A 123,984-nucleotide genomic window follows, 5' to 3' on the forward strand; every position below is an offset into this window, starting at 1 on the left:
ATTGAAAACACTCTCTGACACATCAGTGCTTATTAACGAAATGAAGTACTACAAGTTCCTTAACAGTCAAGGTCAGAGATGCACAAAAAAGCAAACAAAACCCAAGAACACCCACACCCAGTCATGACCAAATAGTGAATTACAACAGGGCTGGTGATGATTTCTGTAGAAAACCTAATATGAACCAGGTACATAAAAACATACGTTTTAGCACAGAATTTCAAGAATGCAGCTAAAGTTGCAAAGAGCCACTTGCAAATAGTAAATGAACAGTAAAAAACTCACCTCACTGAATTGTAAATATAATAGGCATTTTATCTCAATATTACATGAATTTCAGTAATTGGTTTAAGTCCATTTCTTATATATTTACCAAAATACCAAATTGTCACTAGCCTGCATGAAATTCTTAAAAATAAATAAATAAGTATCAAAATTTCTGTTTGGTTCATGGGCATTCTGCCATTGCTCCTGGTAATATTACATTTTCATTAGTGCTTTTGGAAGACTGTTAGAAGCAGAGACAGGTGTTTTCTGGAGTAAAGGAATGTTTACTTCACATTGCATGAGCACAAAAGCCAAGTTTCACAAGCTGTGACTGGCTAAATCAACTATGGATATTCCTTGTGACAAAGCAAAGCGTCTCCTGGGTGAAATGATAGGATGTGCTGTAAGCAATATCGTGCACAGATTCACAGGACACAGGAAGCTTTCTGAGAACTTTCTGGGCCTTATTCCCTCTCAAAATCAGTTAATAATATATTATTTGCCAGCAGGAAGCTAAACAAATGTTAAAATGCTCTAAGCCTGCAAACCTGTCTTTGGCAAAGAGCAAAATAACTACGACTGGCCAAATTCAATCAGATTTCTTTGGCAATTTTTCAAAGATGAGAAGAAGCGTGACATGAATACTCTGCCAGGTCTCATGTGTCTCTCAATAGTCTGTAAACAAAAGCACTTCAGCACATCCCCAATCAAAGTCATACCAGCTGTTGCTCTTCCTGCACTTATTCTCTGCAGTGGAAAAGAAGACAAAAAATGGTACTGCTTGGGCAAGAAAGGGAAAAAACCCAAAACAAACAGGCAAAACAACACACATCAGGAAAAGAAAGGGATATTAATGGCTATTTCAAGAAGAAAAATTTTCTTTTCAGGAGGCATTTTGGAACCCTCATAAAAAAGGGCCATCATGATGATGATGCCATAAAAAATAAAACTGTATCAAGCTAGGACTTTCATTTCCTCTTGACTCATGCAATTTTACCAGATATGTGTAAAGTTCACAGCACTTCAAGAAACAATAGAAAGACACATTAACTCCGCAGTAGTTCAGAGAAACTTTCTATGAGATAGAAAATGTATTCATGTTAAAAATATTGAGTCACTAAGCCCTCAGACTGCATTCCAAAAGTCTACCAGAAACATTTCAATCAAGAAGTGAGTATGTGACAGCCAGGCCATTTGGGCTAAAAAGCATTGTGCAGAATTATGTCAGGTGAATCTAGTGCCCTTTAAATGACCTCGTATTATGGCCATGGTATTAAGTCATGGAGAAGCCTGTAAGAAAGATGAATAATTTTTCTTCCCTTAAAAAATAAAATTTAAAAAAATAGGAAAGGGAAAACTCTCAAGTTCCCAGTAAGAATGTTAAATTACCCCCTCTCCCAATGGAATGTTTCACTTTCATTTCCAAGTAGCAGTAAGCCTATTGACCCCCACAGTGTTATCCTTTTCACTGCTCTTACAGTACTTTCTTTAATCTCTTGGATCAAAGATTGGTCAATAAAAATCATCTCTGCTTTTGTGGGGAGCAAACAAACTGCACCAAGACCTATGATAATTTTAAATCTTCACTAAAATCCCTGAGAAACAAAACAAAATAAATCTTAACTAAACACCAGACCACATATATGCTGATGTTAACTTTGCAATTGGAAGTGCTTGTGTTCTTTTTGTTCTATATTACTTTTAAGTATTTCATATATTATTTTATTAATTGAATAAAATGTTATTTTTTTACACTTTTCCATACATGTTGCATTAAGATTTAAGCCTTGAAAAACTAAAGCTAAATTATATTAATACACCATTATACACTATTTTCAATCAACTCTTTCAGGTCCTAATTGTAGAAAAAACTGTGTCCTCCACAAAAATTAAAAGATTGCACAGTGTTTTCACAACAGAAATATTTGGTGAGACAGTTTTTAAACACATAGTTTCCAGAATATACAGTATCCAAAGGCTTTGTGTTACACCTTAGATAGCAAATTTAACAAAAATCAGAGCCGGGGGGGGGGCGGGGATGAAAAAATAAAGTAAAAAAAAAAAAAAAGAAAACAAATGCCCCAGTAGATTTTTTTTTTTTTCCCTGTGGAAAAAAGAAAGCCTTAAACTAACCCCAAACATCCATAAGTATTACCTCCATGCTAGATTACCTTACAACTTAACTCATTTTTCATTCTTTTTCAATTTTAACCTATACCTCCTGTATATAGCATCCATACCCTGATGTTACTCTTCAGAGTGCTTCTAATATCCATCAGCTTCTCTGTCATCTAAACTGAAAGGAAGTGATTTCTGTTTAGCCAAAACTCCTTGAAGCCACTCATTATCCCTGATCACTGCATCTTCATCTACTCTGGACTCCCTGATGAATGCTGAGCATTTCCCTCTTCCCAAGTCTCAAAAAACCCCCCAGAGAGAGCGGATGGTCCTTTTGATCTGGCTGTGACACCGATACAACTTTGAATGTTTTCACCAGGTCCCCCAAGACAGTGCTTGAAGCTCCTGACATTACTTGCAGCATGCCTTGTAGAAAATCTCTTGCTGTCACAATTTTATTGTCACCTCCAAACTGCCCTCTTCCTTCCCTTAGGAGCTGTTCAAACCCACATTGCTACCAAGAAGTCTCCCCATTTCAACAACTATATTTGCCTGGCCCTCAGGACAGGTTGCCTGCAAAGCTGCTGAGAGATTCATGGTCAAGCATTCCTCAAAGAATCACCAGTAACTCCAGTGAAAAACAATGTATGTATGTGCCCAGAACATTTTAGTCATAATAACAGATAATTTCCATCATTTGGGGCTACATCTTTTCAAAGCAGAGATCCTAGACTTGAAGCTTGAGTTCAGGCAGGCTTAAACCAAGTCTTAACTCTGCTATAAATAACAGAGTTGTTTAGTAACAATTTCCTACTTTATTTTATAGCTCCGTGCCATTTTTTAGGTCATGTTGAAAATGGATCAGAAGATTCAAAGGTGAAGGGGAATGCTTTCTTATTTTTTCTATATGGCACCTTGTATGCACTCTGAAGTGATGTAAAATAACACATCAGCCTAAATACCACCCATAATTACTGAACTATAATTATTTTCTTGCACATTTGTTGTGAGGTCAGGAGTTATTCTACTGAAGATTTTGAGGGGAAAAAAAAAAAAAAAAAATAGACCTTAGCTTCCAAATGCAGATCACTCGATTCCTGATGCCAAGGCTGAGAGAACAGTTAACGTCCCCACACCCTAACGCCACGTTAAAGATTATGGAGATGACTTGGCATATCAGGTACGGCCTCTCAAGCCCCAGGGTGAGCAAAAGATGCTTGGAAGACAAATAAAGCTTAGGTAAATCTAGAGTAGCCTAAAACAAAAAGGGCAACCTTGCATTTGCTGCATGAACAAATTCCCCATTATGTTACTTAAAATTTTGAGCTTACAAGCAAGAGACAGTGCAAACCCTGAATAGTTTTTTTCTGTCCCCACTGCCCCTACCATGACCCCCAATCAGGGAAAACATTTTTTCACTTAAAATATAGATGAAAAAAGAAAAAAAAGTCATTTTTTAAAAACTTTGAACAGGTTGTTACTGTAGAAACTACTTTTTGTTTCCTATGATGTAGAAAGGGAGTCTGCTGGACTTTTCCACAGTGTCAGTGATAGCAGTGCACAGAGAAGCTAACAAAAGGCAGCCATGCTGTCTGCTGCAACACTAAAAATGGAGAAAAATACAGTAAGGTGAAGGGGGAAAAAAGGCAGACCAAGCTAATTTCAACATCAATTTTAACATTCTAAGATTTAGAAATATGAAAGTAGAAGTTGATACTTTTATGATAGACTAAGCTGAGAGTGATTCAGTTACATTGTTACAGTAACCTCAGAAAAATATTTCTTTGTTTAAAGGGACTTCATCAGGATTCAAAAAATATAATACATATGCATAGTTTATATACAGTTTTTCCTAACTCTCAGTGCATCTGACACATACAGCATCTATTGATTCATTCTTACTGTTAGACCACTTTTAAGATTTCCCATATCTGATAATAGTAATTAATTTAAAATATCATGGTTTTATTGTTTTCTTAAATAAACCACTCATACTAAAAACGGATATTTCATAAAAAAAATAGTTTGCTGTTCTCTGAAATTGACTGTAATGTTAGTTGAATATTAATAAAATCCATAAAACATTAGTACATTATAGCTGCTTTGTTCTGAATTACATAGACCTTTTATGTTTATTCCTCAGTAAAAATACATTAAAAAAAAATGAAATCCTCTCTAATTGTGCTCTCTGAAGATAGCTGGTAAAATCATTTCTAGCAGCAATAAATCAATTGTAGTATTAAAATGACCTGCCAGGTGCATCTTCTGGGTATCAGACTAATTAAGCGAATGTATTAATTGCAACTATTCATCAACACAACCAATGTTAGATAACCCTTACAAAGAATCTTTTTACTGTATTATCCAGCAATGAAACTGCAGTTTGACAAAATATAGGGGATTACACAACTACAACAAAAAGTTAATAAATGTATGTACACCTTTTTTTACTTTGCTTCCAATTCTTTGCTGGTAAATCAATCAAACACAACAAATCATAAATATATGTACATATGTAGCTTGTACTTAGACATAAGAGTTTTACAAGGTTTCAGATACTAATGTGGGTTTTTTTCCCCTTCCCCCAAATCTAATTCAGCTATAAATTCATATGCATTTTCTGTAGCTATGAGCCAAATGTGGCCTAAATTTTGATCATCACGCCTTCACTAACTATTTACTTTTGAAAATAAGCTAAATGGTATCTTCATTGGGTTTTTTTTCCACCAGGATGTATTTATCACTTCATACATTCTTATAAATGCAAATAACAAAATTTCTGTTTATTGGTTTGTATGGCTTGCTGCTTCCTCCAGTCTTATTTTCTGGGCTAAAAATAAAAACTCTTCTTCAAAAGTTCGGATGTTTTTTATCATCATCTTCCGCAAACAAAAAATCTGGATTTCATAATAACTTCATATTTTTCAGGCAAAGCACAGAAAGTTGCAGGATGAAGTAAGACCCCTACAATATCAATTTCTTTGCCGTATTTTTTGTTGTAGAAGAAGATTAAGAAAGGGCTACAATTATTGGGGGGGGGGGGATCTACATGTATTAATTCAATTAGCAAAATACACAGAACAGTAAATACACAGACCAAATCCAAAATACATGAGGAAAAAATTTGGCCCACAATACCAAAGTACACATTCCTCTCCTCAGTGTGCTGCAAATGCTCCTAAGAGACTGGTTCCTATTGACTCAATCTGTTTAGACCCTGGAGGTATTTCTAAGTGAATCTGCCGTCTATTTTATATCTAAAAATAATTAGATATAACTGTGGCTTTTCCATTGCCAGCCCTCCCAACTGTCATCATCATTCTGTCCCAGCTGAACCAGATTATAAGTAGCACCTGTAGATTCATAGAAAGACATTCCCTGTACCTGGATAAAATTTACCTTCCCTTCTGGCTGTGTATCCATAGATGGGCAGTGAGTAAAGGAAACTGGTCATACTTAAAAACCAGCGCTCAGACACATACTAAAACAATTATGTCTTGGTTTTATTCAAAAGAAGAGAGTTTATTCGCAATTTGGGCTGCTGTTTGGGCTTTTGTAAAATTACTCTAAGTTGTACTTCTGCAGAAAACACAGAGAATTATGCCCCTTGTCTGGAAGGTCACAGTTCTGGATACTGGCAAAGGTAGCAAGTGAGACTCAGGCATCAGCATTAAAGCGCAGCTGCACCGACGGCACGTCCCCAGAAGGCTTTGACAAGTGTTCCCAGCAGCAGGCACTGGGGTTCACGGCAGGCAGCCTGTTCAGCACCCACAGCCACGCACACCACGGTCAGGATGCATCTCTTAACATGCATCTCTGCAAACATGCTGCAGTCCTGACCTCTAACACTGCTTATTGTGGGTTTGAATGTTCCTTGAACATCTGCTACCAAGAATTGTCAAAATGGATGAAATCAAAAGGAAATAGTCCCACAGTGAGAAACACGATTCATTTTTATTTATGACTCTCAATAAGAATATACGCCTTCCTACTTTTAGAGACTGTCAAATATAGAAATCTTAAAATTGCATAGATGCTTCACAATCAGCAATGAATTTTAAAGCCTGATACTACCTGTCTCCAGCTTGTGTCAATATGTCTGAAGAAATGCTCTCAATTGCCTTTGGTATTCAAAGAGTTAGAAATAGAAGTTCACAAGTAAGATATTGTTCCTGTCTCTCCCTTCACTACCCAGACTGCTTTCTGATCTTCCTTTTGTCCTCAATCCTTTCCTTATCCCTTTCACCTCTCTTTCTCACTCTCACTCCGTCCCCTTGATCCATCAGACACAGCCAAGCTATCTGACACCAATGCCTTAAAGTAATTTTGGACAGAGGCAAAATGCCCTAGAATCCTTAGTAATCCTCCTCAGATCCATGTACTGAGCCCCAGGTTGGCTCTTTTATAGCCACAAACAGTCTTTCAGCTAGGTAGCCTGGAAACTGAAAGCTGTTTCAGTAACAGAAGAAGGACAACAAGTCCTGAAAGGAAATTAGCCTTCTCAGGAAGAAGGGGTGAAAAAAATTCCACTTTTTTTTTTTTGAGTGATAACATTAATTAAAGCTAGGATGCATGAACTGATCAATAAACAAAGGAACTCTCGAAGTGTAGTGGGTAAACAGGGAATAGTCAGTTATGAAGGCAAGATCTGCCCTTTCATTGCAGTTGTATACATTCCACATCCTGGTACAAGACAATGGTCTATAATAACCAGTGGTTCTGTGAATTATTGAAACAGCTACAGTGCTCTGTAGCCCCACAGAAAAAAAGTCTTTCGCCCTTTACCTCATCATTCCCTACTGAGTAAAAGTATAGTTTTTGACATACCAGATAGTGGGATTTTTCTTTGTCCTTTTCCTGTACAGCTAAATCGAAAGCCATATGGAATTCAGAGAAGTAAATAAAAAATAAAACACAAAAATCAATAAACTACTGCCAAAACCCTGTGGATCATCCTAAAGTCAGTGTTAAGTTACCTTTCATGACTAAGCAAAAATACAGAAAAACCAAGAAGCCTGCTTGTACTGCAAGAGCTGCTTTCCCCCGGGCTTGGTGTGTACCAGCTCTCACAATCCCCTGGTACAAAAGGTAGATTGAAGTGACAGAATGTGGGTCCTAAAGCTATCTCACCTCTGAGAGGAAAAAAATATTTGACAAAATAATTCTCAGTGTGGGATCATAATAGTTCCTACTCTTTGCAGCCTAATATAAGCCCCTATCATCTCATTGCTTTCTACTTTCTAACCTTTTCATAGAATAAGAAAATAATTTATGTTGGAATATGCAGATACACTTCATGAGCCAACCCTTCCCAACAAGAACTACCAAAAAAAAAAAAAAAAAAAAGTTTAACACAGTTAGGGAAAATAACACACGATCAAAAGCAGTTAAGGATTATCTTTATCTCTAGGTTGTGAATATTTTTACTGAAAGAATGTGGAGATTTTTGGAAAGGAAGATGGAAGAAACAGAAGGAAAAAAATAAGAAACTCAGGATCCAAAAGCTGTTTCTTTCTTTGAAGGCCCATCAGACCCGGTAAGAAGCAGGACATGGAGCCAGATATCTTGCACTCACTATTTTAGGGTAAGGGCTTAATCCTCCTTCAGCTCTGCCTTGTTGTTCTTGTGGCAAATCCCCAGGGACAATGGATGTCAGAAGACTTGTATTAGACTTAGTCTAGCATAATGAGGAGCAGAACCCAACATAAAATTGTAGCAAATACAGTCAAGGTAGCAATCTGCCAATGATACTAGATGAGGTTTTTGCAAGTTAAAAAACAAAAGCTCAGACACTCTCTACTGTTAAAGTTACCAGTAATTTCTAAATCTATTAACTGGTATTTCCCTGCAACAAAACAACAACAAAAGTTGCTTTATGAGACTTTTTAAGAAAAGAAATCTACACATCATAACTGAAGGAAGTGTAACATACCTGTTACTAAAGCCAAAAATACAGACTTGGGCAGCCCCTCTCCTTCCCCCAAAGAAGCAATTTACAACAGTGAGAGAACGTAAGTCAGGGGATCAAACACAAGAGAAGTTTAAAAGCAGGTTTTGGCAGCAGTACTGATGCAACTTAATGGGGGCAAGAACAACTTAATGCCACACAAATCCATTTTCCTGGTAGGGCCAGAAGGCTCTGAGACAGCCTGACAGCTGATTCCACCTCTCTAGGGTGTCAGTAGGCAATGCTCTTCAGAAAAGCAGAGCCCAGACTTAAGAAGCTTTACTCACTCTTACTTCCTCATGATAAATTACAGTATGTGCCACATCAAGAGGCAAAGACTTCAGCATTGCCATGTCCAGTGCTCCTAGTATTAAGCTCTTAAAACAGACCAGGGTTGTTTTTTTTATTATTATTATAAAACTGCTTCTAAACTCTGTTTTTGTTTAAAAATGGAAAAAGAAGGAAAAAAAACCCCAAACACTGGGCACTATAAGCTCATAAGTTCATAATTTTGGAAATAACTGATTTTTGACATCTTTAGTCTGGCAGCAGCTATTTGAGAAACATGAGGGAGATAACTTTCAATTCATGTCTGTATGTCCCCCCATAATTAATGGGGAAAAAATCATAAAGAAGAATATATGAGTTTCAGTTTTATTTGGCCAAAATAGGAATTGTCAAGAAGAAACCTGACCTTAACTTTTGTGGATGACTGACTACAAAACACATTTGCTTAATCTGCTTTAACATCAGTCATTAGCTCCTTTCTCCAGCACTGTAAATATCGAGGTAAAATTTTACTCACAACCACTCCAGATATCTGCCACTATATATAGCACATAAGTACTTAATTTCCAAGGGTCGGTGCTTTGGTGAGAGGCCAAAAATTCGGCATCCCCATTTTAACTCTTGACTCTCTGTTCAGTGAAGATGCGCGTATGAAGACATCACTACGATCTTTTGAACGCACCAATATATTCCACATTCTATTTTCTTAAGAAGGCATTTGGCTTAATACACTTTGTCTACAGCAACAGCAGATCCCCTAAAAAGCGATATCAAAATCCATATCGATAATCTGAAATTTTTCTGACTGTAGTGGTACACCAGCTTCCAGCCATTAGCCTCTACCTTAGCAAGCAAAGAAAAAAGCATCCCACTAAAATCCTATCGATTTTAAAAACATCTCCTCCCAACCATGTTTGTTCCAAGAGATTGTTGTTCTCTTTCTTCTACTATTTTTCTATATGGTTATACTTTCAAAGGAGCTGATGTTTTTCACCAAGGTTTATATTCAGTTTTGGCTTTTACTTATGGCAGTGGTTTATCCTTAATACAGCTGTAAAACATATCAATTTTTGCCCTATTTCACATTTTTATTCTGTAGTTTTTCTTTGCCTCTGAAAAGTGTCATCCCTCATGGCAATTTTTTTAACAAATGCATGAAGTCTTACCAACTTTTAATTCATTAAAAAAATGCAATTTTCAGATGTTACAAATATAAGACAACAGTAATTCGGCAGGGGAGGGGGGAGAAAATAAAACCACAACAACAACACCACAACCACATTCTTAATAATGAATAATAAATTTAATGCCATTACATATTTGAAATTTACTTTAAAAAACATTTTATTTAAGCATACTTAAGATGCCTGGACCCATTTAGCAAAACAACTAACTGTCTGTCTTCCACTGCCCATGTAGGTATGAAAAGCTATTGTTCAGGATTTCAGTGGCCTTGCCCAGCGCATGAGACAAGCTGATTTTTGCTGAATCAGGGTCTTAGTTCTAAATTATACCAATTTTTCTTTTTGTACTTCAGATTTCCTCTTTAAAAAAATAGGAGGGAGTGGTTGTAGTGTTCAGGCAATTTGTTTACCTGTTCAGAAACACTGCAGTATTAGAACTTCTGTCATTTAATTAAAAAAAAAAAAGATGAGATCTACCTTTATCAGAATTTTTCAGTAGAGTTGCTCTTGTTAAGAGTCATTAGTCTTATAAATAAAATAGAAGTGTATCATTTACATGATGAAGAATAACAAGCCAACTAATAGATTAGCAGCATAGTTACTTCCATATGCTAGAAAATATTTACAGCATCATCCTGTATTGTTAATTTTCACTGCTATGATAATAGAAAATTATCTGCAAAATGGCTCAGTACAAATCCATTCATATTGTTTGTCACTTTGGAGAAAAGTACATCAGAATAATTATGTGAGACACCTAAGAGTTTCTATAATGACAAATGCAATTCTGAAATATTCTGGGCCAGAGGTGCTAAGATATTATGGCAATTTCAGATATTATATATTTTCTTATTAAATCCTAAAAGACTTTTGGTGCTTATATTTCCCAATTCCAACAAAATATTATGAAGAAATACATTGTACATGTTTTCTTCAGTAAAATTAAATATTATTATTAATATTTTACTGAAGAAAACATGTACCATGTGAATGGTATTAATCCATTTTAGAAACTCAGCTCAACCCAGTATATTCTACTACTAAACCAATATATTGCCAGTGAAATAAATTATCATTCTCTCAGTACTTTTAGTTGCCACGACACTGTCATTAGCAATCTAGCTTCCACGTTAATGTATCACTAGAGACACAGGTATCTCTTCAGTTTTATGTGCCCATATACCCATACATTTCATTCAAACTACAATTAAACATGACTAGGTTTGTATTCCAGCCTTTCATCCTTTTCTTCTTCATTTTTCTCAGTAGACCAAACAATCGAGAATTGCATATTTCATCTGTTGCAGTGCCTCAATAATTATGATGGAGCTATAAAGGAAATTATACACTCTGCGGATGATTAAATCAGCCTAAACATTCTACTCTCATGATTCATTGTGGCATGAATGAAGACACCATATTCTTAGCCTTATATCTGTCCTGCTAATTTTCCTTAGCTTCATTATTTTTTTGCCTGGTACTTTTGACCCTTCTTTCGCTCCCCCCTACCCTACCCCCTATCATCTGTCTCTCTCCTTTTTTCTTCTAATTAGGCCACTTCTGGGTTTTTCTCTTTTTTCCTGTCCTTCTTGCTCCAGGTATACTTCTGTCCCTGCTCTCACCTCTTTTCCACATTATCTTTTTCTAAGTACAATACGAATGCCACAATTTTTCCCTTTCTGATTTGTGAAACTCATTCTTTCCTCTGTCCCTGCCCAGGCTTCCTACCCCCTATGGGGAAAAGCCTATGCTTTTCCTTTCTCCTCTATTATGAGGTATGGTCTCTCTTGTATTTCAAGCTCTAAAGTTCACTGAGCTTTTGGGAAGAGAAAACTACAGCTGTGGTGAAACAACATAGGTTAGTCCAGAACTACTGCTGTCAATTCAATTCAGTCAGAACCTTTATTCTGAAGTAATAATTTGCCCTAATTACTGGAAAATTAGGAACCAAATAAAATAAAAACACTATAACAAAAAAATACCCCAAAATTCCCTCAAATCAAAACCAAAACCAAACCCAACCAAAAACCCCAAACCAAACACCACAAAATGACAATCTTCTGGGGAAATAAACTTAGAGAAATCCTTTTGCCAGAAATTTCACTGACAGCTTATGCTAGGTGGCTGCTTTTTAGAGGACTATAGCACAGTACAACTCAACAGAAATTGCCAGACTTAAGTGATCTGTGCTGAAGCATGTCTGCTAACAAAATGGCACTAACATATTCCAAGTGAAGAGCTAGCTCTTCAAGTATATAGTTGTATGGTATAACCCTCTTGTGTAACATACACCCTCTACATCTATCCAGTTCAGCTTTTCTGACTCAAATGTTCCAAATCCAGGAGATATTTATTATAATTTTTTTGTTTGCAGTACTCCATAAGGTGTAAGAAGACTAAATAAAGTGATGATCAATTGTCACTTATTTGCTAAGACCTTAGATAAAAGCACTACAAGGAAGAAATGCCATAATTGTATTTTCTGTCTCATATTTTGTCTGTCTTGAAAGTACACTGCATTGAGGTCTTGCAATATTATCAGTACTTACACTCTTTTGTAAGACAAAATTACACACCCATACAATGCACCTTGCTAAACACCTTCTTTTCCTTGCAACTAAGCGTAGGCACTTCTACAAATCTTTCCTGATTTGTGTTACACATTTTTGTTTGTAGCCTCCTTATTTATATTTTATATAGCCATTCCTATTTTTATTCCCATAATAAGCATATTATCTTCTCTCTATACATCTTTTCTGCAGAAGATCCATTGATACAAACCCCTCTATTTCCCTATAGGTTGCTAAAAAAAAAAAAAAACAAAAAAAAAAAACAAGGGACAAGGAGATTTCTCTGGCAAATTAAGTTATCATAAATCACTATTAGATTAATGAATTCTTTTTAATGTTGCCTTTAGGCAAAACAAAAAGATAAAGGAAGAAGTTTAGAAATAGGTTTTTGCAAAATAATCTGTAAAGTCAAACAATTTTTTTGCTTTAATCACTCCACATTTTGGAATAATTTTCTTCTTTGGTTGACTAAAAATGTGTTACTGTGCAATATTAGGCAGGCATTCATATATTCAAACATAAGTGGCAAGTTCTCAAAGCTGTTAAACACCTTAAGAAGTCATAACTATCACACGGAATCCTTTAGAAAGCAGCTACTCGTTCCCAAGGCATAAAAGGTTAATTGGTGCAATTAACTTTAGGTATCCAGTGTTAGAAATTTTGAAGTATAGAAATTATGGTAAAGTTCACAGAGAAAACATGCTCCTGTATAAATACATTAATGACCACACAAAAACCATTGCAGTCAATATAGGTTTGCAACTTGTCACATTCAGTAGAAACATAGCTGAAAGCAATTCAGAAGAGTTAAACTGCAAAATGTGAGAAAGGAGGATTCCAATCTTTGCTAACAAATGGATTAAGTCAGCATAGCATGAATCAACAATATCTAACACACACGTTCTGGAAGATTTTTATTAAGGACAGAATTGTGTGCATAGACTGACTGCTTCTGAATGGTATGAGCAAGATGAATTTTTGCAATCACCTGTAAATTAGAAGCAGAATTTGAAATCTTGCATCACAGTGGTCAGATTGATGCAGCTCAACTGCCCAGTTCAGAAAAACTCCTTAGGAAGCAAAAAACTCTACCAAAAAAAAAAATTATATTCCATTCACTGCCACTATATTTTTTAGAGTCACTTTAAGATAAATAGTGCTGTGATAAGAGGAAAAAAAGCATTAGCACTAGCATTTCAGTAAAACCATTTTACTCTGAGAAGTTCTGCAGAAATCACACTATGCCAGTGATATTTAATTGTAACATAAAAATTAAGCACCATTAACGTGGTATAAAATTGGGATAGTATGTAAATTAAGTAAGTTTCAATTCATGTCTTCTTACTCACATCTGTTGGCAGTTTAAATAGTTTTAGTGTCATTAATTGTTATAAAAGTGCAAGATTTGCTGTATGCTTGCCACTTAGGACCAAAGGCACAAAAGTCTAATTGAACTAAGTAATTAGTAATTTGTCATTTCCTATTGTCAGCAATTACTTTCCATTAGAAATCCTCACTGAAAATTCTAATTTGAAGTGAGGTTTGCATTTTATTGCTGTCCATCCAAATTAGTTTAAAATTGACAGCTACATTTTCATTTAAAAATTTTAAGATATTAAATATGCTTGAAGACACTGAGACATATTGTACCCTGCGTGTAGTTGTGATAACATATCTGGACTCAGAATGAGACACAAAATCCAAAACGCTTCTTTCTTTTCTTCAATTACAAAATATATGGTATTACATGGTAGGCCACATCAAACTCTTGCTCATGTGAATAGTGCTCTTAATTGGCAATTTAAGTGGGTAATACAAACAGAATACTACACACAGAGTTCCGTTAGGATTCATTGGATTTCTTACTCACTTTTATACAAAAAAACAGAGATGCGTACTGAAAATGCACATAAGAGCAATGGAAGTGAGTATTTTCATGCTTTGTCCTAGAGGCTTTTCCCTGTGGTTTTACTGCAAAAGAATTTTTCATTTATTATTTTGCAGGCTTGTTAAAGCGATCAGCAGTGTTCAGTTATGAATACTCATCATGCAGCATGAGGCTGTGCTCGGGAGGGCAGGAGTGCTGCAGGTTCCTTGGAAATGCACGGGGCTGATTAGCCATGAGGAAGTGGAGATTTATAATTAAGACATGTCAAATGGGTACACACCATCATTTCAGGGCTCATAACATGGAACTGCCTAGCTAGCAGCAACGTGGTGCCTGGTGAAGTGCTTCTGTTGCCCAGTACAATCCCATCCTGAAACTAGGGGACAACTTGATGTGCCAAGAAGCAAACTGGTTCAACTTTCTTGGCAGAAAGTCAAAAGTAATAATAACATAAATTCATCACTGTCCTGGAGATCTTTTGTAAGCAAGTTACAAACCTGAACACAAAGATCACAGAGGTTTATTTTTTTAATGTGAAAAATGCTCAGACCCTGAAATAAAATCATTCTTAGCTCCAGCTGACAAGCATTTCAACATAAAGCCAGCAGTTTAGCAGAGGTTCATACTAAATGTGCACAGGAGATACCAGCTAGACATCAGTTGCTATCCAGTTTTAAGTACGCCTCTCAAAGTCACATACAGAACACAAGAATTCTCACCATAAAAGAGGGGAAGGAATTTGATGTGTAAGAAGTTGAATTAATTTACAGAACCAAGAGAATTGCACAACTATCTTGTCTAATAATGGACAGTTACTAAACGTAAGCCCATCTGCACTTCAACTGCAGCAGTATACTATGTTATACTGCTGTCTTTATTTAATGATACAATAGTTTACCTTTAAACCTTGCAATAGTGATTAATTTCCCTTAAATAGTTATTCTACATTTATATTTCCTGAAAGCATACACCTTTTACTGGAATTCTCTCTGATAAGTTGTTAATACACATTGCAGATAACTAGCACTCTAGATCAAGTAAACATTAATTACTGTTAACTTGGAACACAATTCCTATGAAGACACCATGCTCATGCAAACTTCATCACAATTAATACTGTGATAGACAAAAGGGAAGACTTCTAATGATTTGTCACCAATAAATAACAGGCATTGTCCACAATACTTTCATAGCTGGAGTAGACTGTATCAGGGAATCTCAAAGAGCCAGTATCCTAAGCCTTTTTTCCTAAACTAATTGAATAGATTATTACCCATTCAGGGAAGAAAAATGTTTAAAAGTAAAACCAGAACACACACAAAAAAAAAAAAGAAAAAAAAATCCACAAGAAACCCAAAACACAGACTCTCAAAAAACCCCCTCACACACAACCAAAAAGCCACACCAGAAGGGGAAAACCTCATCTGGACCCTCAACAAGAGTCCTCCGGACTGGCAGAAACCTTAGTCAAATACCCCCCATACTCCACTGCAATCAGTTCTAATCCATACTGTATTGGTAGGAGCTGATAATAATTAGATGTTTGATATGTATTAAAAAAAAAAAAAACCTAATCTCAAATGCTAAGACTGTTTCCTAATTATGTGATTCCTACCATGGGGTGTTCAAAGCTAAGGTTTAGAGATATTTTCAGAGTAATAAAGATAGTGGGTATATTGCAAACCATTATTCTGCTATTTCTGCAGCAGTGTTTAATTGGCAATAAGGCACTGGACAAAACAGAGAATTAAATTAAAAGTTCAATAAACACAGATCAATATTCTTGTAAATACCAAGTCTATAAAATGATCTCTTTAAATGTAGTTATACTACAGGTACCATGTAGATAATCTGCATTTGAGTTTTATGTGCTGCTTAAAGTCTAGTTAAATTTCTTCCCAGTAAAATATTTTTTAATTTAGGAATGCTGTCAAAAAAAGAAGAAATTATTATAAACCTTTCTTTATTCCTGAACTGTTGCTGTGCTCTCATTTCACATTAGCTCACAATCAGCTGAATAAAGAAGTCATCTTCTGTCTAACATGTAAATAAATCATCAGCTTCAGTTACTTTACCACTAGCTGTTTGTCATTCAGAAAAATAATGGTTAATCAATGACTAATCAATGAAGATGTGTAACGTATTAGTTTGCAGTCCTTCATCATCCTATTTTCCTCAATTGCCTGGGGGTTTGTGTTCAGTACTTACAGAATCGATTACAATTGTGAGTGATCATTCAGCTCATGTTGAGAGCTGTCAGCTGGGCTTTCTGCTAGGAGTTTTCACCCTCCTGTTTAATACGAGATGCTAATATTTAGCTGCATCTGACAAGCCAGATACTGTAGAAGAAAATTTTATAAGAAGTGCTTAAGTAACTAATTGCAACACTACATGTCACTTGATGAAACTAAACTTTTCCTGACTTCACAATAATCATAAGCATTACTGCCTTGCTGTGGAAAATTAAAGGAAAATCGCTGTCTGCTTGAGTCTGATCATGCCTGCAGGGAAGGCCTAAGAAAGGCAACTGACAATGATGCCTTTGTGCATAACTGCGGGGGAAACACCGATAATTCTTCAATTTTCCTATAAACTGACATTCTTCACCATATGACATTCATGTGAGCACTCAATTTCATAGGAGAGACACTAGAAAAGTTGGACCCTCAGACTTTTGATACGCAACAACGTAAATGGATAACAAAGGTTTCTATAACGAAAGTCATGTTTCACTGCTTGACAAGACTATTTGCTTTGAAGCAGATTTAAGCTTGTCACCAACATAAGGAGAAAAGATTGGGTGTTTTTCCCACACACACCAAATACATTACTGCCAATGTGTAGGTTTATTCACTTTAATTATTGTTTTCATACTTCTCTCAGAAAATGCATGTCAGTGGTAGTCAGAGTGTGATGGTGGAAACTAATAATTGTTAATGTATTTCATTAAATATTTAGAACGGAGTGGTATCGATTAAAACGGCAATTCGTAGGTGAGCAGCTCTAGCAGTTTGAGCTCCAACAGCTCCCTCTTGCGATTCAGGTGTCAAAGCTCCCTTGCTTAAGCTGAGCAACATTTGGGTGGCAGGCTAAGTTTGTCGGCACTCTTTCTACACACAGTACTAAGAAAAAGAGACAGAGACACAGCCTTTGCTGCAAAGAGTGACGATACATCTTTTCTACACAAAACATTATAATTTAGTTCAATTATCAAATTTATTAAACAAATTTAATCAAGAAAAATAGAGTCATTTCTCCAATAATTTAAGAAATATAACTCGCCTAAAAATTCTTTTAATAGAGTAGGAGTTTGTTCAGTTACCTTATTTATATAGGTAATTTGATAGACAGGGAAGATAGCAATTTACTTCAGGAAACAAGCACATTCCCACCAAAGAGACTAAAACTGCACTTATAGAACTGAAAATAATCATTGCCTGCTTTTTACATAGTGCATAAAAACAATCCTAAATACATCCTCTAATTCAAAACAATCACTCACCCACTAAAAATAGCTACAAAACAACATTATTGTTTCCTACAGAAAAAAACATTCCCAGCATTAAAACTTTGTTTCTATGGTTTTGTCCCTGTTCTACATTGAGAATAAAATTACCTTTTGCAAATAAACAGATATTCCAGAACTTTTTTGTTTATGAACAGATTGATAGAAAACACTGGTTTCTAGCATGATCAGAGAAGTCGCTGATGTATTGCCTATTAGTGCATCCAGCAAAAATAAACCAAATTTTCTATTAGTTACAAGACTAGTACTAAACTAATAAAAAATAAGGCCTACAAATAAAGCATAGCAAGAATCTCCCTACAATCAAAGAACAAGTAAAGACAATACTTGTAAACACATAACACTCCTAATATTTAGTAGACAGTTGGAAGAAAGGGTGCTTTAATTTAAGATCACTTGACCAAGTTGCCCCCAAGGATCTGAATGAAATAAAATACTGTAACTTGGTTGTTTCTCCCCTAACACTTCCTAGAAGTACACAGAAATATTTAGATACGGTCAATTCATCTTAGCAACATCTTGAACACTCAGCCCAGCTCCCACCCCTTCAGGATGATAACAAATAATTGCTCTGAAATCACAAAATGAAGGAAACAACACTTTAAACCATGGATGGAGTATTCTTAATGCACACTCATTTTTGCTTCTCATTTCTTAAGTTCCTGCAGAGATTCAAAAAAACACAAATAGGCAAAACAGGTCCATTTCCTCTGTATAATTTGATGTCTACAGAATAGCCTCATTTTTTAAGCTGTTGAAGACTAGAGGAAAAAAAGGTACTCATCTGCTTATATCAAATTCATACTTTGGTTACCTGACATTTTTCCCTCTGGTCTGGAAGCCCTCAGTTAGCTGCACTATTAACAATAACAGCCAGAGTATGGTGGCTATGTGTGAATAAATATTCTCATTACTGACTTTGCAAGCCATACTGGTATTTCATTAAAATGCTTTTATAACAAACTTTTCTTGAGCAAAATTGCTAATCTTTTTCCCTAAAATGAAATATTTACACCTAAGCATCTAGGCAGTCATATTACACAAGACAAAAAGATGCTAATTTTATCCAAAAAATTTGTAAGCCCTATGAACTATGATATGATTCCTGATGCACAGAACATTTTTCTTTTTTTTTTTTTCTTAAGATATAATCATCAAAACAATGACAAATGAAAGACTCAGAAAAGGTTAAGACTTGACAAAGTAACATTTTTAAAACTTGGACACCAATCAAATTGATATAAGCATCTGTGATGCAACACTTTCTGACACTAAAGTCTTTACCACTGTCTAAAATGTATAGAATAGCCTATTGTGATTGCTTAATGTCAACTTTTGTTCATAAACTCTTTCATAAAAGTGAAACAGGGAAAAATGATTTAAAGCAGTTCAATTTGTCTATTTACCTTAATCTCTAACTATTCCCATATGTCTTAGATACATGATGTATGACATGCCATAAACCAATTTTTCAAAGATCTACAAGACAGAAAAAAGTCAGGCTCCTAACATTTTATGCACTGAACTTTCATAGACAGCTGGCACAACAAAACACTTCTAGGTTTCAGAAAAAGCTGAAAGGTTTTATTTGCATCTCTTAAATAAGATACAGTTAAAATATTTCATCATACACACAACCTCAAGGGAGGAAGGTCTTCTCAAAAATCTGAATTAAACCAAAAATTTGATGGATGATATTTTAATAGGACAAGTAGACTTTTATTTAATAGGCAAATGCTAGAGCTGTGTGCTCATTTCTGAAAGCCAGCCTATGACACTGTGCATTAAAAATCACAAGTGGTGCAATCTCACTTTATGGTCATATGCATAACTCAAGGCACTAAGTACAATGACTTTTCCCAAGTATTTATTAGAAACACTAACTTTAATATGCATCAATCTGAAACACAAGGCAAGGTAGCACACATTTAGCAAGATTTTCACTGGTAATTTAGAAAACAAGAAACACACTGAACAATGAAAGTGTATATCTGACTCACCTAGAATAGGCAGCAGACTGGAGGAAGGTGATGTGTCAATTAGCAGAAAGTTTTTGTTTCATCCAAGTTGCAGCATAGGAGCCATTTGGGCACAGGGAGTAGTCATGGTCCCAGGTGGGATTACTAAGAAAATGAACACAGCCATTCTAAAGGAAAAAAAAATGCATAGATTGACACAAGTTTAGTTTTATATAATAAAATTTATAATCCTGTGGAAGACATATAATCTTCAATTTATATTTTTAAAATTTCATGCACACTTTTTATTTTAATTTGAAATATTTAAATAAACATCTATGTTAAAAGGCAGAAAGGTTTCTCATATCAAAACAATTTCTCATCTCATCAGGAGCTAAAGCTTTTCAGGAAGTCCAGAAACACATTTTCTCTAATTTGGCATTGTTATGCATTAAAAAAACATTTTGTATCAAGTAGAGATACCTGACTATGAAGAGGAGTGTGCATAAATTTTCTAAGACTGCATTTTCAGAAACTTCACCGTCACGAAATATGTTTGTGCTAAAAAGACCAAGAAGGTTGCTTAAAGAAATAGAGGAAAAACCAAACATGAATACCCCAAACTTACAGCAAAGAAAAATAGTTTTAAATCAGAATATAAATTTGTACAAATATATTATAAATCCTAGGATTAAAATGGCTGGGTTTAGACTTCAAATAAGATTGAGAAACAGTCTGCAGATCATGTATACAATGTAGGGTCAATGCCATATCGAATTTCGAGACCATTTTCAAACTACCTTCTGGCAATGGAAGCATTTTGACCACTGACACTTCCTATGGGTATATCTGACTATCCTGGTACAATGCACCATTCCCCATTATTGAATCTACAAGAAACTGCTGTAGGTTATTCATTGATTGAGTGTTTAAGTGTATTCTTTGGGAGCAAACGGAGAACGAAATCTGTAAACAATCACACACACAAAATCAGCAGAATTCTTCACTTGGAAAAGCTTTTCAGCTTCAGCAGTTAATTATCTGTATTATTTGATAGAAACTCTGTCACTTTAAATAAAGATGCACAGGAATTTTGCGCTTTAAAGTTATACCACACTACAATGTGGAGCTGCACATTTTCTCTCAAAGATTAAACCATCCTTGGCCAATATGACTACATTGACTCATAAGGTTTAAGTACATCTGCCTACATTACTACTAACATCTTTATCTAGATCAATTACAATGTGCACTATCACTGTTAAATAACCAATATAGATGCAGACTGCAGATCTATAATATTCCTAATGGAGGTTAGAACAGATATTAAGAGCTCCATTTTCATAAGCTCAAGCAATAATCATGTGTGCTTGTAGGACTGTGCATATCTTCAATCAAGCTGTATTTTGATATCACAGGAAAATGCTCCTTTTTCTCCTTTAACCTGTGCAAAACACTCTCATATATATATATAGCTCCGAGTTCATTTGTACAGTTTGTCTGCCACTGTGTATTTATAGCCATTGCCCATAGGAGCTCCTCATACAGTACTAGGCAGCTAAAAACATAAGACATTTGAAGTTTATTTCATCATAATTTCCACCTTTGATTTAACAAACAAAAAAACAAAATAAAAGTATCATCCTGAAAATACATACAAGTCATGTCTTCACCTCGAGAAAACTGTACATGTCGCTGCAATACAAAGTCACAGTAGAAGACTTACATTTCTTACAAGTATTTTAAGATTAATTTTACCATAAATCTACAAAGAAGTTTTATTATTCCCTCCCATTCTCACTGGAAAACGACAACATTACTTTTTATTTCAAACTAGCCTCCAAACAGCAGGAGCAGAGGTGTCTTGGCCATGTAAAGCCCTTTTCATACAGGCAGCAAAGGTTTGACTGTCCTCCAAAGAGCTCAAAGATGAGTAGTTTGGAGCAAAACACACATGTTGAAAATAACATTCCATTCAATGAACAGAACTTCGTTATGATTCAGTTACACTAAGTCATTGAAGAAGGATGAAAACCTGCACTCCTGCTCACAAAGATATTGTTGTGTATGCTGAGCGTACTTAAAAAAATCTGTCTGTACACCACTTAGGTATGCATATGCACAGGCAAAAATATATATGGGTAAAGCACAGCAGAACTTCATAAGTATTTGAGCATTTTAGCTGCTCATGTACTGCAGGTCACAGCATCAGAATATTCCGAGTTGGAAAAGACCCACAAGGATCATTGAATGTCCCACACGGCGATCAAACCTGGAAACTTGGCATTATCGACTCCATGGTGTAACCTAGTGAGACAACCTCAGCCCACCAATGACCTCCTCTTCCTACGGGAACCCAGATACATGTAGCTGTATTCTGATTACAGGATGGAGTGAAGTCTTCACCAGGGCTCCCTTGGAGAGAACCTTAAGTTCACAGTAAATCCAGAAAGACTCCACTGACATTCAGGGAATAAGACTACAAGTTGCACCACGGAGAGCATCCACTTTGCAGCTCAGACACTCGCAGTAGGAGCTTTTGAGCAGATGCTCAAGTGTGTTAATAAATTGTGGCGAGGTATCAATTTCCTCTTCTGTCGGACAAAGTTCAAATTCAGACTTCTTACCTCCCCAGGGGGCAGCTCAGCCATCTGCCAGTAAGCCCAGCCTATCCTTTCTCTTCCATTTTAGTAAAGCATGCTCACATACTTGCTATTTGGTGCGGGATGGGACAGAGCTGTGTTTAGAAACCCAGCAGTACCAACCTTTACGTGTTTGCTTAATCTCATAGGTGTCCAAAACTCACTGAGGAATGAGATTAATTTGTACTCCATTACAGGTGTTTTTGTAGAAATTCTAGGATATTTTATCTGATCTCCAGCTGTCACTTCAGAAATGTGTAGATTTCTCTTAGTGTATCTTCTGGTCAAATGCAGGTATGCCAAATGCCCCAAGACTGAAACAACACCAAGTATGTACATTTTGACACAGCCTACAGTTAAATTGGCAACAGCCCATAATCCCAGGCAATCTCAAATATTAGAAGCAATCTCATCACATTAGCTTTCTTGAGACGTGGTGATTAGTACAGCCAGAGCAGCCACAGGTATTATCGTTTCACTTTTTAGCTTGCAGCTCAGGTATTTCTTCACAAGGTTCATTGGACTATGGCGACTTAGACACTTGTTATTTTTCTAAATACACCCAGAAGCATATCATTCTTGAGCGCTGAACAACCATGTATTCATACAGCTTACTGGGAACCCGCTTTTATGAATGAGATTTCATGTACTTCATACAAAACTGTTAATGGGTAAAACAAAAGCAGCCCCTGGAACAAGGAGCAGAACAGATTTCCCATTCCAAGCAGAATACCCCATCAGGAATCCTGCTTATTCCATTCAGGCTAACATTTTTTCTCCAAAGAAGCAAGGGAACAGCAACCTAGATATACTATAACAGTGAGGCCTCTCACTGAAAAAGGAGACATGGGATCTGATATAGGTTCAAGTCTCTGGCAGTCAGACTGATGCTGCTTCTGCTGAGCACCTCACACCAATGAAATTAAATTCCTTTCAGGAAAAAAATATCATGTTTTTTGTAAAGAAACAGCTCCAAGGATCAAACACCAAGAGAAAACTTAAGGCTATAAATATCACATAAAGGTATATGTTCAAGTCTGAAAAATTCTTGCAGTGCTTCAATACTGCTTGTAATCAAGATTTCCTATTGACTGATTCAGATGGTCACCTTACAGGCATCTTTTATTTAAAGAAATTGGAAGATCTGATGGTTCATGCTATCAGTAAATCTCTATCAGTCAGATGTCAAAGTAGAGGTTTCATGTCACAAATGAGACCCCTGATTTGTCAGGTATTTCCACATCCAGTGTCATAACAGCTGTACCGTGCCCTTTAGGGGCAGATACACCGGCAGGTCCAAACATACAATTGTGTGGACTATAAAGACTTGGAAGCACTTTAAATCTCTCCTCAAATCCCTTGTGACTAACTAGCTTCATGTTAATTTTGTTATGTCACAGGGCTTCCTTTGGGAGCCTTTGGAAATGAGGACTCATGTCATCATGCAAATTTTTGTAATACTTCAAAGTAAGGCATTCACAAAAACTTTAACAAGAAGAGTAAAAGATGTGAGCTTTCTTTTGTTTTAATGGGGTTTTGTGGTTTTGGTTTTATATCTATCTATCTATATATATATCTATCTCAATCTTCTATAGCACTGGTACCTATGATTTCTTTATAAGTTCATCTTATAAGGTTGGGTAGATCTAACAACAGTATTCTTTTTAAAAGTCACTCTAGAGTTTTGTATTTTTGTGTTTTAGCTGGTATGTGAACAAAATTAGTTTCTTAATCTGCATATTAAACACATACAACAAAGCAAACTACCTTCATAAAGAATTCTTCCTTTGGGATCAGTTGTCTGCACATCCTATCCCCAAATGATATTAACATGAAAACTAGGATATTCAGTGCCTTCCTTCAAAACCTCTTATGATTTACTTCCTATCCTGAGGAAGGCATCAAGACAACACGCAATCATTTTGTCACTGTTCTGGTTTAAATGTGGTCAAGACTTGTGCTGTAATGTTTCAGAAGTGGAGCTTAGCTATCTAACATTTCATTCCTCAAGTCAAGATGTTGATTTGCTTAAAGTGACTCTGCTGCAATATTAATTTTAAAGTTACTTTGTTTTAAAAAGAGGGTTCATATGGATCTCTTTATATGAGGTTACTTCAAAAGGGATACATGAAAGATGTCTGAGCGTATTTGGATGAGCAAGTTGAAAACTGGCAGGGATGCAGCACTTGCCATTACAGCTGTACTGAAAAGAGCTCACAATCAGGAAGTGAAAAGGCTTGAGACTGCACACACTACATGAGCTCTGCACCCTGATGCATATGTATTACAGCACAGTTTCAAAATATGGGGTCTCTGTCTTTTCCAGTCATAATATGCACTTTCTATGAGCAAACAAATGTAGTATTTTATGCTACATATTCCAGGCAAGGAAAGCCTAGAACATTAAAAAAAAAAAAAAAAAAAAAAGGCATAAAATACAGAATATCATCTTAGAAAACAGAAAAACGAGTGCAACAACCTTTTTATGCTTTCATTCTCACAAATGCCTATTTACCTCCTCCCACATATTTTGTGGTGTCTAAGGGAGCCCTCACTGACAGCTGAAAAGAAATTTGTTCCATGACTGCTGCCTAAGTCCATAAGCTTGCCAGGGCACAGAAAGACTTATATCTTCAGGGAATATCACTGTCAAAGATACATTACTAGGACCATGTCAGGCTTTATCAAACATCCTAAGTCGGTGCTGTTTTAGGAGCTACGGGGTAAAGGAGAAGTTTGCTTTTCAGAAATAGTTTTAGTTAAGAGGAAGAACAATTTCACCTTTATTTTTTGGGACAACAAAATGAATGAAACAGAAAAAAATTCTTTGAAGATTATTTGGGTCCATCTTAACTCCATAGTACCTGAAAATTATTAACCACCACCTAACCTTCCTAGCAAAGAAAGTTTCTCAGTTACAATTATCCTGACTCAGAATTTTGTCTATTCTGTAATAAGGCAGGCTGAAGGAAAATTATTTTTTATCAACACAATGTTCCTGCTTCTAAGAAGCAATTTAAGGTGGAATGGCAGAAGCAGGCAGGACTTGGTAGAATACTGATGAATCATAGACTCATTTAGGTGATCTAGATGATTTTTAAAGTCTCTTCCAATCCAAGCCATCTTATCATTTTAAGAGCATAGTGTTCCACCGTTAACCTAACACTGTCAAGTCCACCATTAAAAATTATGATATATATATAGTCTGGTTCTCTTTGAACAACTGTTGAAGTCTAGCTTTTATGACATAAAACCAACAAATTAAGTAATACTAAAAATAACATCAGAGTCTTATACCAGGAAACCTAAAGAGAAAAACCTCTCAGAAACAGCCTTTTGAATGGACCCACCCCAACAAGAACAATTTCCTCCTCAAAAAATATTTGAGGGGAAAAATTAACACTTAAAAGGAAGTATTTCTATATTTTTGAAACTTTATGGTTTTCAATTAGATTTTCTGGATACAAGACAGTCTCTTAGTCTAATACTCTTTTCCACATTAAAAGTTTGTTAGTCTTGCATCAGGATACATTCAAAAGGCCTAAACCAGAAAAAACATAATCACGTATCTGTAAGTGGTAGCAAAGGAGAAAAATAATATTAGAAGCTAGGTTATTGCACCTGAATGCGAGTAAGCAGCTTCTGAAGATACTACATTTCTTTTGGAGAGTATAAATGAGGTGAGTTCATTTTTTTTTTTTTTACATCACAGCTCAGAAAATAACTGTTGATCTAGAACAGCTGGAAAAAAATTAGTTTTCGACACATCAGTTTAGAAAAGGCTTAATACAGAAGGACAAGGAAAGGGAGGCATATTTAACATTAGCATAACAGAGTGACATATATTGCAAATTTAATAACCTAATATGCACATTCAAAAGTTGTCTGAAAATAATCACTGACAAGTTACTGCAGTGATGGAAAAATTACCAGCTCCAATTGCTAAGGATGCCAGAGGCTGGCAGAGGCAATGCTTACTGCTGTCAGGACGAAGGAGGAAGCTGGTATTAATATTGGCACATTGTGGCTATTATAGCTGAGGTAACTGGTGCAGATAGTACATAAGTATTTCTGATAGAAGATAACACCTACAAATAGTAGGTGGTAGACCCTGAAGAAATTTCTCTTCCTTCTTCTAATAATCCTGCTACTTCCTAGTGAGAAAGAAAAAGCCAGGTATATCTAATGTAGTAGGAAATCCAGAAGATAAATATAAAGCCACCTGCTCGCTGCTCACAAAACTGACCCTTCACTAACCTGTGAGAAAATAGAAAAAAAATAAATGGACTTTGCCTGGAGTCAGCTGAATGCATGAGGTGAGCAGGGAGGCTTTTGATTGATAAAAGATACAACATTTGGAAGCCTTGGAGCAGAGAGACTAATCCATGAAATATAGACCAGAAAAAGCATCCCAGACCAGACAGCAAGTTCCTCCCAAGGACAGGAGCTGTCTAAACTTCCACCCATGCTTTTTTTATGAGGAATAGCCCTAATAAAGATATTTATAGCTGCCACAGAGCTACCTGCCACATAAGCACCACCAGTCACCAAATTAGCTTAAGACTAAAAAACAATGTAAGACTTAGCAAGAGCTATTTTAATTTCCCCCCAAAACACTTGAGTGCTTCTGCAGTGATGTCAGCTAAAATTCACTTAAAATTAAACATAAACTTGAAATTATATACATACTACTAAGCAGAAGTCAAATTTAATTATGCTTGACCTCCTGGTTCAAATATTGTTTCCAGACACCAGATTACACAATTCAGAAATAAGTTTAGAGTGTGATTATATTTACCCCACATATATAGTTGCAAAATGTTTACTAAAACTATTTTTATATGTGTGATTCCTGTCACAATAATTTATTCTTATGTATTGATTTCTATTACCTAGATAATCTCCAAATGTGGAAGCATAAGATGGCATCCACAATCCTACAACAGAGCTGTCTTGCTCTCCCTTTCCACTGTCCAGGACATGCAGTTATCCATACTATAATTACAGAAATAAACAAGAATTGCATGGCACAATCTCTCCTTGCCTTATTTCCAACTGTAGCATGAATGAGGTCATCTCCTCCCTTTAGACAAAGGCTAAACATGGAGAAGAGCCCATTTCAGGGTTTTCCTTAATTTAGGAAATTAAATTAGGACCCTTCACATCCCCTCTGCCCCCAGCAAAAGTGAGCCCATCAGAGATGAACAGTAAATCTGCAAATCAGAAGTGTGTTTGATTCCTTAGGAATCTGAGCTAGCCACTGTCACTTAGAAGAAAATGAAATTGTTTATGAGTGATCTACTGCACAGCAGGACTTCAGATGTGGTTACTTACCACCTGCTCCCTGAGAGCTACTCATCCTTTCTGTGCTCGGGGGCTCTCAGAGCAGAAAACACTGTCCTGAGTAGTCACTGTTAAAATTAAACAGCTCCTTAACAAATGGGGGGAACCTGAAGCACCCAGCCTACTTTAAACTTACAGGAGAGTCACTTCAAAAGCTGTTTAAAGCACACTGAATTTGTGATCAACAGACTGTTTTTCTCCATACAGGCACAACTGCAAAGGGAGCATTTGTTTGAAATTGATCCCCCAGTGCAAGTTTTAATGTGCTGTTAAACTCAGCCATTTAAACCAGAACCAGTGAAATGAAACTCTGATGACTCTTAAAGATTTTAAGATTAATGCCGGAGGAAATTACCTTGCCTAGTCATGCCTACTTTTATTAGTACCCTGCAGTTGTGTTTCATTTTGGATGTGGCAAAAGTATGATTTGAAAGTCAAGAAGGCAACTCCTTGCATTTTGTATTTAATTACTGAACAAAGAACAATGCTAAAGCTGCATTTCCAAAGTTTGAGCTGTTGCAATTTGCAAGTTTTACTTAACAAAACCGCAATCTGGCAGTAAAACTTTGTGTCTTATCATGATCAGATTGAAAAATATCACGTGTCTGTTATATTATGTATGTGTAGTAACCATTATACCAGCACTGTAGAATTTGACAATTTACTTATTCTTTTCTTATTTTTAGATAACAATTTTAATAAAATGATACACATTTCAATAGGCTCCACTGATTATACACATGGGGTAAAAACTTTAATATTATTCCTGGTGTGTTACATTCCATTTTTATTGTAGTATGGGGTTTTAAAGAAAAAGCTAGTTTCAGCTTACAGTGAAGTTGGTTTTATTTATAAGGCTACAGCATACAGGGAATTCATTAGCAAAATGGCAAAACAAACTAGACCAACTGGGTTAGAGAAGTTCTAAAACATTTATCAAGTTCTTCAGACAAGCTGTACTCCCTTGGCACATCCCAGCACACCACACGAACTTCTGCCCAACTCTGCTCATGAGCACTACACAGCTACACTCCTGTGCAAATGTTCCAGTGCCCAATCATTAGCTACACAGCTCAAAAGATATTCAATATACAAGTCTAACTAGAAATTAATATAACCCGATGTTTACTTATGCCTGCCTTTAAAGGCAAACCTGTGCTGAATGAAGCAATTTAATCACCTCCCATATATTCTCATGCTTTCCCTACCCACAAGTGTAAGCATCTGGGAAATTTCTTATCAAAATATATGTGTACAGAACAGCAACAGGCTGGTGGAAGGCAGTACACCGTCTGAACAACTGAACAATTTTTATTTTAGCATTATTGAATAGAAGAATCACACAAGAATGGCCGTTGCTGCTCCATGGTTTTATTTTGATGGTAGTTCACATGAAAAAGGACTAGAGGAAACAGACAGCAGCAGCATAAAATATCTAAATATTTCCTGAACATTTTTTTCTTCCTTTTATGGCAATAAGAAAAAATTACAGGCAATAGTAGCAAAACACTTTTTTAAAGTGTTTGAATTCTCCTTAAAGAAACATGAGACAAAGAGCAAAAATCCTCCAAGATATGCAATGTTTTCATCATGAAACAATATATGCTGATATTCAGACTTGAGCTATGAATCACACAGAACTCCTTTCAGCTATTTGTATCTGTGCACGTGTTTAGCACAAGGTGGACAGCTCTGTAGAGAGAAGCAAATGGTTTCCACCTGAGTCTACACTTCACCCTCTCTGGTCCATGCTGAATGTTTTTATAGCACTCAGCATCACCATGCAGTAATTTTGGGAGTAGTATTTTCCACAGATTTTCCATTTGTATACAGAAAAGACACATTTAGGAAGAGAAAGTGTAGTTCCTGAAGCCATGTGGCCAGGGCACTGGCCTTAACTTTCTTCCTCTTGCAAGGAGCTCCATGAAGACTTTGGTGACCACAGGTGGTTAAGGCCCTTGAATTTACATCTGGTCTCAAAGATCTGAAGATTGCTATGCAAGTATATATGGAAAAAAGAAAGTCTTGCACTGACAAAGGGGCAATTCTCATAGTGAAATTTAAATGTTAAGGCATACAGGAAAAAATGCACACAATCTGATCCCTGGACTCAAACTCAATGAGCAATATTCATTAACTCACTAAAAGAAATAACACTTTTAGATGTTTTACAGAAATTTTATCTATCTTCACTGCAGATTGGACCTTTGTCCGAATAAAGTAAGAACAGCAGGAATTTATTAAATCCAGGATTTTGGGGTGAGAGCAGAAACGGGGATGTAGAGAAAAATAAAGAACATACTGCAATGCTAGTAGGTACACTTGAACATATGAGGGCAAAAGAGGAAGGCGGTGGATGGTACTGATAAAAATTTATGTTTGTATTCAAAGCCCTTCCCTTGGAAACAGAGCTGAGAAAAGCTGTGGGATTTTTTAGTTGCTTTATTCCATAAATAACATTCGCTAGGCACAACACACTGCTGCAATGCCCAGTCAAGCTCTGAATGACAAACCAATTCACCTTGCTGACCAATGGGCACTTGCCCCATGGCATGGAATGGGGATTCTTGTTCCAACCAAGTGGAAGGACTGAAAATCCATCGAAGTCTTCACTTCAAGGAGTAGCTGTCAGTTCCTTTTGGGACCAACCCTTCCTCTCCCTGTAATAAGGCACAACACTACATCTCAGCAGTGAGATAGGTGCCAAAGCTAATGCTTATAAAGACAATTGTAGGAGCTGAAGGAAGCAGGTGCCTAATGCAGAATTAATACACATTCTGAGAAAATGGTGGGGATAGATACATTTGGATATCCTGAGAAGATGGAAGTGCAGAATGAAACTTATTCCCCCAACAACCATATCCGTCTCAAAATATCCAAATCAGCTCTTTCCCCCTTCTCATTCTTTAAATCCTGTCCCTCACCAAAATTATTTATAATTCTGCTTAAACCATAAAGAAATCTTATGTCAGCTGAACATACAATAGCATCAGTTTTCATCAAGATCTAAAAATTGTGCATATTCATGTAACTTCAGCTTTATTGTGGAACATTTTCATAAACATTTGGTGCAATCCATTTCCCTAGTTTCAGCCTTTTGCTAATATTGAAGGCTCTGCTTCCCTGTTGCTGCTTGATTTTATATCCTTGCCAGGTCTAATATTTCATTGCATGTAACTACAAAGCAGATTATTAACTCATCTCCAAAAGTCAGTTTCTCCCACTCATAAATCCCCAACAAGATTCCTTTCTTCAGATAAAGTGCTCTTGGTTTGTTACTGTAAGTAACTAGGATTGAATGAGAAGGATGGCTAGACTTCAGCACTGCTGTATTCTGAGTTTTTAAGTTCTTGAACATAAAGGATTTACTTCTTTAAATATTTCTTTTTTCTTAGAAGCCATCAGACAAAACACAATCCCATAAATTCAAATACAACAGAAGGACTATGAACATTTATATCTTTGTAGAGAAAGTTCTAAGTCACACCAAAACAGAAAAGTTGTCCCTGTTGAGCTAATAGAAACAGGCTATGTTGTTGCATATGTAGGTTTGGGGGTTTTCCCTTCTATAGTTACATACTTCTGTACATAGCTTCAATTAAACTAAGTTTGCACCATGTATCTCTCAGCATGAGAAAACCCCTCTACACCACACTTCACATGCAGTCCTGGACAGCAACTGACATACTTGGTCAATTGCTACATCTCCATTCACACATCAGTAAAAAAAAGCATCTAACAATTCCCTCCTGGGGCCCAGCATAAGGCTCTCCCCAGTAACTCTAGGGTGATATTGTAATTGTACTGCCAGTGGTTGGGCAACACTTATTGATGTGAAGTTGTGCTAAGCTTTGCTGTGTTTCTGCATGATAGGTAAGGTTTTCTAGGATTCCCACCATTGCAATGTTTAAGGGTACACTTAAACATTCTCTCTCTGTACCCCAAAAATTATGTTCACTCGACAATGAGAGCAAAACAGAAGAAAGCACTGAAAAGATATTAAAGCAAGGTTGGGGGATACCAAAAGAAGCAGAAGCTGTGTTACCAGCCAGCTTAGCAAAGCCAACAAAGAAGGTGCATAGAAGACAGAGGACATTAGACGTAATAAATTTCAAGTTTTTAAAAGTTCAGACAGAAAAAGTAAAATTTGAGCAAAAAAACTGAAAAATAATTTTAAAAACTCAAACACTTCTAAATATACTAGAGAAGGGAGACAACTATTTCAGGAGACAAAAACAAGAAGAGTTAAACAATGAAGGCTGTGGTGAACAAAAAACCCAAAGAAAGAAATCAAACCAACAAAAAAGAGCAGCACATAGCAATTCTTTAGGCACACTAACAATGTGACAGCATTACCAGTTATGGACAGGGCCTCCAGAAGCAAAATTTCCCCAGTAAAAACTGAAGAAAATAACTGAGTGTCCGAATATATTTATACACCTATGCGCACTTACAGTGGCCCTTCTGAACATGTGATATTCCACAGCTCTAAGTAGAAGAGATGACCCTTCCTTGGAAATTTCACTAGGATCAACTACATAGAATTGGATTTTTAACCAAGGTGAGAAGCCAGAAACCAGACAAAACACCTGAAGAAGGAATTCAGTTCTTGGAAGCTAAGTTGAGAGCAATCGAAGCTTCATTTGATTACTTTGGAAGGGGAAGAGATGGAATTCCTCTAACGGTTTCTAAAACAATAGCACCAAAAAGGAAATCTACACAAGCTCCAAAAACCCTAAAAGACCTTGTCGACCTGCTCCACGGAAGTCCAAGGCCTTCAAACACATCAAAAACATGGACAAAGGGGCTCTCACACACTGCCTCACTTGCTTTCAGAACACTTCAAGTAAACCAAGGACACTTTGCAGATAGTCCTTTCTCACAGACCCTTGGGGCTCTCCTAATTTTTCTAGAAGACGCATGGCATTTCCAAAAACATACTATGTACATACTTGAGATTTAAGGAGTGCCTAGTACATCTATATCCTGAATTGTCATCTATGAGACCGCCTAAAAGTTTCATTAAGAAGCTGCAATATATACTAGGAGAGGATCACACATCAAGGAATGCATTCACAGTGAAAGATTCTGCTTTTAAAGTAAAGGCCATCACTGGAATTAAATATCCCACAAGTCATCCTTTCCCTAATGGAAGCCAGCAATTGCAGAACAGTCAAGACAGAAGACAGCCATTAATCGCAGTAACTACACCTGAAACTATTTGCTAAAATTTTTTAAACCACTAACAAAGCTATCCACAAGTTCAGCTGATTCCTAACCACCACTGTGAACCAAGAACTGATAAAAGAGAGAAATATTGCTAATTACTACAGAGTATTTTTTCCACAAAGGAACTGTTCTATGTGTAACTTCTTAGCTCTGAATTGAGAAACAGCTGAAGAAAGAAGTAAAAGACGAGACCAGAACTGGCATTCATAGCTCTACAGTGACAAGAGCATTTTGGGAATATTACAGTTTATTCAATAACCCTCTACCCCCAAATACTGCCTTAATGTTTCACAAATGCTAATTATCTGTCTCCCTCTCTGTGCCTTGAAGGTTAGTGACCTTGTCACTCCTCTCCTTGTTAATACTTCCCCTTCGCTCCACAGGTCCAATCACCTTTTCTTTCAAATTGCTTAATTGATGAAAATAATCAAGTTAAGCTTAGAGCAATGGTTCTCCACCTATATGTAATTTTGAAGGGTTTTTGCTTCTATTTCAGACACTGAGACTGGCTTTGTGTTCAAAAGCTTGTTTGCCTCTCCCCTAGGAATCTGATAATAAATAAGCTGATACAGATGCAGTCTTATCAAAGAGTTTGAGATGAGGAATAAAATTTGTTAAAACTAACCAAAAAGCTGAACATCACACCATTATTACATCACTTAGCCTTCAGATATGTGGAAATCTTACCCCAAGTTTCAATTTATATTTGTAACTTGAAGTTCTGGAAGAAGATATAGGATAGCACCATAGTTTTCTGTAATTATTGATTTTTTTCTATATCAAAAGCACTAGTTAAGTGCAAGGTGAATCTCAGACAATGATAATGGCTGTAAGACTGATGCAGAGTTCTATGTTAAGACAATTCCCTCCTCCACAATCACTATGCTAGACTTACTACAGCTGCAGCAGCAGGCTTTAGGACAAGCAAAACACTTTTTTCCAATTCTTAGTGATACACAAGAGGGGGTTAAAGAAAACCTAACACACACACGGAAAAAAAGGGAAAAAAAAGAAACAACACATCCCATAAACCAGACAAACCCAAATCAAACAAAACAAACCTTCTTCCACCTTACTTCCAAAAAACCTAGCCTCCTATGGTAATTAGCTCCTTTGAAAAGATTGATAAAATTTCTGCAGATGTTACCACATTCTGATTTAAGGCAAGTCACCAGAGACACAGACCCTCCCTGCTGAGGACACAGGACTGCTGCCAGCTGACATTACGAGCCTCTCAACTTGCTCATATTGCTCCAGTGTTGGTCATCTGACACATTGAGGCAGGATAATAAGTCAATGATAAGGCTCAAATAATCAAGTGGGAACCTTTTAAGTCTTAATACACACTACAGTCTTCTGAAAAGGTGCCTGTGCTCTGTAATATCAGTGTCTACTATATCTGGAGACTAAATATCTTTTTGAAGTTGTATCACTTTTTCCCCTCTGTTTTGAGTCCTTTCCCCGTACAAAGAAATTCGGCATATAAATTTATCATGTTTTACATGCACACTAAAGTACAGTAAGTTTTTAAATCCAGTCCAATATCAATAAACCACTCCAAATCACTTCTGTAGCACAGAAATTTAAAAACTCCAGAAAGAAAAGTGGTTATTCTTCAGATTAGACAAGCTATTGCTCCCCTCCCACCTCAATGCTTTGGGGACACTTTATTTCTGCTGGAAGCAGCTACTGGTTTACATTTGCCACTCGATAGGCATCCTCACAGAAGCATACCAAGCTGTCTGAGAGCTGTAGTATCCCTGCTTTCCAGCTCTCAACATACTTATATTTGAAGCTGCCAGTAGTACCTAATGTTATGGTTTTACACAGCAGCTTTACCAGCAGTAAAAGAAACCACTAGACTCTGTTCAGCACCTGCAATGCCAAAAAGATCTGAACTCAGCTTTCCTGAGGTGAACAGAGAGTGTACCAAGTCCACCATGCCACCTAGCCCTCAGTGTATTAAGCTCTTAATTAGTCACTTTACTTATTATTCAGTCAAAATACGCTGGATTGAAACAAATTAGATTTTTAGCACATATTTCAGACATTGGCTCAAGTCTTGCAAGGATTTTCTTTTATTATTTATAAGATCATGTGCTGTCTTCCTGCTGAAAATGAGATGGTCTGCATGAGGAAAAAGGTAAAAGAAAAGCAGAGAAATGAAAATCAGATATTCCCTAATGATATTTAAAAATAGAAATTTTGCTACTGTTACATACAGCATGTTCCATCTTTTGAGATTTAATGGCTCTCTTGTGGTTTAATGGAGAATTACTTTCAGTAATTGATTATTAAAATTTAAAATTGCTAACCATCTTCATTATTAGATGAGCGAACATGTTATCCTTGTAATTAAAAAAGCTTGAGATTCACTTTCATCCTGTTGACAGAATGAGCAGATAGGCTCAGCACTCCAGTGCAATGGTTTCAGGGTTCTTGTTTGACAAAAATAGCCAGCAAGCTATTTGATGGTGAAAATACAGAACTTTCAGACTGAGAAAAAAAATAATGAACAGAGATAAAATAATAAAAATCCTTACAAGCTAATTAAAGTTTTCTGTCCAAACTATAATAGGCAGAATACAGTGAGCATTTTCTATAGAATTTCAGTTGGGTTTAGTGGAGGAAAAAAAAAAGTGTATTGTTTGTGCTACAAATATATATGATACATATGATCCCCTCCCAGTCAAGGGCTATTTTCACCTTTTGAAACTCAGTGCTGGACTTCTGCAGTAATACAGAAACATGTCTGGGATAAGTGGGAAGACTCCCATGTTCCCCCTTAAGAAATATTTACAGCTGAATAAAGGAAAAGAGTCTTCCCAAATTACAAAGAAGAAGAACCAATTTTAAGATAACATCTCAAGTATAATCTAAAGTGCTGAGGGTTTGCACAAGAAAAGTAATCTTTTGGCATTTCTGTTGAGAAACAACAGTTTAGGTCCTAATTTTAATGCCATAGGCAGCTAATTTTCATACCACAGGCAGAATATAAGCAAAACAAAGCAGACCCTGCTTTCCCCCCGAACCCTCCCCCTCCCCACCCCCCAAAAATAATTACATTTACTACAAAGTTTAAAAGTTACTAAGTACATTACTTTTTTGGAAGTGTCTGCATTATGCTGTTAGTTTCCACACTTTGCAAAATGATACAAAACCACCAAAAGTTCAATATTGCTACACAGTAACAGAGCAAAGTAATTTTTGCATCCTATATATTTAATAGTAATCTCTTTGCCAGAGATATGACTTGCAAAAAGCTATTACTGTATTTTCTCATTTCTCTAGCAAAATGAGAAATTTACTACCTATGCTACTATACTAAGAAGCATGAAAAAACATCCAAAATATAAAGCAAAGATGTTAGAGAACAATTATTTTCCTACTGTAATTAGAATAGATGTTTTTACCATCACAATCTTTATAACTAATGGTAGTATCAGTGTGAAATGTCCGAACCATCAGGAATACATTCCAGAAGCCTCAGAGCATTTAAAAACTGTTCTCCTGGCTAGTCCAGTTGAGTTTGTTTCCCTTCAGTTCTTCCCTAAGACTGTTCATTTCATCTCATCTCAGAGTGCAGGAATGCTGCTCACTGTGTGCACGTGTTGGCATAGCTTACACCATCTCAGCACAAAGCCAAGGCAGATTCAGAATGACAGTAACACCTCAGGTCACAACATCAACAATATGTCCAAAACATGCCATGAGGGGAAATTCCATGTTGCCAGCAGAGTATGCTCCACTACATGATGTACATATACAATAAAATAGTATAAATGTTATATGTATATAAAGTAGTATGTGTTTGTCCATGTAGTTACAGCAAGTATATTAACCTACCATAACTCATATAATGTAAAATATTAATTGCAAATTATGCAGTGTATATGTTTATTTTTCAGTGTTTATGTTCATTTCCATACCCTGAGTGGCTTGCAAACAAGCACATTGTTTTAGTGCATAAAGGTGTATTATACCACATTCTGTTCTAATGCCAAAAAAATCATTTAAGAGGGGCATTATATCTCAGTTTGAATCGCAGAGTAAGACCAAATAAACTGAACTTTCTAACTTCTGTGCATCCCCAGCTCTCTATTAGCTAAACTATATATTACTAAAATACAAAATACAGAACTGTCTTTATCTGGTAGTAGATAGCTTATCCATAGGCCAGGAGAAGCGTGTGTTAAGGATCCATTTTCTATATATGTTATCATGAGACAGACTTTAAAGAAATTTCCTATTGAAGGGAAAAATTAATATGGATTTCCTGTCTAGCAGGATGCAAGATGCATATAGCTGTTCAAAAAGCCTCAGGTTTGTTTTTAAACAGAGACAAACTGGAGCTTAAATTGTGAGGTTATGATACCACATGGCCCATTACCTGTATAGCTTAAAAAGTTACCTTCATTTTACGTAGTTAAAAGATTCTATTCATCCTCCAAACTGCAAAAAGTACTTTCACTATAAATGACAGAATCACAGAAAAAAAAAGGAATAGATTGCAAAGAAGGTCGCTATTTCTATTTCAAATGTTCCTGTATGAACCCTTTTGCATTTTTGTGCATCTCTCCCTGGAACACTCGACGACTTGCGACTCTCTGGCAGACAACAGCATTCCAAAGTTAAATTATTTCTGAGTGAGCGCTGTCAAGTTAGGACCAGGGAAATATAAATTGAGATGTCAATAGGATTAATTACAGGAAAAGAACCAGAAGAACTATAATTTTAATTATAAATACCAAGTTTTGCCTCCAATTTCAAAAAATATGTGAAAGTTCTTTGCACATACCTGCAATATTCCACAATGTTAGCAACCCCACTCTACATTTTACTTCACCATGCCTGAACTTCATACCTGGTATTCAATACCTTAGTAGCGCAAAGACAAGGACCAAATTTTGCCCTCTTTGATCACAGGCAAATTCATCTCAGAGATCTATTCTAATTCTAAAGACCGAGATGGGATTGGGGACACAAAACAAATATGGAATAGTGGTTATCAGCTTTATCCTGTGAGGCACAGAACATTAGCAGATATCAGCTAGGTCTTAAGTGATGTAACTACCTAGGTACACTCAAAACACCAGATTACTTGTTAGCCTCTGATTTCAACTGAGATTAAATTTGAAAAGAAGGATGTGAAAAATTAGATTTGTTGATTCATTTGAGTAGGCTGTAATGGTTAGCAGGAAGAATTTTATTAATATCCAATGGATTATACTTCCTTTGGTCACACACTGTTCAGTTATATAGGCTTGGAGAGATTGTACTGAATGGACTATATTTGGTAATCTCCATATCACCCACAACAAGTACTTTGTAGGATAGGGTTGGAGGAAAACAGGAAAGGGACAGGCGGACACAAACCTCAAGTTTTACACAAACAGGAATCCCAGTGTGGTTTACAGAGCTTAAGAGCTGAGTCAAAGAGGAGGCAGGAAGAAAAGTCAATTTATGTTTGCCAAGAATCTGCCTTTTCATTTAAGGATGATTCCTAATTAGCAAGCTCTACCATAAGCAGTGTCAGCACGTGGACTCACATGTCCTAATGTAAATATTATAACTCTCAGGTTTATTTTAGAGATAGGGAAGGGGAAATAGGATAGGGAGAGTGAGTACTCCAAAAGGGAACAGCTACAGATTGGCCAAAAGCTTCTAGACCCAAGCACCCATGATACACACCCACACAAAGCTAGCGCAAATACCCATACAATCACGTGACTGTATAAAGCACATGTGAAAATCCAGACCCTGGGCATGCTTGTGCTTTGTTCTTCTTAAGTAACTCATCACAATCTACCGTATGAAAACACTAAACCCCTTGAACTTCACTAAAGGATCTATTTCCATAAAACACTTATTAAATACAGATAGTTCTAATTCAGTATGTCACTGACTAATGTTGCTGTGGCTGGATTACCAACCCAACATCACCTCTACATGTGAAGCACTCGGTATCAGTTGGATGTTTGGCTCTGTGCCTGGCTACAGCATTGGAGACCCAAACCTTCAAAGCTGGCCCTGCATCCTTCTTTCCTCCTGAGTTTCTCCTTGACCTTACACGGCTCTGCTATGCTCTTATTATAGGAAGAGAATACCTTAAACCTTGTTCAAAGACAAACTTCTACCAGCAGAGACAGAATAGAAAGGAATTAAGTAAGCAACATAGAAGTTGATTAAACTGACATTTTCCTTCACTTACATTGTGTAAAGTACATGCTTTTGCTTATGCATGCAGGAAATCCTTTTCACTCTCCTTTTTTTGTTAACTGCATGCTCCGTTTTGGTTCCAACACACATCACCCTGTCCAAGCTGAGTTCCATTCCACTGAATGACTAGCTCATAGCAAGCAACTTCTTGGATTTTATAGTTTTACATACAGCGAAGCATAGAGAACCAATTGTTTTTATTTTCAAGTGAATCAGCTAAAATTACGTGTAATTTAACATGGATATTTCTTTAACCAAGATGAGGAGGAAAAAAATACCAGATCCTTATACTTGCTTAGAAGTATCAGAAGTCTGCCCCTACTGACAACAAAAAGTTGTGTTTATATTTTAAAGAAACACTTCTTAAAAAATACAGAAGCATCTACAAAAGAAAACTCTACATTAAGTTTCACAGGAAAAAAATATATAAAAGGGAAATTTCTTTCAACTCCAATTACAGTCTCAAAGATGAGAGAATACCCAAGAAAAATTGAGTTTTTGGTGTTGTGAGGTTACCTTTCTGTTTCTTCTGAATATGGATGAAATCTTTTGCTAGTGACACTAGCACTATCACTATCATTATATACTGTTAAACATAAGTCATATTTTTTCTTTCATATCTGTATTCATTCAGGCAATGAAACAATTTATCACATCATTAATGCTTGATTTTAAAAAGGATGCATAAGCACTTAAGTACTGCATCTGGAACAGGTGATTAACATTTATTCTATAGCTGAACTACCATGGTGTACCAAATTCACACATTACAACTGAAGTACCAGTTTGACTATTGTCCCAAAATTATAAATGGTGGGAATGGTGGAGTACTTTGAAAAATTTTTTTTCCAGACACTGTCAGTGACACAGACAGACAATACAATCTTATCCTACAGACAGCATTCAAATAAAGCTGAAAAATAGCATTCTAATGAAATTCTTAATTTTGTTAAACAGTAACATCAGCTGATCAGCTAGTAGTTATAGCAAGCCACTACAGCATTTTTCTCCCTATCATGATATAGTCTATATGTGTTCTGGATCTAGAGGCCCATGCCACAACTTGTGCAAGTACAGTAAAACAGAATCACCAACTGAAAATAAGGCTTCTGCAAAAGAGGCTTGTTTTGTTTTTAACTCTTAAATGATTGAAATTTTACGCTTATCCTTATGCAGGAAGTTTTTGATAGGTTTTTTCTTTCTGCTGTTGTAACCATGACAATTCATAACTATAGCTGTCCATTTAAAATATCTTCATTAACATAAATGGTAAAAACTTCAGTCAGTTTTAATCTTTATGCAGGGAATACAACCTCCAAATGACAGGTAACTCAGCTAACTACATTTTTGTACCACAGCAAGCCAAATAACAGGTTTACTGAACGTTCAGCAAACAGGATTTGAAACTCTCCCAGTCAAGTTTTTCCATGGCTTTAAATATGTATCCGCTCAATTTGGAGGATCTGCTTTAGCTTGCTAAACTCCTGCAAATCCCTATTACTGTGCCAGAGGGACTTAGATGTGGGTTTACTTTCATAAACCGTAAGCTGAAGACAAGCAGTATCTGACACCTCCGAGGGAGGGGCCCAGCCTGGCACCCTGGGCTTTTATTTAGCTAGATCAGCCTAGAACCCACAGTACCAACTGCCCAAAAAAGGGCACAGTTTACTAGCCAAGGAAATTGTCTGAATTGTTGGGTTTTATCCAGAGCCATAACAGTGCAGAAAAGCATTTTTCCTGGCAGCCAGTGAATTAAGCGATGCTTGCAAAATTGATTAGGTGCAGAACAGCGATTTTAACAGTTGTTTTGGCTTTCGGTGTGAGGTGGAGGAACAACAGACGGAAAGACAATTTAGGACTGTAAATACGTACCTTATTGCACACACACTAAAACCTGCCAGCTTAAGTGAGATGTTTTTCCCATTTTCAAGGAATTTTAAAAGAGACATCATTTTGATTAAAACCCAGGGGAAAGTTGAAGTCATGAAAGCAGAGAACAGCTTCTACTCAGAAGAGTGAAAAACAAAGATCCTGTTGTTCATAACTGCTCTGATCCCAGGTCACGTTAGCTTTTTGTGGCATTAAGCAACAGCTGCTTGAAAACTGTCTTTCTGCAGACCAGGGAGAGAAAAACACAGCAGTGTAGATCATTACTTTTCTGATAACACTAGAAAACCTAGGGTACAGTTGAGTTGCTAATAAAGCCTGCACAAGACATTCTCCCACACCCCACATAATCTTCTGGTGTGTGCTCAAGGCACAGTTACTCCTTTTTAATCATATATTACCTGCTAGCAACTCTTAGTCAAAAGATTCCCACTCTCTCTTCCTTTGCTGTATAGGAGGTAGCGATCATCCAGTCTTTTACCTTCTTTTGTCAATTTCTGCAGAAAAATCTCACCCTCCAATCCCCAAGTCACAAATGTCCCTCTCTGCTCAAGAACTGTCACCACCTATCTTCTCTTGTCTGGCTGCCCAGGGTATTTGATTCTTTCTTGAGGCAGAGCTGAATTCACTCTTTTACACCTGCCTCCTTCAGGCTCGCAGACACGCTGCTCAGCCATCTGGGAAGGTTTCCGGGCCTCTCTTTTTGGTGGGAAAAAAGTTATTCTGTAAGACCTGCTTAATTAAGTACTACAAAATCTTGTGATCCTTTTGGATTTTTACATCACTTTTTCATCAATAAACCAAGTACGGATCCATAACCTTCCTCCAGTTTCTCCCACACTGGAATTTCAACTACAATAATTGCCACATTTTGTTTCAATAGGATTTTTACTGCTATTAAATTTAAACTAGGTATGAGTTGCAAATTGCTTTTAGCCTAGGGCAGACACATCTTACTCCAGGGCTTAATACTTTATTTGACCCTAGTTTGACTTCATATCAGGATCTACAAGACTAATCAGATGAGTAGCTTCAAAGAAGCACCAGGCATTAGCTTTTTAAGCCTCTTTGAATATTTTTCTCTAAGAACAAGCACAACATAAACAGTAGTTGGTTTAAGAACAATTAAGACTCTTTCCACAAGCTTCTCCTTTTCCCCCAGACAGGAATGGGATTCAAGGACCTGCAAGGCCTCTACAGCAGTGACCTTTTCGTAGAAATGTTACACATAAAGCAGTAACACAGGTACTACTAGGCAGAATATCAGTGTGCACAAAGCACTTAATAGATGCAATACTCTATTTATCCTCTTCAGGACTTCTAACCCCCTACAAACTGAGCCAAGAACAAACACAAGCTGCATCTATAATAAATTTGCTTATAAGCAGCAACATATTCATATTCTGCATTTACAGGAAACTCACTAATGGATGTGGACACAGCCCTTGAAAGACCTGAAGGCTTGGGACCTTCTCATTCAGTTTATTTCTTAGCATCTGTAAGGGCTATAAGAACTCTTTCCTCTACACATTTTTGACCCTTTTGCTAAAATTCATACACTTAGTATCTTATGTACTGTGATAGATGAGGCTCTTTTTCACCTCTGTTTGCATGCCATCCCTAAAACTCATGACATTATTAACCTCTGTTTTTCAGCATCTAATAGATGTCACTAGAAAAACAGTTTTAATAAATGCATCCTGGAACATTCAGTTTGGAGCTAAGGTATATGTGTGAAAAGGAAAAATAATGATAAGTGATAAATGGGATAAAGATTTTAGGGAAATTTTGTTGTATTTAATTAATCTACCATTTTTACTAAGTTGCTTTCAAGTGAAATGGCTTTTTACCAACTCCTTTTGAAAAGGTTAGAAGGGTATTCCCTTAGCTACAATCATTAGCATATAGATGTCTCTAAGTGTTAATTTCTGTTTTCATTGAATGAATGTAATTTAAAATGAGGCCCTTTCAAATCAGTTAACTTTGGCCATTTGAGGAAGATAAGAAAAACGGACTCAAGCATGAACCCCAGCAAAACCTGCTTCTCAAGGATAAATATGTGACTGTTTAAGAGTCTCCATTGCCACATGCTGCATATGATAGATTTCAGGAAAATTACGAGAAAAGGTGGATGACAGGATTAAAGTCCTTTCACTAGGTGATAGAATCCATTAATAGGGTTAACAATAACAAAAAAAAGAAGGGTTATTTTTATAGTTCATTTTTTTAGAAGAGTTGAAAACCAGCCTTGAAATCAGTGCTGGCAATTAGCCTTATACCTACAGCAAAACGTGTTGAGTTTCTCCCTTTCAGTTTTATGCAACAAAGGAAGAAATTTAGGAGCAGATCCATCTCTTAAATTAATGAATAATATACAACCTCATCTTCATCTGGATAAGGCTCAGGATTCTTTTGAGGTTTTCATTTAAAAATAACCCAGTACATGCTCAGGATGATGTACCATGAACCTCTGACACAGCTGTCCATCCAGGCCTGCCACATGACCCAAGAAGAGAGGGTTTCTCTTCAGCAGGTTTCCAACATATATACAACATGGAACATGGTTAATAAAGATGCATGATATCTGTAGTTAAATGTATCCCATGCCTCAATCATACCTTCATCAGAACATATCTTTTCTGAAATTAAATTTCTCCCCAGGGTAATAATTTCTTGCTACAATGCCTTTAATTCATGGGAGAAAGATAAAGAAAGAAGAAACCAACTTCAGTCTCGGAGAACCAGAAATAAACGTGAAATTTGGGAAAGTGATTTGTCCCAACCAACACAGAAATTCCACCTGTTCTGGCAAAACTAAAAGCTTTTAAATTATATTTAATTTGCACATACCAAAATTATCATTGCCATATTTTGGTTAGGTCCTCAGAAAATATGTTTGCTCTGAACATGCTGGGATCTGGAGAAGTCAGACCCAAGCCACATCATTTCCTTGGCAGCAGCAGAACCCTCAGTTGTGGCAGGTGCTGGGACAGAAACCAGAAAGACCTTTTTTTCTTTTTATCCATACAAGATGTGATTATATTAGGGAAGGAAACAATGCATTGTTCAGAAAGTCAAAAAATAGGAGTAAGAGGAGAGAGTAATGTCTTGACAGCCCTCTTTTCAGAAAGGGAGACCAGCAACAGCCACAAGATTGAGTCTGATAAAATTGAAAGTCAGACCATACATACATCAAAAATACAATCCAAAAAAACCCCACAAACCCCCACTTCTACATTCTTGTTCATCAAGAGAGATTAATAGAAATATTCTAAGTTATTTCTCTTTGTCACTTCTACAAGTTCTTACATTAAATCAACTGAAGACTCCTGTTGTAGGCTATACCTGATGGATTGGTCAAGACAGAAGTCAATATTTTTCCTTATATGTAATTTTTCTCTTGGTCCCTACTTAATAACCAAAACACAATTAATTATACTCAAATAGCATTTAGGTTGCAAAGTCATAGAATATCCTGAGTTAGAGACCAAGAACAATCATCAAGTTTAACTTCCAGTTCCACACATCCCCAAAACCACACTATATACCCAAGAGCATTGTCCAAACCCTCGAACCGTCAGGCTTGGTGCTGTGATCACTTTCCTGGTGAGCTTATTCCAGTGTTCAACCACCCTCTGTGTGGAAAGCCTTTCTAATATCCACCCTAAATCTCCCCTGACCACTTCAGGCCATTCCCTTGCATCCTAGTGTTGGTAACCAGGGAGAGATCAGCCCCTGCTCCTGCACTTGCCCTCATGAGGAAGCTAAAGACTGCAATGAAGCCTCCCCTGTCCAGCTGAAATACCAAGTGATTTCAGCTGCTTCTCACACAACTTCTCCTTGAGATGATTCACCATCAGCATAGCCCTCATTTTGGCACCCTCTAACAGCTTTATGATGTTTTTGCATTGTGCACTGCACACAACATTCAAGGTGAGGCCACACCAGAGTGGAGCAGGACAGCTCTCTCACTTGCTTGGCTGGCAATGCAGTGCTTGATGCACCCCAAGACAGGGTTAGCTCTTTTGGCTGCCAGGGCACTGCTGACTCATATTCCACTTGCCATTGACCAGGACCCTCAGGTCCCATTCCATGGGGCTGCTGTCCAACCTCTGTTCCCCCATCCCAGGTCCAGCACTGCAGAATCCAGCACTCACATCTGTTAAACTTCACACAGACCAGTGGTTGCTCATTCTCCAGTTTGTCAAGGTTTTTTAACAGGGCCTCTCTGCCCTTGAGGGAGCCTAGAGCTCCTCCTAATTTAGTGTCATCGGCAAACCTAATGTACCTTTGAGTCCTGCATCCAAGTTGACATTTCACAAGGGAGGAAATAATGCATTAAATAAGCCCTGACAATTACACAGCCATGCAAGACTACTGATTTGAGTGCAAATTAAGTTCTCTTCCTGGGAAAGGTAACATCAGTGCAAACTTTTCCCTCTAGATGCGCTAGACAATGTGTCAAGATCAGTTCTCTTGCCTCAGACTTCCCTCTTCTCTACCAACAGCCAAAAGACAGGCCAGCTGATTTCAGCTGTAATATGGATACAAGTCTATTTGAACTTGGATTAAGACCAGCAACAGGTTATATGAAATAAACAGAACAGATGGTAATAACATTCAGCTTTGATATTCTTTTTTATCCTGGTCACTTTTTCTGCATCAGATTTGCTTGAAAAATGCTGATTATGCAAACCCTGAAAATAAGCCTTATACTCTTCAGATAAACATACATACATTATGTAATCTAATATTGCAACAGCAAATATATCAACAGGCCAACCCCTAGCTGGTATTACTATGAATTGTGGCTAATAAATCTGGCTTGTTTGAATAAGTTGTGCAGTGGAACCGCAGGTACTTCAGTCTCTGGTGTCGGATGTGAACAGGCTATGGGAGGAGGGATTTTCCTCCCATTACAGAATTCTTCAAAAGATTTCCTAAATTTACACAGTTTATGAGCATTATCTACAAAGCATATTGGCTTCAACAGCCCTGCTCTATGAATAGGCAGAATTTACACGTAAAACACCAAGTGAAAGTCATGAACTCACCTTCCACAGTTACAAGCCTATCCATTGCACAGTGCTTTAAATGAATTCTAAATAAACACTATCTTGGTTTCTAATCTGAAAGCTACTCAGTAAAAGCATGATATACTTTTTACTCTCATTTACATCCCTGAAATTCTATTTTGCTTAGTGATTTTTCCTACATACAGTTCCCATAGAGTTTCAAAAAGTTCAATAATTAAATTTCTTAACATCATCCCTTCTGCAACAAAAATTACTACAAAACTCCTATGTTTTTAGCAGAGCTGTAAATAAGAAAATGCCATCATATTCTGTATTTTTTGCAAGGCTCTTCATGTAAGTAGAATCCTTGTAGTCTGTTCTTACTGTGTATGAAATGTGCAGTCTTTAGAAATGCTGATAATCAAAAAAAGAGCCACTAGGGAAACAAAGTAATAACATTAGCTAATGCCACATAGTAATGTTTATTTAACAAATCTGTGTTGCATGCCTGACATTTCCCCTGGCATCAATTTATTTTGTTTTGCTTTTCTCTGATAGTAGCACAAATGCATTTAAAATGTAAACTTATTTTACACCTACCAAAGTGTATACACAATATAATAAAAACATATACATCTTTTTTAATATCTTATGGGAATACATACTGGAGATGTGCAGAAAGCCCAGCCACCAAAGTAAACGATCTAGATTATGGAAAATGTTCATTTTTAGCATTCCCAATAGCTACTAAAACTGCAATTGTCAGTGCACTGTACATTACTGCATTATGTTATTTATAAAGTGCCACAAAGTGACAAAATGATCCTATCCATCAGGATCCAATCTTAACTGAAAGTGGCAGGGGAAGTGGTGTGGATGGAAAGAGATCTTCACAGACCATTCAAACTGGCAGTTTGGAATAGTTACAAATGGCAATTTTCAGAAGTTTAATTTACTGGTCATTTGTAAAAGTGTACACAAATGATTCAATGAACCAAAAAAAAAAGTTTCTACTTTCAAACTTCTCTGTAATCAAGCCATCTCTTTCTCCACTTTCCTTCTGGACAAAGTTCACGCTGCCTCATTCATCCACGCACCTCATTAGAGTCCTAGATTTGTCAGCTTTTCTTTACAGGATCAGTACCTTTCTTGACTTAAATAGGATTTTTTTAGGCAACTAGCTGGACTGGCATTCTACCTTTTCCATGAGATCCAACAGTCTTTGCTGCCTCACTGGCCTTTTTCCGAACACTAATGCAAATTTTACGTCTTCTCTTCTAAAATGTTCAAGTTGTGTCAGATGACACCGGACCAGGCAGGATGACATCCTCCCTCTTGTTTATGCCTATAATCTACTTCTGCAGTAACAATTTTTGTTATTATTTTTAAATGGGAGGTAAAGTTTCATTAAATTCAAAGTAATGGAGAAGAGTAACCCTGAAGCACGTATATTCAATGATTGGTCAGCTGTTAGATGTTACAACTATAAAAACACCAGTCCAATTCTCAAAGGACAGAAAAAATAAACAGTATTAAAAACTGAAGAAGAAAAAATACAAGAAAAAACAACCTGACCAAAAAAAAAAAAAAAAACCACCAAACAAAAAACAAAAACAAAACAAAACACCCCCAAGACATTACATGATTTTGTAAATCCAAATACTCACATACCTTTTCTTCTAAATGCAGCTCTGATTATCCATTAAAGAGCCAAGAGGAATACAGAAAACATTCAAAAGGGAGACAGTTCAACTCTTCAACTAGTCTCTTTCCCAGCAGAATTTCACCCATATCTATGAAGTAACAATTACTGAAGCAAAGCACATCACCTGCTTACTATGTGTTGCTTATAAACATCTAGAAAACATATCAAGAAGCATGTTTTAACAGACAGAAAGAACTTTCTCCACATGAGAACTGCAACTCTTTGCCTGAGAGAGGGTGGAAATCAAGAGTATAAATGGGACCAAAGAGCTGCCAATAGTTCATAATGCAATAATAACTAAGAACAGACAAGATGTAGCCCACCAAAAGAATGTCTCTAATGACAGACTGGTTACAAAAGGAGACCCAGCATTTTGGGGATGAGGTGAGGAGAAACCCTTACTCTCAAAGTAGCTGTTCCTAAGGGCAAAGGGTATTTCTCTTTCCAATTTGTTTAATGTCATCGCTTCAGTTGTCCATTGTGCTTTCTCCATCTCTCCTGCAGAACCAGTCAGCTTGCATTTCTGCCTCTGACAACCATTAACAGTTGTCCAAATGCAGGAGTTTGGGGCAGAATGTTTCACAGAAGAGAGGATACATCAAAATTATTCTTTGGCCCAAAGGAAATAATAGCCTTTAACTCATCTGCATGGGCCTGCACCTCCAGTTATAAGCCGAAGTACTGAAAAACTTAAAGTAACCTAACTGGAAAACTAGGTTTAACAAGGAACTGTACGCTTCTAGGTAGTTTTGACTAGACATGAAATTAATACCACAGGGTTTATGTTTTTTAAACAATCTGTAACAAAATTAGCCTAGATATGGAACCTATTTTGTAACATAGAAGTTTTATTGCTATTATTTCCATCGCAGAATCTGGAAGAATATGTTAGGATATGCTGCCATATGGTCATATTTGCTCAGTTCCCCAGCTCCATCTATTTTCTTCTCCCTCATGAAGGCAGCTTGTGTTGCAAAAAAAAAAAAAAAACTACCAAAAAAACAACAACCCACCCCAAACAAAACAACATACACAAAACAAAAAACCCAACAAACAAACAAATTCCAACAACAAGAAAACCAAACCTACAAACCATTACATGAAAAGATATTAGTCTAGGTATAATGCATGACAAAAAGAACATGACTGTTTGCTCAAAACACATCCTACTTTGCATTATAATAACGAAAAAATCTGCACACAGTCACAGCTAAATGCCAATAAATGTACAAATAGCACACTGATACCTTTGGTACACTGCTATGCTCTGTTAGCACGTACACAGTACACAGGTTGTACTTCAGACTATGTCTTGCTGGGTACCAAGAGTTTAACACCTGAACATGTTCACAGAATTATTTTTGAGTCTGCCAACTTAAAAAGAGTTTAGTTAATGTTCAGTGAAAAGCAAAGAACTGAAAGCACACCTTCTCTCACCTCAGTGTACCACACCAGCATGATTTGTTTTCATCTGTCACCAGGATCAACAGTAAAGGAATTGGCAGATAGCTCAATTTTTAAGTGGAAGATACCTTAGTGCAGGCACCTACTCTTTGGTACTCTTTTTCAGTTGCATGTGCTCCTGCTTTCTACTACCTCTGCAGAAAACTCTGGTCTTTTTTGATTGGCAGAGGAAAACTGAAAATCTTCCACAAAAAATTGTAATCACTATATTTATTCCACATTCATCTACTTGACATGATGAGCCCTTATTATTCTTCCTTCTAAAGATGTTTACCCAGCACAAATACCAGGCAATGCAGAAATGTTTAGGTCAGACTAATGTGTTACTGGCTGTAGGCTACAGTTTTTTGTTTCCCTTCTTCAGTGCCAGTGCTGAGTATCCTCATTCAGCATCACTAGAACTTTCTCTGCCACTACTGTTTTTCCTAACCTGTTAGTTGCCCTTATCTAGATCTATCATTGCCTCTATCCCAAGCTCAAAAACTTGGGCAGAAGCATTCAATATTTCTTATCAGAAGTCCACAGTATAATCATTATTTGACTTAGGAAGCGTCAGCTGAGGGCAATGTGCAAAAGCCACTACTCTTTGAAGCCTCACTTTTTCTTGGGTTTCTACTGCATAAAGAATCTCCTATGCATATCTCCTATCACAGCATAAGCTAAGTTGGAAGGGACTCAGTCAGGATCACCAAGTTCAACTCTTAGTCCTGCACAGAACACTCCCCAAGAGTTACCCCCCTGTGCCCACAAGCATTGTCCAAAGGCTTCTTGAACTCTGTCCGGTTCAGTGCTGTGACCACTTGCATGGGGAGTCTGTCCCAGTGCCCAATGACTCCCTGGGTGAAGAACCTTTTCCTGATATCCAGCCTAAACCTCCCCTGACACAGGTTCATGCCATCCCCTCAGGTCCTGTCAGTGGTCACAACAGTGATAATTACTTGTCCCTCCACCTCCCCTCTCTTGAGGATGCTGAAGAATTCAATGAAGTCTCCCCTTCTCCAAGCTGACCTCAGCTGCTCCTTATATGGCTTCCTCTCCAGATCCTTCACCCATCTTCATGGCACTCCCTTGGATATTGTAATTCAGATGCATAAGTTTGGGGTCTGACTTTTTACTCAACACCAGAAAAAAACCAACCAAACAAAAAAAACCCCACACCCACCAAAAACAAAGAAAAAACCAACCAAACAAAACCTGCAGCCCCCTCAGACTGAGGGTTGTCTTCCTGCCCTGCTCATATCAAAGATTCCAGAATGTGCTTCAAATAATAAAATTGAGGCAGCAGTCTAATTCAATACACAGGAAAGTAGTAATATGCTGGGATTCACTGACAACTGCTGCTGACACTTGATTGAGATAATCAATTTACTCTTGTTCCTCTTCCCACTACCCACAAATAACATATAGTATAATGAGAGATGAAAATCTGTTTGAGACTAATTAGAGATAAAGAAGTGCTTTGCACAGATTCTCCTTCACCAGATGGTTTCCACTAATATTCACTAATAAAAGCCTATTTGTAGAGCTTGCATTCAGTTAGATTGGAGGAGGCAAGAAACAGTACAACTATGTCTGCAATTAACTTCATTAGAAAGATTCTGTGTCAGTAGTGCCTAGGAACTCTGTAGGTTTTACAATTTCCTTTACTACGTGCAGATTTATTTTCTGCAGTGCAACATACCTGACAGCCTTTCTGTAGAAAAACTGGGTTTTTTGGCTGTGAACACAAAGTCTGAACTGGAGTCCTGTCAATATACAAACACGCATGTATTAATGTGAATCCCTGAGGACAGTATTACCTCTGTCTTTCAATGTAAACATACTATCTACCTATCCAAAGTTTAGAACAACTGCACTACAACAGGTCAGTCAACGTATCAAAATCTCTCTCAAACACTCTTTCTGTTGACAAGGTACTGATTCATCTCAAGTGTCATCAAATTATTTTGACTCCCTTTCTCTATCTCTCCTGTTCCTTATTGCATCACTGCCCAGAAGGAAATCCATAAAAGTATATTTTCTCTGAAAAATATTTTAATTCAAGTAGTAGAGAAAACAACATAGCCCTGGCCATTTGTCAGAAGATCTGAAGTAATGTACATTTAATCATGAATAGCAAATCCTTCCCAAACAGAGTATTATCATGTAGAACCTAGAACCTATTTGCTAAATATGACAAAACACAAGTAATTTGATTGTACACACACATTTTAGATATGAGAAGTAATTATAAACTAAAAAAAAAAAAGTAGGGACCCACCTCCCCTCAAAAAACCAAAACAAACAAAAAAATACTTTCTGTTTCTTACTGTCCCAGAACCATTTCAACCCATCGTCTTGTCCTTTGCTCAGATCCTCTCCATCACCTGATGACTTTTTGCCATCTTCCTGTGCTCTTTCTGGTGGGATATCTCATTACTGATCTTCATTTAAAACAATTCTATCTTCTAAATACCATCTTGATTCCACCCACACAGAGCACACAAGTGATTCGTTCCTCCTCCTTCCTCCCACACCAGTGAGAAAACAAACCTGAGGTCAGGACTGATTGTTTATTTTGCCTCAGAATCTGCATCCAAAGGCAGAATGCTCGTCTCCCTTTGTACCAATTACACTTCTACAAACTACACTGATACGAAGTCCCTACTTTAATGAAATCATCTTAAATATGGGTGTACCTTGAGTGTCCTCTGGCAGAAAGGCACCAAAAGAAGAGATTGTCTGAGACGATGTTGTGCTGTCTGTGAAGACTATTATATGTCTAAATACAGTAGGAATAGAACAAGAGAACCTCTTCACCAAACCTACTGCTAGAGCCAAGCAATTTAAACTCACATCATGATTCCTGGGAAACAGAAATTCTTTGCAAGAATACTGTACAGAGGTATAGTTTATGGACAGGTCATTGTGTTTGTTTAAAAAAGAAAGAAATTGGATTATTGAGGTGATTTGATACTTTGAGCCTATATATAAAGTGTGCCATTTTAAAAATAATCATCTGCATTACGAAGTTTGTGACATCATGAACAATTCTATAAAGCACTTTTTAAACTGTCCCAGTTATATATGTGAAAAGAAACTATAAAAATCAGAATGAATGAACAATTCTTAAATTAGTACAAGGGCAGAGCAACAGCTTTTTTCAAAAATGGCTTTTATGCTGAACATGTTTGCAGTTTTCAAATTTATGGGTGTAGCTGTCAACATGTATATTCACTTTTAGAATATCATCCTGGCTTAATGAGGTCTCCTGGAATGATTTCTTTTAATAAAAAGTTAACATGCTTACATATGTGGTTTCCACCTTTCTACTTTTTTTTTTAAATATCTAACCTACTCTTCAGCAGAAATACCACAGCAAAGTTTAAAAGTAAACTTCACAGCACATTCAAATACTTCAACACTTCAAAGTTAGCTTCCAGTAAAACTTTCAAGTAAGAACTGTCAAAGCTAACTTCTAACAAGCGTAGATCCATATCTTCAGCCAGAAACCTAGGCCAGAAGAGAGTCACAAGACAACTGCATTTTAATTAGAATTACATACCATCACACCAAATGATGCCAAATTAGTAAATAAGACTTCTTACTAGTCCCTTCACCTTCGCACAGGCCTCATAATTGCAGCCCATATGATACCTACATCTCACTTCTGTCTCACCAGCTTTCCACCTGTCTCCAGTTTATACTGTTTGTCTCAGGAAGGGCATAAAATGCTTAGATTCAGACAATCCACACAATCCCCTCGGAACAAAACCTCCCCTACAACATCAGCCTGCCCCATGATGGTTGTGAATTATCCAGTAAAAATACCTGCACTCCTCTAACTCAGAATTGCTCCATAAGACTCCACAAGTCACTGACAGAGTCGGTGAGGATTTTCAGATTTATACGCATCCCTGCAAGAATGTCTCAATTATGGGTCAAACAGTCCCCCACCCCAAGCAGCAGAAGTAGCTGTTCTTTTCTAATGTATTTCATTTCATCTTCTCATTCACTTTTCTGCTCTTCAGGGTTCAAACTGCTACAAATCACTTGGCTAAACAGACATAGTTCTCTAGGTTTTTCTTGGAGCTTGTTTCCTCCAGATCCATCATCACTGTTCTCTTCTTTGGGAGATCTGTGGTGGTACAAGAACTGTTTTATTAGGTTTTTATAAGAAGTTTTACGTTATAGTTCATTTCACTGTACCCCCAGTTCTGTAACCCCTTTGTGTCTTCTGTCTAATAAGGTGTTTTGTGTCAGTCCTCCCACCCCTCACCTGACTTGGACCATCCCCTCTGCCCCCCCTGCTCTGGGGTAGCCTGCTTATCACTTTGGGACCCCTCCCCAAGATTGCAAAATCATACGGGGAGGGCTTCAGGTGATAGGTACCCCGGGGGGAATTCCTTTGGCCCTTGATTTTAGTGGTCAGAGGCTTGGGAGTGGGCACACCTTGTTACCCCCTGAATCCCCTGATTTGTTGTCTTCTTGTAACCTCCCTTGAACCCCTCCCCCAGATATAAGGTGGAGGAGGGAGATTCAAACTCTCTCTGCTCTCACTCTCTGGCCTGCGGTTTGGACCAGCTGCAGGACTCCCACAGCTCGGCCTGAATAAACATCTTCTAACCTGCTTAAGCTGAGAGCCATCCTTTTCTACTGCTGCCGCTGTCACAACACTATTTAGTCCAGCAGCTGCTGAGAAGCCGAGCCGGCAGGTAAAGATAACCTGCGTGCCCATCCGAACTGGGAACATATTGTAGCTGTACAGATCTGAGCTAGCTGGACCCCAGCAGCCGCCTGGTGCGGAGACAGAAACAGCTACAAGAGAGATCCATATTTGTTTTGTTTTTCTTGTACTCCCCACAACCACTCTGATATACTATAAAGATGGTCAGTTACCTCAAGAACGCCTTTTTTTTTTTGTCTGTATAACCTAGCACAGCAGGATTTCTACACCATCACATTTATTTGTGAAGAGTCTGTATTAGATCCAACACACATTTCTCCTTCTGTTAAAACTTTGAAAACATCCTGACCAGTACATGTGTGTTAATCCATTAAATATCATGCTTTCAGCACTTGATTCAGCAACTGTAGATACAGAACCAATGCTGCTTCCAGATTACATAAAGAATTTGTTCAGAGAACTTACAAACCTCTTTTCTACAGGAAAATATCTTGGAAGATAAATGACAGAAAAAAATACTTGAGAAATTAATTTCTGCAGCTAATAAAAGCATAATTAGAAAGAACTATATGCATAAGAAAACAAAGGTCAAAATCTGAGAAGAGCATAAACAGTTAACATTATTGCAACTCCTTGGATAAATGTGATGGGAAAAGCATATTCATTCTTCTCTGGGTTTCTAAATCCATGCTGAGTGATATGGCCTTATTTCAAGTGGAAGTAGAAGCAGAAGTGGAGCACACATTACTGCAGAAAAATAAGCATTTCACTTCACCCCAGAACAATCTAGAATTTGTTGCCAACAGCCGTTATCTTTATCTAGGGGTAATACAATTCAGCTGTACATCTTTTCCATGGGAAAGTCCTTTTAAGCACTACCTGTACTGCCGGTACTCTCAATCAGCATATTAGTTTTATTTCTAGCAAAGAAACAGAAACAATTAGATCATTCCTTTAATGGTTTTCAGTTCCTAACTCTATAGTGATGAGGAATGAAGAACTTTACAAGTGTCATACATCTTACACTTTTACAAGGCCAAGGCACTTTGAATATAGATTCCTACTGCAAATTCTTTCCTTACGGAAATCTCCGGACACCATGGGGGAGATTTGGTAGGGTTTTTTGAGTGGTTTTTTTTTCTTATGCACACACAATGCAGGATAATAAGCATGAAGAGCAATATCAATGTAGAAGAGAAAAACATTCTTAATTTTTAGTTCAACTTCATATACTGCTCTTCATTTACTTCAAAAATAGAGATGGATGTTTTTCAGTTACAGTGAACCCAGTGACCACAGTCCATCATTAAATATAATATCAGCTACAATTTCCACTTCGGCACCAATTGAAGTATCACCTTATTACACTCTGTAAATTTCCACAAGCCCTCCAAGTTATTTTTGACATCTTTGACTCTGATCCTGCCAACACTTACACACATTATCTTAAGCATACAGAAATCCATAGCATGATGCACAGCACGCAAAGAAGTACATGTATCATTTAAAAAATGAGGACTTCATTAATTGTTTAGTACAGAAGCAACCCCCCCCAGACGTGATGTGTACAGGTTAGGAAAAATCACTCCAATAGCATATCTATTGTTGTTCCAAGTGTTAGCATCTCTTAAAATTCTCTCAGAACCCTTCCACCCTCCTACATATATCACCTCCTTTACATTCTCCTTAAATGCCTATAAATAACTAGCCATGCATATGGTCTGAGCACCACAGCCCTATACCATATAGCTGGGGAAAAAATATTTTAGTTTGCATAGTTGACCTCACATCCATCATCAGAAGATATTTTTCTGTAACTTATTTCCCAGAACTTAAACATTTAGCCTAGGCTGCAGATTTGGCAATTGCAAAGTTCCACACTATTTAGAACAATTTTTTTTGTGAAAAAATTACCATGTCAAACTACAAATTAACAACATTAAAACACAAACAAAAAATACAAACAAACAAAAAAAAGAAAAAGAAACCTTCATGCATTTTTTTCTCCCACATGCATTCTCTCACACTATAAAGGGATTTGAAATTATGTATTTCATTTCCCTCAGTTTAAGGACTTTTTTCATGTTAGAAATTTTTCACTGACATTAAAAACCAGTCTAAACTCATTACCTCACATAGCATTCTATGCTATATTCAAGGACAGGAGACTAAGTACTAGTCCTTTGTTCAGCCTCAGCCACAAGGAGAAAAGCAGGAAGCACTTTGGTCAATGTGCTCTCAACTTTTTTCTATCAACATTTTCACTCTAGCTAATGTTTTTTCATCTGCTCCTTCCCTGTCCCCAAGCAGGTGACTGATACAGTAGAAGGGGAAGCTGAAGTATCTTTGTCAAAAGTGGTGTTTTGAGTTAGCTCAGAGCAAGGATATCCAACTACAATGCGTCTTTGGGAGCACCGCAGAAATGCCTCCCAAGACTACCTTCTACAAAGGAACCTCTAGGTCACAGGCTTAATTTCTCACCATCAAAGAGACATACCTTCTATTTTACCTAAAGAACAATAATTTTTACTTAGACTTATTTCCCCACCCCCCGTGAGCTCCAGCCATGCAAGTACAGTGGGAACAGCAATGCAAATGTTATTGCTGGGTCTCACTCTAGTAAAGGCTATAGTTCTGCTGCCTTCTTACAGCCAGGGCTAGAAGCACAAACTGCCACTTCATGGAACTAAGGCCTAAGTATACCTACATGGAGCTTAGCACTTGAGAATAAAGGCACTCTTCTTCATAAAAAGAAGGGAAAAATAAAAAGGGGCAACAGAACAGATGCATGACAATCTCTACTCATTATTTTACTTTCCCACCGCAAAACCTCAATCATTTAAAAAATAAACAAAAAAACAAAACCCAGTTTTACTCACTTTTCATACCAGCCTCAACCCAGCACACACCAAGTATTCACACCACGGCTGCACATATTTATTAAGGCTCATTAACTCTGACTGTTTCCAGCTGATGGGCTTAACAGCCTCACCTGAGGGAGTGCTGGGCTGCTTACACCTCCTTTGTCCACACTCTCCAGGGGAAGCTGGGGTAGGCTCTCACCCTCCTTCAAGCCTCATCCACAGCAGCTCACTGCTGTGGTGTGCCTGGGGCCATCAGCTATGGCCTTTGGTAGCACTGCACCAGGCAGAGCTGGAAGGAGAGGTAGAGAACAGAGACCTTGGGCTCTCCCTGCTGCAGAGTGCTGAGTTGTGCTGCCAGCCCCACTGGGATGGCAGTGCACAGCTCACCCACAGCCTCTTCATGCCCCTGGCACACTTCAGCCCTCAGTGTGTGGCTGGGTCTCCTTATCACCTGAACCCTCTCACAGAGGTGCTACAAACCAGCTCACAGCCCACTGCATGTACCAGCAGATGCCAAAAGCCAGGCCAAGTCAGCACCCTTGGCTGCCATCAGCCACCTGCACTCCTACAGCCACTGCCTTGAGGGCTCACTTCTCTCAGGAACACGGAAGGCAAGAAGCCTGGCCCCAGGACTAACTTCTGCTCCAGCTACTCCCCTAAGGGAAAGCAAAGTCATTTTTCTTTCCTCCATGGAAAGGAGGACAGGCCCATCTCCCGAGCCAGCCCGGCATGTCCCAAGCACCAGGCTGCTCCTGCTCACAGCAGGCTCTGGGGAGTCCCTGCCCACAGCCCAAGCAGGCCCGGCTGCGGCCACGGGCACCGCTGCGAGGGGCCCTGCTCACCTCCCACCCCGACACACAGAGGGAGGGCAACCCTCGGTCAGAAACCTCTCCTGGCGCTGGCCACGCTGCCCAGCGGCATTAATGCACCTCCACCTCCCTTCCCATGGAAGCCCTGGAGCTCCTCACCTGCCAAAATCCAGCACGTGCTTATATGTTGTAGGAACCGCACCTTGACAGAGTTTTAATTGTAAAGTTTCGGGGAATCATCTGTATTATCAGTGTTAATCACATCAAGTTCTATTTTGAAAATACGACTCACTAGCTGATAAGAGTTCTCCAAAATTGCTTAAAAGATTAATAAAATAATCAACTTAGCAGAGGGGAAGGGGAAGGAAAACCACAAACTAAGGAAATCACTTTATTGCCTACACATGTGAATGAGCTGTTTTAATGCTCAGGTTCACTGCCTCCTCTGCATTTAATCTCTTCCCTTTTATGTCCTACTCCGAATTTTTTTTTTTTTAAAGACTTTCAGGCTTTTATAAAATTAATTATACAAATCATTAGTATTAAAAAGGTAATATAATGGTTTCAAGAACAAGCTTCACAGACTATCTGCATATTTAATCATCTCTGCTAATAAATTTTTAATCACTCATTGAGTTCAGGTTCTTGTCTTGAAGCTTAACTTGATAACAAACCTAGCAACTGGTAGAACTAATTGGTACAGAGTAAGTGAATAATTTATAAGAGGAAAAAGCACTGGGTGTTCTGGAGGTGTGCAGAGACCACAAGTCACAGATATTTCTGGGAGGAAGCATGAAAACAGCGGCTGATTACACGAATTTCGTGATACACTGCTGACATCCAGAGGCCAACAGTCAATACTGTTCACATATGTGAGCCAGGCTGTAAAAGCGTGCTGTAAAGTCAGATTCATTAAGTTTTAAATATTCATGCATTTCATTAAAGTTAACATTAATTGCACTACCATACACATTGATTATGCATAGACCATAAGTGTTTAACCTCTGAAAGCTTGCAAGTATATTCAAGTAATGGGGTATGTCCTATCTTCGATGATTTCGGCTACAAAGTTGAAATTAGAAATGGAATGCATTACAGTGTGAGTACTAGAATAGTACTCTGAAATACCAGAACAGTAATAAAAAGTTATTTTTCCAATCAAACAGAAATGCTGATGTAAGCTGTAAATTGCTTTGTCTTTTTCTTAACTAATATAATAAAGGTTACAAAAAATATGTATAAGATTTCTTACAAACAAATGCTAGACTGATTTGCAAGCCATAGATAATAAATAGGTTTAAACAATTAAAACTAATTGGTGAATGAGTGGCTTCACTTTAGATGAAGATGAGTAGCTTGTAAACAGCATAACAACCACCAAAAAAAAGGCTATTCACATGAAATAGGCCAATTTTAGCTTAAAATTAGATACTCCAAGCCCACTGTAGGATAATTCTAACCCCAGGGAAGCACAAAATGCTACAATTCTTAAACCAGGATGTAACAGACAACATTTGACAGAAATTCAATTATCCTTGCAAGATCCCACTTGTAGTTAGTTACATACATAATCCTCTTTTATTTAATGGGTTAAAGCTCTCTTTCAAAACACTTAGTTGGATGACTCGAAGACTCACTACATTTCAAAAAATTCATCAAGTGACTTAATAAGATTGTTAAGTAAAAACACTCAGAAGTTTAAAAATGTCCTTTAATGCTGCCCGTGCAACCTTAATTCTGGCGGTGTATGTATATGCGTTATGAAACAGCAGTGAATTAACTTTTAATCTCCTTTGAGCCAAGAAGATTTTTAGATTGGAAACCAAGGCACAAAGGGCATGCCAACAAATACAATGCTGAGCTTCAGCACAATCTCTGCACTAGCTCTGATCTCACAGAGCATACCCCTGCAGGGCTAATTACCCCAGACAGCAAGCTAGGCTTGTGCACTTAGGCTGCTTTTGGTTCCTCTGCATGGCAAGCTCAGTTCTCTCTTCCTGGCAGTGCACTACATTACAACCACTCAGAGAAGCATAAAGTTCTAAATCTGAAGAAAACATGAAGAGTTTTTCAAATACTGTGCTTCATACCTAGGTGTTTTGGCACTGACTTTCCATCAAGTAAAATTTAAGTATTAAAAAGCCCTTCTGCAAATAACACCAGTTTCTATTGTTCTGTTGTGGGTTTTTTTTGCCTTAAAAATCAGTCCACAAACATGCTGTGAGGTAGATATAAAATTGTCCACATTTTGTAGAGAAGCAAATGTTGGAGACAGATAGACTGGCTTCCCTAAAATAGAACAGATTTCTTCCTGAGCTGTTAACAACTCCTGATTAGCCAATTCTCTTTATGAAGGTGGGCACCAAAGTGTAGTATTCCTAATTAGAAGTGACAGTTAACACACTGAAATTCTGTCTAAATAGCATTGCCTACACCCCCAAAGAACTTTATGGTCAGACATATCCTGGCTGATCTCATAGAAATCCCTTGCTGGTTTTATTCTGACTGATTGCAAGCAAGGATCTTGAAAGTCATATATCAACCACTTGTACCATTTAGTACATCTGGAAGAAGACAGGGATATCAGAATATTTTACTTTTGAGGGGTGGTGTTTGCCTTTATATAATAAGACTACCTCCTTCATGTTTGTTTCTTCAGTAATATTTAAACAAGGGGGTAGCTTGTGAAGTCATTTAAACAGCAAACTAGATTTAATTAGTTTTGCTGGTTTGTTTTTGGTTTGTTTTTTGTTTTTTTTTTCTGGTATATTCACAAACAACAACAGTGTTGAGGAAAGGTGTACACATCATATAAAAGAGAATATGTATTCTCAGCAACATTTCAGTTTAGATTTTAATTTAGAGAGCTGTCAAAATGCAGGAGGAAATGCTTTGCAGTATAAGAAAGTTTTGAATACTTGACAGCTCAAATGTCCAAATTCCATGTTCATTAAGCAATACTTCATTTTACTTGGGTTATATTATTATTATTAGTAGTAGTAGTAGTAGTATTGTTTAGGGGTTTTTTTGGTTTTTTTTTTTTTTTTTTCTTCAATTTCACTTGTGAAAAAACCTGAAAAAGTAGGCAAACTTCTTGTTGGTTGATGTCTCTCCACCATGTGACATAATCCCTACAATCTTTTCTTTTCTGATAGGCCCAGAGGCGACAGGTACTCACTCACTGAGCAGTTGGCTCCTCCGCTAAACATGCATACATAAATACAAATAAATATTACAGCAAAGCTTTCACATGTCCAAGCAGAAATGGATTACAATAGACATTTGTCAAGAGGTGATTAAAAAATAGCGATGCAGAGAATGTTTCTCCTTATTCTATGCTAACACATGAAATAAAACTACCTGACAACTAACCACATTATTAAACCAAACCTGAAGAGATTTTAATTAAAAAGAAAAAAAAAAAAATTAAGTACAATTTGAAATTATGTTTGAGGTTTAAGAGTTAAATTTATTAGACTGTAAAGAGTTTTACAAGGCTTTCCTAATGTAATGAGCTTAGGCACCACATATGTTGCATCTTTGGTACACATTAGGAAGAGTTGCTTTTTTAATGAGCTTTAAAAACTGGATTTGCATACCAGAGGAAAAGGTCAGTGATGTGTGGATCAAGTCGGTAAATTAAGTATCACAGTATTATGTTGTTATGCTTGCCTTTCAGAGACACACAATAACAAAACCACAGGCTACAGTTACCATACTGTTCCAATGCTTCCATGCCCATGACCTCGTCAGCTGACACATCCTGGCACCGCTGAGCCTCGGGGCTCACTGGCTCCATCCCTCGCCCAGGCCTCCTTTACCTTCTCTGCCACCTCCTCCTGCAGCAGAGCAGCTGCTATGCCTGGCAGTCAGGGAACCCAAGCAAGCACAGGAAGGGGAGCTGGATTCAGGGCTACAGCTCATCTTCAAACACGGCGTTTACTCCAGCCTTTACCCTTTGTAAAGATACCCAGGACAATGTCCTGAACCCTCACAAGATCAAGTATCTTGGAAAGCAAAGCATCAGGATGGGGATACCTCTTTCCCAAGTCCCATTCAACCTGAGATTTGTTCAAGGATACGGCATTTTCAACTCTTTCAAAGCACAAATACCAAAACTAGTTCTAATGCTGTGGTCCAAAATTTGACTTGGTCTACTGGCACAGTTCTTTTTGGCTGGAATGTTAGATACTTGGTAATCCTGTAAAGACTGCTTGACTGCTAAAGAGTAGCTCAAATGATATTCTTATTTTATAATAAATAATAAAATGCACTAGGAACTGACTGCAAATACACTTTCATGAGGTTTTCAGCGAAGTCCACTAGATTTACCTTTATTTGTAAGTATTGTAAATTATTGATAATTTACAACTATTACAACATTACTTTTATTTTTTAAGGGCAATTTAAATTGATTCCCTCCTCAACTGTGCAAAAAGATCCACAGTACTTAACAGGTCTTTCTGCTTCTCTTTGTGTCAGATATTATAGGTATACACTGAGCCAAATTATGCACCACATAATAATTTATGCATGTTTATACATTTCGCAGCCAAGTAAGTGACAGTCCAGCTCTGCATAAAGATGTAGATTTAGTCATTGGATTAGAGAAAAAAATCCCTTAAAATACTAGAACAAGAATATCACAACTCAATACAAATGAGCAGTTAGAAGTGGTTTTAATGATTTTTCACTTTTTGGATATGATAATCCTCAAAGTAGCATTCAAAAATATAGTGCAAAATATTTATTCATTTTATTTACAAATAAAATGTGCAGTTCAGCTCCTTATCCTTGCCACAGTAAATGTTATTCTTTTATGTGATGAACAGAAATTATGAGGAACATTTACAGAGAAAAAAGTTAATTTTAAACCTAAGAACAAAGATCTTCCTTCAGTTATATTTTTGTAGGAGTTACACGATATTTTTCAAAACTGTTTTCAGTTGAAAAGAAAACCCGGAAAGTCCAAGACAACACTAAAGAATTACATTGGAAAGAACAGTTTTTCAGAACCGTAAGGTTAATTTTGCTGTGACAATCACAAAGCAAAGTTCTTATCTACATAGAATATAATTTTTTTTTTCAGCTTAAACATAGAATCTTTATAATACAACAGGGTTGTGGGTTTTTTACCCTTTTTGCTATACAAATTGCCTTTAGGGGAAAAAGTATAGTATCTTCCTTTCCCTCTGACGAAACAACAAATGCTTTGGTTAAAGAGCGATCCGTGCACAATAGTGTTTCAATTTGCAAGGCAGCACTCCTTTATTAAGTTGATAGAATTCCACTAGCTGGATGAGATCAGTAAATCTGGTATGACCATCATCAAGGGTATAGAACAGCTTCCCATCATCTTCCAACTGTAAAAATGGAAAAACAAGATCCAATAAAATCCTCTTTTGCTATGGTATTTCTTTCTACCTGGAATACTTGTTTGAGAAGTGTTCTTACAGACCAATATATTCATATCTTGTGACTACTGTGAGCAGAAAAATACAGTGATCATTTACACACCAAAAAAACCCCAAAACAACAGGAAAACAACATATTGTTTGACTTCAAGTACACACCTAAAAGGAGAGAACAGTTAAATAAGTACAGGAATACTCTCTCTGCACTAGCAATAGTACTTCATGCCTCTGCTTTGGAATGATACCTGGGGTTAATACCAACCCTGAGTTCTTACAGAGCAACACGAAGCAACCAAGTTTGAAGCTACTCGTAGATTTCAACCTTTGCTCCATTCACTTCCATTATTTTCTATCACTTTTGTAAGGTGTGATGAGGCAACACACCAGTGCAGCGGTGTGCTGGGTAGTAGTAGCTACACAAGACACTGTGCGTCACAAGAGTGACATCCTTGCTCTAGTAGTTCCTTGTAGGAGGAAGAACTGCCGCAACTCCAAACACATTAGCACAGATACAGAAGAGAAAGAAGAAACTTCAACAGATACCTTGAAAGATTCATTTTGACTTTTAGGTGCTTAAAAATTTGTAATTACTGTTTCCCTCCTCCAAGTTACCGAATGTTAGATCTTGCACAATTTGTATTCCACTACTGACTATATAATTTCTTGATTTAGTTCCTCTACTGCTGATATGTCTAATACCAAGAGGATTAGTGAGATGGTGACTAATTGGTATTCTTGTAAATATATGGTGAAAAAACCTATTCAAACTATTTTTAAAAAGAAAAGGGAGAAAAAGACACTTTACAAGACTGGAAGAGCAATGAACAGAGAATTCTGAAGTAGGGCTAGCACGGAATAGCAGATGGTGTGCTAGGGAAAGATGCAACTACCCTACTTGAATACAGGGGAAGGGGGAAGATATAATTAGCTGCCTTACCTGTAATTAGGATGTTTTATCTGAAGCAGCTGTTGAACTGCTTATGATTCCTGGTTAGTCTACCCCTTTCTACCATGGAAAGTAGTTTGTAATTTCTTTATTCTTGGACTTTGGTCAAACACTGCTAGTTAAGGAATTAACAATGTGAGAATGTGTAAACTCCTATGCTCCAGCCAAGAACCTGAAAATGGATTATCATTCATTGGACTTTATGCATGCAATTTTCTTGCCAACACACTGCAGACAAGGAGAGTAAACAATTCAAATGTCTGCTATCCTCCAAAAGTTAATTCCAAACCTTAAAATGAATACCAGACAGTTTGCTAATTCTAAAGATATCAATATTTTTAAAAGTAAAAACTCATATCAAAGTTCTGTTGCCCATGAACCTAGCATCTTCTACAAGCTAAGAAGGCTGTTAAGAGAAAACATTTATTAGAAAAAGACAGTCCCGGAACTGTGTATCCACTCTTCAACTTTCATATGGATGAAATTTCAGGATAGAATCCATTGAAGTAAACTTGCATCAGCTCAGAGTACAAAGGCTGAAAAAATCCTTTAAACTAACAAGCTCTTCAAGTTTCATAGTACAGGATCCCAAACGTATCCCAAAGGTTTCCTTCTGAACTTTTGACAATCAATTCCCTACTACCCACCTGCAATACCTGTTGCACAGGTTACCAATATTAACACAAGGCACCTGTTTACATGGGTGAGGCATGAACTAGCAGGTTGCATACCCTATCTAAAAGGAGACACTTTTAAGTGCAGCATAACCTGAAGCAACCTAAAATACAAGAGAAAAATATTTCATTTAGTGATTGAATTGTTTTTACCTTGTAAAAAGGCTTTGTACATGACATTTATTAGTTTACATTTAGTAAGAAAGTTTGCCTTTACAATGGCTGGAAACAGGTAAGAGTTTAGAAGAACAGTAGAATTTCAAACTCACAGAGGTAACCTTGATCTTCAACTAGTAAGCTATGAATTTACTACAGTAATACAAAATGCCTTGTTTCTTAGAAAATGATCACTTCATTTAGATCAGCAGCAACTGGAACCAAAACACCTCCTCCCTTAAACAAAAAATTTCTGAAATCTTTAAAGACCACTGTTCTAGCAAAAACAGAGCGTATTTAAGTCCGGGTATTGAGAATGGAATGAGGGCACTGAATGCAACCAGAAACTGACAGAAAGGAACTGAAGTATACTAATATTTGGGGGACAAACAGCTTCCATGCTGACACACTCTCTGGATTAAGCTGTTCTCGGCAGGATTTCTTCTTTTCTGGTTACTAGCATAGGAGAAATTGCTTTAATTAAAAAATAATTCAAAAACATTTCCTTCAAGTCAAGTTTTGCAATGAAGTGGTACAGGTCTTCTCAATGAACAACATGGAAAATGTACTCAAGTCTGTAGACAATTATATCAAAACTAAGAATTCCTGGTTCCTCCAAAGATCCAACAGCAGGAAAGCAAGGTTCTTGAGCACAGGCTTTTGAAGGGAAGAAGAGGCTCATCCATCTCAGAGGAAACTGAAGATAACTGCAGCATCCTGCTATACCTGCACTTAGAGAAGAGAGTGTCTGTTTCCTGACAGGGAAAGGAAAAGTGGTCTCTTAAATTTGAGAGTTAAAGGACATCCCAATGAAGCAGAATTGTACACTCTCTGTATCGAGTTCAGAAGGTTTTCTAAACGACACAACAGTTATAGCAAAGTAAACACTAGAAGTGACAACAGTCAGTAAATGCAATTGTTATTGAGGATCATATGTTGATTATCCCATGGGATCCAGTGCATAACAATCACTTTTGGATGAAGGAATCCTCCATATTCTGTACCTAAACACAACAAAATCCTGGAGAATTCTTATAGCTAATCTGATCAACTTTTCCTCTTCTCAAATAAAGACCAAAAAAAAATGGTGCCACGCGACTAATTTCTACAGCAGAATCTGCTAGAAACTTCAGGAGGAAGATACATGGAGACTAGAGTATTATGTGGAAAGGAAGAAAAATTCTTGTAAAGAGAGATAAAAAAGCTCTGGGTCTCCTCAGTTATGTCAAGTATCTGTGGCCAAAACACAAAAGGCTCAAGTATTTCTCATCTCAAGAGAAGCAGCATGTAAAGAAACCCACATAAACCACCTCGTGAGAGGGCGGAAGCAATGGGGATGGCTAACGATTCTGGCAGGATATCTCGACACTATGTTCAATGAAAACTAACAGAAATATGATTGCAGCTTAGTAACTTTCAGCTTACCTATAAAGCAGCTGGACTAAATAATGATTTTTTGTTGTTGTTCCCCTGAATAAGACCTGTACAGGAATATACCACAGTAACAACAAGAGGTCAACAAAATATGTTTGACTACAAATATTGAAACTATCCTGAACAGAAGACTCAGTGAGATATGGACACACAACAGAAGAAGTCCAAAAAAAAGGACTAAGAAATTGTGTACATACTGAAAAGTAAAAGGAAACATGGACTTTATGAAACACATGATTTTCATGCTATCAGGGTTGCTTCTATTCCAGTTGAAATAGATTTGTTTCGTTTTTCAAGAAGCTTTTTAGGATTTCATAATACGAGTAAAACTTTAGAACAAATCAAACAGCAAAGCTCAAAAACATTCAACTCTAATAAAGAACACTAATTATGTTTAGTGATGTTTACATCTTCCATAAAACAGCAAAAGAAGAAAAAATCCATCAATATTCTATCACAGTTATTCAATTGTTTAGTTTTACAACTCTGTATACAAGCTGAAAAAACTTACTTACTGGTACAATTTGAAAATGTTTTATTTTTAATCCATGACTCAGTGACAATACAAATGTTTTGGGGTTACTTTGGCTATCACGTACCAGGAACACCCTAGAAGAGATCGAAAAATTTCAAAGATCATTTGAAATCCTTTTATAAACACCCAGTTAAAACTGTTCTAAATTCATTACAGCAAGTACTAGTGAAAAGCCTAAATAATATCAATTATGTAAGTTAGGCTTTTAATCAGTGTTTCTCTGCAAATGTGTCACTGGAAATACTTTCTCTTAAATTCTTCTTCACCTTGTCTATTATGTGAAAAACATGCATTCTCAGAATAAATGACACTGTAGGCGTTAGTTTTTACACTGCATAGAATTACAATACATTTCTTCAGACAGAAAAGCACCCTCAAAGTTTGTGCTTTGAACAAAATTTTTCTTTGGACGCTCACTAGAGAAAACTTGAATTTTCTAAATCACAAGCATTATAAGGAAAAATTGAAAGGTAGTTAAACAGGAATTTTACAGAAAAGGTAACGCAAGGCACACCAGAATGTTTTTCACATCTGGCCAATCCTCATTTGCACTCTCATTTCTGCAGAGCAGCAAAGTTCCCAACAATACAGAGTGTCTGCCTGCTTTACGGAATCATTATTCAAATCATGACACTGAATGGCTAACAGTGCCACTGCAACTAGTTCACTGATAAATTATTCCCACCAGAACATGGACAAACATAATTTTGCCATAGCCCTTGTAGAATAATTTGGTACAAGCAAAGGATGACTGCCAGCATGAGACAGTTTTCGTTGAATCATCTGGTTTGGAATATTGGCAGGGAACAGTTTGGAGGACAGGGAAGAACCTGATATATAGCTTTGGAGTGGAGAGAGTCAGAACTGCTTGTACTGTGCAGGTCTGGAACAGATACCGCTGACCAATGTACCAAAGAAGGGAAATGGAGGGACAGCCACTGGTAAGCGTGCTCCTCTTTCAGGACAGAAAAGAAATGGGCAAAATGGACTTGCAGGTTTCAATCAAGCCAGCATCGGTGATCATGTAATCACAACTGTCTGCCCCATCACACACCAGAAATGAGAGCCCAGCTACTACATGGAAAGAAAAAATTTCAAAGGAAAAAAAAAAAAAACAGCCAAAGGTTTGCAGTGGATTTTCACTGACTTCCGGCATGGGTTCAAAGCACTTGTTTCCTTCTCAAAGTTTTAAATTTAAGAGTTCTATTGTTACCTAGTAAGAAAATATCTGGAATGAAGAAATTTGCAGTCCGTAATCATTATCGTTTCTGTCAAAATCCCCGCGCAGTCAAGTGAGTAACGCAGTTCCCCCCGCGGGCCGCGGCCGGCGCAGCGCCGGGCACGGGCGGCACGGGCGGGCGCCGGCAGCGCGGGCTGCGCTCGAAGCGGCTCGCTCCCGCCACCTAGCGGGCTCTCACCCGCCCGGGACACGGGCACCGCACGGCGCCCAGCGCAGAGCCTCCGCGCTAGCGTCCGTACTGCGTGCCCGTCATTAACCACCGGCACTTCGTCTGCTCAGAAAAATGACACTGTAGGAATGTGCCACTTTGCGGATATCCAAAACGGGGTCTCTACACCCAGTTACTAGGAGCCACATCAAGTGATAGGCAATGTAATCACTTTGATTGAGATTTAGGTTCCCATTCATTAGTTCTTTTAAAATATATTTTCTTACTTCTTTCCTTGTTTTATCACAAATATAAGCGACGGTTTTTTCTCCTTCAGATAAAAATATTTTTATTATTTTCTAACCTAATCACAACAGACCTTCTTTAGTTGTCAAAGAACCTTTAAAAACTATTACGAAGAAAGGTTTGTAGTTTACAGGAGATCAGAAATGTTGGCTAGAAGGAGCTTTTCAGACAAGCTGGATGACTCCACTCAACTTCTCCCTTGAATTCTCTGAATGACGAGTTGGACCTTTTCATGGGCCTTTTGGTGATCTCTTATCCCTTTCATCAACGAGATGCTGATCAGTTTGCAATCACGTCAGCCATTTATCACTGAAAATTTTTCAAACGTACTTTAGGGGGTAAAATACAAAATCTACAATATTACCATGTGAACTTTTTAAAGAAAGTTGGCTTAACACCAGATCAAAAAAGTTCTTCCATAGCTGTCCCCTAACTCTATTATTGGGTTATCCAAATACTAAAACTACTGTAGTTAGTTTATATAATTGCCTCCTTGGCTTGTAAAAGCCATCATGAACAACATATTTGTTGGTACATACAGTATTACAGAGGCCCTACTCCCTTGTTATATATGAGAACTCCTTGCTTGGGATCACCTTAAAAGGCTCAATATGGATTATTTTCTCTGCCTTCACTCCCAGAAACTAAAGTCTTATTTTTGCCATTAAAAATGGCTGTATTTCTGGTGAAAGTTCATGCTTTTAGCTCATCAAAATGATGTCACATGATGTCAAGTGTTCATTACTTCAGTGTATGAATACATATCTGACAGAATACGAGCACCCCTACTACCAGTGTTTTAATTAATTCTATGCAGTCCACGCAAAAGTATCATCCTCCTCCAAAATCCCACTGCACAGCTATGAATGGCCCCAAGAATATAACATAAACAACACTGTACTAAACCAATGCTAGCAAGGTATTCACTTTTTCATTTCAGTGTCATTTCATTTTCATTTCATTTCGGAAGATGCATCTGGCCTAGGAATGACATACTGCTCCGAAATAACATGTTGGATTCATCCCCACGTCCTGTCCCACTTTTCTAACAAAAAGAAATGCAGAGTACAGAACCAGCTTCAAGAAAATAAGCCAGGCTTAAAAAAAAAAAAAAAAAAAAGACTGGAAATTTAAGAAAGAATTAAAATTACAAAAGTGGAAGTCCAATTAACCATCCTTGTGCTGATTATGATCAGGTTTGTCTCCCTTTCCTCCCCTTCACTTTCTTTCTTCCTGGATCCCCTTTCTGTAGATGTAGAAACCAGTACAAGGAATTTAACCAGGAATCTGATGTTCCAGGTACCTAACTGGAAATAGACCCAAAGAAACTGAGATTTATTTTTTTTTTTAATTAATCATTGAATGAAGGAGGCCCAAGTTTACATTTAATACAGGGCTAAGGGCAAAATGCAGGAATGAAAAGCAGGAGGATTTGAAAATAAAATATCTATTTGCTTTTTCATTTTTTAAATTAATATTTAAATGAAATGTTTAAAAAATTAGTCTTATCCTAACATTTATTGTTTACTATTAAAGGATGACAAAATTTTTAGTCAATTCATGAGGAAAAAAAGCATACTTTTTTCAATGTCTGTTCCAGCACAGTTCATCTTAGAGTAACGTTTTCAGGCTTTCTTTCATCACTAATAGAGATACAAAAGACAGCAGTGCCAAGGTTGACAGCTCCCAGAGAATCCTGTGCAAAGACACGGCTCTAGTGCTTGGCTCTGAACAGACATAAGTAATCACTCAGTGACAGAATCGAAGTCTTAGATCACCATTTCATTGTTTCCAAATGATATGAAATAGGAACCAAGTGATCCCCAGATAGCCCTATATAAAAGAATTTTTATTCCTATTAGGTAAGTGCAAACTTCTTCCTCTACCTCCCCCGAGTAAGAGGCACATGAAAATAGGAGTTGTTGGCTAGAAACAGTCTCAGAGAATCTATGTAAAGAATTAACTTACCCATCTACAAGTCCATGCTGCAAAATAAGTCTCTGAGCCTCTTCTCTAGAGATTTTATGATGAAACCATGACTGAGATCTGTGTATAGCTGTAGAAAAAAAAGATCAGTGAAAAAACATTTTCCCTTTATTGAAAGAACCAGTTATTGCATTTCTCTAGCAAGGAATTAACTCACACATACCCATGTTAGACATGGCAATAGGACTACCATGTGAGTTGAGTCGGAGACACCCCCTCCTCTGTATGAGAGAGAAACAAAAACATGACTTCAAAGCTTCTTTGTTTAAAAATAAAATAATAAACAAACAAAATAGTATTCTTATAAATCAAAGTTGTTTATACCCGCCATGCTAATCCTTCTTCAACTGCAACTGAGAGGGCTTCTGTTGGATTTTCTATAATTCTGCTTCTGTGTCCTGAGAAATCCATTGCTACTAAAGAATTTTCTGAAATGCTTCTCTGCAACAAAGAAAAATAAATTTAGTTTGCTCACTTTTTACGAGATTCATCATTTAAAAGCAAGCTTCTGAGAAAACATTATGTTTTGTAAGTGATATTTCAAGTACTGGCAGTGTTTCCCATCAGAGCCAAACTCATTTTACCCTAGGGAGCATTTGTAATTCCAGTATGCTTCTGCAAAGCTCAATTTTACAGCCTGGCAGGACAGACCATCTTTTTGCATTACTGCAATAGATGACAAATACATCATTTTACTATAAACTGTATTTATATTTTTAACTATAACTAGCCCTTTCCATTTCAAAACAAGTCAGGAACCTGTTATTAGGATGTCCAAGTAACAGGGGAAAAAAAAGGGAAAATACAAAATAATGATCAAATTTAAAAATATTCAAAATATTTCATTAGAAATATGTCAAGATTTATATGTTTGCTACAGATTTTCATTCAGTTTACCAGATTTAAGCATTGAAAACAGCAATTTCTATAGAGTATAACTTCTATTTTAATTCATCCCTTCTAACTCTAATCACAGACTCAATAACTGCAGCATCTGTTACAAAAAAATGCTTGTGGTTTTTTTTTTTTCTCTCGGTGAAGATCAAATTTTAACAACTGAATAAGAACATTGAGGTTTGACAAACAGTCTTAAAAAAATCACCAAAATCTTTCTCAGAAACCAAGGTATACAAAATCAGGGTTTATAAGAATCGTAATGGTTCAAATGTTGGCAGGCACTGGAATATCAAATAAATAAAAAAGCATTCTAGCACTCTGTAAGTTAAAGCAACATCTGGACACAAGAGGCCCAGATTTCTGTAGGGTTAGCAAAGTTTCCCAAAACCAGAGCAGCTCTGGGTTTTTGGTTTTCAGGTTTTTTGGGGGATTTCTTGGTTTTTGGGTTTTTGGGGTTTGTTTTTTTTTTTTTGCTTGGTTACAAGCATGACTCTAACTAGAAATGGAAGAGAGCATTTCTGTAGTTCACTGTAATTCTTGACACTGCAGACTAAGGTCTACCTGAGTAACCGTAACCTGTAAAGAACTTCGCAAAAGTTAAAAAAAAAACAAGGGCAAATTAAGGAAAAATGTTTGCCTCTAGCAGTGTGGAGGGAACTCTTTGTAGTTGCAATGGTTGAGAAATTAAGGAGTGTGAAATGTGGAAGTGGCTTCCTTATGAAGTATGTCCATTAGCATGTGCACTTAATCCCCAGATTATTCAATTTGCTGTTTAATTCATGAATTATACACAAGTAGAAAAACAGTGCCATTGTTAGCAGTGGTTATAGATTCTGCCTGTTAGAAGCTATGGGAGCTAAAATGCACACAACAGTGAAAAAAGAGAATCAGTAGTGGCTCCCTGATCCACCATACGAGCAGCAGCTGGCTATTGCAGTAGCTTCACATAACACAAACTAAGACATGGGCAGAGTATTAAGCACATGCTTAATAAGCCATGCTTGTTAGCAAGATCACTGAAAACCACTTTTGTGAATACCTGGGATGGCAAATTCATTTCTTAGGGATTTTATCAGCAAGAACTATAATAAAAGCTAAAAAAATTCACCATAAACTCATTGTCACACATCTCGACAACAAGTAATTTTTATCCAATTTAGCCAACAAAAAACAAGAAAGGGATATAAATCATCCATGAAAATGTCTGAAATCAAATTACTTTACAGGAAATCAAATTACTTATAAAGAGGTGGGATAACATAAGATATTAAGAAAATCATTATCCAATCCCCCAGCTATCTGAGAAGATGGACACAGTATCTAGTATAGGCTGTTTTTTCTCCAAAACAGGACAGACCATCTTACAAATTATGGTTTTCTTCTGAAGTCCAGTCAGTATTACACCAGCTGAAATTCATCTCAAGTACATAATATTTTATATTTTTAAAAAAAAATTAAAAGAGGAAGTATACCGAAAAGGATTTGTTGCAACCTTCTTATTCATCAGCACGTGTAGCCTTAAACACTTTGCTTCTCTTTTAATGCATTTATGGTTTCAAAATCTTTTCATTCAACAGTAATAAGCCAATGAACTCCCAAAATACTGACGATTTTACAAAGGGAAGAGCCTTTTAACTCATTTGTTCTAAGTAAGGAAATTAATTAATTAGCTCTCTGGCCAACCCTGGCAGCCCTAAATATTTCAGCAAGCGTTCGCACATGCAAGGTTTTGAAGGAGCAGGTCAGTAGCGTAAGTGACACAAGTTACTTGAAAAGAGCACAATGGCAGAAACATGTATTTATTCATGGAGCTACTGTGGGACATACCATAGGTGTTATATTCAAAGGGCTGCAGCCACTTCTACCTTGATATGGTTGCATGTAATTCTGATACAGCTGCATCCCATACTAAAACCAGAAAATAACATGGTTAGCATTTTAAATTATAAACCTAAGCCAAGTAAGGTTTTTTTCCCAGATGAAAAAGATAACACACGTTTTTCTTTACCATTAAAAACCAGGGACAAAACCTGTTAGGCTAAGGAAATGTACATCATCATTGTTGCTGCTGCCTTTATAAATATACACTTTGCATTAAATACTACCCATTTAATATACCAACTGGCCTGTTCCTATTTTGTCACAGTCACATTTTAAAAACATTACAGTTCCCTTCTTGTGCATTCTTGTAGCTTTGTTCAACATTATTCAGCAATCTCACTGAATTCAACATGGTTACATCAAAGCATAGGCTTTGATAATGTTAAATATTTTTAGGACTGAGGCATCATTCCATCCCTTACAATGATTCCAGGATTTGGTCTCTCTCTTCTTGGGATTAAAAAAAAAAAAAAAAAAGCTTTCAAAGTACAAAATTGATACTGCTACTGTATGGGAACCTAAAATGATGTTAACTCTCTACTCACAGCATCATAATATCACATAGCACTCTTAAGCAAGAAGTTAACTCCACACAGAAGAATTACCTTGAGTAACCTAATTGCTGTCATCCAACAGGTCCTACTTTGCTCATCATCTGCACAGAGCTGTTTCAGGTCTCTGGTTCCTCCTGATTTGTTAGGCTAGAAGGCCACAGCACATTTTTTTAGCATTAAAGCATATCTTGAAGATAATACCTGTTGAAATAAAAGCCACTAATTCTCCTATTTTATAATAGACAGCTGAATATTGCTTTCAAAGCCTTAAAGAAACTTAAGCTTACCTAAAAACTGTGGCTTGCTTTAATATGTATCAGAATAATAAGCTTGTACCTTAAAGCAGAATCCATAGTTTGTTGGTGCTCCAGAAGTCTTTTTGCCTGTTAAAGACATGTACATATCACTATTGCTGAATTCACAGAAAAACTGCAGATGCCTTGGCTCCTAAAAGAAAAGTAATGTAATACAGTTAGACTACTTTTAGCCAGCCTCTCCTGATAAGAAACTTGGAAGAGTACAGTAGTTATCCTGTTCCAAAATACAGTCTTACACAAACTGCAGTTTTAACCATGAAAACATGAAATCTAAAAAGAGGCAACTCAATATTCAATTCATAATGCAGAGGGGAAAAAAAATCAAATCAGTTAGAGTTTATTCTTCCAGAGGGGGGAAAAAAATTATATAATTTCTGAGAAAAATTCCAATAAATTCAAGCAATAATAAAATTAGAGTAGGAGGCAAGTTTTGAGAGCAATATGCATTTCAAACATCAAAACAAAATAAATTTTCATAAACTGAAAAACAACATACTGTTATAATTATTGTCCAGTACCATTTCTAACCATTATCTATAACCCACGAAGGTTAATTATGTCAAGGAAGCAAGCAAAAGAAATTTGCCAAAGGATACAAACCAGCTCAATGAAAACTTTGGCAGGTATTTACAGAAAATCCAAAACATGAATCAACATTGGTTTGAGTAGTTTATGTAAAAGGTTTCTTCACTTCAATGTTAAATATGATAAGGCTTAAAGTACCATCATCAAAAATTTGAACTAGTAAAATGAAAAACTATCCAGTTACCAATTCTGAGAATCCTAAATTTATCCTGTCAATTTTTTTATTTTAGATAATTAATTACTATATCCACTTTTCAGAACATCTACTTATACTTAGAAATTTAACTAGTATTTGAAAATTTGTTTTAACAGGGTAGTGTTATGGGAAATATCAACCAGAATGAAGAGAACATATCAGGAAAAAAGAAACTACAGTTTCTAAGACAACACCTTCCCAGTTTGCTATCTCCATATCTCTCTAGATTTTATGCATAGATTTGTTTTTTCATTTTTTATCACTGTAAGTTTAATTATTTGGTTATAAATTTTAGTTGTTATTATCACAACAAATGAGAAATACATACATATTTGCTCTGACTTCACAGTTCTTGCTCTCTTTTTTTTTCCTCCCTTACCTTAGATGTACCTTTAGTGGAAAAATAAAGGCCAGATCTTCTCAAAAGAAAGTACAGTTTTTTCCATGATTTTTTCCCCTGCTCCTTTGCATGCAAATAACCGTGAATCTCAGGATATGTGCTGGAGCTAAGGAACATCTGAAAGAAAGTATAAGACATGCATTTTTCTTTTCCTCTGAAACCAGCTTTGTGTTTCATTAACATACGCAGAGGGCTAAGGGGAGTAACTCCTAAAGACACTATCACACCACAGTAATTCAGTTATGATTGCATCTCATCCCATTAACAGTACCTCTGATTTCAGGCATGTAAGAATGTTACACAACTCCAAGGTATACTAAGCAAGTTACATATTTATATGGAACCATATGGTTGAAATGAGAGCATTACTTCTGCAATATGTGAACTTCTACAGCTAAAGCAGTGTAAGAAGTACTGATCCCATGCCTCAGACCCTATTTATATAAAACTGCTAATCAGTGTTAACAACAGAAGAAAAAAATTACGTCCCTCCCCTCACCCACCATGTTACAAACCAGAGAAATTAACTGATCTGAGTTAAAATTAATTCAGCAAACCACAAACTCTGAATTACAAAACCATGCAGGTCAGGCAGATATTAGCATTTTCAAAAAGAGGGAATTAAGGTCTCTGCACCTGGAAAGTGCTTAAGGAGGAGCTTTAGTTGAACCCAAACCAGAGAGACTGGGCCAGTCCCCAAGACAGCTCCTGCCTCCACTCAGGATACTCAGAGACCTCTCTTCAGCCATTTCATCAGACATTGTCAGATGAAATTGTCAGTTCTACTCAGTCTGCAAAAGTACCCACTAAAAGTGAGCAACCATTAACTTGATCCTAATTCCAAGTACTGCATTCACTTTTATCACTCTGCTTCCAACAACACTATTCAGAACTACGACTCTAAACATATTAACCCAGAATTATTCTATTTCCATATGTGCCACAGAATCTCTTGTCACTGAGCTCTTCAAGGAACCTTGCCCCAGGACTGGTCTGTGGTATCATAAATTCTGTCAAGGCTTATATAGCGGTATAGCACAAAGGGGTTTTCTGGTCGATATCAGCAATTTCCATTGCTGAATTCTTCTCCTATCCACTTCTATTTCCAGAAAATCTTATTTGAGGAGTGAAAGAACAGATTATAAGGCAAGAGATGGACTGGCCAGTACTGGACTCCAGCAGAATGAAAAAAGTGAACGTGATTTTGGAAGCACATCAAGTTCTCTGGCTACTAAATATTATAGTCCAACCAAGATATACAAGGATTCTTTGACTTTTCTTGTTTTCCTGCCTTGCAGTGAGATGCATGACTGTACCAGCTGCACACAAACCTGAGCTGGTGTGACTGCAGTAACAGGAGCAGGGCTCCACTGGCCAGGGGAGTGCCACAGCCCACCACCAGGACCGCATTATGAGCAGCCTCACAGCTATTCACCTGAGCAGTTCAATTACAGGAAGCCTAGGTACATCTGTCTGTCTGTCCACACGTGCTGCTGGCACACAGCTGTGTGCAAATGCAGTTTAAGCTACTTTAGCCACACTGAAGGGGATGGGTAGGTCTTGGTACACGTTCCAGCTGCTAATCTTCCCTTTTGCCACGTACTAACACGTTCACTGGTGGGAAATATACAGGCTGAACTGAAAAAGTATAAAATCCACAAACAAAGTCAAATGAAAGCCTTAGGGAAATCTAAACGAGTCAATGTATGCGAAATAAAAAGAGCATCTTTTTAGGCTTTAGTGTCTCTGCTGAAAGTAAAAGGACTGGTTGGCTTCCTGCCTGCACAAGTGTCTTCCCCAGGATTTCTGCCATAAGAGCTTCAAACCAGAAATGCTGTCATGAAAAACACTTCTCTTACTCAGCAGACCTAAGTGGAAGAGCAATACAATGCTAAGCTTCAACAGTCATTGTTGTAGCCATGCTATCAATTAAAATAAAGTAGCAGTAATGCTAGGAAAAAGGCAATCTTAAATCCATCTTTTCCTTTCTAAGACAGCTGAGTACTGTGTGAGAAAATAGAACATGAACAAGCTGTAGTCAACACCATTAACTGTCAGAAGGATGAGCAGTAAAAATATTTCAGAGTGAGAACCGAATGTCTGTAATAAATGCCAAAAATGAATGATAGTAGAAAAAGAAAATTTCCTTGGGTTGCTTTTTGTTTCAGGTTGGTTTTTGTTGGGGTTTTTGGTTGCTCTTTTGTTGTTTGTCTTTTTTTTTTTTAAGTGGAGGGACATAGAAGTTTGTTATAGGAGGGAATGGATCCCTGTTTACACAGATAAAAAATGAAAAATTCCTTAATACTGGAAGAAGAGGGGAGACCTAAATGACAGTGTGCTGCAGACAGGGAGTATTGGTCACACAATATGCAGGAATAAACTTGCATCCTTTTCCCCACACAGTGAAATATGTACCCTGATAAGTAGAGTGGTGTCAAATGCCACCATGTCTTTGATATATTGATATAGAGAGCACTAAGGACTTGATTACCATTTGATTAGTTGTAAACCAACTAATTTAAAACCAATCTGAACACAAACAAAGCAAATAAAAGTCTTTTGTTGACAAAAAAACCCAACACCGCCAAAAAAAAAACCCCAAAAAACCAACTAAAAAAATAAACAAAAATCAATCAGAAAGTGAAAAGACAACAGAACGGGAAAAACATTGCACTGTCTCAGATGAATATAAGAACATTGAAAACATAATAACAGTGAAAATGCAGAAATCCTGGATGTCACTGAATGCAATAAAGATTGAGAGCTGCCCTCCTAACTATAAAACTCATTTGTCTACATCTTCAACATTTCCAATGAAAGAATACCTGCAGTAGCAGAAACAACATCTGCTAAGCTGGATGCTTCTTGAGCATTTATGTAGCGTTTGGGGTGTTAAAGAAGCCATCATTATTCTAAGATTTTGTGAATCATGTTGAATTTGATGACTGATTTCTTCAAAGATGTGATGACAGCTAGCCATGATCCAGACCAATACTACTGGGAATAAACTAGATTTTTACCCTGAACCTGCTGAGAAATTCTGGGGACACCATGTAATTCTAGTGAAGAATTGATTCTGAATCTAGTATTGTCTCCTATAGACTTCAGTCCACCAGAGAGGTTTAGACTGGGAGGCCAACAAAACCTAGAGTAGAAGACAGAGTAAGGCAATGGGGAGAATAAAACATCATCCAGGAGATTGACAAGAGACTAAAATTCAGTGCAGGTTTGTTTCAGCCTGAAGCCCGGAACAGCAGTCAGGTGAGAAACTGGTTAGGGAAAGAGGGACTTGCTATGGCAGAGAGATTAAAGAAATGAAACCCTGGCTCTTAATAATGATCTTAAAATCTTCACACATTTTTTGACATATTTTAAAACATCCAATTTGCAAAAATAGCCTAAAGCAAGTTCTAAATCACCCAGACTGCCTACCACTAGACATGTACATAGAGCATTGTGTCTCGGAGCAGCTATACCCTGATCAATACAGTGACACACCTCTTTCGCAGGCTGAAGACCTTCAGGGCAGCAATTAAACCTCTCTTTGGTATACACAGACACTCAGTATAACCCAGATCTAGTACTTTTACTTAGCACATGCTAAATGGATAGGAGACAGATAAACTTCTCCTTTGTTTTTGTGGCTCTGTTCTACAAAGATGCTCTGATTCAAAATCATGAGCCAAAATACTCTTCAGCTTTCAACAAGAGTTAAGAAAAACAGACCTCAAAAGCATTTTACTTGCTTACAGCTCAACCCACAAAAAGATGCGAAAGTATCAGAAGTGATTTTTGAATCACTTGTAAGCATTGAATTGTCAAACTAATGTCTCTTTTGATACTTGACGAAGCACATCACAAATAATAACGCAGCCCATTAACTTGTCTTAATGAAAGTTTCCAAAGAAATAGTGACTCACTATAAACAATTTACCCAAAGTTTCTGCTGAAATGTGCACAATGGCTGCACAATTCACCAAGGTATCCTCTACTTTGTGCCTAGTAAGTTTTATTTATTGTAATACAATTAAGCATAAAATGCAACACAAAACAGCAACAGAGGAGAGCTTGCAACACGTTTTTCATGTTTTTCATCAAAATTGCAAGTAACTAGATATATTTAGAATGATTCTTAATCTTACCTACCAGCTTTGAGCATATTCTAGATCTCACAATCTGGGCTTAAAGAAGTTCTGCACAAGAATATATGGCAAAAAGATCTCTTATAAAAGTCTTCATTATTTTAAGTCCTAAATTATATTTGTGAGAAAAAAAAATTAAAGTTCTATTAACATAGAGGACAGAATTTTCTAAATTAAATGTTTATGCTAGACTGCAAAATCTGTTATGTAGGTGGCAAAAGGGAAACAATTTTCATTAGATTTGCAGCACTTTTGAAGTCCCAAAAATTTCATTTAGGTTTGTAATGATTACTTACAGAATCTAGTGTGTGTCAAATTTAATTTGCAAAATTTTTTACTATATTTGGGATAATCTTAACATCTTGATTAACATCCACTTTTATGAGGATATAACTTTTTTATATGAATGAATGCTCTGAGAATTAGTTACTTAAAATACTTTTCATTTACTGGTGGGTAGACTTTATCGTATAGATTTTTTTAAAAATTATAATTCCTATTTTTATTTTGCTTTTGCCCTAAATATCCTGTGTTATTATGTTGCCTTTCCAATCATTCCTTATGCCCAAATCTCATGCAGAGGGTTGCTGTCTTAAACCCGGTGGAAGTTCTTCCTCTATTATTTAATTTTTCTAATGACAAGCAAACAAGAGTGATGTGTATATTTCCACCTTTATTACTCATTTTTCCCCTCTTTGAAAGTAAGACGATGATCCCTGATATGGTCATTCTGTATTATCATTTCATTATTCCCACTGTAAATTAGAACCTTGTGCCTGCTTAAAAGATGACTAACACTGAGTGACCTACCATAATTTTTTTTGAAGGCTACAGTAGCCTTCAAGCTAACAAATCATACTAGTCAGTCTAAATTTTCTACTCATTAAGTTTAACCATTTAATTCTTTTTATATCCATTTGTGTCACAATACCAGTTCTTTGGTATTCTACCATAGCCTGCTGCTAAGTTTGTTCACTACTCCACCTATTTAAGGAAAAAGGGTGCTTCACCTGAAATACACAGTGAAGGTATTTAATGTTTTCACTGTATTTTCTCTGTTCTGGTGCTTCTTGATTCTTAAAGGATGTCCAAGTTCCCAAGCCTGAACATGTAATAGCTGCTTGGAGGGGACACATCATTTCATATCTCTTGAGGAAAAAAATTACCCCTGTCTTGAATTATTCAAAACCTAGAAACAGATCCAACATCAATAAGGAACTATGCTCACACAACACAGATAATGGGAAATTCTGAGCTGTGCTGGTTCATCTTCACTCAAGGATTACCTACCTGTAATATCCCAGAGTGGCTTAGAGCTGCACTGGTCTCACTCGGAAATGATATCATATGATCTGGAAAAAAGCTCTGTAACAACAAGAACTTGTATCAAAGTTCTGTAGAAAAAATTACAAAACTTTCTCTTTTGTATGTGCGATTTAAGTTCTCAGTTTAGTGCAAGACACTGAAGATTCCCTGATCCAGTAATTTAAGCTTACCTTAGTATCAAATTGGCACATGCTATATATTATTTGCTGAAAAACAGAGAATTTTGCGAAAACATCAATAGTCTCTGGAAGAGGGTTTCATACACCAGTGCAAATCACATTGCAATATTTGTCCCTTAGTGTTGTTTTTCTAGAAGTAATTTCTATTGCTGTTGACATACAAGACTTGCCTGGGGATTCAATATGCTACAAAGTAAGGAGGCTATATACCAACACGCTGAAAAGTGTATTGTTTTCTATTGTTTTCATTACACTAGAAACCTAGTAAAATATTTTGGAATAACTTCCACTAACACAGAAAAAGTAGTCTCAGGATTTTTTTAATCTTCTATTTTATGTACTATACAAATTAACAAAAAAAATCTGACTACGTCAATATGGTTGGGTTAAAAGACTATAATTAAAATGCCAGTTCCATTATCAAGAAAAGCTCAAGGGATAATTTATGGGACAGACCTGCAGCTGGGGTGTTCAATACAGTCATGCAGATATGAACCAGACAAGGTTTCGACCATCACAGCTACTGTTTTCTCAAGGCCTGGACAATTTTGAAGTAAATATTCCCTTGGCCACCCAATGTCCAGCAATTTCCATTTTTAATGAAATTCAACTGCTGGTAGTTAATAATTCATAATAACTCATTATGATAGAGCATTCTTGCTACAGCTGGGACCAGATCACCCAGAAGAGTTCTGCTTAGCTGCCAAAGCTGGTGTAGCTGCAAGTCTGCCACACTCCACAGCCCGTTCCACTCACTGGTTAAACAGTACATAAACTTAATTTTTGGAGGCAACAGACAGAAACTGATGCATAGGAAGTCCCACCTGAATATGAGGAAGAATTTCTATGTGGTGACCACACACTAGAACAGATTGCCAAGAAAGGTTCTTGAATCTCTCTCAATGGAGACATTCAAGAAACCTCTGGATGCAATCCTGTGCCATGTGCTCTGGGATGACTGCTTGAGCAGGGAGATTGACCCATTCTGTGATTCCCTGAAAGCCTCTATACTAACTGTAGACCATCTCAAGCTGAAAATTTTTTCACTGGCATTGTGATATCTCCATATCTAAGACAAATCTATCGTAATTTCGTGCAGAGACACAAAGGCCAATCAACAAAAAAATTTTCTAAAACTCTTATTTTTTTGTTATCTTTATATATTTACATTTTTTATCCTTTACACGGACATACAATCTGAGCTCCCTTTCACTTCTTACCTTTCAAGCCCTCACACAATTCTGCTATTTCTCCCTTTTACGTCTGAAACAAGCTGGCTTTTCAAGAGACAGCGTTAGGAGTTGTCCAAACACACCATGGAGCAACCAGATGGTAAGTTCCTGCCGCTGAGCCAGGACTGTTTCCATGGCCTTTGCCATCAGCCAAGGTCTGAATCAGCAGCATTAACCTTTGGCAACATCCCTGAGCTACAAGTTATCTCTGCTCTCTTTCCATTCCTTATGTACACTAACTTTGGCCTCACTTTCACTTACCCCTAATAGGTTATGGCTGCTCATGGCCTTTTGTGTCAGCTGTCATTTAGCTACAGCTGGGAGAAGCTGCAATTGGACAGTGCTGGGCCAGAACATTCAATTTCCACTTCAACAATAACATCGTCTTTGCTACAGGTGCCTGTCCTCACACTGTTTCATTTTCATGTTACGTTGAAAAATTCACTGAGTTGCAAAAATTTGATTTTGTTTTATGTCCGTGTGCAAATTTCAGTACAATTAAACCCATTGCTGCTCCCATCACCCCCCAAAATAAAAAATGAATGTGGACGTTTTCCAGCTGTAAGAAAGGGACCAGCCAATGATCACACACACAACAATACATTCCTGTATTTCACATATTCCTTCTTGATTATCCCTTATGCTCCTGTTACACTAAAAAATTTAAACTCTGACTATCTGTGTGCTACAAAAAAGACTGCTTTTGAGAACAGTAATTGCACCACTTCACAGATATAATATAAGGACTTACCAGTGGATTTTTAAAAAACTCATACTTTGCATAATTTTTTCTAAAATACAGTTTGCTTTCCTCTTCCATTACCCAATTTGACTGGACTTCCACCACTAATTCATGGTCTTCTATAGCTCTTCCTATGAGAAAACAAAAAAAATTTAAAAGAAAATGCAAAACCAAATATAAAGCTCATGACTAGCAGAAGACAAAGAACTCTCATGATCCAGATAAAGTGGAGAAAAGTTAAACTTCCACTGAATTTAACTCATTCTTCACTGAATTTAACCAATCCTCAAGTTCAAAAGGACAGAGATTAAGGATGCTATATGAAAATCTCATTTTGTAACCAGATTAAATGAAGCAAATAAAACCGTAAAGAAATTCAGAAAACAAAAAATAACAAAAAAATAGTGATAGGAAAGTAAGCATTTTAAAACCTTGTACAGGTTTTTCTACTACAAAATACATTCTTCAGATGCCAGGGCAAAGAGACACTGAAGAACTGAAGCTCTTAGTTAAAAACAGCACTTTTTTTTCCTTTCAATTTTACAGAGAGAAAGTGCTCCTCTGAGATGACATTTAAAACTCTTAAATGCTTGGCATTGTGACATTTAAGAAAACACCATTTCCTCAAGACTTACTTCTTGTAGAAAAATATGACATTGTGCATCACCCCAAAGGATGGGTAAAGGTGCAGATATTTCTTTATTTTTAAGGTGTCACAGCAAAAAATATTTTATAACTGAGTAAACTTACTTTTTTGAAGGAACTGAAACACTCAATTCCCTCCAAAAAACAGCCCTGTAATCACATCTCTAAATGGTGACATGAAAAAGCTGCCCTTCAGTTTAGGTGAATCGTTTTTGTCTTCCAACTAGAGACTGGAGAGTTTCTGCCTCCCTTTCTATCATCTCTCTATTACTGCTATCTCTAACATGAGGAGCACCTGCTACAGTCCACAACAGCTTCCTTAACTATGGAAAGTATTCATTGCACATGAAAGATTTCACATTGTAGTACATGATAAAACACATTTCAAAAAGCCTCTTCTCTAGCCACCCAGTCGGGAAAAAATTTAAGCTAAATAAAAAATAGGAAGACATTGCTCAGCACTATTGCACAGGTAATGCTTTATGAGCCTTCCCAGTCTTCACAGACTACCTGAAAGAATGCAGAGTGGAATCAAAATGCAACTGAAAGATACTGATGGGCCTGGCCAAGGCACCACCCTCTACTCCAAAGAGGAGCCCTAGAACATGTGTGTTCAGTTCCAGAAGCAAACAGAACACTGTTTACAGTCAGCACGAAAACTTCTCAGTAGCAAGGGAAAAATTTCCAGATCAAGACAGTACTTCCTTTATAATTGAGAGCAGTTATGGATAACTGTTCTGTTTTCAGAGCCCGCCCTGCTCAGGGGAATTGCAGTGGAACTATGGGACTCCCAGCACCAAGGTACTTGGTGGTAGGGATGACATAGCATCATCCAAATTTTGGCACACTTCAGCTGTGTGTCTCACTTCATCACTTTCAACAATCTTAGACACTGTGAAAACCTTTCAAAAATGTATTTGAATTCAGTATGTTAGGATAAAAAGAACACATACCAGAAAGACACAGTTCTGAAATATCTTGATTTATAGAGCTGCAAGAATTGCTGAACTTCAGATATTTGAAATAGAACCCTCACTACTCCAAACCTGGGAGGTGGGGAGGAAGACTGAGTTTCCTGGCTGGCAAGGCAGCAGCAGTGGGCAGAGCGCAGTGAGGACACTACCATCCTTAGTGTTCAACAACAGAGCTCTGCACCGAAGGGCAAACGTGTATGTGAAAACTGAAAGATAGAGACTGTGGGTTTATGCTTTGATTTAGGTGGGAGTTCTCTTGGGTTTTTTTCCTTTTTAAACCTTCACAGCAGATACCTCCATACAGCAATGAAGGCACAATCCAGTGATGTAATTAATGTCTGTCTTGATTAAAAGTAGGACACTGTACTCAGCTCACTAAGATTCATGAAATTATATCTAATTCAGGAGTATTCAGACAGCTGTTAGATTTTAAAGAAAATGTTCACTAATTGATAGATGAATTATTAATCCAGATCCTCCTCGAGTTTACACAGACACACACATTTGCTCATAGCACTTCTCTTTTCCAAACCAATTCACTTAACTTAAGAGATGAAAAAGACTTTCCAAATTTACATTGGTAAAGCACACAATAACAAACAGAAAGGAATCCCAAACTAATTCATCATTTGAAAAATATTTGTTCGAGATACTCTTCCAGTGCTTAAGAATCAAGATGAATATGCTAACTCTTTCTAACAAAACCAGATCTAAACCAGTATGACAAAAATAACTACATTATTGTTCAGTACTCTAAAAATGTATAGGACATATCTCAAATTGTTCCTTTCCTTGGCCAATAATGTTGAATTGCCAACCTCATCATCTAGAAAATTATTTTACTTTTAAAACAAAGCATTCACCTTTTTCTAGGACTACACTGAAAGCAGCCAGAGCAATTATAAAACTGCACGGTGAATGAAGGTCTTCAGCAATTTTGCAAATATCAGAATATTAGGAAAATCAATTTCACGAATTAGTTGATATTGAAATCTCCACGAAATCCTCCAAACTGAAGAAAATGCAGCACCTGTCAAAGAGTGCACTGTGCAAATCAGAAAGCTGGAGAAACAGTGCCACTATTTTTCTGGCACGCTTTCACAAAGGTGTCTTCTTCAATAGTTACTACACTACTTGAACACCAGCTACACTATAAAATACAGAAAACACTTGTACTGTTTATATGGGTTTCTAAAACTATTTTGCTACCTCGTCTACAGCAGTCATTTTCAGCCTCGACCCAGATTTAACTCTGACTTTACTCTGAGTTGGAAGCATCTTACAGCTGATACATTCAGTGCAAAAGGTTACAAATATCTTTGAAATCTTACAAAGCAAGAAAAGATATCTGAAAAATGTCTGTGTCTGCCTTTATAGGATAAAGGACTATAAAAGGGCACAAAATAGTTTTAGCTTTTGCAGTTCGTCTTTAAAATACAGCTGCTAAACATAATTGACTCAGAGATGGACAGTCAAGTTTATTTTCAACAAATGCACAAGGTCGGATTCCCTAGATACATCCAGAGAAAGGGACTCTAACAAGAGCTTTTAGCCATATTTAAATATCTGGGGGGAGGAAGGGAGGAAGTGGCCAGGGAAAATGTTCTTGGGGGCGTTTGATTTTTGTTTGTGGTGTGTACATCTCTTTTTTTTAAATCAACAGCACTGGAGTTACCAGGTACCAATGCAGTCTCTTTTGAGACTTAAGAACTCCATGGAGTTTTCTATGTATTTTAGAATGCAGGAAGGCATCCAGAACATCCTCTTTTTCAAGCCACACTTTGAACGAGCAGATGGAACTGCCCTTGAAGTTGCAGAAGTACTACCTATTTTAGCTTTAGTACAGTGCCAAAGTTCAAGAATAACATGGAAATTTTGAGTGATGTGAAATTATAACCATATTTCTTTGGCATTTGTCTTCTAGTAGATTTTTTCAAACATAATTTCCCATCAAAAGCATACACAATACAGTACTGAAATACAGTGCTGTAAAAGGCAAGTAAGATTGTCTAACCTGAGATTCAGTTCAATATTACATTCAAGCAGTGGGCTTCCCTCTTGCTAAGGAAAATCTTCCCTGTATGCTGCAATTTTACATTTCTGCAAATGTCCCCTTTCTTCCTACAATTAATTTGCCTTATGTTTTTCACACTGCAGAAGTACACCTATACACTTCAAAAAGGAACAGATCAGAAGTTAGATTTTGAAACCATGGATTACACATTTTGAACTGTATAATAGAAAAAGAGGAGTTTTACTACACAAGAGGAACACTGATGATGCAAAAGGATTTCAGAACATCTTGCTACCAGCAACTTAAAATACTACACATGGCATCGCTTCAACACAGTTCCCTGATCCTATGTGGAAGTTTAGAGGAATGGTTTTGTTTTCCTTTTAAAGCAGTGCTGTCCCAGAGTTCACCACAAATCTAGCCAAACTGAATGTAGTGAAGGAAAATACTGACAGCCCACTCTAATATTATTTCTGAAAACTGAATCCTATAGTAAAGATAAAATAGCACTGTGTAACCTCTTTCTCTGATGTCAGATATTTCACTCATGTGTGTTGGGAACAAACAGGATTTTATTTACAATTAAAATAACCTAAGTCTTTCTAGTGATAAGCAGGAAGTACCACCCATAAGAGAGGAAGAATGCCAGAGAAAAGCAAGATAGAGCAAGGAAGAATTTGCAGTAAGAACTTTAACTGTTAGTGTCTTCCAAATTGTTCTTACAGATGCAGATCAAGCAGTGTGAAACAAATGTACCATGAAAAAAATCGAGTTTATATCTATGCTTTCAAAAATAATCAGAAGCTACAATCCCAAAAAGAAAAAATTCACGCAAGATTTCCCATCATTTTGCTTCCAAGCCTTTCTATTAGAACTGTACTTCCATGTGAAAATGAAAACCAAACACCTAATCATCATCATATCATTATATATTATTAGTCTTACCTAAACCTGTGTGGGTAAGTTGTTCAAAGAGAGTCCAGCTGTGGTCATCAACATAGTGGTTCTTCAATATCAAGAGCTGACACACATCCCTGGCTGTTATATCACTTGGTACTTCCAAAGCTCTGCTAGTATCATCTTCACTATACACTTTGATTACCTGGAATAAATAAAAAACCCTAAATATCTATAAGTTTAATCTTTACTTCCTTTACCCCATATACGTTGCTCTCTCAGCTTCATGACTGAGACAAGAACCCCCCCCACACAGAATGCAACATGAAAGACAGCCATTTCTCTCTAGTGCAATGGCATAACTGAGAACAAAACAGCCAAGCAAAGCATATTCCACTTCTAAATTTAGCCACTGGATATCCCTTGCCACAGGACACTAGACAGATTTGGTGCATTAGCTTAAAAAAAAACCAAAGACATTAATGGAGAAATAAATAAATGCAGTGAAATTGTACATTCTTAAGTAAGCTGAAAAAGAAACCACAGAGCATTAATGCTGAAACTCAAGAACTCTATGACTGCAGCACTGTAGAAAGATTTGATAAAGGATTTAGTTCAGAGGATGGCAATCAGACTCAAGATGTTCACAGTTCTGTAGACAATAAAACAGGAGATGTTCCAGAGTGGCTTCAAATTTTGACAAGCAAGAACTGGAGTTCTTGCGCACACATCATCAGTTTAAAGGATGTCCAAGATGCTTTTAACTGACAAAATACTGCTCTCAGTTTATTGAATTTATCCATATTTATGAGAATGCAAAACAAAGCTCTCCTGAAATTTATGCACAAAACCTAAATACCATTGTAAACCTCTCATTAAACAGCAAGATACAAGTTCTCACTTTAAAGACAAACAAGCCTGTTACTGTCAGTCATTCTTAACAGCTGCCTTTCTGAATACATGCTCATTTCAAGCATCTAATAAACAACCAGCAATGTATTATGCCCTAACTTGTCATGGCAGCTCCCTCTCTGGTTTGTGCTGAAGTTGGTAGGAAAGTGAGTAAAGAACTTCCAACTGTATCTCCTGCTACCTGTGTCTTCCCACCAACAGAAAAAATACAAAAATAATTTAAAAATAACAAGTCCTCTCACTCATGCTTTCCAAACATCAGATCAAGAAAAATTGACTCCATTTGTAAATGACACTGACATCAGTATTAAAGCACACTGATGGCCTTACTCCTTGCCAAAAACCTATTTTTCCCAGTGGAACTAAAGAGACACAGAAGTGTGGTTCCAGACTTTGGCTGTGCGCATTGAAAGAGCATGAAGTCCATGATAATTTGCTTTCATATTGCACCTAATAAATCTCGACAGGTCAAGAGTTCCACACAATATCCAACCACCCTTGCCACAACACCAATCTTCGGGATATGGCAAACATAAAATTCATGCTCTTGAAGTACTGAAAAACCTCTCCCTACTTATGAATCAACCACCTCAAAGCTGAGACTTTGAAGTAAAATAGGCATATCTCAGAGAAGATCCAATGTTTCCATAGGCCTAAGCTGCAGCCCAGTACTTCCATTTAATACAAAAGGCAAAAAGACCACATTGCTACTGAATTCAATACTGCCAAAGTGGCCATGGAGGATGGCTGTGGCTGGTTTTGTAAGATGTCTATGCTTTTGCAGTGTTCCCTCTGCTAAGCAAGACAGACCAGCCACATGCAGCCTGCTTGCAGCAGAGCCTCGTTCCACACACACAAAGCCCTACTCCAGTCACACAGAAATTATGTTTGGCCATTCAAGATAAACCAGCACGAATAATTTAAATTCCTGCAATATTTACAATGATTCAAAGATGAAATCAAAAGATGTGTCTGGCAGGGTGCACTGTGAATGGGATGGAGGGCTGTAGGGGTGACTAGAGGAAACAGCGTCCCATCACCTTAAAAGAGGTCCTACCCTGGGCAGCACGGAAGGTCACAGACAGCTTCATTAGCCCATCCAGTAAGTCTGTGTCAGGCTAAACCTAAAGGATTTTACAGGCTGAAATGCCAGGAAGGAGAGAGACAGTAAAGAAGGTAAAAGCAAAAGAAAGAATTGAAGCAACTTTCCAAGTATTGACGACTACTCTAAGTTCCTTCCAGCTGAAATATTCTGTTTCCCAATATTCTTGCAATAAAGCCAGGGTGGGAATCCATGGGAGCATGCTGGCTAGGGACTCTACGGCACAGAGCAGCAACTGCAGCTTTCCCCAGGCACTCATCAAGTTCAGTGATACGCTTATTTTACAGCAAGAGCATGTACAGCCCATGCTGAGATTCTTGACTGATATTTTAACAGAAATTCCTTTTAAAAGGGTTAAGAGTCGCAGTGCAGATGACTTCACTCTTACTACTAGAGAAACAGAAAAAGAGTTTTTAAAATGCTGGAGACAGCAACACAAGTCATGATAATGAGCTGCCTCTGGCCATTCAGCTCAGGGAGTGGGAAGCCTTGGAGGTGGCCTTGGACTACTGGAGTTCAGCTAAAGCAAAACAAAACAACACAACAAAAAAAAAAACAAGGAGAAAAAACCCCAGTTCATATTCTCTGTGAGTATTCTCACTCAGCTTTCCCAGTATAGGGAAATAAATCCTGCTCAAGTCTAGGAGAACTCCACCCCAGCTCACAGCTATATGGGTACCTTATAAAACACAAATGCTGTGACGTTTTTCTCTTCCTTCCAAGGGATTCAGATGCAGCAGGAGACAAGAATCAGCTAACAGACTTTCATCTACTTCTGTTACACATTTTTCTTAACAAATTGGTGTAGATTTCATCACATAGAGTGATCTTTGAGGGTTTTATTAATTATAAGTTGCTCAGTATGCATTTGGTGCTGTGTTTGAAGCAGTCTCCTGTAAGGTTGCTGGAAATGTACTTATTCAAAGCAGAGTGGATCAGATAAAAAAGAATAAATTCAAAATCCCATTTTTCCTTGGAAATACGTTGCAACACTCCTCTTCCTAGAAGTAGAGAAAGTCTTGAGAATTAAAGGGTGGCAGAGCTATGATAAAGATGACTATGCTGACTTCCTCCAGAAATGAGTAAGCTTGAGTGATCCCTTTACTTTTATTAGTGGTTCTCACCATATATTTGACTGGCCAGTCATCTCCATTTTTTTTACCCTGAAAAATTTGTCTGAGAAGTAGCACACAAGAAAAGAGCCACTAATTGAGAACAAGCTCTCATTACGGTTTTCACTACCCTACACTCTCAAACTTTGCTCCAAAGCAAGTTGTTTCACTTCCCTTGACTATACCTATTAGTAGGCAGAAAAAGTTGCCTCAGCAGTGCTGGAATATTCTTTCCAGTCTAGTTTATAAATACAAGGAGATTTTAGTTCTTCCCAAGGCTAATGTGCTGGTTTTGAATTTATTAACATTTGGTGAGGAAAGGAAGACAGCTATAGAAGTGATTTTTCAAAGAAAAGCTGTGATTAAAACAATCTGTAACTAGGTTTGAATGCTGAAATCTGGTCAAGCCACTAAACCGTTTACATGCCTCTGGGAATACACGTTAAAAATCGGGGAAAATCCCAGGAAGCTCTTTCCTTCCAGCTTGGGAAGGGGTAAGGTGGCTCGTCTCCATCCTTGCTGCGGGGCCAGGCTGGGCAGCCCCTCCCGAGGGGCCATTGCCCTTCCCGGGAAGCCTGCTGGGCCCCAGGCCCTTCCTCTGCCGGGCAGGGGGAGGGGAGAAGAGAAGACCCCATTCCCGCCGGATTGGACCCCCAGTGGCTGCTGGGCAGAGGAAGGGGGGAAGTTCTAGCTGTGGGCATGCTACTGGTGAGACCCTAGCCGCTTTCCCTCACAGCGCAGCTTTTGAAGAATCCTCTACTACAAACAGCTCCAGCCACTGCTACCAAGCCCCCTTGCCGAGGGAGCAGCCCCAGCCGCATGAGGGATCATGCAGCTTGAGACCAGGGGTGGCTCTGCACCGCCCTGAAGAAACCACCATGCCCTCTGCAGGCCCAGGCAACAATACTAACTCTTTCCTTGCACACATGAAACTTGTAAAACATTGAATTCTCTCTGAGTGAGAGAAAAGGACAGAGTGAAGACACATAGAGAGACAACACGAAGATATCAAGGCCAGTGAAGGAGGATTCAGGTCTTAGATGGAAGAGAATGAGAAGATGCCTGGTCTTAGGCTGAAATTCTTTTGTAAAGCCATGGTGATGGACTGTGATATACTAGAGTATCCCTTCAAGTCATGGAAGACTTGGATGGGGAGATGATGAGTGTTCAAATTGCAGATAGAGCAAAGGTATTTGTGTCAAAGTAAGTAAGTGTTGAAGTAGCTGTGATCTTATGAGAAGCTTGAACAGAGAGAGAGAGAGATGAGATGAAAATGAATATCTGCCCCAAGGAAGAGAAGATCTCTGTTCCTAGAGATAAAAATAATCTTAGAGAGAAATGAAGAGAACCTTTGCTTTTGAACCGTTCATCTTGAAAATAGTATCCCATGAGTTTACATGGCCCATAATGCAGTTGCAGGAAGGCTGGGTGATATGGGAGGGACTACACAAATGCAGATTCCCAGGTGGCTGTTATTTGTGAGAACTGAAGCCATAAGAGAACTGTTCTTCTTGTGGAAAAATTTCCACGGCAGACCAAAAGAGAATTCTCTCCCTGAGAGAACTGATGAATGGCTATTTTAGGGTGGTAAACTGACCTGGGTTCCAATTTTTATCTCTATACATTGTCAGTGGGAATGGAAAGGAAAGTTGTGGGGAAGGACAGGTGTTTTGAAGGTTTTATTCTCATTCTTATTAATTTTTTCTTTCATAGTTTTCTTAATAAATCCTGCTTTAGACCCTTCAAAGTTTGAGACCGCTTTGCTTTTTCTCCTAATCCTATCTCACAGCAAAAGAAGGAATGACTAGTTCTAGTAGGCACTCAAACCACTACAGTAATTGGTGCATTGGCCAGGAAATTAAAAGGCAAAAATTGGTGTTTCCGCCCAGTTTCAACCTGAAGCCATCACAACTGGAAAAAGAAACACCTCAATAGCTTCTGTTTAAGTCACTGGAAGCAAGAAATAAGCAGCTCCAATGAGAGGAAAACACCAAGCTCAGTATGACAAGCATTAATCATTTTCACTGCCTATGGGAGCAAGCCAGGAGGTACATGTTCTCTTCCAGTTTTTCAATACACTAAAAATCAGCCAAGATCCCAGAATTATGTGCAATGCATCTTTATCCCTCCAAAAATCTTTTTTAAGAAATACTGCTTCAAAATGAAATATATTATTGTTTATATTTCACTATTCAAATGAACTCAGAATGTAAAATAAATGTTGAAAAATACAATCAAATATTTAACAAAGGAAAATAAAAAGAAGACCCTAGGTTTTACACTAAAAACTAACCAGTATAAGCAGAAAGCCAGCAATTGTTTAAAAGAATAAGTAAAAGAGCACATAAGGTAAGCAGTGTGGGAAGAGGAAGGAGCAAGAGAAGCAAAGCTGGACGCTACTCCCCCGAGTCTTCTTCCCCACTCAACCGTCATCTCCACTACAATAATTAAATAATGTGTTCATAGACTTTTAAGAGAGGGTGTCCAAGTCTGCTTCTTCAGAATCTTCATGCCATCTGTTTCGGAAGTTCCAATCTGCAGAAACAGCACAAACATATGCCCTGCACTGAGGAATTTAAAATTTCAAACCAAAGTCCTAATGTGTGAAAAAAGCCAGGTAGAACTCACATAAAAAGAACCACTAGCACACAGAATCCACGTTTAGGTGCCTACAGCAATATGACCTGACACTTATATGATTCTTAGTGCTTCTGTATAGTCATTGACACAGTGGGTAGTCAGCACTTCTAAAAAAATCAGGCCACTTTCATTTATAAAGATAAAAGTACCTAACTTTAGCTTATGATTTCTAAAATTACTCCCCCCTCCCCCCAAATAAAACACTGCGTATTTCTGTACTTATAATTTCAGTCTCATTTTTGTTATATGTGGAGTTACTGTATGCAAAACCAGGCTTTGAAAAGTATTACACTCCAGGGTGCCATACTTCTCCTGAAATGCTGGCCTGATACTCTGCTAACCCGTCTCTTCAGTGTTAACAATCAGGTTATTTGCCTGTAGCATTTTTTCTCAAACTCCCAACCCTGCTAGACAAAATTTTTTGCTTATTGATATTGGCAAAGGGTAGAGGAACTTGGAGTGTATTTTAACTACAATGGAGGTGCTTGGAAACATCTAGCACTTTGAACCCATTTATGACTTCCGGCAATTGTCTTGGTTTTAGTGAGAATCAGAAAAATTCTGGATTCATAGAAATATTTAAGAGGTTGAGTCACAACTGTTATTAGAAACAAACAGCATGTTAGTAAAGATTACTGTGTTCTTTATCAGCTGTGAATGCAAGATTTTCCGTTTAAATATCCCAATCTACAGTTAAAATGTCAGCTTCCAATATTTCCTCCAAAGGAAAGATTTCTAGGCCAAAAGGATTCGCCCTGTTTTCAGAAATCTACATCTGTCATTAAAACAAGGTGCATACAATGTCTAACTGTACACGTCTTGACTTCTCATTTGGAACACAGTATAGCTTCAAGAGGCAGAAGGAACACCATTCCTGTATTCTGTCTTGCATTAAAACCAAAGCGCAAAGAAGGAACAGCAAAATCTAGAAAAAATGTCTATCTTTTCTTCCACAACCTAGAAAAATCTCTTACTTTTTCCATAATCTAACCTTTTTAAAAATGACATTTCAAAGAGCAAAAATAATGGTAATTTCCAGCCTTTATGCCAATGTAAGAGGATGGACAAGGTCAGTTTCTCTAGCAATTAATAAACTTGTTGCCTCAAAGCAAAAATAATTCATTTAGACTTAAATATTCTTTTAGAAAGTATTAAAAACCCTATTAAATTTCATGTTAACAATATGCATATATTATCAATTAAAACAATTCTTACGTATTTTCTGTAATAATCTTCAGTGGCACTATATTTACTATGGCACTATGGCAACTATCCGTATTACGCAGCCCACAGTCACTCCCTTTCTTCAGACTCCTGGTACAAACTCCATGCCCTACATAATCCAACCACCCATGACCATCCCAGGAATGAAAAAATTACACCGAAAATAGAAAGTGAATAGCAATGCAAAGAAGTAAAAAAAAATACTTTATATTACCTATAGGCAGAAAGGTCCAATTCTTACTTTTGAAAGACATACTTGCCATCTGACTTTGGGCAAGTCAGCATTAGTCCCTCAGTTTCACTTTTTACAACATGGGGCAAGGGAAGTGAAATCCGTTTCTGTACAGTAAGGTAACAGATTGAATTAATTAAGATTGGTAAAGCACTTATACCTCCTCACATGACTGCTCCTTTAGATGTGTAAATATGTTGTATTATAAAAGGGAGGTTAAATTATGCAGATCTCCAAATTGTAATAGCCTATGTGTAAAAATATACCAGCAAAGTTCTTTCAAACAAAGGTTATTACAATCACATCATGATACTGGAAAAAATGGCAGAATGAGGACAATATGACATGCGATCATGGCAAAGACAATATCAGTAAAACTGAAGAGAAACAGTTTGAAAGACACAACAGGTGAGTTAAAATACAAATATCATTATTTAATCCTGAATTTGATACATTCAATTTTACAATACTGGTAAACAGAAACAAAATATAGTTATAAATAGTAATAAGCCAGTTACAGAAGATTTCATTTCCCTGTATAAAACTGAACAAAAAGGCAAGTCTAGAGAAAGCCACTGCCACATTTTGGACAATTAACTCATACTACAACTACTTTTAAAGCAGAAAGTGAGATTCTTGTAAGCTATATGATAATTAGATGACACTTGGCCCAGAATATTACAGTAATTGAAGAATTAAATAGCAACAGCAACACTGTGAAGTTCAACATCCTGTAAGCAGGAATGGCAGTAATAAATAGATTAAAAGTGCAAGATTTATCACCATCAGCAGCCATTACCACAGAGGATCAAACATGAGTGAGAAATACAAAGGGATCTACAGAAGCAAAACCCACAATAAACTCCCTAAAAAGAATGCACATTATTTATAAGGAAAGGTAAGGGTGGATCAAACAATTTGTTAAAATAGAGACTCTCAAGTTAATCTACCTTTCCAAATTTTTTTTTTTCAAACTACAGAGATTGCAAACAAAGCCAGTAAAAGAGATACTTCAAATACAACTGTTAAGATGTGTGTAAATAACTAGAAAGTTGTAGGGAAATTTAAATATTATCAGCAAAAATTTGAGATAATACACTTCCATGGAACAGCAGAAACGAAAGAAAATTAGCAGACTTACCAAATGATTAAGCTGTCAAAGGAGCACTTACACAAGATAAACACACCACAGAGAAGCTAAATCATTTATTTGCATTAATTATTCACAAGGGCTATGGAAGAATAGGTTCCCAGACCTAGTCTTGATAGATGAAATAAAATTGTCAATTTAAATGGAGGGAACACTGGAAATAAAATGGCAAATAGTTAACAGGAGGTTATACAGTCTAGCATTTAAAGAAACTTAAATTGCAAAACACAGCCTATCCTATCACCAGTAGAAATGGAGGCCTAAGCTCCAACTATCACTTCGTCTGATGTGCACTGAGTATAAAGTTGTGCTCAGACCTGAAAAAGTGGAAAAGCCCAAGTGCTATTGCAGCAGATTTACTCTGTAAATTCATGAGCCATGAATTCTTACTAGCCATGAAAAAAGTAACTCTTAGTTATTTTTCATTAAAATAGTATTTATGCTGACTTTATGTATTAACACTTGACACAAGGCTACCTGCAAAACTTCTTGGAACTGGGAAAGGTAAATACCTCCCTATTCCTGTCTTCTCAATACTATCACTTAAAGAGAGCTAATCCAACATGGGTCCATTATCAACTTCAGTGCACAGTATTCTGTGCATGGCTTTTCAGTTAATTTAAACCCAATATAACTGGATCAGGAAGGCAAGAGCGTTTTATCTTCCTAGCTACTAAAAATAAATTAATTAATGGTGAAATTTCCGTGAAACTTGGATAAAATTCTTTGTACAAGGCAAAGTCATTTCAAAAGTCAGCTGAGACCATAACATAATCCAAGCACTGAGTAAGCGTACACAGGCTATTCTCCCTTAGGCCAAGCATAACCACCTCTCAGTGTTGCAATCACAATGCTCTTCATAGAGTTCAGCTCATACAGTCCCCCCAACACAGCTCAGTTGTTTAGGCTAAATGTACATGCTTTATTACCCAGTATTTTCACTCAAGAGCTACCTTATTATTTCTCATGAAATCCACAGAAATTTGCTAAAATTACGAGCAAGGTACAAAACTCCTGTTGGTAATGGCTAAGAAATTTTGCCCCCAAACCAAGCCTGTTCCAATAAAGGTTCAAAATCCTTACTGTTTGACTTAAAGAGATTAATATTCAAACCAAACTTGATTGTTCAGTAATGAAAGTGTACATTCACATGAACTTCTCTTCATAAAAAGTTCATTTAGTGGAGGTGATCATCTTATTAGCCACATTAAACTTATTGTATTACTATCTTCAGTCCTTAGTTTCCACACTGCCTGATAAGTCCTAGCTTTAAATAGTTTTTATATATTTAATAGTAAGATGCAGGTTTACATTTTATTACATACAATAGAAATATTTAGAATGCACTTACCATAGACAGATGGAAAAATATCCAGTTAGACTAACTGGACTGAAAAGGAGAGATGGAACAATCATACTGGAAGATTCAAAGAATCTGACTTAAGGAGACACTTCAGTATTTCATTTTTTTAAAAAAAAAGTTTGCCAAATAGAAAATGAACAGAAAATGAAAAAGTTATCAGTGCACCAGTGTTTTTATCCACCAACCTAGAAATATGGCAGAAATTATCCATGAACTACTCTACTTTCCAAAGAAGTCATGTCTGAAGACAGAGGAAGAAAGAAATTTAAACCAGAAGCCACTAAAATATACCTCAGTTTTCTGTGTACAACAAAGATGAGGGCAAAATGTTATCAGCCTCATGTTTGCATAGCTTGTCCCTATTTATGTCAAGGCACTAACATTATTTAAATGAGGCTTTCTGTATTTAATAGTGCAGTTTGTCCAACATATCCTTTGCTTGTCAGAGATAAATAGAATGCTGTGTTCCAGCACAAGAGAAAGCAAATCTGTTACTGCCGCGTTCTGGCTGCAGTCTATGTTTCTGAAGAGACACCAGCTATAAAAAGAAGTACCTATTGTTTCTACCAGGTTTTTCACACCATGTTGCTGCTTTCTCAGTAGAACAGATCTCTCACAAAGCTGAGAAAGACCAAGTCCCTGAATAACACTGTTAAGAGACCAATTAACTTCCTATTTCCTTTGCAGCAGTCCTGAAATAGATTTTAAAGAAGAAAAAACAAACAAACAAACAAACAAAAAATCCAAAAAACCAACAAAACAACAACAACAACAACAACAAACCAACACCACAACCACAAAACCAAAAAAACCCCAACAAACAGATTCTTCTTAAAACTCTTTCACTTTGGCCATTTTAAACAGAAGTTTTGGCTTGAACTGTAACACAGCTTTAAAGCAAAAAATGCCTTTAAAATCAACTATATCAATTGTCCATTTCCCTGAAGGTCACTAGAGGAGAAAATAATGCAGACTCTAAGACAAAGCAAAGTTTAGATTTTTAGATAAAGAAGATAGAGTTTGGAAATTTTCTCTGTACTTCTGGAGTGGTATACAGAATGTCCAGAACAAATACAACAACAGCCACGTAGGGTAAGCCACTGCAATAAATGGTTGTTTTACAGTGCTGAAATACTTTGCCACTTGGTATATGAGAAAAAAAACCCCTTGCTTTGCTCAGTCAGACTGTAACACCCTTCCAGTCTGATACTGTCACCTCTGGGTATCTGTTTCTAGTCATCAGTGGAATATAAGAGCAAGGTTTAACTGTTGTAGGATAGGTATTCAGAGAGAACATTTTATTTCTCAGCATTTCTGAACCTTTTTTTTTTTTATTCACATAGCATTGTTCCCTCTGGCCAAAGCATAAAATCCAAAGAAAGCGTAAATCCTGCAGTAAAGCTAGCAAGTCTACTCAAACCACATAAAACCTTCAACTATACACTGTTGTGTTATTACAGATTTGTCAGCAAGTTTTGTTGGCAAATCCAAACCCCTAAAGGAACAGAAAAAAGATAAGGGGCATCTGGGCATGGAAATCAGCCCCTGTAACTGTTGGCAAAAGTGTAGTAGTCACCCAATGCAGCAGAATAAAACAAGCAAACGAAGTGAAACAGTGAGTGATGTAGTTAAAAGGGGATGATAATTTCAGAAATTTAGTCTATTTTGATAATGTTTACCTCTAATCATTTATTCTAAAATGAAAATGAGATACGTAGACTGAGCAGTCTTCAGTCATGCAGGAAAACTGAGAAGCCAGCAGCACATTTCCTATCTCAACACTTGTTGTGATACCCTACATTCAGAGGTCTGCTGGGTTGTCTGGCTGCTGCTTTGCTTGCCCACACACAAGCCACGTTCATATTACCATAAATGTATGCATTTTGTTTCTGTTATGATCATCCTACAAGTCTTGTCAAACAAGATACCTAAAAAGACAGTGACAGACACCAATCCAACAAGTTACAATCAACAGGACCAAAGTAAAAATGACAACATTGAGGGCTTGCATATACAGCTGATGGGTATGATGAGCTATTGAAGCCTAGCTTTCAGGCTAATACAAGATAAGCTGGAGGTTCCAATTGATATTCAGTCTAAATATCATTTAATTGCTAACCTCTTGGAGAATGTGATTGACTAGCCCAGAAAACCAGTCCAAGTAGTCTAAAAAAAAAAGCACAACACTATGTTAGGGCAAAGATTGTCAGTAGAAATTATACAATAGGCAACAAGAGTGCTGAAAAGACTGTGAAGAAATCAGAATGCAGTAAAGAAGACTGAGGGAGGGGGGAAGGATTCTAGTAGAAAATAAAGGAAAAACATTAAGGATGTCAACTGAACACCTCCTTCCAGGTCTCGGTCCTTCATATGAATTTTAGTGGTGCCAAACAAAAAAGGTATTGGCAAAAACAGCAATTGCAAGAAGTTGCAGGGATGTGCAAAGCACGGGAAAGAAAGGAATCAAAGATATCTCTCCAAGTTACCATTTTTGATGCCCAAGCATGAGTTTTGGTGAAGATATTGGTCACTAAGACAGCCATTAGGATCTGCCAGAAAAAGGAGATGAAATACAAGAACTGCGATGAAATATGAGATACACGCCAAGAGCCTACCAACTCTAGATGAAGAAGGTGGATGTGTATTCTTGGAAAATGTAACTTAAAAGTTTGACTCGCCTTGCTTTGTACTGTTCCCAAGGCACTCATTATAAACTGTACTGCAGCAGAGTAAATCTCTTATTATATAACTACTTTAGACTGTGAAAAACTGGTTGCCTTGAAATAATGTAAACATAAATAATGGGTTGAAAACGTAACTGAATATGAACAACTTCAAAACAGAAATTTTAGGAAGCAGCACTACCAGTGTAAGAGACTTAGACTGGAACTGGGCTAAAATTTCCAGTGTTATGAAAGAATTATATCGGTTGAGGCATTTTGATCTGCGGTGGGTTGACATTGTCTAGACACTTGGTGCCCACCAAAGCCACTCTATGACTTCCCTCCTCAGCTGGACAGACAACAGAAAATATAACAAAAAGCTTCTGGGTCGAGATAAGGATGGGGAGAGATCGCTCACTAATTATCATCACAGGCAAAACAGACTCTACTTGGGGAAACCAGTTTTACTATCAATCAAACCACAGAAAGGCGATGACAAATAAAACTAAATCTTAAAATACCTTTCCCCACTCCTCCTGTCTCCCAGAGCTGAACATCACTCCCAATTTTCTCTACCTCCTCCCTGCCAGTGGCGCAGCAGGACAAGGAACACAGGTTGCAGTCAGGACATCACTCTTTGTCTCTGCTACTCCTGCTTCCCCAGGGGGAGGACTCCTCACTTTGCACTTCCTCCAGCATGGGCTCTTCTCACAGGTCCACAGGTCCTGCCAGAGCCTGTGCATTGTGGGCTTTCCACAGGCATCATAGCCTTCCTCAGGCATTCACTTGCTCTGGGTGGGGGCATCCAAGGGTCTGCAGGTGGATCTCTGCACCCCCATGGTCCAACATGGGGACAGCTGTCTCACCGTGTTGGCGCCACGGGCTGTGGAAGAATCTTTGCTCCAGTGCCCGGAGTACCTCCTCCCTCTCATCCATTGACCACGGCCTCTGCAGGGCTGCTCCTCTCACATATGCTCTTCTCTTTCTTCTGCTGCAATTGCACAGCAACCTTTTTTCCATTCTTAAATATGTTATCTCAGAGGCTCTACCAATGTTGGGTAGAAGATGGGCTCAGCCTTGGAGCCAGCTAGCACTGCCTCTCTTGGAACTATAGGGAAATTTCTAGAAGCTTCTCACAGACGCCACCCTTGTAGAGCCCCCCTCCCCCTGTTACCAAAACCTTGCCATGTAAACCAAACACATGACCAAACTTCCTTAGGTTCTTAAGGCGGCTGTAGTTTTGTTGGGCTGGTCTTGCCTCGGTTCCTGACCAACAGGCAGAAAAACAAGGAGTGAGGAAGAATGGGGCATGGGCAGTACCTATAGCAACTGCATGAAAATGAGGACGAAAGCATGTCTAAATATGAATAATTCCTTGGTTCAATGTGATAAGTTTTCTTTGCATTCACTGAAGTAGCTTCAGTTCATCAAAAATAAAGAATATTTTCTAATTTTTCAAGTACTTGTTTATGCATGTTGAAAGTAACATGTAACAGGCATGTACATAACAGAGATTTGATCTTTTGCATAAGACTCACACCAGCTCCTTGTGAGCCATTTATTGAGTTTCCCCCTTCAAATACAGCAACACAACATAATCAGTATGGGGTTTACTTTAGCAGAAATAGCAATTCAGCAGTAGCTCTTGATATACTTCAAGGCCGGATAACACAGTCTGAAGGTCAAGTTCTGACTTCTTGAAGCCTAATTTATTCAAGAGGAGACTAAAGTACTAGAGCTAGAAAATGGCCAAGCACTTTCTTCAATTGATGAAAAAACTGGTTTTTCCCCAAAGGATTTCTGCCCACAGAAGAGGATTATGAGCAGAGTAGGACACTAAACACTGCCAATTTCCTTGGTTACTGTATGAAGAATGTTAGATGTTCAAAGAAAGCAAAAAGAAACTGAAAAAAACGTATCAAAGATCTGTTCAAGAACTGAAGACAGAGAGGAGACAAAGTGCAACGTTAATTGTACCACCAAACCTTGTCAAACTATACAAAGGACAAGTAATGGCCAAGTGCATTAAACCACTAAGATTTTAAAAAGACTTTTAAAAAGCTCTGTGCACTTACTACTCACCCTCTCATGGGCACATACACACACACATCTCTACTTACCCTTCATGGCAACTATTCAGCATAGTGCTTTACATTTTAAATTTCAAGACCACTGATGATTTCGTGTACAAAATACTCAAGAAAGTTTGATTACTTGTAGAGACTGGAATCCCACAGGATAGGAAAAAAAATCCCTTTCCCTACCTGCACCTGAACCATAGAGACTGCTAAAGTTAGTCCAATTTAGATTTCATTTATACATGTGGGATCATTTTTGTACACAATAAAAAGAGTAGGAAGTTTTACCATTTCCATGCTAGTCAAAGCAGGAACTATGACTGGTCAACCAATATATGATGGTTATACCAGAATCCACTTCTAGGTGCCCACTTGAATATAAGGAGTACATATTCAGTGCAAAAATCGGTCTAAAATTCTTTTCAAGAATAGTTTCAGACCTAAATTTATTTGGCCTACATCATAAGGAAGGGGATGAGCGCGGCAATACCTTCCCTGGAGGAGATTCTGTCAGTAGCTCTCTCCCAAACAGACCCTGGACCTAACCAGAGTCCTTCCACAATGACAGAAAATGCTGGTCTGCTGCTCTCCTCCTTCCCTGTCATGCATCATTGAATTACTAGCCTTTCCCCATCCTCTGTCACAGGCAGGTAACTTCGTATCTACAGGTTCTGTACAACAGAAGACTGAATTTTCAGCAGTTTATTAATCCTTCCAGAGCTAACATGAAGATATAAGATATAATTCTGTATTGAATTTCCAGTCATGCCCATCCTAATGATTTACCTGTGATTATCCCCATGACCTTCTCTCAGATCCCTCACTAATTCATTAAAGAAAATATTCCATTTTGAATAAAACTTTAAATTCAAGAATTTCACCTCAATCACCACTGTTTTTCTGACCACTGCTCCTTAAACCTTTAAAAGCCTTTAAAGCCCACTCAAGTCTATCTCCCACTCTCTCCATCTCTAATAAACGTCTCAGCTGTCTTCAAAACTTTGCAGGATGCTGCCGTTGTATTACTGTATTATAGAAACGTTTTATTACTGCATTATAGAACAAAGAATCCCAGAAAGGCTTGGGTTGGAAGGGACCTTCAAGATCATCTGGTTCCAATTCTCCTGCCATAGGCAGGGACACCTTCCAGCAGACCAAATTGCTCAAAGCCCTATCCAACCTGGTCTTGGATTATACTATTTATAATTGTATTTCTTTTATTTCTACTACTGTATGAAAGACAAAAAGGGCACTGGTATTGTTTTTTGTATTTTTAAATTACTATTTTTCAAACTGTCCTTATGAAGAGATGTTTCATACATGAATGCTTGGTCTGCATCCAGTAATTTTATAAAAGGTATCCATTTAATGACACCATTATCATGTCACTTAAAGTGCCTTATGTAAAATTCCTGGATTAGCATATTGGCCTTTCATCTCAGGCATCCAAACACAAAACTGAAAAATTACTTTCATGCTCTTAGCCTTACAGACAGACATTACTAATCCTCAATACAATTTGGCTTAAGAGGCTGTTTTTTCTTGGGGGAGTGGTAAGTGTTGATTAAAGCAGCACCTGATTTGGGGCCAGAAAAATAGATGAAATAAAGATGTAAGAGCATCCTGAAATTTGCACGTCTATACCAGTTCTAGATTTGAGCAATCTAAAAATCACATCTTCATTTTCTGATCAATATTTCTTCCATTTACAAGATGCTACACTATCTCTTCAAGAACTGCTGGAAATTATTCAGCTGCAATACATATTGACTACGTACACAATGCTTTTTAATATCATCTGACCTAGTGTGCTATGAAGTTCTCAACTGTTGTGGAAAAAAACTACAAGTCTCTGTTTACACACCTTGAATACAACATCAGGTGCCCAAGTGTTTTACTTATCATGCAACAAATCTAATAGACTTGTGAGTGTTTATTGTGAAGAAATCTTTGGTCTTTGACTGTAAAACAGTGTCTTGAATGCATTATAACCTTTCAAATCTAATTTTTTAATTAGATTTTTAGAGGAGTATGAAGTTATTCATACAAAAGATAAAAAACATTTGCTCTGAGTTGGATTAAGTGTATGTCTAGTCTGTACTTACCACAAAACTGGTTGTGATAGCACCCAATATACATAATTCCCCATGCTCATTAAGCATGTGATGTTCCCATCTGTGTTACAAGACCCCTTGGAACCTAAACAAGGCCTGGTAGCTTTAGTTAAAAATATATTCCTTAAGAATAAAATACATCAACTGTAATAAGTACTTCACATCAGACTTTAAAACAGAACATAAAAAATAACTTTGGACAAAGTATATTAGACATTTTGAATAAAAAATGAGAAAATCTAAGTGTTCAAGAAGTTGGCAGAACAGACAGATTGACAACGCAAAACTTTACCTTTTGTGAGATGAAAAAAGAAAGACTTGCAATTTTTGCAGTATTGTGATTAAAGTAGACTCCTTACACAATTACCTATTTCATGAATTTAAGAAATAATTATTTGTGATGATTGATACTCTAAAACAATATTTCATGAGCTAATATTTCTCTTGACTTTATAGTGTTAACATAAAAATCCTACTTTTCCAGGTCCTTCAAGTGCAACAAAAAGTAGAAATTGCACCACTTTAAGTCAAAGGTTTTAACGTCCATGAGAAACATGAAAAAATTTGCAACATACATCACCCATTATCAGCATGGCTCTTTCCTGCCTACCCTTCCTCCAGTATTGTAGTTCTAGAAATTAAGGTATTTCTACAGAAATAACAAAGCCCCTTCTGTGGAAAGAAAAGATACTTTCAGAAGGAATTCTACATGCACAGATACAACCATCACAAGCCTTAACAAGCCTATTAAATTTGGCACACAGTGAGACCTCAGTGAGGACACATGCCTTCAAGAATATTTTGAAACAGTGTGCAACCCAATAGCTACCTACCTAAGGCAACTCCCTATGCTGCTTCCTCCTACTGCTTCCATTAATTTTATTTTGGGCTTACAAAGTGCACAGATAAAGAGAAGTAAAACCAATAACTGTTGGCAGCTAATTTTATAACAGCATGAAAAAAAAAAGAGAGAATGTGCAGAAAATTATCTTACTGTGAATTTGTCAAAAAACTCTTGTATTTTCTCGGAGAAAGATTATCTTCCAACATCAACAAAAGAAAAAATCAATCCATTGAAATATACACTAGAGTTAAAACTGAGTTTCCCAGCCTTCTGAATGCTAGATTGAGCAAAGTTACACCTCTCCCCTCCCACACAGCACCAAGTACTGATGTGTGCATACCAGAAGAGTCTAACACAACTAAAAGCCGCAAGAACAAAGACCTTCCTCTCCTAACATACAATTAAAAAAACCCAGACAAAAATAAAATAACTATGACAACTGAAGATCTGAGTTCTATAGCAGTGTTAGGGAGAGGAAGAGAGGACTGGGAGGTAACCACAAGATTCAGAGGATGAGAGCTGAGAAGTTAAACCACAGTTTTTAAAGGAGTAACTGAGCTATTGCAAATTGTTAGGTAACACTGTAAGTGCATATCTTGCATGTTATCTGAATATACCAGAAAAAAAGTATATTATCATTCTAGTAAGACAGCAGCATAATCTAATCTGTACCCATCAATCCCAGTAAAACTGGATGTTCACAGGCTCCCCTTCCAACTCAAACAATGAAATAATATAAATGAATACAATATATCCCAAATCAATAAAAGTTACGTGTTTACATGCTTCTTTAGACCCACAGGACTAATGCCATAAATACATGCTGCATTCCATGTAAACTGCTCATGAGAACTGTTTAATACTGTAGTAATACTTTAATGAACTCTCATTTTTCACAGCACTGGTACATTAAAAGCCACTGAGTAACAGAAGAGTCTATTAACAATGAGTCAAGCACATTATGCAGCAATGAGGCTTTGAAAAATATCTACACATTTACAAAATAAATCAAACTAATTATTAACTTACAGCTTGTTTGAAGTAACTTCTCATAAGTTAATATGTCTGGCTCAGCAGAGAGTCAAATTTCGGTACTTTATTTCTGTGTGTATTTTTACCCTCACAGATACCCCCAACGCATTGAGTTACACTAGGGAATCCTAGTGCAAATAGATGTAATAATTTTGCACTGCTTACACTTTTTATTGAGATAAGAAAAAAAAAAAAAAAAAAAAAGGCAAGCTACAGTGGCTATGGAAAAATACTGTACAGTGTCACCCTGGTTCCCAAAATACCTGATGGGCCATCCACTATTAAAGCATTAGCCAGGAAAGGTCAAGAAAAAGCACATTATGTTTAAGGCTGATGCAAAACCTGTGGAAGCAGACTCCAGTAATCTTCTGTTAAAAACAGTATCATAGCCTTCAACAGAGGCATATTTTAATGCAATCATGACACTTTAAAAACTACATTAATCTGTAAGAAAAATAAATTCCTGCACAAATTAAAAGTACAAACCTATAGTAACAGAGAAAAGAGCACCAGTAAAAAAAATCAATTATGGACACATATATATTTATAAGCAAACATATTTCACATAATGAAATCAAAAATTTATACATTTATCAGAAAAGAAAAATTATTATTACACTAGAGAATTTTTTTAAAAAGTAAAAAAATAAATATAGTCACAATTAATCATTGTTATCAACCTGTATTAATGTCAGAATTAAAAGACTGATTTAAATGCCATACCCTTTTCTGCAGATTTATCGGCATAACTGCAGGCAATGTTACTCTTCTGGAAGATAAACTCATGTCTGCTTTTCACAGAACCTGCCAACCTTCATCCAGGTGATAATACGAAGCAGAACAAAGTAGTTAGCAATATTCCTTGAAACCTAATTCCTCATAACCTAAATACTGGAGAGTCAGCACAAAGAAAAGACTAAGGCTCTAGTGAACGTCATTCCATTTATGTGAATTCGGTCCTACTCAAAGCCAATGACAGAACACACTGGGGTAGGAGAAACCAGAAATCAACCAACCAAAGAGCTTGAAAACTTGTGTTCTGTCCTTGGAAATGCCCACACTATCTCTGGCTATAAAAATAAGCAGAACAGCATGCATTTCTATCACTCAGAGCTTTGTCTTTACTGTCAAAACAAAACCAACTCATTAAAGACTGCATACTGACACCCCACACTGAGTGGTTACAGTTTTGGGGCTTTTTCTCTGGCTTTTTCCATGCAAACAAAATATTCTTCAGCACTTCTGATCTTAGACTTTCAGAAAAGTAACCAAGCATAAGAATAGATATAATGAATCTGTGGAGTTTAATTACATCATTCTTAACTACCTTTATTCAAAGCAGAAGCAAAACACCCCTTTTACATTAAGTAATGCAGTTACTACCTTTCCAATGCAACCAAGGCCTGAAAAAGTGGTACATAAAATGTTACAAGGAGTGAAATTTAAGACTGTTTTATGAACCCAAGTTTGTGATCACCCCCATTCACACAATTCTTATGTATCAAATATCTGCATAATAAATCTGTTTCATTAACATGGTTTGACAAAGGAAACCTGGGGTTTTTCTTTCCTTCTTTGTCAAAAAAGGTAACATTTTGTATTGCTTAAATGATAAGGTAAGTTATAATCTTTTTTTTAAAGGTCTTATAATGCAATTAACAGCAGAATATTTTTTTCTACTTTTATGCAGCATGACTAAGCAATATTCCTGTTTTAAACCAAATTATTAAAGAGATATTAGAACTGTGATATTGGGTATTTCTTTCATAACTCTTGACCAAATAGTTCTGATCAGAACCATTATGTATTGTAGCTGAAGACTGCAGACATTTTAAACAAATTATTTGTACTAAGTATTCACAGCGTCTTGAACAATAACATGTCATACACGCCGGCTACCATATTTTTTTGCAGTCACTGCAAGTATATTATTGATCATACATCTGATGTATAGGTTCTAGAAGTATTCAGGACTGACTTGGTAAATATTACAATAATCCACACTAAAATTCACTAGATCATATTTAAAGTTTTTTTCTCCCTCAGTAACTGGAAATGAGCACACTCTGTATTAATCCCAAAGAATCTAAAATAATTCCCAAAGAATCTCATCTCCAAGACATAAGAAACTGTACAATGACAAGTTAAAAATAAGCATTTTTATTTCATGTCATTTTCTGATTTGAGAGTTTTCCAGGTGGCAAATACACATCAAGTCTCTGGCACCAGATACTTCAGAATCTATGGATTCTAAGTATCTCTTTTCATTCTAAATCTTCTTCCTCAAATCCTAAAATCAGTAGTGCTGAAGTAAGTTCTGTTGATGAACAAGAGGAGCAAACACCATAAATACAAAAATAAAGCTCCCTCCATAAACTAAAAACTGCATTGCACTGGCATTTTACCAGCAGCTCTCAAATAGTAATAAAATAGTGCCAAGGAATCGGAAGTAAAGATAAATATTTTCCTAAAATTTCAAAACCTGTTGTCCTTGATTGAGACACACAGGATGGAAAAAAACTGATAAGAAACTGATGCCAAGTCACAAAGAGAATTTCTTTAGAGACAGACATTTGATTCTCATTTTAGCCTTAAAAGAAGAGCTTCTAATAAAACCATAAACTAATTAAAATACAGCATTATTATTTAATAACCCATTTCCTTGCCTCATAATAAAGGTTCACTTTTAACTTTGACTCCTTTTAAATTCAGTTTATAGCAGCAAGAGATCCATAGCAACTACTCTTTTAGGTTTAAGGTATTTATTTCATTATATTTTTGTCCAAGTCCAGTCCAAAATCTTTATGATTGTTTTGGTAAAATAAAAAAGTATTTCTGAGATCAAGTGTTAATTATGTAACATTTGGAATTAACATCCTTTTCTACTAGAGATAACTATGATAAATGTCAAGTGTTTGCAATTAGGTTTTTACCTTTCAGGCACAGTTTTTATTGCCGATGGGAGCATGTTTTCAAAATTCTACAATATAGCTCCAAAAATTTTGCTGTAAGAGTCAGAAAAAACTTGTGGTCCCAGAGCCCAATCTCATAGGCATTTTACTCCAGGAGTATTAGACATGCTTACATTTGCAGCAGCAGGACAAAAAACTCCCTCTACTCTTTTTCCCTTGGACCTTATGAAACAATGTTTGGGTAACAGTGACTGTAGAACTTGCAGCACTGCATTAGTGACTTTACTGAGAAAGAAACAAAAATAACCCAAGCCATTTTTCCTTACCCCTGGGTACTCAAGGTCCTTGGCTCTTGAAATCATGTGCAGCTTTTTGCTCTATGAATAAAATTGACCCATTTGTCTGCAAGGTGAAGCAAAGGCTTATTTTCTTCAGTGAAATTATCTGTATTGTATCTTTTCCAGCTAGATGAACAGACTAGACCCATTCAGAAAGTAACCAAAGCCTTAAGTGCTGCATTTGACTCGGTAATAAAAAAACAATATTCAAATAATGATTAGGGTCTAAATAAAAGTATTACAGTAATTTATGTATACTAGTGCAAGTAAACACGGTTGCATCCAAGAGTATTAAAAATAACATTAAGGAATATTTTCTTCTCTTAAATTTCACAAACACACTTTTAAAGAAAATAAATTGAACAAAACACAACTTCTGTGTGCAAGCCTTGCAGAATCACTTTGCCATGTGAAAGTCAAGAGGCATTCTATTGATAAATGTGAGATACAGAAAGGCTTTGAAAGCCAATTATGCCTTCAGGGAAACATATATAACATAGCCACTTTTTTTTTTTTTTTTTTTTTCCTATAGATGAAAGATTTCACTTGTCCATGGCAGGTCTGCAAGGAATTTTGCTGGTGTTGGTGGACAGGAAGGAAATCAGATCCAGCTCACTTGCTTGAGAGCTCTGTGAAATGCCTACGTTTATGCAGCTTTTCACTCCTATTTTTGTCACTAAGCTACCAGATACAGTTGTGAAAACATTGTGCAGATACTTTTTAGATACTTCAAAATATAAACCACTTCTACTTCTTGCCACTTAAGAAAGCGTGACTAAATGGAGTGGGCAAGAATTGAAATGCCCTTAGTAAATTAGTAACTCCAGTAAGGGTTTTATAACAACATATGGAATAGAGATATCCTGCTAGAAGAGGAAGGTCAGTGATGTCCTTAAGGCACTGAATATGGAGTCACAAGAGCTGATCTATTCCTAGCTCTGCCAGATATAATGCAGGAATGTGCGCATTTATAGGTAACAAGCGCAAATCAGACTCAGCTTTTGCTTCTGTAGACAAAAAATAAAATCTAGGTAATATAAATCCAGTAAGTCTTACAAAAAATGTTGATGCTATTTTTTGTGCCTGTCTTTGAGCTAAGGCAGAAGTTTATTACACAAGACCAAGATAAATCAGGTAAGTTATTCATGGTGCCATTTGCCCTTCCTTGTGAGAGTGCTCCTGTCAGCCTGGCACAGTCACTTTGTCTCTCTACCAGAAGAGCCCTTTAATATGTGACCATAGCAACACACAGAGGGTGTTTTTTGCACAGGTACATTTACACACACTTGACAAATAACTACTTACTTTAAAACAACCCCACGAAAGAGAGGTTTCAAAGTGATTGAGTTGTTGTTTTTCTACTCATATAGTTCCTTACACAAAGAAAACTAAGAGGTCTTAGTCTTCACACCCTCTTGGAGGGTCAATAAGGACTGGTGCAGATGCAGTTGCACTAAAACAGACTGGATTACCTGTAAAGCAACATAGACATTACAATGTACCTAGGAAATCCACAAAGAAGTTTGAGCCACAAGGAACATAATGAAGTTTTCCATCCCTGCCAATTTTCCTCACAAACTTGGGGGATCTTAAACGTTGTTACACATGCTCCTTGCAAAGCTTTTTGGCTGCCTATTTTTGTCATCAATAGGTTCAAGCCTGATAGAAAAGCACACTGACGAATTTCTGTCAGCTGAGTTATTTAAGAAAACCTTCATATTGCATGGGCTTCCCTCTCACTACATAGCACAAAATTCTAGCAATTATGAGAAAAAATTCTTGCAAACTTCCAGCCTGTTTCTCAACAGCTGATACCATTTCGGTGCCATTATCAAGAGCTTGCAGCTGTTCATAAACACCAAGTCTTAATGTAATCAGTAACAGGAGTTATCATAACATAACTAATATAAAAAGGCTATTTATAGCCCAAGAATGCAGTAATTGAAAAATCCCATTCTGATCACAGGACAATCTAGTGTATATTGATTTCCTGTGGATATAACATCAAGCGAAGAAGCTAAAAGACAGACCTACCAATATGCAGTATAAGCATATCAGAAACAGGTGGGAACACCTCATCAGTATCCTAATTAGAAGCACAGGCACACCTCTAAGATAACCGATATATGTTTCTCTCTTGAGACTTGAGTATTAAATATCATGTACACTATTGGGCTAAAATATGAACTGATTAGCTGCAAATGAATGCTCTGTGACTGAAACAGGAGAAAAGCAACTTCACATTGTTACTAGAGCAGAGGTCTAATTTCTTCTCCCTCTTAATTTCTCCTCCCACAACTGCCCTTCTTGAAAGATTTTTGTTGGCCTGATTAGCATTTTTTTTTAAGTCTTCCCATTGGAGGTGACTCCGATCAGGACTATAAACATGAGAGGCATGCTTAAATACTCTGTCTTGAAAGTCTTTCTGTTCATTCCCAAATCAAAAGCTGTCATAAAAGTGTGAATGCCTGTAGAAGTAGCAGCTTTAAATATGCTGCAAACATAGAGAACATGGGCATTGGTCAACTGTTATCTTGCACGTATCATCGCTGCATTTCACCACTTGCTAGAGATACAAGTGCCATCTTGCAAGTAGGAATAATCAACTGCTAGAAAAGTTTGGAAACTCTGAGCCTGGAAATCCCCAGCTGGAAGCTCTATCAGTTACTGCCTCTGCATACACACAGGAAGAGATCAGCATGAACTGTCCATAACAGGATTCCCTTCCACGGCCTGGCCATAGGCGTTCCTGCTGTACAAGGACCAACAGACAACTGTTATCCTAAAGATACTCGTCTAAGTGATCTGCAGATGTTAAGACACAGATATAAGTTGTCCTCTACTACACAGTGAGGTAAGGGTGAGAGATCTCAGGTTATTGTCAGTTTCCATACATTTTCTTATGCAAGGGAAACTGAAAGGAGAAAGTGAAGCATGATATAAGCAGGCACCTTAAAAAAGTGAGGAGTCATTTTCCCGTCCTAAGAGTGACATCTCCAACTGATCTAGTTCTCATCACAGGAGCTCTGGCTTGATCTCTTAATTATACTGGCACAAGCACAAAGATTACCACCCCAAAGAGTTAAAAAGAGCATGAAGCAAAATTCATGGGGAAATAACCCTACTCTATTAGTGGCTCTGGAATTATCATGTGAAAGAACACGTCTTCAGTTATCTATTGTAAATAGAAACAAGAAAATATGAATGTACAAAGAGTATTAAATTATTTTATCAATCACAATTCAATACTATTCTACACAGATGATCAAGTTAATTCCACCTGGTGAAAACTGACCAGGTTGAACAGTAGTGTTTATATGGAGGCATTGGGTTTTTTTTTATATAAAATAAAAATAATACCACTGTGTCAACATTTATGCACAAAAGTAGGACGGGAATATCCCTCTGCTTGTTTCCATAGTTCTCAAGCTCTTATTTGAAAAGATAATAACTCTCAGAACATCAGAAATGCAGCAATCCAAGGATATGCTAAAAACTGCACCAGAACTCCTAGTAAAAACTGATCTGAGTTTGAGCTCTATTTTTCTCTTTTCATTCAAAAGGGGTTGTAAACGTTTATTAAGAATCATCTAAGTTGTCAACTTTACTAAACCTGTAGCATTTAAGTAATTTAACTATTAATCATTGACTACCCTAGTCTTATTCAATGCAATTATAAACTGTTTATGATATAAAAATAGCAGTAGCTGATATAACACAGTAGCAATGACACAACAAAAGCAGACCAGAACAGAACTACAGAAGTTCTGTAAGACCAGGAAAGAACATTGAGAAAAAACAAAATGGAGAAAAAAAACCCCACACAAAATACTTAAGGCTTGATCTAGTTTCGTGAATATTACTAAACACTGTTCTGATTAATCTAGACTGTGTGTCCCAGGAAGTCAGAGGGGAACGTGTATCTGTTCTGATCAAAGACAATTCAGACAATGGTCCATTAAAGGAAGATGCCAATAGTGTTCTGCTGTTACAATACCGGCCTCTTGCATCCCCTCCTTACCGCAGCATCCCTTACTGACAGTACCATCAATGAGAAGAAACATCGAAAAAGATCTGTCAATAAAATATTTCTTTAATCATGGATCTGTCTCTAGCAGGTGGCTACAAAATGACCCAGACTTTTCAGTTCTCCAGTCTAACCCTAAATAAAAGCACTCATCCCTTTTTACAATTAGAGGGAGCAAATACAAATAGAAACTTTTTCTTCTGAAATCTATAGGATTCAAGCTCCATTCATGAGAGTTTAATCTTTGTATGTCAAATTCAGTAAAACTGAATAATCAAAAGTGACTCAGCAGCATTAGAGAAAAGGTTCCCTGCAGTTTCACCTGGCTTTAACTGACAAGTCTCTTGTATATTCAAAGAAGTTGACACTGTTTTTATCATCATCTGCTCTAGATACCTTGTAATGACACAGAGACATCACGGGGCCAAAATGCCAGGTAGTCAACACAATTCAAGAGATAAATATTAGAGATTCACTTTTTGGAAAGATCGAGTTTTCCAGATTTACAGAGGTTTTTCTAGACAAATTATTAAATCCACTGCAACATCACAGAACTTCCCAAATAGCACAGCAGAGGCAGTTTCTTCTACTGAGAAAATCAGCCTAAAAGAAAAGAAACTTCAGGTTTGACTTTTAGGCTGATGAATCCAAAACTATCAAAATCCAAAGGACTGTTAAAACCATTCCAATCTGACAAACATTGGCAATATGTCTACCAAAATCTTTGACAGCACTGATGATTTTTTTTTTATTTTATATAAGTAAAAACTGTAAAACTTAGAGCCTAACACCTTCCTGATGTTACAAAATTAAGCAACAAGCTTGCAGAAGCAGTATCTTAGTAACCACAAAAGTTGGAGTCTATTTGTTTTCTTGCCTATTAGAATGGGAAAAAAAAATTAAAAAAAAGGAAAAAAGAAAAAAGAAAAAAGAAGACATGCTATTTTTGTGAAGTTAAACTGTTTACAGTCTTAATGTTTACAGCCTTTGTTTGGGTTGTTTTTGGACAGTAACAAAGTAAAAGAAAACATTGAGGGTTGATGTGAAATTTGACAGAAAGCAACTAATTTCAATGTAAAGAAGATAAAGCAAAATACAAAAAGAAACAAACAGGTGATTATTCTGAAGTTTCCTCAGGCTAATGTATCAGACAGCTTGTGACAGGGTACCTCCAGTATAAACTAGGCAATATTCCCGATTGCTAAAACAAGAAATTATTCAACCTTGCCTCCTGATTTTTACCTGTGTAGACAAGTGACTTTCTGTCACAGTGTTAAGATGACTGGTCAAAGTACAAAGGTACCTGCATTAAAATATCAAGTTTTAATAGGGCTCTGAATAATTCCAATCTACTGTAATATCATTAAATCTTTCCTTGGTGAGCATGTACAACTATATAAATGAAGAACAGAGCACAGGAACTGGAGCAGACCACCAAAAGAAACATCACAAAAAGGAATCCAACCTAATCCTTTTTTCAGTCCTTACATTAGAGACTTCATTGAGCTCTTTAAGTTGGTTCTGTACAAAATGATTTTACTGTTAATCTATAAACTAGTTGGAAGGACTTTTTCCTTTCCCTTCTGACTTTAAAATCCTGAGTCTTTTTTTGTGTCATTTAAGGGCAAGACATGAGGAAAACTGATACATGTTTAGAGGGTGTAAAGAAGAAAAGATTTGAGAACTGATAAAGGAGGACACATATAATTGTCTCTAGCTTGAAAGGAAATCTGGTAAGAAACACACTGACTGGAATTACAGACTAAATTCAAGTAATCCCTCTTATGGTGGGAAAAGATGTCTCAACCCTTGGAAACTGATTAGAAATTTATAAATCACTGCATTTCAAAAAGAACCCTTTATGGTTTTGCATTGTTTGAAAGTCAAAGAGTAAACAGATATTTCAGCCAAAAAAATCTGTTATGAAAACACTTAAGCCCCATATGTCTGCTAGTAGAGTTATATGCAGTTTTGAAGAATGAGGCTCCAAGCAGATACATTAGAAGACTCTGAACTATAGCTGTAAAAAAATATTACAACAGTCAATGCTCAATATTATTGAGAACCTTAGAACAGCAAAAATTAAAAAAAAAATCTACTCTTTAACATAAAGTTCCTGTTAGCTTTTCTTTGTCAAAGAGCTTTACATGAAAATCTTTATGAATACAAAAAACAAAGTCAATTCCACTACATTCACATGTATTTGAGGTTTCTATACAACTGATTTCCTGGAAAGAACATTGTGGGAGTATATTTGGATTCTACATGATAAAAATATCTACTTGTTTAGAACTCTTTTGTCAAGAAAGACAAAAGAGGCAAGGTAAAATTTCAGATTTTCTTCACCTTGAGATTTACTTGAGTTTTATTTTTGCACTTCTAATTTAATTTAAAGAAACAAGGTACTAATTACCTTGAACTACTTTTGTCATGAAACACTTTTTTGGCTTATCCTTGAGCAGGGCAAGAACTGTCACTGCAGTGCAAGTATTCAGGTTTTGTTTTCAGTAAGCATTTAAAACTAAGCCTCCGTACAGCTACAAGAACATCTTCTTAGTTCACTGACCAAAGACAACAAGAACAGAACAAGTTTTCTTACAATTCATATTTTTTCCTACTAATATTTATTTTGATCATAATTAAAGACAGAAGTGCAGTGTTTTATATTTTCAGTTCCTTGTAATTTCTTACAGAACACAGGCTCTGAGACACTAGATTTTCCATATGAGTTCATGAATTCCACCTAATAGCTTGATTCCTCAGAGGAAGACAACATTTCCCACCATCCACTAAAGCAACCATGCTGTGTTAGACAAGAGGGGAAAGATAGTTTTTTTGGCCTGTTCAAAGTCTTCCACCTTGAAACATGAAATTCAGTTTATCTGAACACATTTCAGGGAATTGCACAATCATCAGGTTTGGAAGATACCTTTACGATCATGCAGTCCAACCATCAAACCAAGCACCACCACCGTAACCCCTAAACCACAAAACCGTCACCCAGCACCTGATGCAGACGGCTCTAAAACACCTCAAGGGATGGTGACTCCACCACTCCCTGGGCAACCTACTCTGATGCCTGACCACCCTAACAGTGAAAAAATTCTTCAGTTATCTAATCTGAATTTCCCCTGTCTCAGCCTAAGAGCACTTTCACATGGTGTCTCACTGCAGGCACCGTAGAAGAGACCAGCCCTCACCTCACTCCAATGTCTCTTCAGGGAGCTGTAGAGAGCAATGGGGTCCCTCCTGAGACTCCTTGTGACTAAACAAAACCAGCTCCCTGCCACTCCTCACAAGACACATTCTCTAGTCCCTTTGTGAGCCTTGTTGCCCTTTGCTAGACACTCTCCAGTATCTCCATGTCCTTTTCTAAAGCGAGGAGACCAGAACTGGACACAGCACTCAAGGCGTGGCCTCACCAGTGCCAAGTACTGTCCCTGGCCCTGAAGGAACCACTATTCCTGATACAGGCCAGGATGCCCTTCACCTTCCAGGCTATCTGGGCACACACTGGCTCACGTTCAGCTGCTGTCAACCAGCACCCCAAGGACCTTTTCTGCTGGGCCACGTTCCAGCCACTCTGTCCCCAGCCTGTGGCACTGCTTGGGGTTGTTGTATCTCCAGTGTAGGACCCAGCACCTGGTCATGTTGAACCTCATGCCCATGGTCTTGCCCATCGATCCAGCCTGCCCAGATCCCTCCACAGGGCCTTCCTGCCCTCCAGCAGATCAAAATCTGAGCCAACCTCCCATGGTCTTTGAATTTGCTAATGGTAGGCTCAATCCCCTCACTCAGATCATCAGTAAAGATGTTTAACAAGACTAGGCCCAACACTCCTCCCTGGGAGACACCTTCAATGACCAGACACCACTGGATGCAGCAGCACAATTCACCATCACTCTCTGGGCCTGGCCATGCAGACAGTTCTTAACCAAGGGAAAGGTGCACTTATCCAAGCCATGGGCTGCCAGCTTTTCTGAACTTTCCCAGTGAAAGTGTGGTTAAGCACTGGGACAGGCTGCCAGGGAGGCAGTAGAGTCACCATCCCCGGCAGTTTTCAAGAACCTAATGGACAAAGCCCTTAATGCTATGGTTAATTGAACAGGGTGGTGTTCAGCCAAAGGTTGGACCCAACTATCTTGGAGGTCTTTTCCAAACTTAATGATTCTGTGATTCAAAGATATAACACAAAACTCTTCCAAACTGCAAATCGGGAAAAAGAGATGGACAGCTGTGTTGGTGAGGCAGACCAAATAATGCTCAGAGACACAGATATACTACTTCCCAGCACAGAGGTACATCACTATCCTGCTACATGGCTTTTACCAATTTGCTTTTGTAAACTTATTTTCAGTGAGTCAACCACACAAACGTGTTGTTCAAGCAGCATGTTCAACGTTTTGAGAGGCTTATAATAAAAGATCATCAGAAGACAGTAAGAATTTCAGCTTAGAAAAACAAGAATTCAAAATAATGTTAATAATCTATTTTGAAGTAGGAAGATTTCAGTTGTCACAGGTGCTATGAATAAAAGAGCAGATATTCATGACAACTTCTTTCTTCTACAGAAGCAGAAAATTTTTTTGAGAGAAAAACAAGACAGAAGAGGCATCTTTTTTTTTTCCTCTTTTAGAAACACCCATTTTGATAATAGTTACCTACAAGACATAAGTAGAAATTCACTCTGCAATTTTTCTTCCCTATGCTTGAAATTAAAAGCACAGCAGAAAAAGAAACTAAATCAAAAGCAAGCAATCTAAAAGAAGAATCACTGAAAACATATGTAGATCATCAGAGCAGCAACAGAAAGAATTCTGGCAGCTGTCAACGCTATGCACAAAAAAAAAATTCTTAAGAGTAGCTGATTTCTTTCAAGAGTTAGAAAACTACCAAACCGTAACAGTAATATCCATGAAAATTTTGTATACAGATATGTATTTGCACACAGAGATGCTACAAAGTCAACAAAATAAGGACAGGGGGTGGAAACATGACATTTCCAAGCACAGTTCCACAGCCAGCCACCTGTGGGAAGTCAAAGTCACAGCCAGTTCACTTCCCATTGCACACCTGCTTCGCATTCCCTCTCTTTTTAAGCCTGAGTAATTTTATTAACCTATTAGAAGACTTCAACCTGAATTTCAAAGATAAAAGTTTAATTTGACAGTTGTCATTTGGCCTTAACATAATTAATTTTAGATGAAGAATGTAGCAGTCATGCTGAGTCTGACAAACGGTGTGCTTGGCCTAGTATCAGTTCTCCTGCAGTGGCTATAAACAGACACCTAGGTGACAGAAACCACTGTCTTGTTAAAATGCCTCCCCAAAAGTAACAGGAATATTTCTCTCCATTTTTCTGGTAGCTGAAAAACAGGTCAGGTCCTCCAACAGACACCAGCATTATGTTAGCTCACTTCTGTCAGGCAACCAGTTGTTCTTGTTCCTGCTTTTACCAGAAAGAGCACTACATTCTTAAATGAAAATCCAGGAGAAATGGAAGACTGTGAGCAGAAGTCATCGCAGAAAGTACACACAAACCTTCATGAAGAAGCAGAAGTAAAGTCAGCGAAGATATGAACTTTAACTTCTGGAAGACTGAAGCTAACACATAGCTGGTTTAACCAATCAAGCCTATCAGTAATGTTAAATATGACTGGCCACAAAAGCAGTTGACCTTTGTGTGTTAAACCACGCTTTCCAGTTTCCAGTCCAAAGATTACCACAATGACTGCAATTTAGGTCTGCAACATGACTAATTTAAAATATCTTTTTAAAAAATGTGAATTTTAGTCCTTTTTCTCTGAAAGATGATATTGCCAATTCAGTGTTTTTCCTGCCTCTGCAGAGACAGTCAATGGTCCCACCTTGCCCAAGAAGATGAAATTAAAAGTTTTATCCCACTGCATTAGCAACATCCAGAAGCACACTGACCAGAAATGCTTCAGATTAGTATTGCTATTGTATGAAAAGAACTAAAAGCAGTAAAAGTAGTCCAGAAAGACACCATAGCTTATAGAGAGATACCAGGGCGTACATGTGAAATAGGGCAAGATCGAATCAGTTTCCAAGACACATACATGTTCTTCACTGGAGAAGCGAGGACAAGGTGCCTCCTTAAGGTGCTAGCCACAACTTGGCTAACAAAGCCCTCTGGGAGGTGCACAGAAACAGCTGTGGAAGGTTAGCTTCAGAAAAGTTAATACAACTACAAAAAACTTCAACTTCCAGGCACAGTCTTCACACAAATCTGAAAACGGAATAACCAGCAGCAGTTTAAGTTCTTACACCTCCACTATCACCCTTAGAAACTGCTAAAATAGGGATCATGGAGACCACCAAAACAGAGAGTGTGAAGAAGGGAGTACTCTTAATCCCACAGATGTTCCTTGTCAGAACTCTTTCCAGTCTCAAGAAGAGAAGAGAGAATGAGACAGGTAACCTTTCAAAGAGTGAAACTGATCTTCAACACCAGTAATCTCCGCTAACTGGAAACTCTGTGTCTGAACAGTACTGCCAGGTCTTTCTGCCCACTCAGATCTTCTCCTGGCTTACAGTTTAAGGTCTTTATGGAAATGTAATAACACCAGCCATACACAGATAAACACACATGCATATAACATATAGCCATGTTCACAGCATTTGCTCCTTCCCCATCAACTTAGGTTTCTTCCATTATCCTGACAAAATTACAACTTCAGGAAAGCTGTTTGACTGTTAAAACCCTCTGTTCTATAACACTGATGACAGTAATTGGAGGTGGGGAGGAAGGGAAAAAAGAAATTAACTTCTCATTTAAGGACAAAAAGTACTGCCTCCCTGCCCCTGGTTCCACTTAAACTGAAAAATGTGCAGAGCCACACATAGACTCTGTGAAAGAACAGTCATGTCTTAAGTCACAGGTTCCAAAACCTCATTTTCTACAATCATTGATGACCTAGAGAAAAGATTTCACCAAATTACAGAAATATGGAACACCACTATTAGAAAAATAATTTAATAGGTAACCGAGCTTTTCCTCAAGCTTTCATTCAACCAATTTAGAAACTGTCAAATAATAATTTATAAATCTTACCTGCTTTTTTCTTGAAGTTGCCTTGGGCAACAGACTGGCTGAAAAAACTGATGCAAACGGCGAGCAACACAGCTCGGGAAAAGGATTTGGAATTGATGGGTTCTCCAAAACACTGTCACCTTTCTTTTTTCTCCTATTTCAACAGAATACATAATATCAAGCAATCATTGTAACAGCAGCTGTTAAAATTGCAATATCCAACCACAATACATGAACTACTATGGCACTAATACCACGATGCTTTCTGGTTGCAGCAAATAGCTCCTTTTTTTTCTTTCTTTTTTCTTTTTTTTTTTTTTCCCCCAGTTATTTTATTTAATCAGTAGGCTGAATATATTAACATACAGTGCCTAACACTACTTGAAAGCAATCCAAGTATTCAGCTCTGAATATAAAGTTGTTTGAATATGCGTAAGTCGTTGCAGAGTAAGAGCAGAGATATATTTATATTGGCTTCTAAGGACATTAGTAAATATTTTGTTGTCCCTGTGTTTATGCCATTCTCTATGTACACATATTACAACAGTAGATTCATGTAACCTCTCAGCAAAACTTCCCAAGAGTATCACAACAGTATTTTAAATAAATGGAAACTTTTTTTTTTTTAACCAGAATCGAATCAAATTGACTGATAAGAGAAAACAGTGCAGAGCAATACATTCATTTCTGTTTTCAGTTAGTTTTGTATTGGCACCCCTGAAGCTCCATAAAATAAATGTCTCAGTTGCTGCTGTCTGGCTGAAACAGGATTGTGTCAGAAGTATCACCAGGCAGCATTTGCAGTAGTGAAGGTAATCACTACTGTACTTGCTGAAGAGCTCATTATGCACTGGTTTAAAGTATCACATTAACAACATGGTTGTTTAGACTGAGTGCAAGTTTTTCTCACATAAAATATTGAAGAGCACTTTGTCTACGTGATTTCGTCTGAAAACCTGCACCCAAAGCACTTGATGTATTTGCATCTGCCAACATAAGAGTTTTCTATATGTGTGAGTTGATGCCTCCAAGCTTAACATTTTACTTCATTACCTTCTTTATCATTCCTGATTTCATATAGTAATTAGTCCAAAGTGGGGAATGCCATCAGAATAAGGTAATAATACAAAATGAAGATACTTTACTTACTGAAAATCCTCACCAAACGGATTCATTTAAAGCGATAATTTGCTTTAGGAGGAGCAAAAGATCCTGTAATGCAGTATTTTAAGATGTTGTAAACTTCAGTCTACTAAAACTCATCAGATGCTTATGAAAAGCCCAGCTCATAGCTTCCATTACTAAGAATAGAGACCAATGCCTTTAAGAACAGCCTGAGAGGTAACAAACGGGGTGCACACCGCCGACAGCGGCATCTCTCCCGGTGAAGCGGTTTTATCTCACCAACACTCTGAGAAAGACACTGCAAGGATAAAGTAGCGGCCGGCTCATCCTGACAAGGCAGGCTGGGCACTGCCGGCTCCTTTTCACCTCAAACTGAGAAACCTCAAAAATCAAAAGGGAGTGGGGGGGGGGGGGTGGGACACACGTATCCGCAGCGGCGGAAAGTGTCTGCAGGGCCGGGAAACAACTTTTGAGCTCCAGGGAGGCGCGGACCGGTCCAGAGCCAGGCCGCCGCTGCGCTTCGCCCCCTCCCCAGGCCGCCGCACCCCGGCCCCGCCAGCCCCGCGTCCCGCCCGCAGGGCGCTGCCCGCCCCCCGACGGCAGCGGGCGGCCCTCGAGGGAGCGGCGGGGCAGCGGCGCCCGCCGGGCTCCGGCCTTACCTGTCGGGGGGCGAGGGCGGCGGGTCCCCCCCGGGGGGCCGGGGGGGCGGGCGGGGGGAGCCGCGGGGGCCGCCGCCAGCGGGCTCCGCCGCCCGCCCTGCGCCGGGCGCACCGGGCAACCGGGGCGGCCATCGGCGGCGGCGACGTCCTGGCGGGGGCGGCACGGCGGCGAGCGGCCCCGGCGCTGCCGGGCGGAGGCTGCTCTCGCTCCCGCTGCGGAGGAGGGGGAGGCGACGGGGAGCGGGGGGAAGCGCCGCCCGGGCGGCACCGAGCGCCTTCCCCGGCACACGTGCGAGGGCGGCGGCGGGGGCGGGCGGCCGCCGGCTCCGCGCTGCGACGGGGAGGCAGCGGGGGGCGGGCGGGGGCCGACCGGTGCCCTTCGGCCGCTCCGCCAGGCCGGGCGGCGGAGCGGGGCGGGCCCGGCAGGTGCGCGGGCCCGGGACCCGAGGCCGCGGCGTGACCCGGTGGGGGCCGGGGGCGGCGGGGCCCCGCTGAGCGGGCCCGGCCCCGGGCGCTGCCCGCCCTGCGCCTCGGCGCCTCCGCCCGAGGGGGGCACCGCGGGCAGCGCTGCCCCCGGCACGGCCCGTGACCTCCTGCCCCGCGCTGAGCAGCGGGCTCCGGCCGCACACCGCCGGACGGGCCTGACACGCGACTCGGCGCCTGGCAAATCATTAACTAAACTGACACATCCCTCCGTGCATCGGGAATTTATGGATAAGCCTTGGAGAAATAGGGAATGACCGAGGCCGGGGGACAGACCCGTTACCCTGTGCCAGAAAAGCGGCTCGTGAGGAGGCTGGGCTCCGGGCCGGGCCCAGCACCCACGTCCGGCCACAGCCCGGAGCGCAGCGGAATGCGAAAAGGCTTTCTCTCGTGCCCAGGGCTTCTCCGCAGCAGCCTGCTCCTCCTCTGCTTTATGTACACAAATCCCTCTGTGGCAATTCCATGGCTCTCTTATCAGCGTTCATTCCATTTCAAAATAATTAAAAAAAAAAATAATCCTTTCTGTCTGAAGAACGGTTTGATGGCACTAGTCAGAGGGGGTAATACTGTGTCAGTCCATTCCATAGTCAAAAACTGAAAGCCCCTGGTGAAGACAGCCGCATGTTAGAAACCTTCTGACTCTCCTTGGCATGGTCAGGGGCAGTAACTGAGATGTGAGACTGGTAAACATATAAAATGTTTTGAGGCAAATGTTTTGCTGTTTTCCTGAATCCAGTGAAAAAATCATCATACACGAGCCAAGATTTCAATTCTGGAGAAAGATATTTGTGTCGTAGAAGCAATACTCACAGTTTTCATTTTGGCTGAGTCACAGATGATTTTGCAGGTCATTCATTTTCAATGAAATGAAGGATTCCTTGTCCCCTGAACAGCTCATTCTGTTACAGTAGAAGTCGAAGTCTGAGTTGATTAACAGTTCTTATCTACAAAGTCTGGCAAATATATCATGAATTTTACACTGTCAGATATTTGACTGGATTTGCTCATTGCTTGTGAACAGCTATCCTTTACAAAACTGCAAAGACCAGGCCACTGGGGTTTTTTGCCTAATTGATTCACAGGCATAACTGTGGCATGTTAAACCTCATTGTCTTCAGAAGAATAGAAGGCAAGAGAACTGGTATAGGTTCTCTAGGTAGAAAACTGAGATTGGGAAGAGGTAAAACCCTGCAAATGGCAATTCTATAGTGATATTTATCAGCATTTAAAAAGTTCAGCTACAAGAAGAAAATATATTTTGACTTTTCACCTATTCTGTGCAACGTGTTACACAGCTGTGACCTGACATACGTGGCATGTTTTTGTGTCTTTGGGTTAGTCATGTAATTGTTTTAAAATGCCAGGCAAATAAAAACCACAAATAGAATGAATAATAGCAAATAAATTAAATACTTTATTTTTCAAAACAATTTTAGTAGTAATCTAATTAGTCACGACAGCAACAACACCACTTCTAGGAAAAAAAAACCAATAAAAATGTAATGCTATTA

The 123,984-nt window shown here is 37.7% G+C and overlaps 1 protein-coding gene across 3 annotated transcripts; it reads right to left on the reverse strand.

The window, feature by feature from the left end:
* Positions 1-62,177: 62,177 nt before the first annotated feature.
* Positions 62,178-121,398, reverse strand: GRB14 (growth factor receptor bound protein 14). 3 transcript variants are annotated; one of them, XM_040069647.2, is made up of 15 exons: positions 121,356-121,398; positions 120,228-120,360; positions 87,458-87,614; positions 82,889-83,010; positions 80,691-80,765; positions 75,238-75,375; positions 74,097-74,207; positions 73,812-73,907; positions 73,153-73,233; positions 70,753-70,869; positions 70,592-70,649; positions 70,411-70,498; positions 66,729-66,822; positions 66,205-66,260; positions 62,178-62,952 (listed from the first exon to the last, which is right to left on the reverse strand). In XM_040069647.2, the coding sequence occupies exons 1-15, from the start codon at positions 121,379-121,381 to the stop codon at positions 62,880-62,882; spliced, it is 1,425 nt and encodes a 474-aa protein (XP_039925581.1). In that variant the 5' UTR covers positions 121,382-121,398; the 3' UTR covers positions 62,178-62,879. The 3 variants fall into 3 exon arrangements, with proteins under 3 accessions (XP_039925581.1, XP_039925582.1, XP_039925580.1); XM_040069646.2 differs by lacking the exon at positions 66,205-66,260 and having other exon boundaries at positions 62,180-62,952; XM_040069648.2 differs by lacking the exons at positions 66,205-66,260; positions 120,228-120,360; positions 121,356-121,398 and adding an exon at positions 106,599-106,730 and having other exon boundaries at positions 62,179-62,952.
* Positions 121,399-123,984: the final 2,586 nt, after the last annotated feature.

Source organism: Hirundo rustica, chromosome 7, assembly GCF_015227805.2.
Source record: "Hirundo rustica isolate bHirRus1 chromosome 7, bHirRus1.pri.v3, whole genome shotgun sequence".
In the NCBI taxonomy this organism is placed as follows: Eukaryota; Metazoa; Chordata; class Aves; order Passeriformes; family Hirundinidae; genus Hirundo; species Hirundo rustica.

Coding starts and splice junctions, on each gene's coding strand:
- GRB14 (XM_040069646.2), bottom strand. CDS start 121,381: ATGAATCCGTTTGGTGAGGATTTTCA. Junction 73,908..74,096: donor ACTATGGATTCTGCTTTAAG/GTACAAGCTTAT, acceptor GTGGCCTTCTAG/CCTAACAAATCAGGAGGAAC. Junction 62,953..66,728: donor AACATTTTCAAATTGTACCA/GTAAGTAAGTTT, acceptor CCATTTTTACAG/TTGGAAGATGATGGGAAGCT.